Source organism: Meriones unguiculatus, chromosome 14 (assembly GCF_030254825.1).
Source record: "Meriones unguiculatus strain TT.TT164.6M chromosome 14, Bangor_MerUng_6.1, whole genome shotgun sequence".
In the NCBI taxonomy this organism is placed as follows: Eukaryota; Metazoa; Chordata; class Mammalia; order Rodentia; family Muridae; genus Meriones; species Meriones unguiculatus.
In genome coordinates this window covers 78,404,757-78,526,652 of record NC_083361.1, presented here as the reverse complement: position 1 = coordinate 78,526,652, position 121,896 = coordinate 78,404,757, and the positions used below count along the sequence as shown (strand labels likewise).

General features: G+C 41.7%; 1 protein-coding gene across 3 annotated transcripts; it reads right to left on the bottom strand.

Annotated features, from left to right (window-relative positions):
- Positions 1-503: 503 nt before the first annotated feature.
- On the bottom strand, positions 504-94,878 carry Rab30 (RAB30, member RAS oncogene family). 3 transcript variants are annotated; one of them, XM_060367587.1, is made up of 5 exons: positions 94,700-94,878; positions 22,137-22,237; positions 18,733-18,816; positions 13,401-13,584; positions 504-9,655 (listed from the first exon to the last, which is right to left on the bottom strand). In XM_060367587.1, exons 2-5 carry the CDS (start codon positions 22,227-22,229, stop codon positions 9,405-9,407), a joined length of 612 nt encoding a protein of 203 aa, XP_060223570.1. In that variant the 5' UTR covers positions 22,230-22,237; positions 94,700-94,878; the 3' UTR covers positions 504-9,404. The 3 variants fall into 3 exon arrangements, with proteins under 3 accessions (XP_060223570.1, XP_060223571.1, XP_021513744.1); XM_060367588.1 differs by lacking the exon at positions 94,700-94,878 and adding an exon at positions 57,836-58,133; XM_021658069.2 differs by lacking the exon at positions 94,700-94,878 and having other exon boundaries at positions 22,137-22,457.
- Positions 94,879-121,896: the final 27,018 nt, after the last annotated feature.

Below are 121,896 nucleotides of genomic sequence, written 5' to 3'. Positions count from 1 at the left end.
TATCCAAGATGTATTCTTTGTGTTCTGTAACCTTTTATCTGTAGTCTTTGGATCACATTTTTATAGCACATTCTCTTTAATTACCTGTTAGACTTTTCATCCATTTTCATTGAAATCCATCCTTTGAAATTTGTTCCTAGAGAATTACGACTTTTAGAAAAATTTTAAGTACTATTTAGGTTTCTACATTTAGATTTATACATCTAATGGTTCTTTCAACTGCGTTTACAGAATAGCCCTAATAAGTGGCATTCTCCTAAAGATGTGTGGGTGTCAGTTTTACAAGCTTTATTTCCAGATGGGCAGGTACCAAAATATAGTCTTCCTGTAATTTCTTTTTAGATTTAATATTTGTTTTTACTTTATGTATGTGTTTTGCCTACATTCACATATGAGCACCCTGTGAATGCCTGCTGTCTGAGTAGGCCAGGTTATACTGAGGGACATGAGTGTACTTAAGCTGATTCAGTTTTGACATATTGACATGGCATATAACCCTCCAATTGGGGACAACAGTAAATATTTTATTTATGTACAAGTACATGGGAAATCAATTTCCATTCAACTTTTTAAAAAATTGTTACAAATAAAAAAATTTGTTAAATACATTCATTCTTTGCACACAAAATACATTCTTTACACTTTTACTCTCATTATGAATTACTTTTTAATAATAAAAACTTAAACTACAACAGTCAGCAGGTTTGGCAATTTGATGATCTATTTTCCAAGAAGGAAGATGCAAATGTTGAGATTGTTAATACATAGGAAACATGCCTTTAAAATGCTCCTTCATTGATTGAAAGATCCTACAAGGTTTAATGAATGCCCTCTCCAGAGTGATTGGTAACTGTCATAAAGGAATGTAAAACACTTTGAAATTCTCAGTGATGACAATGTAATTTCTACGAAGACTGAAGGAGTCCTCATGAAACTGATAACCATATCAAAATGACATCTTCACAGAAAGATTCTTATGGATATACCTGACAGCTAGGCATTATTCTGGAGTCCAATTGACCAATTTAACCAAGATCATAAGTTTCATTCTCCGAGGAGGACTTTAAAAGGTTCTAATTAAATTAATACAAATTACTTGATTTGTTTTGAGATGTGAAAAAAACCATATGACCACATACAAAAATTACATAAATGTTCTAGCAGCATTACTTATACTAGCCAGAAAGTAGAAACAATCTAAATGTCCAAAAGTTGATTAATTCACAAATAAATTCACACACACACACTCATACACACACGATGGAATATTACTTAGCCATAAAAAGAACTTACTGACTCATGCTACAATACAGATGAGCCTTGAAAATCTTAACAGAAGCCAGGCACAAAAGGCCACACATTGTATGATTATATTTATATGGAAGAGAGATCCATAGATAGAAAGCAGACGGACTGTTGCCAGATGCTGACAAGGGAGGAGGTTTGGCTACTAATAGATACAGAGCCTTTTGGAATTACATATTCTCAAGTTAGATAGTAGTGACAATGTAGAATATAGTGAGTACACTAAAAACACTGAGTTTTCAAAATAGTGAGTTACTGTGTGTGAATTATCTGAATTTTTAAAAGATATAATTTTACTTTAAAAAAAATTTTTTTTGAGTTCCTAGTTCCTCTTTGACCCCTTTTGAAATTGGACTGGATTTTTTATAAATCACTTTTCTATACAATGTTTTTAACTAATTGTATTCAGGTTACCAATGGCTTATATTTATTTCTAATGACCTTTCTGTTAAGCAAACTTAATACAAAATATATATTGTACTGTTAATATCTGCATATCGACATTTAAACCAAGAACTATGCTTACAGTAAAGTAGATTATTAGGGTTTATATAGTGATATATATGTATATATATGTGTGGAGTTTACAGAGAGCCTATGCATAAAACCAGTAGCCATATATTGAGAATTAAGTTCATTAAAAATCCACTGGTCAACCTGTTTGTTGAAACTGTATATTTAAAATATTCCTGGTTTAATAGAGAGATGAGAAAATGATGAAAATCAAGGATTTTCTAAGTTTTCACAAAGCAACTTCTGTAACTATTTTAACTAGCTGCTGAGATCTCCAGAATTAAATATTTTATTTCACGTCTATGCTAAAAGTCATGCATTTAATGTGTGTGCAATAATATACAGGGCATACTTTTTTCAAATTTTAATTCTTTATTAATTGAAATTTTAGCAGAATTTTTTTTCTTTTCTGAAAACAGCAGTTTTACGCATGCATTAGTTAAGACAGATTTGTGCATCTTGTTTACACACCATCAAAGGAGCTCTAACCATCTGGTATGTCTAGGCGGACACTCCCAATGAGTAGAAGTTAGAAGCCAGCATTCTAATCATTTGAAATGTTTTATACCAGGGGCCTGAAGGTCCCAATTAGCCCTAAAAGGATAAAATTACTGTAAAAGTATTCATTTAGTAAATCAACTGACATTCATTGTCAAATAGACTACAGTAAAGTTCCTCTAACATTCTGTAATTGTATAGAAGATGAGAATATTTATTCCTAATGATTACATTCCAGAAGCAGTATGCTTAGCAGCTGTTTTTCAGAGGGCGTTACCAAGTTTATTATTATTATTTAATCCAGGCATAACTGTATAATCTTAAACAAAAGCTATGTGCCATTCATCAACTAGTGAGTTATTCTAACCAAACAGATTCTTTTCATATGAACTTTTGCTCTATTAGGACAATAGAGCAAAACTCTATTGCTCTGTTAGTGCCCCAATTTTTATTTCAAAATGTAGCACACACATAAAAAGGAGAATCAAAATATTTTAGAGTATTCGTAATACATTCATCAAATAATGTAGTATATGGAATTAAATTCTAAAAGAAGATCACATAACTGGGATTTATGCTATCATCTTTACCTACAGATGGAAAGAAGAGCCACACAGCTAGAATTAGTCTTACTTGGATATCCATTATACATTATTAGTAAAGGGAGAAATGCATGGGTAATTGAAGAGCTAATCAACAGTGTGATTATCTAAATCTGATCGCAGAAAGAAACTAAGAGTTAACCTACAACTATCCTGATGTTCACCAAGAAGATAAACATAACCACCTTAACATGCTTTTATGACTTAATTTTCAGAGAGTAGACAAAGGGCAATAATAGACAGCAAATGTGACCCCTTACAGGGAACAACCAAGCCATTTTCTTCCCAAGGAGAATGAGATCAACAAGAGGTTTGCATTGCATGTGAGGTATTTCAGTTCTAAGAGAAAGTTTCCTGATAATAAGGAGTTTACAACCCTGGAATCATCTATTGAAACAGAATGTCTCTCAAGATGCATGGAAAGAAATGGGTGACTTGACATCTGAAAGCAAAGCCAATCAGACACTCCCTTTTAAGGAACCCTTGTAGAAATGAAATTCTTTTCTTTGAAACAGACTGACCCAAATCATTTCTTAAAATTTGGATATGGAGTGTCCCTATAGTTGCCCTAGCTCCCACCTCAGCTTCCCAGATACATGGGACTAAAGTCATCTATGTTACTGCTCCTACTTCCAAAGTCTATTTGTGTGTGTGTGTGTGTGGTATTTTTCAAGACAGGGTTTCTCTGTGTGTGGTCATGTCCTGGAAATTGTTCTGTGTACCAGGTTGGCCTCAAACTCATATTGATCTGCCTGCCTCTGTCTCCCAAGTGCTGGGATTAAAGGTGCATGCCACTACTGCCTGGACCCCAAAGTCCATTCTTAACTAGGGAGAGTTAAAAAAAAAAAAAAACAACCCTAATATTTGAGTGCTTTCTATTTGCTGAGCAATATATATTTCAGTTTATATCACCTAATTTTCAGCAAACTCCTAACAGGTTCATCTCAAAGATAAGAAAACTGCTCAAACTCTGCCTAAAGCCCCAACTAACATTTATATTGTAGGACTGCACATGGGTAACCTCATGCTCCACTTTTAAACTTCTTATGTTGTTCTCTGAAGTATCAGTCACAATGACCAAGAATTTCATCAGAATATGGTTCAGCATCTGCCATTCTGCTTTTAATCATTGGGGGAAAAAACTCATACACCTGATGAGGTCAATGAAGAACTGGCAACTAGTCTTTGTATTCCAATTTCTTATTCCAAGGGAACCAGAGAAACTCCCACCCAAATTCAAGTATGTTTTTTTCCGTACTGATTCAAGAGCAATGATTTCCTTTTCTAAAAACTAAACAAGAGCCACCTGTCAGACTGGAAAGGGTGCAAACAATTTTACAAATGGAACTATTTGTAAATAATTAGAAAAAAATGCTTTTAGTTCTTTTGTTTTCAAGTTAAAGACCTGTTTTGTACTTTGAGCATGTACTTTACATTATACAGGAAACAGATTGACCTTACCCCTTTTAAACTCACTTTCTCCAGAATCAAGGAAATCCACCAAGTGTCATTTGAGACTTCCTAAGCAGATTTTAAGGATGGCTTTCTGCCACTGGCCCTCTCATGGAACACTATGGGGTGATCTTTAATAGACGATTCTCCTATGCTAAACCACTTCTAACATACTGAGGAGAACACATTGCTTATTAGGTCAAATGAGATAAATAATTGGCATGATTTCATATTGCCTCTGCTAAAATGATACCTCTTCTGTTTTTAACTCAGAAGCCAGTTGGATTTTAATAGGAACTGACAAGACATTTATTTCTAGTTTAAGTCTTAATAGCAGGTCAGTCTCTTGGTCTAAGAACATGTAGCCAGCATTTTCCCTAGAGTAGTGCATTTGTGACAGAACAAATAGCCTTTTTTCAAAAAAAGTCATTAACTATTGGTCAACATATATTTAATTGCATGTAAGAAAAGACACTGCAATTTAGGATTTTGAATTAATAAAGTATCTGGGCCAATCCTCAACATTGTAGGTCATCTCCACATTTTCTTTGCACAGTTTGTATCTACCCTTTGCTTGACAAAAAGGCAGCTATTACAAGAGGACTCCAATGTTTTGCAAAAATTCTCCCCTGACACAGCATAATCAGTGTCTCTGTGGCTTCAGTGTGGTGGGTTTCATTCTATCTCTCTGAAGTATCTTTTAATTATATTTCTCTCTCTGCCACGCCCCACAAAAATTCAAATAATCTTCAACTATCTTGTGTTATATTCACTTACACCACTAGTTATCCCTTTGTTTTTAGTTTCAAAGAGGGGATCACCAAGATAGCCATAGGCTCATATCTATAGTCCCAGTGAGACTGAGGCAGAAGAATTAACATGGGTTCAAAGGCAGCCTGAACTACATTGTGATTTCTATGTTAGCCTGACTGAGATCTGGTCTTACAAAAAAAAAAAAAAAGGCCTACCAGAAATAATTATAACATGAAAATCCTTTGATTTAGGAAGGAGATGAAGTACCATCTATATTACTCAATATTAAAAGCTGACCTGAAAGGATAATATTGTAAGCCAATATTGCCTGTGTTGTAAGGGAAAGGCAACTTTCCTTTCAAACATAGATAAACTTGTGCCACAGGAACTTGTGCCCAGAAGAAAATACATTTTCATTTATTGTTTAAAAATAATTGCTTATGTGGAATACATTTTGTCAGAAGGCTGAGATGTGAAACACGCCTGTCAAGACTGTGGTTGAAGGAAAAAAGTAAACCCTTGCAGTTAAAAATTCTTTAAAAAAAAAAAAAGCATGCAAACCCACAGCTTCTTTTAAAAGCTAACAGGAAAGTGATCCCTAATAAGTATATATATGGCCATGAGATGCATAGCATTCTGTAGGACTGAGACTTAGAAACTTTCCCTATCTTTAAGGCCACTGGTATTGATACATGGGAGAAAAACAAGTTCAAAATGATTTGCAACTGTTACTTTTTTTTTTTTCCCAGAATTAGTCTAACTTAAGTTGATAATGTGAGATAGCTTAAAGAGGAGACTGGCAAATCTTTGATCTAACCCTGGGAGTCACTAGGCTCCTTCCAAGGTGCACTTTTATGAACAGAAGATAAAGACTCTGCTTCCTCCCTCTCCATCGAGCCTCACTGCTTTGAGTCAAACATCTTGTTTTGGTCAGTGGTTTCTTAACAATTTCAAAATCAGAACTTGACATACTGTCTCGGGCTAATAAATTTCAGTTTCATTTTTAGTTACTGTCTTTCCCCTTAGGGAAAGATGCTGACATAAAATGACTAAAATATGGAGGGGAGGATGAAAGCCAGAAAAAGCCGATGATGTAACCTTACAGGTCGATGCAAAAGATAATTGGCTCTATATAATTAAATAATAATGTAATGCAACAGATCTAATAAAAGAAAACAAAGAAACACAGCTTTGTGTAGGAAAAGGAGAAACCCGCTAAGTTTCTTTGAGGACACAGTCTATACAAACCCATACCAGAATATTACATGATTCCATAGACCTTTTCCAAGCATGACTCTATAACCTGAACATGTGTTTTCAATGGAAACTACAAAATATTGCCACATATTTGATAATTTTATTAAACAAAAAAAACCCCAATCATTGGAAATGGAAGAAGAGATGGTCTTGTCAGGATGAGACAAACTACATTACATAAACCAAATCTTGGGTTTTTCACCATTAAATAGTTTTATGTAAAAGGGACTTATCTGAGCAAAAATTGCCCCAACAATGAGAATTATTAGGCAAAATAAAATTTATGTTCTGTCCTAGATTAAAATTATTCTTTCTGAAGGACCAGTTTAATGATTTCCATTTTGAAATAACAAACAAGCCAGACACAGTGGTGCACACCTTTAGTCCCAGCACTCAGGAAGGCAGAGGCAGGTGGATCACTGTGAGTTGGTGGCCAGCCTGGTCTACAAAGTCAGGAAAGCCAAGGCTACACAGAGAAACCCTGTCTCAAAAAACCAAACAAACAAATATCTTGGCACTGAATCATTTATTCGACTGGTATTTATTGCACCTACAATATTGTAAAGGATTGTTCTCAAACTTGAGATACATCACTGAATATCCAAAATGCCTGATCTTAAATTCATGGAACTGTGGAACATAAGGGCCCAGCTTCTGATGGGGCCACACTAAATGGTCAAGCGTTGGTGACTGATTCACTAAAAGATATGGAGGCCCAGGGGGACAGAGACCTGAAGTAGGGCTCTTGAAGCTCCTTCTGAACCTGAAGGGGCAGATGGGATGCCATAATCCCTAAGCAATGCAAATAACATAACAATAATGTGACCCCAAAAGCTGTTATTCTGGAGCTAAATTAGTCCAATCTAACAAAGCCCTTGAAGTTCACAACACATAATTTTTAAAATACTGCTGTGAGACAAGGCTGAGTCATCATATGCTGAGATCAGAATTTTGCAGTAAAGAAAATTAATAAATCTAAATTTAGGAAAATTCACAGTAAAAAGATAAATTCTTCTGTAACCTTGATTAGTTTATCTTCTGATGCCTTTAGTTGCTGACTTAATAAAGAAGTAAAGGTAACTAATTATGCATGATTTTTATTTTCATTAAAGTGATTTCTTCCTGTATAAAGGAAAAGCAGCCCAAACTTTTAGGAAGCCTTTCTCTTTCCTATAGAATTAAGAAAAGCATAGTGACCCAGTCACAATACCAATGACTGGAAATAATACATGTGAAAGAGATTGGACATTACAGAATCTACTAGAAATGTGTTATCAATATCCTGCTGTGTTGACTCACTGCTTTACAATTCAGTAGCTTTCCAAGAGTGACATGTCAGGTCCAAGATTATCGCCATCAATACCAACAGTGGAATTACACGTCATATCCTCATTCAATGATTCATCACTCAGTTATGCTATACAGCAAGCTACAGAATCACCTAACAACATCAACAGCATACAGATTTAATTTACTGTCGCAATTTGCTCTGATGACAGTGAACAAATTGGAAGGTATCAAAGCATGGTACTGAAGAAACAGGAACTCATTAAGCAGCATGTCTTCCAATTTGAGTCCTGTTTTATAATTGGCTAAGTAAAGGCATATATACCTCCATTTGAATTGGAGATTTCCAGTAACACATGCATACCAGCATGGGAAGGAAAGAGAAAAAGGAGTAGGAAAAAGAAAGCTATACAGAGATACCAGGGAAAAAAAGGTAAAGGGAAAAGAATGTATGGTCATGAATCTGAGGTCAACATTAATATAATACATGACAACTCAGCCTGCTTCCTGAGCAGGACTTTCCTAAGTTCACTGAAGATACAAAAATGGTTTGTGAGACTTTTCATCTGTTGCTGTTCTCACTTTATTATACTAAAAATGTCTACAAAATTCTAAACCTTGGTCTACCCAAGAATAGTTCCAGAAAAGAAAAGGTGTGACCTGTTACAGAGGACTGTGCTGTCTGGAACCTGGCTCTTGCAGTCAGTCCATATTCCACAGTATTTTGGTCATGTCTGCTCTGATTTCTCATGCTACTCAAAATGTCTTACAACTAATGTTCTTCATTAGAATGTCATCATCCACTTGGATTTTTCCCTATTTTTTTTTTTTTTAGACTTTGATTTACTTAAAGGGCAGGAAAACTATGAAAGAATAAAAGAAAGTTAAGAAATTTCAAGGAGAATATGAAAGAAAAAGGATTCTCATGTCCAAACCAATCCTAGAAAAGGTGGTAATGAGACTCTGAAAAAGTGCTCGCTTCAGCAGCACATATACTAAAATTGGAACGAGACTCTGAAAAAGACTGTTGATTCATGGATTTCCCCCATTTTATTTCTAGGTAATATATCTAAGGGTATCAATGTACTAAAATGTTTGGTCTGTGAAATAGCATACTCATTAGCACCAAAGAGTCATGGAGCTTGTATATATTATTAAACAATAATTTTTACTGTTGGTCATGAGAAGAGTTTCCATTTTTACATCCCAAAGGTTTTGAAAGTGCTTGTGGACAAAAGAAATAACACTTTTCAAAATCTCCATGGAGTCATCAGTAAGTACTACAGAGACAGTACTTGGCCTTTCCAGTTTTGGTTTACCTGGTAGACAAGAAAACCATGGCACCAGATTACCACTGAAGCCTAAAAAACAACCCCACGTGCACCCGCTGACACGCAGGAGAGATTCCTACAGCATATGATCCCCTGCACTGTGTTCAGGAATGCATTTTTACTTGCTTTTTTAAAAACAAAAGCAACATGCTCTGCAGATCATGGAGCGCTTAGTGCAATTTTCTCCTTGCTCCAATGCCAGATTGCAAAAGGGTAAAACCATTATGTGTTCTGCTAATGCTGGCCTGCAGGCAAGGCCCTTGGCCTGCATGCTTTGTAAGCTCTGGAGCCTACAGGAGTCAGAAGGTCCAAGAGCGGGAGCCATAGTCATTGCCAGATTCCCTAGCAACATACGGCCCACCAAGGCAACTACTGATTCCCTTTGATTCTCTTTGCCTCTCAGCCTTTAGTTGAAATTACAACAAGTCAAATAGCTGATGCTCTTCCCCTCTCCGGGTAAGGGTGAAGATACATTGTTCACCAGTGTGTTCTGTCTTGCTTCACTGATGAGTCGGCATGCTAAGTCAAGGAAGAGTTTCTCCACATTATCAGATTCCTTGGCTGAAGTCTCCAGGTAATACATGTCCTGAGCCTCAGAAAATTCTTCTGCTCTCTGCTGGGAGACCTCTCTCCTTTCAGCCAGGTCAATCTTGTTGCCTGTAATGATGGCAAATCAAAAAAAGTATTATCACTTGACTTTGTTTCATCTGGGAAGCATCACGATTTGATTCCAGACCTGAAGTGGATGGACAGATTAAACAGATGAGCAAGTAAAGCAAAGCAAATATGACCGTGATTGCAGGAATGTTTACTTTAAAATACCAGTGCCATCTGCAACGGCAAAGACTGGAAACAACCCAAATTCCTTGCATAAAGTACAATACATGCACACTAGTATTCAACCCAGTAAAGAAAAAAACAGTGAGGAATATTCTATACAGTGCCATGAATTGAGAAGTATAATCTACAACTGCCTAAACGGAAAACATAAAAATTCCACTTTTGGCTTATTCTTTAAGAAAATAATAAACCAAGGCTGTAATTTTAAAGACAATAGTCACCCAGAAAGAGAAAAGTAGAGAACATACGGGCAGAAGCCAGACGTCTCTGGGCATATTCTGCTTTACTGTTTTGACTTTAGAAGTTCATGTTTTATATAACAACACAATTATGTAATTAAAACAAAATTTAAATTTAAAAAGTAACTATAAATATTAGTTTGTCATAGTGGCATAAGTATGACAACTATTTCAAGTGAATTTAAATCATCATGATTTAAATTCTGCATCCTTAGGTGTGTACACTAAGGACAAAAGGCCCTTTAAGGACAAAGTCTTGAACTCATTCACTGGTCAATGGTAGAGCTGGTATTGGGATTCTGAGGCTGCTATGTGTGTATTGAAGGATAAAGTAATTGTGTTGATGTCCCTTGGAACTGAGATATGAGAAAGTGAAATATGAGTATGAGATTAGGTAAATTTTTGACAGCTTTAAAATATTAATCTAAGTATCTGTCCAATTAACTCGGGGTGTATTTTACCTTTTAAAAGTTTTCTCCTTTTTCCAGGTAGGCTGACATCCATTACTGGTGGGAGTACAAACTTGTTACACGCTATAGTATTCAGTGTGGTGGTTCTTCGATGGGAATTGATCTACTTCAAGGCTAGCTCTATAGACTCTTGTGCAAGACACTTTATCCTACCACAGAGATACTTGCTCAACCATGTTCATTGCTGTTCTAGTCAAAATAACCAGAAACTGAAAACAACCCAAATGGCCTCAACCAAAGAATAGATAAAGAAAATATGGTATATTTACACAATGGAGTATTATTTAGCCATTAAAACAAAATGAAATTTTAAAAATTGCAGGTAAATGCCTGGCACTTCAAAAAAAAAAAAAATCATTCCAAGCGAGGTATCCCAGATCCAAGAATACAAATAATGGTATGTGTTCACTTACATGTGGATATTGGCTATTAAGTCAATGATAACCAAGCTAGAATTTATAGAGTCACAAAGATAAGATATAGAGTAAGGGTTTGGAAGGAACAGAAATATCGTTAGGAAAGAGAAATAGAATAGATAATTATGGGTGAATGGAGTGGGAATGGAAGGACCAAGTGGGGGAGGTAGGGGGTGATGATGGAAGGAATACAGGGAAAGACAGCTAAAGGGCCAGTTGAAGAGTAGTATAGAAAACAAATACATTCATGCTTCCTAAAATATATACATAACTAAAGGCAATCTCAATGAAGTCACATTGAGATTAATGGGGGAGAAAAGGTCCCAACGGACCATCTTTTGTTACCAAAGGAAGCTTCCAGTACTGGAATTGCACTACATCTAATTGAGTTGTTGGCCAACAGGGATCCCAGTGGATCCTCAACAGCCCAGGCTGTTGCCAAGACTATATATAGGTTGTTCTCCACAAACTGACAGCGAGGCCCCGTTGCTGCAGACAACACCTGTATAACTCATTTAGCATAGAGAAGTCAAGCTGGTGCCTACATTGAACATTCACCCCTATATTGTAGCATCTTTGGCCCAGCGAGGTACAATGCACACTACCAAAAGAGAAATGTAAACACCAAACCAGCCACAAACCCTTTGGTCTACAATGCTGGACTGCCTACAAGATAAACTAGGGCAGTGGTAGTACAAAGTTTGTGGGAGTGACCAACCAATGTCTGATTTGACTTAAGGCCCACTCCACAAAACGGAACCCATACCCAACACTGCGTGGGTGGCCAGGAACCAAAGACTGGATAGCCTAGAGTCCTAGGGTATTTCCTTTAAAGAACAGATCAGTGCTTCTCTCAGCCATCACAGAGAAGCCTCCTCCTGCAGCAGAAGAGAACAAATACAGAGACCACCCCACCAGACACGCAGAGAGGGAAAGACCTTGGAACACTCAGCCCTAAACAGGATGTCTCCATCAAATCCCTCCCCTCAGGGGTCAGGGAACCCTGTGAAAAGAAGGTGGGAAGAGTTTAAGAGCCAGAGGACACCAAGAAAACAAGACCCTCTAAATTAGTATGAACTCAAAAAGACTGCGGCAACATGCACAGGTCTTCTGAATATATGTTTGGCTTCTAGTTTAGTGTGTTCATGGGATTTCTGAGTGTGCAAAAGAATGGATCTCTGATTCTTCTGCCTCCTCTTGGAATCTTTTCCTTCTGCTTATCTTGTCCAAGTCTACTGTGTTAGTTTTTCTTTTATCTCATTTTTATTTTATTATCCCGTAGTAGCCTCTTTGTTTTCTAATGAGAGACAGAAAGATGAGAATGGCGGATGGGGAGGAACTGGGAGGAGTAGAGGGAGGGAAAACTGTAATCAAGATATGTGAAAAAAAATCAATTTTCAGTAAAAGAACAAATAAAATGTTTGCTCACCTTACTGTTAGCCATAATTAGTAACTTAATGATGTGTTCTGTAGTTTTACATATTTCTAAAATTCAAGTCATGAGACTATTCACCAAAATTCCCTCCTAGGCAGAAAATATTTTAGCAAGTAGGTAGTTAATGCTACTTTCCTATCACAACTAGAGTTTATAATGATGTTCATTTTACAAGACCCTTGTGAGTGCACGTAGGGTGTGTGTGTGTGTGTGTGTGTGTGTACATACACAAACATGCATCCGAAGATCAAAGGTCCAGATCCTTCCTCAGATGTACCCCACCTTGGCTGTGTTTTTATTTTTGTTTTCTGTGATACAGTCTCTCAGTGAGGACTCCATGATTAGACTTGGCTGGCCACCAATGCTCAGAGGTCCAGCCATCTCGGCCTTCTCTGGGATTACAAGCAAGGGCCAGAAGTCCCAGGCTTTACTTGAATAGTAAGGCTCTAACTCAGGTACTCATGCTTGTGCACCAAGTACTCTACCAGCTCACTTATCTCCCAGGCCCCTGTGATGCCATTTTTAAGGAGTGCATTTGCCACCATAGAAAATCAAGGGCTATTTTCTGGTTTTCTGTCACATTAAATAGACTCCCTCTTCCTACTAGATGAAACCAACTGCAGCACTTCCCTTAGTGGATTTCTGAAACACAGGAGGGATGTTGTAAGTCAGCATACAATAATAAGAAAAAAAAATTTACCAAAGTCTACGTTTAAAAAAAATATAACTGCCTCAATATGAATTCCTCATCAACTTGAAAGATTTCCTTTCCTTTTACACCAGCAGTATCCACCATCTTACAGCTCTTTCACCTATATTGATAGGAAAATCAGCAATATTTTTGTTTGTTTTTCTAAATTATCAGTTGTATAACAATGTTGACTATATAACTCAGGTAACAATATACTATATTCTTGGAAGGTGGTAACATACAAGCATTACTTGATCATAAATTTTCTGCTACACTCAAATCAATTTCCTTCTTTATTAGCACTTACTTACCCACTAACACAGTGATGACCTTATTGCTGGCATACTGTTCTATCTCCCGCAGCCACTCAGGAAGGCAACGGAAGGATTCCTCACAGGTGATATCATAGGTAAGGATCAAGGCATTGGCGCTTCGGTAATAACTTTGGGTGATGGAGCGAAATCTCTCTTGACCTGCAGTGTCCCAAATCTGTAGCTGAAGACACAGAAGACAGGAATCAGCTTGGAAAAGCACAAACAAAGAACATTGCCTTGCTATAGCTCAACAATGGGAATATCAGCCAAAGAATTTATGGTTCTTCTCTGCCCTGAAAAGCATATTCTACTGTCAAGTGTTTCTAGTTTGGGAAAAGGGCTTACTCTCTTTCCCATTTTTGATTGTCTGTTTTTAATTTAAGACTTCTTTATTTATTTAAAGACATAAAGAAATGAATAAAACAAAAAAAAACCTACTATACCTGATTTTGTTCCAAGTCTGTTCTATTCATTTTATATGTAATAACTCAGTCTTTGCAATAACCCTATGAGGTAGAGTTATTATATTATATACGCTATTAAAATACACTTCCCTCATCAGCAAACTAAAGTACAGTTAGCTCTGTTAACTTGCTCAATGTCTCTGACAATTTGGCACTCAAAGTAGACTCTGTGATACACACATTGCAATAAAGAGCGAACGTTGTTCTGTGCTCATTGGCATTTTAGTCAACCAAAAGAATGAAAGAAAATACAGCCTCCCCAACATCCAACTTTTCCAGTTTAAAATGCTAATGAACATATCAAGACATTATCACTGTTAATGAAAAAAAAAATGGCAGGGTTGGAGAGACTGCTCAGTGGGTAAGAGCACTGGCTGCTCTTCCGGAGGTCCTGAGTTCAATTCCCAGCAACCACATGGTGGCTCACAACCAATTATAATGGGATCTGATGCCCTCTTCTGTCATGTAGGCTTATGTGCAAATAGAGCAGTCATATATATGAATAAATAAATCTTTAAAAAAAAAGAAAATAGAAATAGTGCCATTACAGTCATGTCTCTCCACTACACACTAAGATCTATGACCTTAGGTCACGTAATCCTTTTGTATTCCATTTGTTTAGATAGAAGATAGATAGATAGATAGGTAGATAGATAGATAGATAGATAGATAGATAGATAGATAGATAGGAGAGAGGGCAGGAGGGAGATAGATAAATGGGCAGATGAACACAAATATTTAATAGGGTTTGATAAGTCTACTATTTGTAAATACTATTTGTAAACCTAGCAAACATGGTTTAGTAAGAAAGAAGGAAAAATACTTCCCAAATCTCCTCTTCAACCTTCTGTACAGATGACACAACAAATGAGAGGCCTGTTCTCTAGACACAACTCTAAATATTCAGCAGAGCTCTATATTACACCAACAAAGCTGGAAATCAGACTCCGTGTCTTCTGTTCCCAGTTCAGAACTCAGTCTGGCACACCCTGTTGCTTTTGCCATTGCAAGCTTATTCTGGTGGACAGCTACATCCAGCAGTCACTTGGCGTCACCCTGGCCCCATAGCAACTTAGCCAAAGACACAGAGGAGTAACTGGTAGGCTCTTGCCTTGAGCCAGTGCACACATTCTCCTTTGATTTGAAGTTGCAGCAGCTCTTTGATGATATAAACTAAAGTCTGTGTGTGCTAAATACAAACATACACATGACTGTTTGTGCTGGAACAAAAGCTATTTCTCTTCTCTGCCTCAAAGTAGGGCCATGGTACCCTTCTGCCAAGATGTGCCTTAGAATAGCAGACTATTGTTTCAAAGCCCCCATTCGGCCTCTGAAACACTTTTGACTGGATTTAGATACTGTCAGTCATTAGAACACACTATTCATGACTGGAACATCTTGGGAACTGCTTTACGCATCAAAATCTTTTCTAAAATAGTGATTGTATGGCCTTGCCAAAATCTATGCCACCTTCTCACTGCCTGTGTCTAGCCTGAGAATTGATTATTAAGGATGCTTATATTCCATCATCTATCACTCAAATTAGTTTTATCACCCTTCTCTATAATCAATTTTTTTTTCATCCTTTGTAGGGCACCAGACATAAGATGAATAAAACACAGCCCCTGATCTAAGTGGTGATGGTCTACAAAGAACCCAAATCTACAACTAATTAGCAATGCCCTCTCAAAGAGGCACCAGAAGAACAGAGTATCTCCAAATGTTAGCCTACCACCTGTCAATGTGTCCTCAAAACTGCAGCCCTGGGTTTCCTTGCCACTCTCACCTACAGCACAGGGCTACTACACTGCTCACCAGCTCACTAACTGCAGCACTATTGCTTCACTATCACAGCAATACCTTGTCATCAGTTTGCTAGGCTGTCCTCTTTCATGAACTGAGTTCTCTGAGGACCAAGACTGTCTCTGACTTCAGACCTTTGTTTTCTTCCTAACATAGTATATAGTGGGCACAGTTGAATGATGGTTAATGAGATGAACATAGGATTGTGAACAAAGGAGGAAATGATTAGCTATTCTTGGATTAGAGTTTAAAAGATCTCAGACAAAATGTTGTCAGACCTGGTATCAGTAAGTATCAAAGGCAGTGATGCTTCATCTACCACAATGCTCTGCTCTAAGCATCAACTGCAACACAGGACAGACAGACAGGCAAATGCAGCATCAAAAGAATAAACATTTGAGTCAGGTGGTGGTGCACACCTTTAATCCCAGCACTCAGGAGGCAGAGGCAGGTAGATCTCTGAGAGGTAGAGGCCAACCTGGGCTACAGAGTGAGCTTCAAGACAACCAAGGGTTACACAAAGAAACCCTGTCTCAAAAAACAACCAAACAACAACAACAAAAAAAAAAACCTCTTTTATTATAACCAGACTAAGGCTAAAAGATAGGCTAACCCCACATCTTTAGTTACTACTCATTATTTTGTGATAGACTAACAAACTCAATGGGTAAGGTTGAAGATCATCTTCATCTTTTTTCCTTATGCACAGTTTTCTTTTTTCTTTTAATATCTCATTCAACATGTTGGGTTAGAAATGAATCACAGGCAGCTTTAACTGTATGGACTAGCCAACTCCCATTTCTTATGAAATGCTGGGAGTCTAAAGAGGTGTTAATGGAAACAGTTGAGCTGTGAATATAAAAATGAGTACAATGAAAGCCTGTTCTTGGAGAGCCTGTGGTCTTGTGGTAGAGTCCAACCCCCCAAAAAAAGGAATTTTAGTCATGTAATAAGCACTTAAAAATGAGGTCAAGGCTAGCAAAAATGTCCCAGTGAGAAGGACCATGTTTGATGCCCAGACTCAACGTAGTAGAAGAACTCCTACAGGTTGTTCTTTGACCCATGCTGTGCTTGTGTCTAAACACACATATATACACAGAGACACAAATAAGTAAAAATAAATACTTAAAAATAAAGCCATTGTTTGCAAAACTAGAATAAAAGAAATGCCTATGCTTGAAATTCACGAATGGAAAAGAACCTGTTCTGTAACCATGGTACCATTCCTTATTTCCTCTTGTTCTTGCTCCAAGCCAAGTACATGGTAGGCACCAACAGTTCACTTCAAAGAAATGAACTCACAAGTGCATATGCAAATGGGAGCTCATACTTAGGACGGAAACTCATGAAAACACGATTGTTGCTGTCTAATTCCTTAGGTTGGCAACGACCTCTGAAATAAAAGAAAACTATAAAAGGTTCTTCCTGTTGGTATCTCATCAGCCTGCTCCTGTGTCTTCCTGTCCCCACACCCTAGTTCCTTCTCTTCATTTCTTATAGTTTTTCTGACCTTCTGGTTGGCATTAAAGTAGATTTTACAGCCTGCTTTTATTTTTCCAGTATCCCAGCTTTCTGTTCACCATTATACTTTGTATAGATGTCTCTATTATAAAGACAAGGGAGCTAGAGAGACGGCTCAGAGGTTAAGAGCACTGGCTGTTCTTCCAAAGGTCCTGAGTTCAATTCCCAGCAACTACATGTGGCTCATAACCATCTATATTGAGATCTGATGCCCTCTCTGGCCTGCAGGGATACATGGAGACAGAGCACTTATATACATAAAATAAATAAACAAATCTTTAAAATTTTCCTGTTTATTTATTTATGTGAGTGAGTGTGTGTGTGTGTGTGTGTGTGTGTGTGTGTGTGTGTATGTGAAGCTGAGTGTAGGTGCCTGTGAGTGTAAGCCAGAACTAAGTGTCAGACAGTTGTGAACATCCCTACATGGGTGCCAGAAACCAAACTCGGGTCATATACAAGGGTAGCATGCACTCAACCTCTAAGCCTTCTCTCCAGCCCTTTACTTCATATTTCTCCTAACCATCACCTTCCTCCTTTTCTTGCTGCAAGGTGATGAGGCTATTGTGCCTTCATTATCCTCTTATCCCACAGGAACCCCATGGAGTTAGAAGAGTATAGTAAAGTTTGCATCCTACTCATCTCCCTTCTGGACTACAACCATGATTAAATAAGTCAACAAAGTAGCTTCTGACACTTGTATAATAAGGACAATGCCATCCACTTCTCAGAGATCATACTAAGAATGAAAGTAACAATGGCAACATATGTGAAAGCATCTATCAGAGGCACTGACTTATAATACATACTCAACGAACACACCACCTCCTGTTTCAATACTATACTTCTAAGTACCAAGCCATTGAGAAAAAGTGGAAGACAAACTAGAAGTCAAAGGTCCTCTCTTGGACATATAGAGGTCCAAGATAAAGGTATAGTGGGAGACAGGATAATTTTAATAAGCAGTTCATGTAACTGAATTACCTACACAACCTAAGTGAAGCCCTCTAAGGCTTAGGAAAGTGTGGGGATCAGGAGGCTTTCTCAAATAGGCCTTTTATTTAGAAGAGAACTATTATTGGTCCAACTTTCAATCTAAAGAGAAATTCCTACTTCATTTTCACATCACTTATATGTGATATAAAAGGAAAATGTGTTTTCCTCACTGTTTTCATATCTAAACATACCATCCTTAAATTCATTCTGCATTTTTTTTTCTTTTGTGATAGGTTCTCATGTAACCTAGGCCGGCCTCCAACTTGCTCCGTTAAGGATGACCTTGAATTTCCTATGGATCCACCTGACTCCTAGTCCAGATTACAGGGAAGCACTACCACACCTAGTTTTATGTGGTGTTGATGGTTTAATCCAGAGCTTCTTGCATACTAGACAAGTATTCTGCCAGCTCAGCTCCACCCCAATGTACTGTTTTCAATGTGGGCTTAAATAAGACAATCTAATAGATGTTATAAAAACATGATTGTACTTCCTTCCCTAAACTTGTAGAGAACACAACAAAGCTTTACTGTTATTTAGCTTCTTACCTTTACTTTTTCACCATTAATCTCCACTGTCTTGATCATAAAATCAACTCCAATTGTGGCTCCTTGACCTGGGGGGAAAAGACCCTAAGGAAGAAATAATGGCATGTAACATTTAAGCACATCTTCCAATTAAGTGGATTCTTCTCACTCCCCACCCCATTCTTTGATTGAAGTAGAAAAGAATAATCTGCTTGGTATCATGTTTGGAGGGGAAGAGAGAGGGGGAGGGAAATGGAGAGAGAAATGCTGACAGAAGCAAACACAGAAAAGAATGACAAAGCAAGAGGCCGTAAAGGAGAGAATCTGGAAGATGCAATGTGTGGTGCTGGTTTCAAAACAGAAAACTCAGACACCAGGATAAGACTGGGGAGGAAAGAAATCACCAGAATGACATCAGAATAGTCAGGATGAGGAAAGAAAAGGTAAGACTGTTTAAAAACAAACACAAAAGTAAGGTGTAGAGGACCTCTACACAGAATGATAATAGAAAAGGACAGGAAGCTTCCGAGTTTCCCTGGGCCCTCAGGACTGTCACCAGCCTGAGGTATACTGCGGCATACACACAAGTACACACACTCCAAATGAACACACACACACAGTTACACATAGTCCAGACACACACACAATGTAATTACAGTCCAGTTAGACACACACACAATTACATACAGTCCAGACACACACACACACATACACAGTTAATCACAGTCCAGACAGACATGCACAATTACACACAGTCTAGACAGACAGACACACATACACATACAGACAATTAGACAGTCCAGATGGACACATACAGAATTATACAATCCAGAAAGACACACATATACATGCACACACAATTAGACACAGCCCAGATGAATGAAATGAAGTCATCATTTAAGAAATGATCAGCTGAGAAATGAAGTCATCAGAAACACAGCAGAGTAGGAGAAGCAGCATCAAAACAGGAGGCAGCAGGTGACCCCAGACAAACCACTACCCCTGTCTAGGCCTCAAAATCCTTGAGTTTGAAGTTACTGTAAGCATGAAACAGGAGAAAATTGCTTTACCTTAAACTGGAAACATAATAGCTTCATGAGAATAGGGACATTAGCAAAATCAGAGGTATAATTCAGTTTACTTTTTCATATTTCCTGTAAGCTTAGGGAGAGGGTTGGGGTAGCAAGGACTTCTACCAAGAAAAAAAGGCTTTACCTAGTCTCTTCCCTCTTCAGATTGCAGAATTCCAGGAATAAATCAAAATAGATTTTATTAGCTCTTGCAGCTAAGACTGGGACATCTTTAATTAAATCCAATCCCTAACAAGAGAGTTCCTTAATTAAAGTTGAACTCAGAACACTGAGCTTAAAACCAAAAGCAAATGCTTCATTGCATGTCTGCAAATGATGTAAATATAAACATTCATAACTTTATTTACAAATATTGAATCAATTTTCCTTTTTGGCAGGGCTCAGACAGAAGGCTGCCAGGCTTCAGGTTTGTAGCTCCAGCTGTTTGCAGACTAGCAAATGAGGAAAAAAGAATCCTTCCCAATGGCCCCCCTCCCCGCTTTGTTCCCCAAACCTTAATGCCTCAAAACCAGCTGCATTCAATTCATTTTAACTGCTTACTTGATAACAAAAACATACATAATTCTGTCTATGAAAGATGAACTTTAGGGAGAATTGAAGGGATAGAGAGATATGAAGTAGACACAAAAGAAAAATATGAAAAACACTTGTGGGTAAACTACTAATCAAAAGTAAAAGCACATTATCTTTCATGGCAGGGTTTATCTTATGAATTTAAGAAAAGGGGCTCAGAGGATAGACAACTGTGGAGAGATTATTGAGCCAATGAGCAGGAGACCAGGGAACCAGCCTTGCCAGCTACACACCTCAAGATCAGAATAAGCATGTCAGTGGGTCCCTCTGGATCTGCGTGAGGACTGGATCGAATAATCTCTAAGAGACTTTTCAGTAAAAACAAAACAAACAACAACACACACACACACACACACAAACAGTCAAGCAAGCTCTAATAAAGCACTAGAAAAACAAAACCTTTCTGTATAGAAAACATGTAGTCAAGTCCTCCTTAGAGACGCAGGAAAGGCTGCTGAGGTTAGGGGATGTAAAACCAGCTGGAGTTTCCAGTAAGTCTCCGTGATAGTTGACTGAACTCCAGATGCTGGTTGACTTTTTACTCGTGATTTCATCAGACCAAACTTTGGTGAAAACCTGGGCTCTTGTCTGAGGTCACTCAGCATGGGAAAATCCTTGACATTTCCAGTAACTGTGGGCCCTAAAGTTGTTTGCATCGCCCAATCTGTCACTCCAGTTTTCCACAGACTGAAGTGAAAGGGAGCTTGAGTTTACTGGCCAGTCACACACAGAGGGAGGCCTGGCAAGGGCCGGTGGACAGCAGGGGCCAGGACTAGCACATGGGCTTAAGACCTTGAGCCCTGCTCTTTCTATGGCACCAGGTCATCTTAAGGTTTAAAGAGCTCATCTCAATGTTCCCAGGCTCCTGTTACAAAAGCACGCTCTGTGCATGATGAGCATAATGAGATTTTTCAGTGGGAAACAACACCAACTCCAGAATGATTTTTCACTAATTTCTGTATAAAAACAACTACGTAATCTTGGCCAGTGATTCTCAAGAGTCCAGCCTAGGAGGGACTTGTACTTTCAATTCCATTCAGGCTCCTCACTGCCCTCAGCTTATTCCTACTGACCAGACTTAGACAAGCAGAATGTCTGGTTATAAACCAAAAGAGCGTACTTTGTTTTTTTGGATGAGAACAGACATAGGCAGGAAAGCTGAGGTTTAATCTGCACTGGGGCTGTTTAATGAATATCTGGACTCAGTTTAATGCCCAGCTTAATGTGTTTCCACTTTTAGATGATTATGAACTAATGATCTATTTTTCACCCAAATCTATTTTTGATACTGCACACTGGAAACAAAACCACCTGCCCCTTTTGTAAGAGGAAGCAAGAGAAGGTGTGGGAGAAGACCTCATCGCCATTCTCCCTCGGGCAATTTAGAAACGACCTTCGGCTATGAACTCGAGGGAGCTTTCCAGGGGTGCTTTATGAACCTGCAGCCTAAGCTGGGCTCAGTGGCACAGGCCTGTGATCCCAGAACTCAGGGAGGCAGAGGCAGGTGAATGTCTGTGAGCTGGAGGCCAGGCCAGCCTGGTCTACAAAGTGAGTCCAGGACAGCCAGCCAAGGCTACACAGAGAAACCATGTCTCAACCCCCCCCCACACACACACACATACAACAACAACAACAAAAAAAACAACAACAAAGAATCTTCAGCCTAGAGGTTGGCCCAAGACCCAATCACCCATCCAGCAGATGGTCACTAGAAGACAGGTGAGACAAACAAACCCAACCCTGGATTCCAGATCCCCTTACCTGAGTGAATCGCCGGACTAGGCACGTCTTTCCCACTCCAGCGTTGCCAATTAAAACAATTTTGAACAGGAAATCATAATCTTCCATACTCATTTACACGGCTGTAAGCAAACACAGACAACAGTGAGAGCCTGAGCTTCCCCCGGAGGCTCAGACTGCACCAGCCCCTTCTCCACAGAAACAAGAGGTCTGACTCATTTGCAGAGCCACTTAAGACTCCTCTCTGGTGACGTGGCCAGAGAAAGAGGAACATAGGTATTTGGTCACAGATGGACTACATTCTCCCTAGCTACCTCGAGCTACACAAAGTAAATGATACACATGTCCTTTCACCTGGTGACCTTTGCTCCTCCCAGCAGTCAGGTCATAGGTCTTCAAGTGATAACTGTTTTGTGTGTGTGTGTAAAGTCAACAGCCAGTCCAACCAGAAGCACAGACAAGTAGGGAGAGAGAGAGAGACCAGAGCCATTCAGTTTGTAGGCTGTGTATGCCTCTTGGGGAAGAAAATGAAAGCCCCTGGGAGATCAGAAGGAGGGGAGGAAATTATGAAAGGCCCTTCGGTCTCACACAAGTCCTAGGTTCTTGGGGATCATTACCAGTGGGCTATCATCTTGCCCTTCTCCCACTGCCCCATGTCTATCTACCCGCTACCAGCCACACTGCTGCCAAGCAGCCTCCAGGGGCACCTGCTTTCTAATTGCAATGAGCAGTGCTCTACCCTCTTCTTTGCTTGGGACATCCTCCTTCCGAATTTTTCTTCAAGACCCAAGCCCTCCAAAGTCCAATGCAGGCCTCTCATTCTCTCTGCTTCTTTCACTAGTCTTCCTCAAATAGGTGATAAAAATCAAGTGATGGCTTTCCACCATTCCTCCATCCCAGAACTCCACTTGCTATATTATTTGTTCAAATGTCAGCCTGAACCTTAAGGAAAGGGGCAATGTCTTTTAGCTCTATTTCCTAGCCCTAGAGCGTTTCCTATACATCTTCCCCTAAGGCCAACATGAGAAAGCTTAAATAATAACTATAAAGTAGAATAACATCTCAGCACTCTGGAGGCTGAGGCTAGAGGAACCTTGATTTTGAAGCCAAACAGCTATTTAAGGAGACTGGATCTCAAACAGCAGACGAACAGACAAACAGCAGAACTAAATCTCAGTGACAACAGGCTTGCAGGTGGAGAACGCAGAGTGCAGAACCCCACCCGGGAGATAATTTGAGTGTGGGTTTCCACGGTCCTTGAAAGATGACTGATAACCAAGTAAACATGCAGGCAGCTGCTCATAGGGTTGTCTCATGTGACCGGAACTGTGAAGGATGAGCAGATCTCTGTGCAAGACTCTGAGCCCATTGACGGTGGCTCGGTGGCTGTATGTCTTGCAGGATAGTTGACCCTTTAGTTATATTTCCTCATTTTTCATAGTCTACGGGCCTAACACTGACTAGTTTAATTTTCAGCAAACTGAGAAAAACCAAGGTTGGCTCCAAATCATAACAGAGCCAGACTTCAAAGGAATTCTAACTATGAAAACAAACTATGAGACCAAGGTTGAAATCCGGGCAGTTGTATTTTCTCAGTCTGTGCACTGTCTTCCCCACTAACAAAATGGGGCACATAGCACTGTCATGGAATTGTGGAAGCTGATAGAATCAGAGGTCTCAAGGACCATTCTTGCTCTTGATAAAGCAAACTCCTTAAGGTCATTCTTGTTTCCTATCATGTGATTTCCATCTCTACTGCTGGAGTCCCACGTTGCTCCCCGTCACAACCCTCACTAGGTGCACTGTTTTCCCTAGCTTCCAAATGCTTTTCTCTGCCGACCTCTCTGCCAAGAACAAGAGCCCAGAGCCGCCTGTCACCTCCCCCACCCAGCTAACTTTCACTTCTACCTTGGATCTCAGCTGAAGCATCACATCATTTAGTATGCTTCTTTGGCCTGAGAGGGGCCTTGACGCCTGATTTCTACTTCGATAATGCCTTCTTCCTCTTACACGGTATTACGCACCATAACTTATCTACGTTAGCAATGTACATCTGTCTACTCAGCCACCATCTCTTGGCATCTGAATGCTGCTTAAACACAAAACCCACAATGTGTGTATGCTGTGTGTGTGTCTTATAATCAACACCGTCATCACCACCTCTCCATTATTTCCATCATCTCATAATATGAAGTGCTTAACCTCACAACAGTCTTTGAGGCAGACACTGCTGACAATTTTAACTTGACAGATAAAGATGAGGAAGCATAAGAAAAGTTAAATTAAAAAAAATATATCGTGAATTACCCCTAGATTTAGCTTTAAAATATTGTTCCGTTATCTCCATCATCTAGTGTTCCTGGTGAGACATGTACTAATATGAATTTTTAAGACAACTGTATTATTTCTTTGTGAATAATTTTTTCTCTAAAAACATTAAAGACAGTCATTTTTCTTTGATGGTCCATAGTATAGCCGATGTAATGTATCCTTAGCTTAAATTTTTTTAATAAGGGGCTAAAGAGATGGCTCAGTGGTTAAGAGCACCGGCTGCTCTTCCAAAGGACCTGGGTTCAATTCCCAGCACCTACATGGCAGCTCACAACTGTTCCAGGGGCTCTAACACTCTCACACATATATACAAGTAGGCAGAACATCAAATAAAACATAAAATAAGCAATTTAAAATTTTTATTAATTAATGAAATAGGTCTCCAAATCATAAGAATGAAAACACCAATCTCCTACAGTTTGTAGCTAGAAGAGCTGAGAGTCTAATTCAACCTTGGCTCAATTGTCCATGGTGACTCTCCCCGGGCCTACTGCATAGGCAGAGCTCAAGAAAGATGAGATGAATTGAACAATGAAGGATGGACACCTCACATGTGAGTTTCTGCTTTTCTATTCCCCCTCTAGTTTCTAATTCAAACCCTTTCTTATTATATCATACTACCTGAAGCAGAGTCCTTGCTAAGCTCCCGATAAATCTTAGGGAAATGGTATGTCACTTAAAAACTTGCTGCTAAAACCCACAAGAAGGCAGTGCACAGTAATCCCAGAACATGGAAGTCAAAGGCAGGAGGATGTTACAAGTTCAAGGCCAACCAGGGCAACATATAGAGATAGCAGGGGAACCTGGAGCTGTGCGGACCAGGCATCATCACATTCATAAGTCACAAACAGGAAACATGGGAGTGCGCTATATTAATTAGGGTGCATAGATACTTTGACAAACTTATTTCTGATTTTTGCCAGTTGTCAAAGAAACAAAGCAAGAAATTATATGTGTATATATGTATGTATGTATGTGTGTGTGTGTGTGTGTGTATGTACAGAGACTTGAAAAACTGGGCTCCTAAGGGAAAGTTATCAATGCCCAAATTATACCCATATGTTATGAAGGAAAGAGAGGCCCAATCACAATCAACTTTGGCCCACATGATTGCACCAAACTACAAAACAAAGGTTAAGATATTCTTTGTATAAGAAATTAAGTTTAACGCTTTGTTGAATGTTTTTATTTTGTGTATTTATATTTGAATCCAGAGTCTCAAACATGCTAATTACATGTTAGCTCTACCACTGAGCTACACTCCAACCCTGAACATTTTGTTAAATGACCTCTGAGGAAAACAAGTTCGGTCTCCGCAAGTTTTGTGTGGTTAAGACAGGGCTGCACACTCCAGGTTACATGCTGACGTGACTGTTTCTGTTTCTAAGAGAAAATGCAGACCCTCCCTGGGGAAGTCCCTTTTGTTTGGTCCATAATGTAAACAGCCTAGGCAATCACTGTGATGAGACAGCAAGGGGAAACCTCAGAAGCAGATTAGCCCAGCTCTAGAGTGACAATAACAATCATTCCTTGTCTACAGAGCAAGCGTGTTACAGATATGCTACTGACCAAGCACGGTACAGGAATTTTCCACTCTGCTAACAACAGTAGTAATGGCTGACACTTGCAGCTGACTTGGGCTCACTGTTGCCCTCTCATGTATGTTCACTGTTGCCCACCCATGTATTTCCCCTTTGCCCTTTGGGGTTCAGTAAAACAGATAAGATCAAAAGCTATATTCTGAAGCCCAGTTCTGTCCACAGAAATATTGAGAAGAATTGTCTTTGCCCAAAAACTGTGTTTCTAACACTACAATGATAGATCACACCTGTGAGCTCACACTGAGGTAGGAGGCACACCAAGAGTTCAAGGCCAACCGAAGGTAGATAGTGAGACTCTATCTCAAAACAACTAGAAGGTGGGAGGAAGGATGGAAGGAGAGAAGAAAGGAGAGATGGAGGAAGATAGAGAGAAGAGGAAGAGGGAAAGAGAGAGAGGGAGGAAGGGTAAAGTAAGAATGTGAATCGCATCTATAACTCAGCACTAGGAGGGCTAAGGAAAGAAAGTTGTCAAGAGCCATCCTGGGCTACATATTTTAGGGCTAGCCTGAGCTACAGAGTGAGCTTCTGTCTCAAGAAGGAGGAAGAGAAGGAAAGGGAAAGATAGAAGGAGGATAAAAGAAAAAGGAGGTAGAAAGGAAAAGTATATGTTTTATTGTCAAATTGTAGATTTTTTTTTTTTAAAGCAACAGTAAGCTGGGCATAGTGGTGCACACCTTTAATCCCAGCACTCAGGAGGCAGAACGGGTGGTTTTCTGTGAGTTCGAGGCCTGTCTGGTCTACAGAGCTAGTTCCAGGACATCCAGGGTGACACAAAGAAACCCTGTCTTGGGGGTTCGGGGGAAGCAATAGTATCACAACATTATAAAAAGGTCTTTGTTGCTGTGTTATTTTCTATCTGAACTCTTTGTCTGCAGATGGAAATGGGCACCTAACACTCACCCAGTACCATGAATGCTCAAGGCAAGAAACAGTATATGGAAGGGGCCTCCCTGGGACACCACTGGGAAATAGTCAGGGCTGTAACTCTAACTCAACCCATAAGCTTCAAATATTCTAAACACTGACATAATTTAAAAACAAAAATAAAAAAACAGTAAACAATCAACATTGTTTAAGCCTAGATTTACCAAAAATGACATAGCTAGGTATTCTTTCTTCACATAAGCCTTTTTTTTTCTTTAAGGTTTATTTATTGACTGTGTATACAGTGTTCTGCCTGCATGTATGCCTACACGCCAGAAGAGGGCCCCAGATCTCATTATTGACAGTTGTGAGCCACCCTGTAGTTGCTGGAAATTAAACTCAGGACTCTGGAGGAGCAGCCAGTGCTCTTAACCTCTAAGCCATCCTGGAGCCCCCCTCCCCCATACTAACCAGGCCTGACCCTGCTTAGCTTAAGGATCAAACGAGATCAGGCTCATTCAGGGTGGTATGCCCACAAACTCACTTAAGCCTTTTAATATCCCCCGCCACTGGGGTACCATGGAACATTAGGGTGGTCAACACTATTTGATAGCATTTAATATCAAAACTGCCCAGGTAGAGTTGCCAGATGTGAAAATGCAGAGAGCCAGGACAGCACTTAAATTTCAGTTTCAGATATTAATAAATGTTTTGCTGTTTTCACACAGAGAATTTAATGTGTGCCTCCCAACAAATACTGTATGAGACACGCATAAGCTTCTGTATGTAGTGATGGGAATGGACCCTGCACATCCCAAGCTACTTATGCATATGAATAATATCTTAAATATGTGTGGCCCAAATGTTATAAGGGACATTAAACTTAATAACATTGCTTATCTAAAACTCAAAAGTGACCGAATATCCTTTCTTTTTCTACCCAGGGGAGTACAAACGGTCAGGGTATCCTAGAAACAGGCCTATACATACAACACTCCCACCCAGAAGCCGTGGAGGAGATGGACAGCGCACAATAAGCAAGAGATTGCTGACAGATCCAAAAGTTACTGAACAACAGAACAACAAGGGCAATGAGTAGAATCTCAAGTCAGTAGTACTGGGCTGTAGTTCTTGAGAATCAGGATATGAGTCTGGCAGAAATCAAACTGGCAACTCAGGGCTGCAGGTGAGGCCCTCTCTCTTTGCTAGGCCCTGAGCCCTGAGGACGCTGGAGAACCAGTCTGTCAGAGGGTCTGCTGAAGGGCCAGGCTCCACAGGTCCATCACCCTACTGCCATTAAGGACAAGGACTACGCTTCAACAGCTCCCTCTTCTTCGCCAAACCTGCTACCGTGTTTGAAGCGTATACATTAAACTGAAGGCTTTTGATCCATCTTTCATGCTAACAAGGTTCTGTCCCCGGGAGCTCATTATTGCTTAATTACAAGGATGCAATTACTAACCATTACTATAATCAGAGCTGCAATCTCACTTGCTTTACATCGGATGCTAATTTCGTGTTACTGCAAGTTAATTATTCTCCTCAGCCATGGATGTCAGACACCCACCTGTGCTGGGCTACTCACTCCTCTACCACCAGGACATAAATTCCAACATTTTGTTACGTGACCCTTTACAGGTTACAAATATTTTAGTGTGTGATCTAATAGGGACTTCTGACAGCTTCGTGATCTAGACTGCATCATCCATCAGGTGAGGAAACCAGGGGTTAGATAATGGAGTGACTCACCCTAAGTCACATTGGTGAGTATCAAGATAACTACCTCATCCCTGAAGACCTTCATTTTGCCAAAATCACTATGTTTTTCTCTGGTTTCTGGGCAGTTAGATCATGGTCTTAAAGCACTGGGCTGGGAGTGGGGCTAGATTTTTCCTTATAGAATCCCATTTAATCTTTTCAACAGCCTATTGTTGGTATTTTGCCCAACATACATATAAGGAAATTAAAACTCCAAGAGGATAATTTGATAAAAATCATAGGGCTGAGAGATGGCTCTGTGGTTAAGATTACTTCCCTCTCTTCCAGAGGAACCCAGGTTCATACTCAGAATCAACGTGCTGGGGTAGTAGGGCCATGGGATGGCTGGACACAGAAGACACGATCTCCTTTCACTCTAGCTCCAGGTGATCCAGTGCCCATTTCTGGCCTCTGCAGGCACCCACACACACCTGGCTTATCTATACACACACACACACACAAACACACACACACATAAACACACACACACACTTTTTTTAAATCTTAAAATCATACAACTAATGAGTAAAAGGGTATCTACGTTCAACCCAGGTCTTGTCCGTGTGTGGTGGCACACTCTGGTCCCAGCAGTCTGGAGACCAAGGTGGCCTACATAGGGAGTTCTAGGCCAACCAGGACTACACAGCCATACCACATATCAAACAAAGAAACCCTAGATATTTCTGGAAAGAAATGAAATTCAGATTCTTTTTCATTCTCCAAATATGTTCTAGAAGGACTCAAGGTTTCAATCTTAAAAAGCTGAAAACCATTTTATATCTGTATCAGAACTTATACTGGGGAAGACTCAGTCACTCAAAACCAAAACTGTGAAAACAAAACTTTACAAAAGTGAGCATATTTTGGGGGGCTCCAGAAATGGATCAATGGTTAACAGTGGTCGATGTTCTCCAGAGGAGCCAAGTTTGGTTCCCAACATCTTTGTCAGGTGGCTATCAGCCAGCTGTAACTCCACATCCAGGGAATCCTCTTTTGGTGTCCTTGGGTACATGCACCCTCAAGTACATGCTCAAAACAGACAGGACTCATCACATAGGCAGACACATGCACAAATAAAAATAAAATAAATCTAATATTTTTAAGTGAAGTACTTTTTCTTTAATGCCTGTATGACAAAACAATAAATGAAAAAACAAAAAAGACCGAAGCACCCTGAACCACATGGTTATTTCATTAAATATACCTTTAGAGATCTATCACACCTGTGCACTTATAGCCATAAACAAAGGCACATGTAGAAAGATATTCCTTACAAAAATACTGCATTTGTGATGGTAGTTATCTGAAGAAACTAAAAGCCCATCTTCACAGAAATGGTTAAAGCATGACAACCAGATATTAATGGACCACACAGTCTGCTACACACATCTATCTATAAAATGTATAAATAAAGCAAGGTGAAGAATGGAGAATTAGCCAGGCAGGGATGATACATGCCTTTAATCCCAGCACTTAGGAGGCAGAGGCAGACAGATCTCTGTGAGTTTGAGGCCAGCCTGGTCTTCAGAGAGAGAGTTCCAGGATAGCCAGGGCTCAGAACAAACAAATAAACAAACAAAAAAAAATAGACAATAGTATATAAAAGGGGGATGGTAGATATAGTTCTATATCTGTCTATCTATCTATCTATCTATCTATCTATCTATCTATCTGTATATGTTGTAAAATATTTTTGGAATGTAATAAAATAAACTGGCAACAGTGGTTGGCCCTCCACAGGCTGTGAAAATTAGCTTTCTCCAGATAAGACTATAACCTCCAACTCTCAAATCATATCCTCTTCTGTTCTACGCAGGCTTCAGAAACATAAGGAAAGTAAGACAGTTTTCCTAATACATTGAGAGATGAGCCTTTAAAATATCTGCTTGGAGGCTGAGATTATAGGTCAGTTGGTAGAATGCTTGCCTGGCATTCAGAAAGGCCTAGGCTCAAACCCTGTCATTGCTAGTCTTGGTTATCAACTTGACTGTGTACAGAATCAACTAAAATACAATGTGTTGGGCACTCCTGTGAGGGATTTTCTTGAACAGATTATTGGAAGCAGGGAGAGCCGCCCTAAATGTGGACAGTGCCTGCTAGTGGCAGCCAAGTTAAAAGGACATGAAAGGCTCTTTGGTTTTTGTCCGCTTGCCCTCACTCTCGTTGGCAAGTTCATCCATCCTGCTGCCACAGCACTCTTTCATCGATATCAACATACTTCTTCAGACTCCAACATCACCGCAGGTCAACAGCTCTCCAGGAACCTCCTCTGGACTCTCAGTGCCACACTGGCAATGCTGAGACACCAGCTGGTGGATTAAGCAACTGCCAGACTTTGCCTACCATTTCAGAGAGTGTTGAATTACCTGGACCACATCCTGTAAGCCAGTCTAATAAATCCCCTTTGTGTCTGTCTGTGTTTGGGTGTGTGTGTGTGTGTGTGAATGTGTAAAGAAAAACAGATGAGATAGAGAGATAGATTGATAAATAGACAGACAGACAGATAGACAGATAAGAATAGCAAGATGTCTCAGTGATTAAAAGTACTGGATGCTCTTCCAGAGGACACTAGTTCAAATCCCAGCACCCACAAAATGTCTCACTACCATCCATAACTCCAGTTCCAGGAGACCCAACACCCTATTTTAGCTTGCAAGGGCCCTGGACACACCTACAGTACTGCTCCTTTCCAGAACCATGACTAATGTAGTCCCCAACACCACATAAAACTTGTAATCACAACACTTAAGAGGTGGAAGCAGGAATATCAGAAGTTCAAGACCACCCTCAGCTAGGAAGCCAGTCAGCTGAATACATAATATACTTTCAACAAAAGTGGGGCAGAACTAAGAAGATGGCTTGGCTTTTCACCATGCCTGATGATCTCCAGTACCCATAGCAGAAGGAGAAAACAAACTCTACACCTTGTCCTCTAGTCTCCACATGCATGCCATGCCATGCATACATACACATATACAAACATATAACTCAAAAGAAGCTGAGAAAGGGTGGCTCTTCGTGTACAAGCTTGAGGGCCTGTGTTCAGATACCAGCACAAGTAAAAAGCCAGACCTGCCACAGGTGCCTGAAACCCCAGCTCTGTGTGAGGAAACACAGGAGGATTTCTGGAGCTCCTGGCCACCAGCCTAGCTTCTAGAACAGCAAGAGACTCGGTCTCAAAGGAATACTCTGGTTGGTCATGCCCATATCCCTCTCTACCTCCACACATGCAAACACAGGCATGAGAATATACACACATTCATGCCACGTGCATTCACACCACAAACACATGCGCCTCCCTCCTCCTTTATCTGTCCTGCTTTATCCTTTCATGTGACTGGGCTGTAAGGAGGAAATAAATACCCCACCTGGCCTCTGGAGCTGCTCTTTCCAGCTCATGGGGTACATGACCTACTGCCTCTGTTAAACCAAGCTGAAGCATAGCAGTCTCTAAAAGAAAGATTTTGGGTTTTTCTGGACCAACGTCTCTCAAAAGTGAGCATCTACGACACGAAAGCCAAAGCCAGGATCAAGCAAATTTTTTGACACTAATAAAAGCAAAGCTCTCACACATTTGTGAGCTTAGGAATTAATCTTGGAATACTGTACCATGGCATCTTCACAAGGAAGCAGAAGGAGCCAGTCACTTCCCTCCACTTCCTAGAGATAGTTGTGGAAACCAGGGAGTGACTCTCGTCGGGCCAGGGTGTACCTAAACGATCTTACAATGGTCCCTGACTCTAAATCAGAGCTGCTGCCAAACAGAAATATAAATAATACAAACCTAAAACCCTACCGAGGCCAGGGGCAACTACAATGGCTGTCCGGATCCATGCCATGGATTTGAAATGGGACAAGAAGACTTCTAAAGATCTCAGATTATGGGACTGGGGCTGCAGCTCATAGACAAAGCACTTTACCTAGCAACACACCAAAGAAAACCTGGATTTGATACCCAATGCCATGTAAAACCTGGCAGGGTAGTGGGCGCACCTGTAACTCCAAAAACTTGAAGAGGTGAAGACAGGAGAATCAAAACTTCAAAAGCAATTTCTCATACTTAATAGAAAGTTTTAGGCCAGCCCCGATTATATGGAGATCCTGTCTTTAAAAATTATATATATATAATAGCTAGCAGTGGTGAAACATGCCTTTGACCCAGCACTCAGAAAGCAGAGGCAAGCAGATGGATTTCTCTGAGGTTGAGGCTTTAGTTCCAGGATAGCCAGGACTCACAGAGAAACCCTGTCTTGAAAAAATATATACATATATATAATAAAATACATATAAATATTTTATACATAGAATATAAAATGATATATAATATATAGGACACATATAATATATATTATATATAGGTTATATATATTCTAATAATAAAAATGAAACTAAAGCAGGTGTAAGATCTCTACAACATATTTGTTTAAATCAACACAAAAATGTTCTTCACATACTGTATTTTATACTCTTATTTCCTAGAAATAGGAAGCAGATTTGAAATGAAATATATAAGAAAGATTTTTTTTTAATCCACAAAATTTCACTCACTCATCATTAAAACAAGCAAACCTCTGACTTGTCTCTCAGTGCTCCTTCACCTGCACTGTGACAAGCCGGAGGGCACCACACAGGGATTTCATTTTCCACACACAGGCAGGAAGCCGGCAGGGACGGCAGCTTAGAGCACCCATGGGCCCTCACGTGGCTAACTCAGGCAGAGCTCATGCCATCTGGGGGCCAGTGCTTGACAGAGCATGATGCAGATCCTGGCATCATGTTTCCTGGAGAAGAGAAAACAGCCCTCCTTGCTCATTAATCCCCTCAAAGGCAGGAGCTTCTGTTGGCAAAACAGGTTTGCTAAACAGACCTAAAAAAGGTCCTTCAGGACCCAACTTGCCATTTCTGGCATTCGTACAAGCAGGTTCCCTCTGTAGTCTTCCATCCACAAAAGCACAACCGCCACCAAATCTGGGGTTTGCCCCACAGTCCTCGGGTTTGAGTTCTCTAAATCAAGGCCAGTGTCTAATCTTTTCTCTGCAGAAGACTTCCTCCCGGGAAGGGACTTCGTATCTACGTCTTCACTCTCCTACCTCACCACCAATCTTCATCCCATCCCCCACCACCACACCCTGCCCCACCATCGCCACCCCCATATAGTTAATCACACAATGCAGCCTGGTCACAGAGCCATTGGTCAGAGCCCAAGCATTCCAAGGGGTGTTCCTCCATCCCAGAGACCAGGGACCTATCTGCTCCCTACTGGAAGAGCACCAAGCCAAGCAGACCCTTCTCTGCTTCACTATTCAGATTCCCTTTTTACTGGATGCAGGAGCAGCATTAAAAAAGAAGTGACCCCATGCTCTGGGAGACAAACGGATGAGGATAAAACACAGGAATTCTATCTCCCAATAACAACTATTTGCCTAACACCTGGATGCTTTTCACACTGGCTCATTTCATTCGTAGAACAGTACTTACTCTAGGGAAGGGTTTCTTAAACACTATCACTATGGATAAAATTCTGTAGCTAAAATGGATAGAGAAAATACAATGCATCTACAATGCATGAGCCTTAGTCAGCCATAGAAAAGAATAAAATGTATGACATTTGCAGGAAAATGAAGGGAACTGGAGATGAGCAAATTAAGCAAAACAGGTGAGACTCAGGTAAACAGTGAAAGGTTTCTCTCATGCACAGAATCTGCATTACACTCGTATACACATATATACACATATGTGACATGAAAGGATGAGGAGGGCTGTTTGGAATGAAGAAGGGAACTAATGGGAGGGGACAGGAGAAGATAAAAGAGGTAAATGTGGTGAAATAAATGAAGTATTTCAATAAAGTATCATTATGATTCCCATCACTTAACACATCATCCTCATGCTAACATTTTCCGATCATGGTGTGCGAGAGAGAGACACAGAAAGCGAGGAGAGATGTGAGCACAGGCGTGCATGGGCTATATAGCATGCATGCAGGTGAGAGGACAGCTTTTGCGAGTGGGTTCTTGCCTTCCATTGTTTTGAGAGAGGGCTTCCCTTCTGTCTCTGCTGTGTGCTGTCCAGCTGTCAGGCTGTCCAGCATGAGAGCTTGAGGGAATTCCCAATCTCCTCCTCCCAGCTTGCCACAGGCAAACTGGAAGTACAGATGCAAACCACATCTGGCTTTTCACATAGATTGCCGGGGGAAAAAAAAGTCAGGTTGTAAGGCTTGCGCCACTACTGCTTTTACCCACTGAGCCATCTCCCTGGCGTGATAGGAAAAAAATTAAATTTTTACATGTGTAGAGCACTTTCTAGATGGCTAAGTACTTTCTTGTGTATCCTGGACAATTCCTATGGAACAGATAGGGTACAAATTCTCCCAACACACACACACACATGGCTTGCCCGAAGCCATATGGCACCTGCAGATTTTCTGTCCAAAATGTATCTTGAACGTGCCTTCTGCTCCACCCTTGTCCCCCTACACTGTGTGGCTCAAGCCTTCAACAGCTCTCACGCAGCAGTCTACAAGAGACTTCTAGCCCGATTCCCTATTACCTGTCCACCAAGTATTTTCTCTCCAAGAGCCTCCTTGGGTTGAAATTCCTTAAGTGACTATACTAAGACTCTTAAAGTCTGTCCCACATACATCTCTCCAGTCCCCCCAGAACTCAGGATGCCGTCATACAGATTTCCGTCATACAGATTTCCGTCATATAGATTTATCTCTTTTCTCCACACCGCCACTGCCCTTTGGGCATGCATCCTTGCATGTGTCCTCTCCTTCTTGACACAGCCTTCCTCCTGCTGAAGAATTCCTTATCTTCCCCGATGAAACTCCAAAGTGTGCACGTGCAATGTCTCCCCTCTCCAGATTCCCCCAGTCCTCTGTATGGGTGAAGCACTGTCATCCAACACACTGTAAGTATTACCCGTATGTAATCATCAATTTTCCTTGAACTCTGAATTTCTCAGACTAGAATTCAATGAACGTCACTAAAGAAAAAAGCTAAAGCTGGCAGTATCTCTTCAGGAGTTCTAGGCTTCAAGGTGGCCAGCTAATCAAGAAGCTCAGGAAAGATGCTGCAGGACACAGCGAAAGGTCTGTGTGAAAGATACAGATGCTTAAAAAAACCACCAAGAGATGGAATCTGAAGAAAATCCTGAATCTGAATATAAATAAATGAATAAGTTCTTGGAATTTTACCCCAGGAAAGAAATGTCTAGGGAGCAAAGGCAGAAGTCCAAACCTCTTTTAAGATAAATAGATAAATAATTGGCCATTGGCAATTAACCTAGAGAATACAAGGATGACATGCAAACATCAAATGAGGTACAAAGAGCACAGCTCTCCTGCATACCACATTTTCTATAATCATCAAATGCATTACAAGGTCCATCCCCTGACCCTGCACTTCTGCTTCTAGGAATGTTCCAAGGAATGATTCCAAGATATGCACAAGGATGTACTGATGAGAAAGTTCATTCCAGTATCACTAAGACTAGGCCCTCAAGATGGGGAGGAGAGTGAACTATCTAGCCTACATTATACAAGCAAATAGATACACTTCCAGAGAGCCAAATGATATAACACACACATGATGCTTAATACCGACAGGACCTAGAAAAAAGCCTCTGCGCATGTCTGTCAGGGAGCATCTAGATTACTGAAAGCTGAGCACTGGCATTCGTGGCTGTGCCTCACGGCTGCAAATGCTACCTGTGACTTTCTCAAGCTCCTGCTGCCATAACTTCCCCCATATGACAGACTGTACCCTTGAACCATGAGCCAAAATAAACCTTTCCTCATCTTTAAGTCATTTCTGTCAGGTGTTATGTCACAGCAACAAGACAAGTCACTAACTAACTAACATATTATGAAATATATACTTGGGAAAAAACACATTTTTTTAAATCTTTGCCTCAAGGAGGTGGTGTTGGGTAACTAAGTAGACTTAGTTATCAGGCTTGGAGACCATTGAAGATAGAATTCTCCTTCATTGTAGGCTTTGGCCCTATTTCCTACTTCCCTGATAACTCTATAAAGGGAAATATCACAACTCACCCCACCCTTAAGATTTAAATTATGATATGAAAATGTAAAGGTTTCAAGGCTTTAGTGAGATCCATTAAGGGAAGGCTGCTTAGTCCTTGTCAAAAGAACAGAATGTAAGTTCTACCTCTGGCCCTTGGTGGAAACATGGCATTCTAATCTGCTCCAGAGATGAAAACATTACATACTATCATCTCCAACCTTATTCACCAGGTAGGCTTGTCAATAACCTGCCCAGGACAGCACTCCTTAGGAAAGCTGATTCACCTAAGGACAAGCTAAGGTAATGGGAGGAATAATTATCTTCTTGATAAGATCATGCACTTGGCCTTCCCAGAACACCCTCTCTCTGAGCTGGCTCCCATGCAGTCCTGCCTGCGCCTGCCTGCTTTCTGAGTTCTAACTCAGGAGTGTAACTTCCCCTTTTTGTTCTTCCTACTTCTTGTTCTTTTGTATGGTGGCCAAAGCCATTTTGTGCTTTCCCCGAAACTCTTTTTCTTCCACTGGTCTTTTTCTGAAGTCCCCTTCTCCATTTGTCATGTAGGTGCTTACCAGCCTCCATTGCTAAACAACTGGCATTTTCACACCTAGACTCAAATTTCTCTCTTCCTCTTCTCCATCTTCCTCCTCCTGGCAGCTGCCAAGATTTACAGCTTGCCTACCTTGTTGGGGTTTTCTCCTCTCAAACTCTAATAAAACTGTTCTTGAAAAAAGACTCCAGAAGGAAACCCTAATTCCCTTGATAACAGTAAGATTAGGAATAACTCATTTTCTTGGTTATACATATGTGTGTACACACACTTATATATTTATACATCTGTTTTCTTCAAAAGATGACTCATTGACTAAACAGGGCTAATTTAGAAAAGATGGGCATCATTAAACTCTCATGGGGCTCAGTGGTAAAAGAAACACAGTGGGTACAGAGGTCCAATGCTGGCGGCCATTCACATCCAAATGGCTCTCTAGAACATGATCCAACCAAAGCCACAGCAAGCTCACCTTTCACGCAGGGAGTTCCCTGCTGGGAATTCACTCTAGGGGGAAAAAACTGAAAAAGAAAAAAAATGGAGAACGATAACTGAACAACAAAAGAAAAATGTTCACTACCTCGTAGCGAGTACAGAACTAGAACACAAATGTCCAAGGAGGGCTAGTTCCTTTAGAACACACACCACGTAATGCAGGGTAGCTATCAGAAATGCCAATTATGTGGCAGGCTCTTTGACCTCCCCCCCACACACACACACCCCGGGGGAGGAGCAGCCCTGCTAGGCCACACAGGAGGACTTTGCAGCCAGTCCTGAAGAGACCTGATAAACCAGGGACAGATGGAAGGGGAGGAGATCCTCCCCTAGCAGTGGACTTGGAAAGGGGCAGGGAGGAGATGAGGGTGAGAGGGTGGGATTGGGAGGGAATGAGGGAGCGAGATACAGCTGGGATACAGAGTTAATAAACTGTAACTAATATTAAAAAAATAAAAAAAATTTTAAAAAGATGCCAATTATTGAAAACTATGTAGAAATATGAAGTAATGTGCATAACAGAAAGTAAATACACAGGGCCACACTGTTAGCATTACAGTTATGCACCGAGCAAGGGCATTCTGAAAGTTAAACTTCTATATTAGAATTATGGGATTCCAGGCATGTTATGTTTTAAAGCTCATCTTTCTTTTAACACCAAATACATGTGTTTCTAATGTTAAGAAACAGGAAAATAAATTGACAATAGGAGCACAATCAGTGTCAGCAAATGACATGTGCCTCCATCTCTTTTTCCTCTTTGGTGGCACATACCTTTAATCCCAGTACTTGGGAGGCAGAGGCAGGTTGACCTCTATGAGTTTGAGGCCAGCCTGGTGTACAGAACTAATTCCAGGACAGCCAAGGCTGCACAAAGAAAGCCTGTCTCAAAAGACCAAAATCAAAACAAAACAAAAAATCAGCTCATACTGTTATTTGTAGAGGACCTGACTGGGACTTGCCTTGGTTCCCAGCACCCACATCAGGTGCCTGACAGCTGCCTGCTACTCAAGCTCCGAAAGACCTGAAACCCTCCCCTCGCCTGCAAGGGCGCTGGCACACATACAGCATACACTCACAGATATACACACAGAAGCAGTAAATTAAAATAAAATAAATCTTTAAAACTATAAAAACAAAACAAAATGATGTCAAACATTTTTAAAGTTGTTATACAAAATTATCTCTTTTCTTTTTTTTTTTTTTTTAAATAGGAAATGTAACACAAGTCCTAAATGAAAACACCCTGGTGATTTTAAGGTCTACAGAGAGACATCATATAATGTTTGCTTTTAAGCAAAGAACAATAAGCACGCCATCGTGACAAAACAGATTGATCAATGTTTCTAACACTGCAGATGATACTAATATCCACAAGCCGGGATCAAGGAAGCTCTATTACGAAGCTGAAGCAGCTGGAGAGCAGAAGGAATTCTACAAGACTCTGAAAGCAGAAACATTGCCATGGTAAATGTTCAGGTCTGAAAAGGCTCAAAGGGAACAGATCCAATTAGTTGTTTGTCCAGAATATTTAACCTCCTGTACATGGCTCATGTCCTTTTTCTGCTATTCCCCTGCTCTGACCTTCACTGAGGCCAAACTCCTCCGCAGGCAGCAGCTGCAGGCTTCTCCCTCTGCCTCCCCCACCCTGCCTCTGCACGCTGTCCATGCTGTGCTCTGCAGCCCTCGGCCTGCACCAGATGACACATAGCCCTAACCTGCACCTTGCATCCTTGCCACTCAGAACTCTTCTACAGAGAAAAGCAAGAGGACACACCCATGCCTGCTCAGTCACACACACACACACACACACACACACACACACACACACACGATGCGTAGCTTCCAATGCAAAGGGTCTGCCGACGAGAAATGAATGTGGCCTGACCACTGACAGGACTCTGAGTGCCGTTTGCCACAGAGGGGATCTATTTCTGCAGAAGCGTGAACCTTTTGTGCTTCCGAACAATGGAAGCCCACGACAGAATGGACTGTTCATCTACAGTGTGCCTTCTGCCTGGGACACTGCCCTCTGTTCCTATGGAGGAAGGTTGTTTTGCTGGACTGACCGAGATATAGCATGTCACCAACAATGTCCCTTACGGTCAAGGAGAAGCAGACTTGGCATTTGTTGCTGTGATGTTGCATTTAGAAGTCAGGCCCCTGTACAAGATGCAAGGTGACTCCACGGCAACCTGCTAATGAACTAATCTGATCCTGTCATTGCGACTTGCAAATCTCCCTCAGGGCTCCAGGATGCCTTCACAAAGTCATCTGTTGGAGGAAATGTAGTGCCCTGATTGAGAGGAGTGAGAGGGGAGATTAAATTCAAACCGCTTGAGTCAGGAGCCCATCTCTGTCATGAGCTGGGTGGCCTTGGGCAAATTTCCTGTCCTCCTGGTGTCCATTCCCCCCACCCTCTCTCTTTCTCGTGGGTGTGGGTGCATGTGTGTGCGCACATGGGCACTTTTGGGTTTATGCATGTGTGAATATGCATTCACCTATGTGTGCATGTGTTGAGGTCAGGTGAGTTCAGATATCCTCCTCCACCATTTCCCATCTTATTTTTTTTACTTATTTTTATTTCATGTGCATAGTATAGGTGTTTTCCTACATGTCTACCTATGTGAGGGCGTCAGGTGCCCTGGAAATGGAGTTACAGACAGTTGTGAGCTGCCATGTGGATGCTGGGAATTGAACCCGGGCCCACTGACCCATCTCTCCAGCCCCTTCCTACCTTATTTTTGAGATAAAGACTCTCACTAAAACTGAAGCTTGTTGTTTCTCTAGGCTAGCTGGCCACCATGTCCCCAAGATGTGCCTGTCTGCCCCCAGCTCTATGCCAAGGCTAGAATTACAGAAACCTATCACCATGCTCAGCTTTTTCAGCTGGAGATCCAAACTCGGGTCCTTCTGCACAAGAACTTTATTCACCAAGCCATCTCCCCACCCTGGTCGCTGTGTTCCTTTATTTGCAAGTTAGAATTGTAATGATACTTGTAACTGTGCCTACCAAAGAGCCTGGAATTCAAGAAATGCTCAGGAAATGTGCGGAGCAGTGCTATTATTATTACTGCCAGGTGTCCTGGCATATGCCAGTTTCCTAACAGGGTACACAGGGCCCAGCCCCTGCACAGCTCTCTGGTTCTGTTTCTTCGAGTGTTGATGCCACAGCTGTGACCGGGATCACAAACTACAGTAAGCTGTTAGAGGGTAGGCCAAGGCGGGCTCTCTGTGCCACACACTTAATGGCAGGGGCATCTTCTGCTTGTTGGCTGCTAAGAAGGATCTCTGAAGCCCCCTCCTCCAGTGAGTTGGCCACTCCATCCTTTGAGCCTCCTCGATGTTCTAGAGCGGTGGGTCTCAACCTGTGGGTTGTGTGACCCCTTTAGGGGTTGAAGACCCCCGTCACAGGAGTTGCACACCATATATCCTGCTTATCAGATATTTACATTACAATTCATAACAGTAACAAGATAGCAGTTATGAAGTAGTAACGAAAATAATTTTATGGTTGGGGTCACCACAACGTGAGGAACTGTATTAAAGTGTCTCAGCATTAGGAAGGTTGAGAACCACTGCTCTAGAGGAGCAGTTTGTTATGATTCTCAGTTTACCACCTGCTTAGGACAGGCCATAGGATAGAGGCCCTTGTATCTTCATAACCCGGCACTCCAAGGGACTCTATGAAAATATTTATTCAGTAAGTAGAAAAGAAAAACTGATCAGTATTCACAAAGCCAGGATGCTGTTCAGAGCAGGCAAACAGCAGGATAAGAATTCCAAACCTCCAAACACCTTGATCCAAAGAGAGTTAACTGGCAGAAGTTAATAATCAAAGAGAAGAACACATGAGTTTGCCAGGAGAAAGCCATTCCTTGTTATGATACAGTCTCTGTACTAGGGGAGAGGGAACAGAAGTGACATGAAACTGGTTCTAAACCAGCTGCTGCTGACCACTTAGGAAACAACCTTTGTTCGGAAAAATAAAACAAAAAAATGGCAACAACACACACTTTCTTTAACAACAACAACACACATATTCTTTTCTTCAAGATAAAAAAGAATAATCATAACTGGAAAAAAAGTCTCACCTTGCCCAAAGTACAAGTTACTTAAAATATTCCAGAGGACCTAGCCTGGAAGATAGAGAATTAAACATTGTGGAAAGTCAACAAGCCAATTACTCGGATATTTTTTTTTTTTTTAATTTACCCACTTTACATCCCAGTTGTAGCCACCTCCACCGTCTCATCCAGGTCCCATTCTCCCTCCATCTTCTTCACCCCTCTCCCTCCCCTACTCCTCAGAATGGCGGAGACCTCCCCCCCTACTATCTGACTCTTGTCTATCAAGTCTCATCAGGACTGCCTGAATCCTCTTCCTCCGTGGCCTTGCAACGCCACTCCATGGGGTGGGAGTTGGGGGGAGCGATCAAAGAACAGGCAACAGAGTGCATGTCGGAAACGGCCCTTACTTCCCTTACTAGAGGACCCACATGGAGACTGAGCTGCCTATCAGCTACATCTGAGCAGGGAGCCCGGGTCTTCTCCATTCATGGTCCTTGGTTGGTGTCATCAGTCTCTGCAGGGACCCCTGGGCCCAGATTTGTTGGCTCTTCTTCTGGAGCTCCTGTTTCTTCCGCGTCCTTCTATCCCCCTACTCTTCCACAAGACTTCCTGTGCTCTGCCCAAAGTTTAGCTGTGAGTCTCACCATCTGTTTTTATCCCCTGCTGGGTGAAGTCATTCAGAGGACATTATGGTAGGCTCCCATCCTTTTCCTGCTCTTCCACCGCTTCTGATGTCTATTCTAGTTGCCCTTCTGAATCACAATTGAGCATCCTCCCTAGGGTGCCCCTTATGACTTAGCTCCTTTAGGTCTGTGGATTGTAGTATGGTTATCCTTTTTTATTATATGTGTTTTTTCTGTGTACCATGTGTGTGCTTGGTCCCCACAGAAGCCAGAAGAGGTGTTGGATCTCCTAGAAGATTACCAACAGTTGTAAGCCACGATGTAGGTGGGAATCGAACCTGAGTCCTCTAGGAAAGCAGACAGTTCTTGTAGCTGATAAGCCATCTCTCCATCCCTTCTATTTGTTGTTTTAAATATGTAAGACGGATATTTAATTAATTAATTAATTAAACATGTAAGTCCAGATATTTAATTCATGTGTACTATCAAACTGAACAAAGTAAGCCATCTACAACTCTATGACTGAAGTATTGGTCTCTCCATTTTGCAAATGATAAGAACAGTCATTCCATACATTTGCACTGAACACCTAAAACATTCATTTCAGTCACAGACTCAAAAGCAGGGGGTGGTGTAGCAATGAACAAGCATGCACCATGCTCCCAAGAAGCACAAGAATGCAACAAGAACCACATGGGGAAATAATTATGAGCATAAATGAACAAGGAAATAACAGAGAGTGGCAGGTCCTCATATAAAAATTATATCAAAATAGGATAAAGGAACTCATATGAGTTGATAGAGGTCTCTCTGAAATGGCTACCTTAAGATGAGATTTTTAATAAGAAGAGAAAAACACACCAAGATTGGAAAATTAGCTACTGCAAAGGCTCTAAAGTGAGAGTCAGTTTGGCATGTTGAAAAAAAAGAGACAAGACACTAGGGCTGAGGAAAAGAAGCTGAGAGACTCTTGTTACACAAATCATGTTACGTGTATTTTAGAAGGACAAGGTAAGGACTTGGGTTTCACCCTGAGTGCAATGGGAAGCCATCTAGCAATGGTTAAGAAAGATGACACATGCCAGGCAGTGGTGGCATACACCTTTAACCCTAGGGCTTGGCAGGCAGAGCAAGGAAGATTTGTGAATTCAAAACAAAACAAGTCCAAGGGCAACCAGTGCTACAGAGAGAAAGCTTATCTTGCAGAAGAAAATTTTAAAAAGGAAGAAAGGAAGGAGGGAAGGAAGGGAGGGAGGGAGGGAGGGAGGAAGAAAGGAAGAAAAGAAAGAAGGAAGGGAAAAAATGACATAGGGGGCCTGGAGAAATAAATGGTTCAGCAATTAAGAACACTTGCTGCTCTTGCAGAGGACCCAGGTTCAATTCACAGCACCTATGTGACAGCTCACAAATGTTTGTAACTCCAGTTCCAGGAGATCCAATGCCCTCATCTGGCCTCTACAGGCATCAGACACACTCATGGTCCACAATCATACAGGCCAGCACTCGTAAACATTTTTTTAAAAACAGAAGTGACATAAACTGATTAACATTTAAATTTTTTATTTGTATGTATATGTGCCTAAGCATATGCAGGCACATGTATTTGCCACTGCCTGCAGAGGACAGAAGAGGGCACCCAATTCCCTGGAGCTGGAGTTACAGGTAGTTGTGAGCCACTCAGTGTGGGTGCTGGGATCTGAATTCCAGGCCTCTGCCAGAGCAGCCAGTGCTCTTACCTGCTGAGCCATCTCTCCAGCCCTAGATTAACATTTTAAAAAGATTTCCCAAGTCCCTACAAGGGAAGGTGCTGTGCTATGTGTACAAATACAAAACAATAAGAAAGCCTACCTGAAAGATTATATGGCGTGGATGAGACAAGGGGATAAAGCAGGGATTCTGAAGACAAGAGTTGCTGGAAGACTGGATGAAGACGGGGAAGAAAGAAAAGGTTTGAAAAGTAAGGTCCAGATAGTCTGCCTTGAGGGTGTGGAGTGAAGCGAGTACAGCTGATTACAGCAAGTCTGAACTGGAGGCAAGCGTAAGAGTCTCTGTTAGGAGACAGTTTCATGGGCCTAGTCCTCTCAGCAACAAGTTCCATCTTGCTGGCAGGGTCAAAGACAAATTTACATTCCCAGGCCCAGGAACCCAACTGCTATCCTGCTTCTTCAGGTATTTCATGTTTGTTTCTTAACCACTAAAGGATGTAAAGGGGAAAATTACCATTATCCATTATCTAAACTAAGGCACACAGTTGTAAATGTGTTACCTGTCTTGACTTAAAGCTTGTCCACTCTTTTGTTCACTTATCATTCTAAAACATGGGGCCAAAGTCCAAGAGATGACTTGACTGCAAAGAGCTGAGTCTAAGGGACCTGAAACCAGGTGACCTTGAAAGGCCCTGTCACCCATGATTACTTCCTTATTCCACCTCTTGGTCAAAATACGATTGGTCAATATAACTCAATACAACTCACTCTAAGTGAGTTTTCTCTGTTTCCACCAGGAACCTAAAAGTCTCAAGTTCCAGATAGACTTTGAGGCAGAAGGCCATTAGCAAAGAGTTGTTATTTGTCATATAAAATGAATTAGAAGAGGATAACTGTGAAAATGAGGATGTATAAAGGGGAAGGGATTGGTTCAGAAGGGAGTGGAGGTAAGGAGCTCAGGATGCACACTCGGAGATCCTCAGAGGAGCAGAATGAGGCCCAGAAAAGTAGAGTGGCAAAAACCACTGTGACTGAGTTCTGTCAAAAGCTGTTGAGAGTGCTGGGGAGGCAGCTCAGTCAGTGACATGCCCACCAGGAAACACCAAGGCCTGAGTCTGATTCTCAGAACGTGCATAAATAAGACAGGCATGGCAATGCATGCTTACAATCCCAGTGCTGGAGAAGCAGAACGAGGCAGAGACTGAACCAGCAGACTTGGTGAGCTCTAGGCCAGTAAGAGGCTCTCTTACACACTAAGGTAGAGGGTCTGAAGAGATGGCTCAGCAATTAGGAGCATGTCTGCTCTTGCAGAGGACCTGCTTTGATTCCTAATGCCCACATGGTGGCTCACAATTGACTATGCCACATGTGGTGCACATAACAGCATACAGGTAAACACATATACATATAAATCACTAAAAATAAAAAGACGTGATTGAGGAAGCTGATGCTGACTTCAGACCTCTACATATCTATACACACATATGCACCCATAAACAGGGCACAAAATATATTAAGCCATAAACACGTACATGCATATATACAGACATACCCAAAAGAAGTGGCCTTCAATTTGGCATGAAGACTATTGAGTCACAGAAACAAGAACAGTTCTAGTGCAAGTGTGGGAGATTATCAGAGTGAGGACATCGTGAAGCTAGACTTAAGGGCAACTTTGAAGTTTATAACAGAAGTGAGACATAAAAAAAAAAGGAGCTGGTGGTGGCCTGGGCTATCATATCAACAGGTTTGTAATTAAGAAAGGAATTTACTTTGTAAAGTTTAAGAGATAAAATTAGAAAAGTTCTTAGGAACTCCCAGGAGTTGACTTATTCCTGGTTGAGACATATTGGAGCACACTTATTTGGTTCTAAGAATTTTCTGCATCAGAGGAGATTTAATGAGAGAGGAAAGAGGGAACATAGCCACAAATTACAAAACTTATGGTAAAACTTAAAAGTCAGTAATGTCCCCAAGTTTTAAAAAAACTAAACTAAACTGGTATACAGAAGAGCTAGGTCTGTCTGTTCTGACCCCCGCCCCCCAGCACATCCTCTTGCAACCCCAGCATCTATCCTAATACACACAGCAGGTTCTTGGGAAAGATCCCAAGCCCAGGCTCTTGAAGATAACCACAACAAAGCCGCAGGAATCTTCAGTAATGCTGAGTGAGCCAACAAAAACACACATCCCCTTCCTGCATCTCCATGTGCAAGCTGTGTTCTTCATTACAGACTTCTATGAGTGAATCTGCTTTCAACTGCCATTGATGTTTGCACTATGTCAGCAGTTCAGCTAACGGGGAGACCCTCAGTAGTTGTTGCCTTCTTTATGTTCACAGCATGGCCCAGAGATGACAGACACAGGAAACACACACACACACACACACACACACACACTTTAATGTCAGAAGAAAAACTAGGGAATTAATTCTCCTGTGCTTAAGAAAGATGTTTTGATGCCAGTTTACATTCAACAAGACTAAGATGGAAATGAAAGCACACGATAGTTTGGATTTTTTTTCTTTGCTACCTTAGGTTGCAAGTGGCCACAGGTTGTAGGAAAGGAGCTCTTTTCATACTGACCTGCTTGTCACATGGCAGCACAAGGCCACTCTGCCTAGTCACGTCAGTCATTCTCTAGCTTACCCCTGCCTGTTCTGGAATAGTCCTGATTTCAGGGCAATGGAGAGTCATCTCCCCCAAAGAGTCCTCGTGGCCTCTCCTCCTCTTCGACTTTTTAAGACTGGGTTATATTAACAGCACACCTTTAGCTCTTGATCAAATCAATTTTTTTCGTATAATTTGTTTGTTTTTATCTTATGTGCCTGCATGTATGTCTATGTGAAGGTGTCAGGTCTTGGACTTAGAGACAGTTGTGAGCTGCCACGTGGGCGCTGAGAATTGAACCCTAGTCCTCTGGAAGGGCAGCCAGCGCTCTTAACTACAGAGCATCTCTCCAGCCCCACACCAAATCTTAAAACTATTATCTTGTTCAAGCATCAGAGTGGGAAGAAGAGCACTTTAGGTTATCCGAGACTCGTATGGGCCACGGTTATCAGGAGAGGGGGCCTAGGAGTAGACTCGGATGAACTAGGGCTTGAGTTGTGGCTCTGTCCCTCTTACTAGTTGAAGGATCTTGAGCAAGTCAGTCCTTCTCCAAGGCTTAGCTCCTCCATAAATATCAATCCCTCTGACTTTATAAATAACAGCTTCTCCAACAAGAAGCTTGGGAAAATAGATCACATTCTATGTATTATATCAGACTATCCACAGTCCCGAGCACATAGCTCAACACATCTGTAGGCCCTTAACTAAGCAGTTCTTAGTTTGATCTCAAATAAGAATGATGGTTGCAGATCTGCCTTATCTCAAACCAAAAAATGCTAGCACCCTGTAAGTATAAAGCTAACCTGCTCTATTCCTTTCCAAGAACACTGACTAAAAGTCTGCTTCACTAACTTCCAGTAAGAAGACAGGGCTTTAACCTGGAGTGGGAAACATTCCTTTAATCCCAGCACTTTCAAATAAGAGAACCTGGCTACGTAAGCCTGACCAACTCTAGGAGAGGCTTCACTTCCTAACTAGACAGAACAGGCCTAAGAGTTACAGGAAAAACCACAGAAAAAGAGCAACCAATCAGAAATAGCCAAGATGGCTGGCCTAGGGAAGATAAAGTTGTTTAACCACCAGCTTGAAAAGCACCTAAGTGCTGACAGAGTCACAAAGCCTCCACGGGCACCGGCCAATACCAATCAAGGTCACGTAGCTACAGTACAAATTCCCCTTTCTGGCTTTAAAAGGGGTCTTTGATCTCCCCTCAGTTCACGACTATGTTGTAAAGTGACCCCAGCATGCTGGACTCCGGCAGATATAAACACTCTTTGCTTTTACATACTACTTGAGCCTAGGTCTTTGCTTCAGCAAATTCCAGACCCTAATACAAAGATGAGGAAGGCAGATCTCCATAAGTTCAAGGCTAGCCTGGTTTACATTATAAAACTCTAACCCCTTCCCAACACTCCAAAAGACAGGGCTTTCAATTTGTTGTTGTTTTCTTTTTTAAAACAGGGTTTCTCTATAGCCTTGGCTCTCCTGGACTCCCTTTGTAGAGATCTTCCTGCCTTTGCCTCCCAGAGTATTGGATTTACAGGCATGAGCCACCATGTTTTTTGTTTCTGTTTTTGTTTTTGTTTTACTCTGTATTTTTACATTTTTATAAGTATTTTTTTTAATAATTTTAAAATGTGACAGGAAAACTTACCAAAATTAGAAGTAGAATTCAGACTATTACAAAGATTTCTTCTACTAGCTACATGGAATTTTTTTTTAATTAACTATGTAAACACATCCCCCAACTGGGTATAATTGCATATCTATAATCAAAACACTGGAGAAGTGGAAGCAAGAGGATTTCTGGAATTTGACCCCAGTCTGGTATACATAACCAGAGTTAGGCTGTTTGGGGCTATACAAGGAGACCTTGTCTCAAATTTAAATTTTGAAATTTTCTTCCTTTCTCCCTCCTTCCCTACCCTTTACACCCCCTCCTCCCCCCCCCATTCAATTAAACCCAGAGCTTTACACATGCTAAACAAGAACTCTGTCACTGGCTTCTACCTCTGAATTTCTTTATAATTAAAATTTTGAGGGGCTTGCCTCACAGATGCATGGTCCTCGGTTCAATCTCCAGCATAGAAAAAATACAAATAAATAAATGAGGAAAATACTCCCAGGTGAGTCCGATAGCAACCTGTTCAGGAGCCATTGATCCTCCCGACAGAGTACTCCTGCAGTCAGGTAAACACAAGTTTTGAAACAAACAACATGTAAGTGCTATGATGCCAACCGTCTTTAAAGAAATCACATGTCACCATCTCCATACAACACTATCTCCCAATAGACCTACATTTCATATGGGGTTTGTTGAAGGCAAAGGCTCAGAGAAATGTTAGTTAATTTTAAAAGGGGAGGGGAGTAATACAAGGCCAAAGCCTGAAAATTGAATTTTGACTCTGTTCACTAATTCCTAATACTAGCTGAATATTTACCAAACTGGTCCACTCTTTCACTCCCTTGTGGCCACAGCCCATGCCAGGCTCCATCACACCTCACTGTGGGGAGCTGCAGCTGGTTGTTGTTCAGTCTCTGTTCTTACCCAGCTCAAACTCATTTTTCACAGGTTGGTATCTGTGAAATGGACCTGCCAGACAGTCCATTCTTCCACTAAAAGAACCCTATGCTGGCTTTCCATACCAAAGTCAAGTCTAGAACTTTTCAACCTCTCAACCTCTCCAGCCTTGCTTCTAACTCACACTTCACGACCCAATAACCCCAAGGAATCATGGTAATTCTCACTCATGCTTTCTCTTCAGTCCTTTCAGTCCCTGTATTGTTGTTCCAACTAAGTCACCAATCTCTCCCTCCCAGAAGAAACTGCCACCTTTCATCCCATATGCATAACTTAGCATCTCCTAGCTGGTTCTCCCATAATACCTAGTGCATACTTCTAATTATAACAGTTACCCAACCATTCATAATTGTTCATTGATAGGACTTTCTACTTCATAAAAATTGGGCCTCTTTTGGGGCAAGTTTTAGAAGATAGATAGATAGATAGATAGATAGATAGATAGATAGATAGATAGATAGATGAAAACCTAATATTTTTACTGTGTCTGATACTCTAACATTCTATGACACGGTAAAAATACAAGCTACTTGAAGATTGGGATTAAGGTGACACATTCAGTGCTTACAGGGGTCTGAAGCATGTTCAGTTTATATTCTCAGCATCTCCTGTTCAGCATCAGCCTCCTACATTGATCCTGCATCTCCATTAGGAGTCTGCCTAGCTATATACCTGTGCAATAAGGATCTTGAGCTCCCGACCTCCCTTGGGCTCTACTCCCAGCAGATCTGCAACCAGTGTCCTCTGGATTTAAGGACGGCTCTCAAAAGTACCCAGCACATTGGGAAGGTGATCCCACATGACTGAGGAACACACCATTTCCCAACGGTAGGGAAGAAGTGGTGAGAAGACTAGGCAACAAAGGCAGTGCAATGCGAACAGCAAGAGGCTGGGCATCTTGGTGGCCAACAGGAAAGCCTCGGAAGGAGTGGCATTAAAAATGATTGACTGAGATCGGACACAGTGGTGCACGACTGTAATCCCAGCACTTGGGGAGGTAGAGGAAGGTGGATCTCTGTGAGTTCGAGGCTAGCCTGGTCTACAAAGTGAGTCCAGGACAGCCAAGGCTACACAGTGAAACCCTGTCTTAAGGAAGAGAAGAAGAAGAAGAAGAAGAAGAAGAAGAAGAAGAAGAAGAAGAAGAAGAAGAAGAAGAGCAAGAACAAGAACAAGAAGAGCAAGAACAAGAACAAGAAGAACAAGAACAAGAAGAACAAGAAGAACAAGAAATAGAAGAAGAAGAAGAGGAAGAAGAAGAGGAAGAAGAAGAAGAAGAAGAAGAAGAAGAAGAAGAAGAAGAAGAAGAAGAAGAAGAAGAAGAAGAAGAAGAAGAAGAGAAGAAGACGACGACGACGACTGACTGGAGTAGTGGAGCTGTTCCCCCAGTGTGGTCCTCCTGAGATGCAAAGTAAAGCCAGTTGCCTACTGCTGACCCCTCCAATAAGTCTGAAGTAAGAAACACTGTGACTGTTTAGCCCAGCACTCCCAGTTTGCTCTACCAGTAGCTCTGTGTACCTTTCCTTCCCGAGGGATATTTCCAACATTTGTGGGAACATACTTTAAGAGACAACATGCTGTTATCCTCCTTTCATGGCTACGTTTTCATTTTGAACATGACCTCAACACAGATCACAACCCTAACATTACATTTTTCAAGAATGCATTCAGCAATTTCCAAAACTCTCCTGATGTTTTGTCCAAAGAGAAAAAGCAGATACATGTGTATCTGTCAATGCAGAACAAACTATGCCCTTCAGGAATGCAGACCCTAACCTTTCTCTCAGGGGAGGAAGAATACTGCCCGTCTGACCAGATCAGCATGTCCCTGTTAGGATGTTTACACACACGAAGCTGCCCTCTTCCCCTCCCTCTTCTCTAACCTGCTGACTAGATTAAAAAATCAGACTTGAACACAGAGAGAATAACGTCTCATTACAAGCCCACAAAGCACACCTTGCTGTTTAATATTTACCACATGGGGAAGAGTGCCTTTAAAAGATAAGAAGGAAAAGGCCTGTTGTACATTTGCCTGTCCTACCCTGAAAGCGCAATGCTAAATTATCCAATCCGCAAGTTAAGAAATGTATTCAGAAGACCTGGAGTGGACAGCAGCTCCACAAGGAGAGCAACAGTACCAAAATATCTTGGCACAGGGGTCTTTTCTGAGACTGATACTCCAACCAAGGACCATTCATAGATATAACCTAGAACCCCTGCTCAAAGGTAGCCCATGGCAGCTCAGTATCCAAGTGTCCCTAGTAAAGGGAACAGGGACATGAACTCAGTGGCTGGCTCTTTGACCACCTCCCCCTGAGTGGGGAGCAGCCTTGTCAGGCCACAGAGGAGAACAATGCAGCCAGTCCTGATGAGACCTGATAGGCTAGGGTCAGATGGAAGGGGAGGAGGACCTCCCTCTCAGTGGTCTTGGAGAGGAGTTTGGGAGGAGATGAGGGAGGAAGGGTGGGATTAGGAAGGAATGAGGGAGGGGGCCACAGCTGGGATACAAAGTGAATAAACTGTAATTAATATAAAAAAAGAAAAAGATGTATTCGGGGCATTGTAATTGTATTTACAATGCAGAGAATACTATGAAGACCTGCTCCACAGGTCAATAGGGTAGATGGACAGGGAAAAAAGCCACAGTACAGTAAGCCAAGTGCAGGCAGAAAAGGCCAAGAAGGCAAAAAAAAAAAAATTCCCTATGGTACTTCAGAAGATTTCCCAGTGTCCACAGGCTGGAGAGATGGCTCAGAAGTTGAGAGTGCTGGCTGCTCTTCCAGAGGTCCTTAGTTTAGTTCCCAGAAACCACATGGTAGCTCACAACCATCTATGATGGGATCTGGTGCCCACTTCTGACATGCAGGTGCCCATGCAGACAGAACATTGTACACATAAAAAATAAATAAATCTTTAAAAAAGTAAGCCTCCCAAGCAAATAAATACATATGTAAAAAATTAAAAAGGGTCTGAGAGAGCTGAATAGTACAAGTTGAGGCAAAGCGAGAAAAGGAAAAGCGAGAAGCCAACTTCTGGAGAAGCTCACAGAACTGTGTCTTATTTTGCATTTTCCCAAAACTATATAAAAATTCAGTAAAACGTTCTCTTTCTCCCCTCTACTAACAAAATCTGAGTACAGACACAGATGAGAGAAGAGAATGGTGTCAAACCCAGGGAGGTTGGGAGGAGATGAACACGGAGTGATGACTGGAGAATTCTGAATCCTCTGCAGTGAGAGTCAAGACTCAGCTGCTTAAATGCCAGAACCCTCTGCAAGGCCAGGACGCAGACCCTTCTCCTACTAAGCAGCAGCTAGGATGCCAAGATTAACAACACAGGGGAAAGCTGCTTAAGGTCGTACATCTCCACCCTCCTCCTCACTGACCAAACTCTGGGGAGCATCGTTAGGAACGTCTACATTTGCTCCAAACGACTCTGGGGAAAAGGAGTCAAGGCTAGAGAGACAATAAAAACATCCATAACTGGTCAGGGAAGTGCCTGAGCAAAGAGAACAGGGTACTTCTTCTGCACATTTGACATCATTGGGATTACCCATAGTAGGAAGGCAGCATGTCTCAATCTGGGAGTGCCCAGAGAGATAGGGTAGGAAACACATCACTATGGCTAACAAGGTACAATGGATTGGCCCTCCTGTTCCTCCACTGTCAGGCAGAATCTCACTCTACAAAAAGAGTGGAGGCAGCCAAGAAAAAACCTGGAGACACTGGCATCATTGGGTCTCACAAAGAACCCACAGCATCTCCCTACAGTTAGACCAGAGCTAGTCATCTGTATCCTACATTTGGACTTTCTGGACCACATCTTTAAATAGCTTTCCTGAAATAGAATTCACATATCACACAATTGATCTTCTAAAGCATACGATCCAGCATTTTAAAACTATATTACAATCAATTTTAGAACACTTTCCACTCCCACAAAGAAACTCTATCCCCATTTGCAACCACTTTGCATCATTCCCCATCATCCAATTCTGGGCGGTTACCAATCTATTTTCAGTTTCCACCAGTCTACTCTGGTCACTTCATAGAAATGAAGTCATGTTCTATGTGGCCTTTACTGAGCGGCTCCTTTTCACTCACTATAATATTAAGATCTTGACAGCCTCCCTGCCCCCCCCACACTCTTATTCCTGAGAAACATAGCCAAGGAATCACATTCAGAGTGACTTAGGAAAAGCACCTTGAAAAAAAAGTTGATGCCACATGGAGAACAAGGAAGGCCACCACTAATATTCTCATTAAAATAATTAAATAAGCCAGGTAGTGGTGCAAGCTTTTAATCCCAGCACTTGGGAGGCAGAGGCAGGTGGATCTCTGTGAGTTCAAGTCCAGCCTGGTCTACAGAGTGAGTTCTAGGAGAGATGGAAAACACAGAAAAACAGAATAATAACAACAACAACAATATAAATAAATGAGATGGCTTAGGGATGGCTGGAGAGATGACTTAGGAGCTAAGAGTGCTTGCCGCTCTGGCAGAGGACCTGGGTTTGGTTCCCAGGATGCAGACAGTGGCTCACAACCACCTCTAACTTTAGTTCTGAAGGATCCAATACCCTCTTCTGGCCTCTGGGGTCACCAGCCACACAAGTACACATATAAACATGAAGGCAAAACACTAACACACATAAAAAAAAATTTAAATCGTGCATATTTACAAAATAAACCAGACAGTTTAAGAAAAAAAAATACTATGAGAACAAAAAGAGTTCTTAGAAATTGACAACACAAAAAGAAAAAATTTAACTCAATAAAAAGATTAAAATATAAATGTTAGGAAATGCATAAAGCAAAATCAAAAGATAAAGACATGGAAGACAGAAGAGGAAAGTTATGAACATTCTGCTAGACCAGTATAATGGGCCTATAGTTGAATAAAATAAACTCCCAAGAAAGGGAAAAGAGAAAAAAATGAAAGAAATGTCATAACAATGTTATTCAATAAAACGTCAAAGAACTAAAGGATTCGGATTGCCGTGTTGAAATGATGCAGCTCACCAAGCACTGTAAAGATTTTATGAAATCTCAGAATACGGCAGACAAAGAAAAGATTTCTTCCATAAGCTGTCATTCAGGGGAAAAAGCAAAGAGGCTCTAAACAGAGCATGAGACATCTGAACCCTTCTGACTTCTTTCTCCACAGCAGCAAGATGACGATGGAGCAATATCTTTAAAAGGCAAAGAAAAACGACTCCCAACACAGACTGCAATAGCTACGTGATGGTTCATCTTCTACTGTCAACGTGACTGGGTTTAGAATCACCATGGAAACACACCTCTGGGATGTCTATAAGGGTATTTCCAGAAAGGTTTAACTGAACATGAAGACCCACCCTGGATGTGGGCAACACCATCTAGTGAGCTCTGAATCGGCCGAATAAGAAGAAAGCCTGTTGAACACCAGCAGGCTCCGCTGGAGTTCCCTCTGCTTCTGGAGCGCTGACACGGAGCTGGAGCTAGCTGGCACTCAGCTAGCTGCGTGAGGCTCCTTTCTCCATGACTTCCCTGTCATGAAAAAGTGTACCTCAGATGGGAAGCCATAAGAAATCCTTCTGTTACCTCTGCTGGGTATTTTATCATGGCAACTAGAGAAGTAACTAATGCACTAGGCAGAGCATAACTCAAGTCTGAGAACAGAACGAAAGCACTTCCAAGCACTCAGGATTAGAGGAATTCATATTCCATTTGTTTCTTTAAAAATGCTCTCAGAGGATGCCCTTCATCAAGTGATACACAAGAAACAGGGTTCCAGGGCAGGAGGCCCCCAACATGACTACCACACACAGAGGCCAAGCATTCATGCAGGTTGAAGACAGTCATTACCAACTACTCCATTGCCAGTAAATCCTTTTGGTGTCATGGTTCTGTTTTATATGTATGAGTATGAAATTTCAAACACAAAGAGACCCTTCCTATACCCAATATCCAGATTCAAGTGTCAAGAATTTGGCATGCTCACTTATCTACCACATTTATTTTTGTTTAAACATTCAATTCCACCTCATAGAACTTCATCTTTCTCAATCTCAAAGTTCACTGTTATATCGCCTCTCCTTTAAAATACTATTATCACTTCTAAAAATATCATTAACTCATATTTATCACCGAACAATCCTTGACAAAATTTCCCCAAGATTTTTTCAATGCCTTCTTAAAAATAGATGTAGAGGTTCTGAGCTGGTGTGTTCCACCATCCCCCCAAAAAAAATTATATTGAGAGTGCTAACCAACTCCCAAACCCTCAGAATATAGCTATAATTGGGGTCAAAGCTTTTAAAGAAGTAATAAAGTGGCCCCAATCTGATTGGTATCTTTACAGAAGAGGTGCCTAGGACACAGATACAGGGGCATTCCAGAAGGAGATGGCAAAGGAAAAGTCTTCAGGGGAAGCTAACACACAAGTGCCTTTACACTGGTCTCCCTACTTTCAGAACTGAGAGAAAAGTTTTTGTTTAAGCCCTCCAAGCCTGTGGTATTTTGCTATGGCAGTCCCAGCAAATGAATACATGGTCTATCCTAAAACAAAACAAGATTCGCACACTTCTGTCAGTCTGTTTTGTTTTGTTTTGTTAAGATGGGGCCTCAGTGCTACCACTGAATTCCTCAGCTCAAGCAATCCTTCTGCCTCAGCCTCCCAAGTACCTGGGTAAGGATATATACTACTGGGGCCAGCTCTGGCTATAATTCTCGAGTCATTACTTCTTTTTATGTCATTAGCTTGTTTCAGAAGCCAAGCCAGTTGTCAAGAGAATGCCCTACATTCTGAATTTATGGGTTTGCTTGCTCGGAGTACCATTCACCCTGCCATCTCCCCCCTTGTTTCCAGGAAATCCAAGCCCTGGTGCTTGACTGGTGTCCAGGGTCAACTGTTAGGTCCGGACAGTCCCTGGGCACTCCTGCATGCTTTCCTTCACCTGACAAAGAACACATGGGAAATGTGGACCAGTTGCTGTCTGCTCTCCACCTCCTCCTTGGTGCCTCCTTGGGTATAGGGATGGTGTTCACTCCGGCTCTCAGGAGTCTGACTCTGAAATACATCCTAAGAGCTGGAGGAAGGCCAGGGAGACTAGAAAAGACCATACAGTCCACTCTGGGACCACATTATAAGCCTCAGATACCCCAGCAGCAGACACACATATATCCCAAGGCTACCCCAGCAGTGAACACCCTTACATCCCTCACACAGGTACTCAATGTTACCCCTAAATGCCCCCTTGGAACCTCATAATCCCCAAGAAGATAAAAGCCAGACTGACCCGGGGCTGCAGCCATTAGGCTTGTGCTTGCTTCTTTAAACACACACACACATAAACACACACACATACACACCACAGCATATATTTAAGTAAATACCAACACAGCTGGTTAAACCACAAAGAAAAGTGAGGGAATGATGAACACAAAAGTCAGGATAAGCACTGTTTCTGGGGTGGAGGGGACAGAAGCCGTTCCTAGGGAGTCAACAACTTTCATTTAATTAACTGAATGATGGCTTCATCATTTTCATTTTAATCTTAGAGCTTAAAGCATTCCTGGGTTCGTGTTATGTTTCAGATTAATTTGGTTTTTCGGGGAACAGTCCACTGCAGCTAGGACATGGGGTTTACAGATAAAGTTACAAGAAGAAAGACTAGAAATGGAGTTTACGAGAAGGCAGATGAGCACCTCAGGGACGCTCTTTTGGGGGCATCATCAGGGGATATTTATTCCCAAGATCAATTAAGACAGTTTTCTCGAAACCTATCCATCAGGAATGATTAAAGAAAAACCCTTTCCTTCTGCTAAATTACCTAGCGATGAAATATCTGACATCTTAAACTTCTCCTTGAGAAACCCAATAATACGGCTTGATATATTTTTCCAGTAAGAAGACTTCCAGCTTGCCCCAGGGAATTCCTCTCCTCACAGTCATAAATGGCATAAAGCTGGGAGGAGGCAGAACAAATGCTTCAGAAGACAGAACTGGGATACAGCTTGGTGAGCTGGAGTGACAGGTCAAATCTAGCCCAATTTATAATAACATCCACCGTTTGTTAAGAATATAGGATTTGCCAAGAGCTTTACATAATTTGTCTTATTTAATCCTCAGAAGCACACCGCAAAGTCCAGGCTGGGACAGGAAGCAATACAAGGTCACAGAGCAAGTTAAGGGCAGAATCACAGGTCACCCAGCTTCCCAGGTTCGGGGTTCACTCTCAAGTGAGATTCCCTCAGCAACCAGAAACTAACATTAAAAAAAGCTCACCACCCTTAGAGAACTGACCCCAACCCTCACCCAGACCCTTTTGGGCACAAAAGGGCATCAAGCACCACCAAAGAATGATCAGGTCAAGCTGATTCCCTTCATGGGGAAGCCACCCATCCCCAGCTTGGCCATGTCTGCTGTCTCGTGTGTATTTGGGATTCAGCAAACTCAAGCTTTACAGTTTAGGGGGGGTCCCCCTCCACACAGACCCCCTAAGCAAAACCCCTCAGCCAGGCTGTTTCCCACCTTCGATTCTCTCCTCCTGGGGCCACTGGTATTTGATGGGTGTGAGGCTGAGAGGACAGCACACGCAGCTACAGCACAGTCATATCCGATGGAGCAATCTCAAAAGACAGCCCAAGAATTTTAATGAAAACCAGAAAACCCCTGGCTGCAAGGCAGGACTGCAGTCCAAGCCCGAATGCCCCTCCCTCTGCAGCTAAGAACCCCTGAGCCAGCTTCCTCCCCGAGTGCAGAGGAAAAAAAAATCCATTCTGCATTCAGTACTGCCTTTCACAGCAGCAGCTTCTGGGATTTTTTAGGTTAGAGCAAGGCACATGCTGACTGCAACAGGACTCAGGACCCCGAGAATCACAGGGTGTGGCTGCAGCAAATCTGTGCCAACAGATTATGAAAGAGTCTTTTTTTTTTAAGGCTTCTCTTTGCTTCTGCCAAAGCTGCCTGCCTGCCCACAGCTGCATACAAAGCTAGTGGAGAATCTTAACAAGCTGAAAGGGAAGGGATCAGATTTCACAAACTTGAGAGCTAGAGGGGAAAGATGCACGCATCTCTCTGGAGCATTTAGAGTAGTCAGTGGTGCTGACCTCAAGCTTGCGCTCTCTATGAGGTGAGAATTGTGAACTGCTGTGAGGTGGAAAGGTTGGGTAACTTCTTCAAGGCACCAAGTGAGGACCCAGACGGAAGCACGAGCAGAGCACATCACATGGACAGACTCCAGGGCTTGAGATGGCAGCTTGCTTACAGACTGTTTGCCTAGCAAGCGTGAAACCCTGGTTGGTTGGGTCCTTAACACCACATAAACCAGGCATGGCGGCACATGCCTGTAATCCTGGCACTTAGAGGCAAGAGAGGAGCAGTTCAAGGTGAATTTGAGGTCAGCCTATATAACATGAGTCCCAGGGGAGAAAGAGAATGATGACAAGCTAAAGCCTGGCTCACACCTGTACTCCCAACACTTGTAAGCAGAGGTAGGAGGGGTGCTGTGAGCCTGAAGCCAGCCTGGACTTCATACTGAATTCCACACCAGACAGAGCTACAGAGTGAGCCCCTATTCTCAGAACAAAACCAAATGGTAGTGCCTGTAAGGCCATGGGTCTGAGCCTCACCACTGGGGCTCCCCTAATGAAAAGAAGGGGGGTGGGGGAAGAACTCACTAGCCAACCGCTGGCTACGTGCCTGGCAGTAAGCTAAGCTTTTCGATGGCATTCTATCATATAATCCTCAGAACAATAAGATAAGATAGAAATCACTTTTATCCCCATTTTACCCTGAACAAACTACAGCTCTGATGTTAACTGGCACCAGGATTTTAACCCTAGGCTATCTAATGCCCACATTAAATGCTCCAGCAGCCTACAGAAGGAAACAGCTTAGGCCATCATGCCAAGCAAGCAAGCCTCACAGAGATTGCTCCTTCTTACTTCAGTCCCCCTTCACCTCCCCCACCCATACCCTGCAGCAGAATGATAGAAATGATAGAACCAGAATGATAGATCAGCCCTGGGAAGGCTGATGGCTAAACCTCTTCCTTCTGAAGCACAAGGGCTATGCTGACTCTGTGTGTGTGGAAAAGGAGGCTGCCACCATCATCCAGGGAACCCATGTGCGTGAGACAGACAACTCCTTCCTGCTCGCTGCTCCAGTGGCCCACACAACCTTACAGCAACCTCCACCCAACCCCACACAGGTTCATTTTGTACTCTTCATAGGAGACCGTGTGCCTCTACCTGGTCTCCTGTGATTTCCCAAGAGAAAGGACTGTCTAGACGGCGCATCCCAATCCATGTAGACAACACAGGGAGCCGACAACGTGTTGCCAGGTTTCCTCACACAGGTCTCATAGACGGTGTTCAGTCCCCCGGTGAGAGCTCTGTGCTTGCTATTCCTGGGTGGTCACACTGAGCACCACCCAGTCCAACAGTTCATACACTGAGTTAGAGCCACCTTCCGAGCCGGGCAAGTACCTCCTGAGGAGGGCATTTCACACCAATATGACACTCTCACTTGTAGGCCACGCACACCCGTGGCGCAGCACACACAGTTCCATGGGGCAGGCTGCACCTTGAAAAAATTCTTCCCTGCAGACATCGAGGCTTCATGGTGGCTTTGAGGTGGATTAAGCGGGCATATGCCAGGCAGCTGGTGTCTTACTTAACCTTGAGAATATCCTGTCAGGCAGACAGCATTGCTATTGGGCAGAGGCAACAACTGAAGGCTGGAGAGGTAGTATGTAATCTGCCTACAGTCACACAAAAAGAATAATGGCTCACGTTCAAATCTGATTTTGTTTGTTTGTTTGTTTGTTTGTTTGTTTTGTTTTTCGAGACAGGGTTTCTCTGTGCAGCCTTGGCTTTGCAGACCAGGCTGGCCTCAGAGATCCAACGGCCTCTGTCTCCCTGAGTGCTGGGATTACAGGCATGCAACATCACTCCCAGCCAAATCTGATTTTTTTTTTCAGTCTGTTTATTTGATTGTTTTTTGTTAGTTGGGTTTCAGTTTTTGGTATTTGTCTTAGTGGAAGCTGTTTTGTTTTCAAAAGGGCATTGTGAAGCCTATCCTAGTCTAGAACTTGTTATAAAACTGAGACTGGCCTTGAACTCATGATTCTTCTGTCTATACCTCCCAAGAGCTGCGATTATAGGAATGCCCCACAGCACTCAGCCTTTGTTATAAAATTCAAGCTGGCCTTGAACTCAGGGCCTTCTTGCCTCAGTTTCCTGCATGCTGGGATTACAGACAAACCCTACCACGCCTAGTTTCAGATTCATGGGGAAGGGGTTGTTGTTTTGTTTTGGGGGTTTTGTTTTTGTTTTTGAGACAGGGTTTCCCTGTATAGCCTTGGTAGTCCTGAATTTGCTTTGTAGAGCAGGCTGGCCTCAAACTCACAGAGAGGCGCCTGCCTCTGCCTCCCTGAGTGCTGGGATTACGGGCGTGCACCGCAGTACCAGCTCCGATGTGTTTTTAATATGATTTTAACACCCTTTCACTCTGGCTAATAGATGAGAAGCAAGGCAAGCCTCTTTTGGTTCCAGCTGAGACACAAAAGATGAGGAGTCAGCCACTTAGGAAATTGTAGTGTAGGCAGAAGGAACAGGAAGAGCAAGGATTAACTGCAGGAAGGGGCTGGGGACTGCCTGGGAACATGAAGAGACTCAGCATGAGGGAAGAAGGTTCAGAGGAGGCAGGGCCTTGTTAACCATGACAAACAGTCTGATTGTGTTCTGAGGGCAATGGGAAATAAAAGGCAAGTTTAATGGGGAAAAAGACATGATGTGACTCATGTTTTAAAGAGATAATACTGAGCTGAGGAGCTCAGTCAGTAAAGCATTTGCTGACCTGAAGTTGATCCCTAGAATCTGGCAGGGATGGGAGGAGGGAAACAAGCCCTGATGATCACACCATTATAAAATCATCATTGTGTATGCAGGCCTTCAAAATAAATTAAAGGAATGTTAGGGCTGGCGAGATGGCCCAGCAGGTTAAGGCACTTGCCACTAAGCCTGACACTAAAGGGATACACACTAAGTTCTATTCCCAGAGAGCACTGACTTGACCTCCATACTCATTCCACAATGGGGGAAAGACTACATCAAAGAGGCAAGAGTTGGAATGAGGAGAGAAATGGCCACAGTGGGGGTAGCAGAGACAGATTTTATGTTTGCAGATATGTGGGACTGAAAACACTTGCTGGCGGGTTGTATGAAAACGGTGATGGATACAAACTCATAGTCTCTAGATTGAACAACTGAGTGGTGGTAACTGCTCTATGTCTATGAGGTCGAGGACAGCCTGGTCTACACAGAGAGTTCCAGGCCAGCACTGTCTTCATAAACAAACAAACCAACCAGAGGTACCGCGATGGCTCGGTGAGTGACTTATTTGCCACACAAGTATAAAAACCCTAGTTCAGATTCCCAGAACCCAAGTCAAGCTAGACACACTCTCATACGTCTGTAATCCCAGTGTTCCTACGGTAGGATGGAAGATGGAGACAGGAGAATGCCCAGAAGCTCACAGGCCAGCTCAGCTAGCTTGACATACACAGCAACACACAAGAAACCCTGTCTCAAACAAGATGGAAGGATCAACATCTAAGGTTGTCCTCTCTCTGCCACACACACACACAGAAACACACAGAAAGATTTAAAAATATAACCAAATAGATGACCACTTACCTACATAATTAGTGAGAAAGAGTTAAGAATTGAGTTCAACACAAAAATCCTAACCTCTTGGTTTCTGAAGTTTTAAGATAGGATTAGTCTAGCCTTCGTTCATGGAGTTTCTCCAACAGGGCAGAAGTTCCTTGGTGTGTCTTGCTTCACAGAAGACGTGTGAGGCTATTAGATAGTTTCAGCCATAACAAAAGGAACCCTGGTTCACTTGTATAATATTCAAGACCCTGAAATTTCCTCTGCTGTAGGTAGAGGCACAGTTAGGGAACTGGATAGCCACAGCTGCAATGTTTTAATTAGTTCTATATCCTCTGGCTAGTTGCTAAAAATCACTTTTTTATTTTATTTTTATTTTATTTTATTTTATGTGCGTTGGTTTTTTTTTTTGCCTATATGTATGTTTGTGTGAGGACATCAGATCTTTGAGTTACAAACAGTTGTGAGCTGCCATGTAGGTGCTGGGTACCCTAAAAATCATTTGTGTCTCCATTTTTCTCTTTTCTGAAGCCATATGTAGATAATTTGGGGGAGGAGAGAAGGAAGCAATCAACTATTAAATTCAATATTTCAATATTGAATTTTTACTTTTTAAAATATTTATTTATTTACTTACTTATTACAATTTATTCACTTTGTATCCTGGCTGTAGTCCCCTCCCTCATTTCCTCCCAGTCCCATCTTCCCTCTCTCTTCCTTCCCTGTGCCCCTCTCCTAGTCCACTGATGGGAGAGGACCTTCTTCCCTTCTATCTGACCCTAGCCTATCAGATCTCATCAGGACTGCCTGAATTGTCTTCCTCTGTGGCCTGGCAAGGCTTAAAAACTTTTTTTTTAATTTTAAAAACAGTACATTTTTAGAATAGTTTCTGACTAAAAATTTACTTAATATTTCTTGAATAGTTACACGAAAGATTTCAAACAAAGAAATTGAATTTCTGGCAGGCAGAGCACTAAGAAACTAGCACTGAAGAGAATTCATGGCCCAGTGAGATGGCTTAAGGAGTGAGCCCAGCTGTGGCACAAACCTGCTGACATCGCTTTCGACCTCCAGTGTTATCTAAACTGGATGAGGTGCTGCACACAGTAATCCTACACTGGGCAGGTAGAGTCAGGAGGCTCTAAAGCTCCACATTATCCTCAGCCACACTACAGGTTGGAGGTTAACTTGTATACACAAGACCCTCTCTTAAATAACTCAAGCAAAACTACATATTCCTTCAGTCAGGCAACATTCTTTTATGTCATCATTGAACTAAATTAGACACACTAGATACAAAAGTATATAACAAATCTATGTTCATGTAATTGGAAGAACATTAACCCTAAACATCCAAACAAATCTGCCTTAGGATTACTACTCCTGTGATGAAACACGACGACCAAAAGCAACTTGGAGAGAAAAGGGTTTATTTCGCTCACGTTTCCATATAACCCTTTATCTTCAAAAGCAGCAGGGGCAGGAACTCAAGCTGGGCAGGAACCTGAAGGCAGGCCTTAATGCAAGAATGCTGACAATGGGGGAATGTTGCTTACTGGCTTGCTCCTATTGGCTTGCTCAACCTGCTTTCTTTTGGAACCCAGGACCACAATGGGCAGGGCCCTCCCACAGCAATCACTAAGAAATGCCCTATAGGCTTGTCTACAGCTGATCTCAATGGAGACAGTTTCTCAAATGGGGTTCACTCCTCTCAGATTACTCTACACTGTGTCAGAATAAAATTAACCAACACGATATCTATCTGCAGGACATGATACCCCGTGACTGTGAAACCTGTAGACTTCTACCTCAGCCAAATGATACTTTCACATGCTTTGTCTTCTGATACAATGAGTGGCAAGTTCTACTATTCAGAACACTTGTCCAAAGTGTTTTGTTTGCCTACAATCATAAAGAAATGATTAGATATATTCAGATTGTGAGAAAATAGACTAAAAAACGTAAAATGCCACATACCAAAACAAACCTCCTTTTAGATACTTGTAAGTTTAAAAACATTAAAGATACATAGCAACTAATAAAAATAATATTGTAGATATGTAGAAGGAAAAAAGGAAATAAAATGATGCTCCCCCTGCCCCCAGTATAAATGTGCATTTATAAAGAGACAGTGCGAAGGTAAGGTGGAATGGTAGTCAATGCCTGTAATCCTGGTACCTGGGACCAGGAGTTCAGAGTCATCCTCCACGTTATACTCAGCTCAAGGGCAGTCTGCACTTCATGAGATCTGTCTCAAAAAACCAAGGGAGGGTGATAATGACATAGAGATAAAGAGATGACAAAGCAAGTGTAGAAAAATGTTAAAAATTACTAATATCTAAGTGAAGAGGTTTTGAACTTCATTATACTAATACAGTTTTATTTTGAATTTTTTTTAATAAGAAGCTAAGCAGAGGGCTGGGCAGATAGCCCAGTGAGTAAGTACACTTGTTGCTCAAGCATAAAGACCTGAATTCGAGTGTCCAGCACCATGTAAAAAGCCACAAGTGCCTATAATCCCAATACGGTGGGGGCCAGAAACAGGAGGCTCAATAGAGCTTGGTGGCTGCTTGATTAGGTTCAGTCTCAAGGAAATAAGGCAGAGAGTGATAAGCAGGGTACCCAATGTTCTCCCTCACCTACACACACACACACACACACAGGCAGGAACACACACACACACAGGCATGAACACACACACACACACACACAGGCAGGAACACACACACACACACACACACACACACAGGCAGGAACACACACACACACACACACACAGGCAGGAACACACACACACACACACACACACAGGCAGGAACACACACACACACACACACACACACACAGGCAGGAACACACACACACACAGGCAGGAACACACACATACACACACACACACACACACACAGGCATGAACACACACACACACACACAGGCAGGAACACACACACACACACACAGGCATGAACACACACACACACACACAGGCAGGAACACACACACACACACACAGGCAGGAACACACACACACACACAGGCAGGAACACACACACACATACACACAGGCATGAACACACACACACACACACAGGCATGAACACACACACACACACAGGCATGAACACACACACACACACACAGGCAGGAACACACACACACACACACAGGCAGGAACACACACACACACACACACAGGCAGGAACACACACACACACACACACACACACACACACGCGCACAAATGTACAATCGCTCACTTGTATGCATTCACACCAATGTCTACCACACACACACACACACACAAAGTCAAACAGAAAAAAAAGTACACAGCTGTCTCCATGGCGACACTGACGCTTTACTTCCAAAAGCAGGAAACTCCAGGCAGGAACAGACCATTCTCCTTTCTAACCAGCCGTAGCCCTTTCTTTATTACTGGAAAGAACTATTGCTGCTGAAGAGCAAGTACAATTATACAAAGACGATGCATAGATGATAGTTTTTATTATTTTATGTATATGAGTGTTTTGCCTGCATGTATTTACGTGCACCTCGTGCATGCCTGGTGCCCAAGGAGGTCAGGAGAAGACGTCAGATCAGATTCTCTGGCCTGGAGTTACAGACAGTTAGGAACTGCTATGTGGTACCAAGACTTAAACCTGGGTGCTCTGCAAAAGCAAGAAGTGCTCTTAAGTGCTAACCAACTCTCCAGACCCAACTGACACAGTTAGACAATAGATTAAAGAGACATGAAAAGAAAACAAAGCTCTGGAAAGAAAAAAAAAAAAGGGCAGGTCACCAAGCTATTTTGTATTTAAAAAGAATTGCCCACACATTTCTCTGTTTTGAGGGATTTCTCAAATGCCTACGAATGAGAAGAGTATCTCACATTCCATCTCTGTCCTTGAAGTCCCTGAAGAGTCTTGCCAACAGAGTATAAATCTGTCATTCCCCCGCCAGCCTAATAAAGCCTCCTTTATTTAACTCGGATTATCCCTTAAATGATATGAAATAATTATTAATACCATATATTGGCTTATATGAACCCAGGGGCCTAAGTTCAAAGGATACAGAGCTGTGAACTCAAATTCAAGGACCTTGGCCAGATATAGAACCTCTGCTTACAATTAACAACAAACAAAATCTATGTTACTCTTTATATTAAAAAAAAAAAAAACCATAATCCGGATAGATGATTATATTTAGAACAATATCTGTAAATGTATTTTTTAAAGTCTTTGAGTTAGATGGAGATTAATACATAAAGCATAAATAAATCTGCAAAAATCTCTGTCCTCAATAAAATATATACTGTTCCCACTCCTCCCAAGGCTCAGGGGTCATTTTGGAAGAGGGAGCAGAAAGACTGTAAAAGCCAGGAGGTGTGTTTTGGCTGGTTTTGTGTCAACTTGCCACTAGCTAGAGTCATCAGAGACAAGGAGCCTCAGTTGAGGAAATGCCGCCATGAGATCCAGCTGTAAGGCATTTTCTCAATTAGTGATCAAAGGGGGAGGGCCCAGCCCATTGTGGGTGGTGCCATCCCAGGGCTGGTGGTCCTGGGTTCTATAAGAAAACTTCCATGGGAAGTAAGCCAGTAATCAGCACCCCTCCATGGGCTCTGCATCAGGTCCTGCTTCCAGCATTCTGCCCTGCTTGAGTTCCTGTCCTGACTTCCTTCATGATGAACAGTGATGTGGAAGTGTAAGCCAAACAAACCCTTTCCTCCTCATCTTGCTTTTTGGTCAATGGTGGAGGACTACAAGCAATCAGTGTTTCCTGGACCCTACAGGGCAACTGCACATACGAACTCACAGTGGCTGCAATACCATGCATAAAACCTGTGCAAGCCCTAGCCAGACCAAATCCTAGCATGGAGAGGGGAGCTGGGTACGGTGTCGCTTCTTCAGCCAAGGAGCTCCTGGCAGCTGTTAGCTGCTGGCAGAGGGAAAGTGTGGTGGTTTGAATAGGAACAGCCCCTTTAGGCTCATACATTTGAGTGCCTCACCGTTAGGGAGTAATACTACTTGACAGAGATTAGGAGTGACCTTGTTGGAGGAAGTGTGTCACTGGGTGTGGGCTTTGGGATTTCCAAAACTCAAGCCAGGCTGAAGATCTCGCTCTTCCTGCTGTTTGCAGGTCCACAGGTGGGACTCTCAGCTGCTTCTCCAGCACTTTATCTGCCTGTGGCCCACCGTGCTTCCTGCCATGATGATAATGGACTAAACCTTTGAATGTAAGCAAACCCCAATGAAATGCTTTCTTTTATAAGAGTTGCTTGGTCGTGGTGTCTCTTCACAGGATAGATCAAGAAAGAGCTAGGGGATGAATAAGAACAAAAACACATTGTATTTTTTTGTTGTATAATTCTCAAAAAAACTAATAAAATATTTATACATTCCCATTTATGTATTTTAATACATGAAAAACAGCTATTACCATTGTCAGGTGAGTAAAGCATTCAGATTACATAAGAAACGGGAGAAAAAAATAAAGGCATTGCAACATCCTATGCATTTAATAAGCTGCTTGCACCTATCTGTCAGACTAAATAAATTATGCTGCGAGTGTATTTGTTTTAGGCATTATTTGGCATAGGGTAAAATCCACGTCTGATTTTTCTTGCAGCATTCCTTAGTCCTCCGGCCCACAAACCCCAGGATACCTCAGAATACAGTTTGAAATGACAGCTTTAAAATGGCTAGGCAATAGGTAACACCTCCCCCGCTCACAGAGAGAACCTCCTAGCTGCCCACACTAACTTCTTCAGGTTCAGAGGCACCAGCCAGGCTGTCACACCTTCAAGAAACCTATGATGCTCAATAGAGTTCTACTGTGCACATTAGCTTTTGTAAATGTTCAGAGAGCACTGGGGTACAGCAGTGCAGACCTAGCATCCTAATACCTGAAAGTTTGAGGCTAGCCAAGTATATAGAGTGAGATCTTATCAAAATAAAATACTTGAATAAGTATCAGGAAAATGTAAAGTCAATGGCAGAGTCATCAGCTTTCCCAGCCCATGTCTACACACTAGCCTTTCTGCCTCATGAAGAGACTAGACACCAGAAGACTTGAACATGGGTCTGGCTCAGCCAGTGAGTTCCTGTTTCCTTGTCACCAGAAGTATCAGTCATTGATATATAGAAATCATTGATATAAAGAAATATAGACTTTCTGGCCTTCTATAGGTATTAGGTAATCTGTACATGTGAAGGCTAGAATGAGAAAACACTGATGGGGGAGGCATGGTCCCTGCCCATGAGGTCCCACAAACTAACAGAGAAGCAGAGGCAGAGCTCAAGTGCACACTTAGCCAAGGTGGAGTAAATGGCACTTGGGCCTGAGCCTGAATTCTGACTCTTCCACTAAACGGGTGGAGTATTTGGCAACTTTTATTTGATCTCTCCAGATCTGACTTCCTCTGCTACAGTACAGGATTGGAAATCATGCCAATCACACTGAGCTACTGTTGGAAGTTAAATAGATAATGTGTATTACTCTGCAAGCTACAGTGAACTGTAGCTAAATCTTGGATACAGGTATTAATTATGTATGACTCTGACCCTGGAGTCCTACAAAATGAGGTACACAGCATCCTTCAGCTTCATGCTCTCTGTCTGTCACATGACAGGAGACGGCTTGGTGATCCTAAAATTCCATCAGTGTCTACAAGACTAGAAAACTTCCAAGATCTCGCTTGCATGGTTTTATATGTTTCAGTGTCACTGCTCAGATAAACTGGTTCTAAACTGCAACTGTCAAATAATTCATTTTTCTCCAGTGGCTATCTCAACTTTTTGTTTTGTTTGTTTGTTTGTTTGTTTGTTTTTTGAGACAGGGTTTCTCTGTGCAGGCCTGCTTTGCTCGAGACCAGGCTGGCCTCGAACTCACAGAGATACACTTGCCTCTGCCTCCCAAGTTCTAGGATCACAGTCATGCCTAGCTCATTTTAGTTCCTTTAACCTCATTATTACACATGCATACATGAGATGTGTCCTCAAAGAAAGAAACCAGCAGCTGCGTGGGAAGCCAAGCATCTGCCCCACTCCGAGTTGAGGAGTGGCTTCTCAAACCTAAGCGTGGGAGGAAGGTAATGAGTAGATGCAGGCAGGAATGCCCTCAGGTGCTCTTACACTCGCTGTTTACCTCTTCGCGCCCCTTTTCCTTTGTCTTCATACTCACACACAACACCAACTGCCCCGATCCACAGCTGAGACTTTATTGCACTTGATCCTGCATCCTCAACCCTAAACAGCGTCCCTGCATAAGGGATAGACACACAATACTTCACCACCTGGGAGTCACACCGTCCCTGGATATATCTGCAAAGTACCTCAGCACGGTCCCTTATGATAAGTCACCAATCCTACTCTGTTAGGAACCAACTCTGACACTGGGGAAGGACGAGGACAGGAGATTCTTCTCACTCATTGGTGAAATGAGAGGAATCTATTAGCTCTGGGCCCAAACTACAGCTTGTGGGCCAGGAGCCTAAGCCTCTACACCTAGCTTGGAATGATATTTTACATTTTCAAGAGATTATAAACATACACCGGACACTCTATGCGATCCCCAATGCCCAATATGTTTATATGTAGTATATGCTTTTTCTGGCCGCTAAAAGAGAAAGCCTGCTAAGCCCTGGATTAAACCCTGACGTATTAGCACTCTAATTCTACCAGGTTTCCTTACATCCCAAGCTGATTCTGACCTCCCACACCAAGCACTACCGAATCAGAATCAGAATTAACGAATCTTCTGTTGTGGAGACACAACAGAAGTCAAGCTGCTATTTGTTTAATTGGCTAAATGGCCTCTGAGGCAACTATCCCAAGAATTAAATCCCCCTCCAATACAGTAAGTTAGGTCACTGTGTACCAAAAGATAAATGAACGCCTCCAGGGAGGCCAAAATGAGAGGAATAAACCCAAAGAGCTTGACTTCAGACAGCAGTAAGGACCCAGAGCTCAGACAACCAGGATCAAGACCCACCTTGCCCCATTAAATAAAAAATATATGCAGGCATCCCAGGAACAACTCACTTTGGACAAATTACAAAGCTCTCAGGGACACAGATCATCTAAACAGATCATCTTCACACTCATGGACCACATTGAATAAATTCTATCTACAACAAAGCACATAAAATAACTAAGCTCATGACATTCTGTTTCTGTTTCCCCCTATTGTTGTTAAGAATATATAATACCAAAATAAGGAATTCAACCATTTATGTCAGGGCAGAGAGCCAAGGAAAGCCTAGGATATATGACCCTATTAACACTAATGGAAATGTGAACAAGGTAAAAGAGGAAATAAAGCTCCCTGCCCCATCTCCAACTACATGCTGTTTCCCAGAATAAACAGCTAGCAATTATTCGTTTGATGTGACTCCTCTGCACAATGATAAATCACCAAACAGCATAAAGTGTTTGCTGATTTCAAAAACTAGCTTACTCTTTTTCTCTTGCTCCTCCTCTATTTATAAACTTACAAGTTCTGAAGAGGGTTAGGGATGTCCCCCCTTCCCCGAGTCAAGCTTCTTTTTCTATGTGTACATTAAGCTATCACTGCTGTCAACTTGCTATTAAGTAATCACAAAGTTGGTCTAGAAACACCTCCCCACTCCATTTCTACTCTTCTCTCCAGAAGCTTCTTGTGTGACTGGAGAGGCTGCTCAGTGGCTCAAAGTGCTGGCTGCTTATTTCCAGAGGACCAACAGTTTGATTCTCAATACCCACATGATAGCTCACAACCATCTGTAACTCCAGTTTGAGGGGATCCAAGGTCTTCTGGCTTCTGCAAGCACCAGGCACTCATGTAGTGCATATACATACATACATAAAATTTAAAATGTTTAAAAAAAAAAAAAAAAACTCCTCAAGGAATTCCTCTCCCAGAGGACCAGAGATGGCTCTTCCCCCTCAGGGGGCCCTGCACCAAAAGGCAAGGTAGATTCACATTCCTTAACCCTTCCATCTCTCCCCTAACAGTCACCCCTGCCAAGTACCCTGCTCCAGACAAGCTGATGTAAAAAGACTGAAAACAAAATCCTGGCTATCTCAGTGTTCCTGTCCAGCCTCTACATAAGCCAAAAGAGAGAATAACTGAAACTTAGTTTTTGTTTCTGACTCATTAGGTAAGCATGAACTAGCCAGAAGAGAGACATCCAACATTGGCCCTCCCTGTGAATCTCTCTCTCTCTCTCTGACCCTCCATAAAACATCTTTATCTCCCAGAGTGTTTTTATTTTCTTTGTGGTTTTTCTAAAATGGGTCCAGCCTTCTCAACATCCTTGCTTGAGGGATAAAGATCCCACACTGTTTTAACCCTGGAGCTCTGGCTTTGTGAAGAGCAATCCTTGATCCCTGATCTCATCCCAAATAGCCTCACCCATATGTTCTCCAAAGTGCATTCTCTGTGGCTGAGACACAGCACACATGAGCTCTGCACGTGGCCCTTTTTGGCTGTTCCTCCCTTCTGCCTGCTGGGGCATGTGATCTGCAGAATTCATTGGAGCCAGGGGGAAAAAGTCATACAGTTAAAAGGAATCTTGCATGTGTGTGTTTATGTTCAGGCATGTATGCTTGTATGTGTTTGTATACATGTGCGCCAGGCATATTGGGTGTCTTAATTGTTTCTTCATCTTATTTTTGAGACAGAGTCTGTGCTGGGTAGTTCTGTGTCAACTTGACACAAGCTAAAGTCATCTGAGAGAAGGGAACCTCAATTATGAAAATGCCTCCATAAGACAAGCCTGTACAGCATTTTCTTAATTAGTGATTGATATGGGAGGGCCCAGCCCATTGTTGGTGATGCTGTCCCTGAACTGGAGGAGGTCTTGGGTTCTATAAGAAAGCAGGCTAAGAAACACAGAGGAAGCAAGCCAGTAAGAAGCACCCCTCCATGGCCCCTGCACCAGCTCCTGCCTCCAGGTTCCTTCCCTGTTTGAGTTCCTGCCCCGACTTCCTTCAATGATGGACTATGATGTGGAAGCATAAGCCAACCCTTTCCTCCCCAACTTACATTTGGTCATGGTATTCCATCATAGCAATAGAAACCCTAACGAGGACAGGGTCTTTCACTGAATTTGGACCACATCAATTAAGCTAGAGTGGCAGGCCAGAAAGCCCCAGGGATCCTCCTGCCTCTGCCTCCCCAGGGCTCAGATTTCCTGCACAGAGCCAAGCCTTGCTTCTCACATGGGAACTGGGGATACGAACTTGGGGCCTCATGCCTCTTTGACAGACACTTAACCAACTGAGCCATCATGCCAGACCCACAAAAGGATTACTGTTAAAGGAATTAATATTTCTTTCTTCAAATGCAAACTGCCTCCAAAGTAAGATAAATCTGATTATTTCCTCACTTTATCTCTGTAAAAGATTCATTAATGTTTCTATGAAGAAGGAGGCACATGTGCCTCCTGAACATGGAGCTCAGTAGGAAGTTTGAGGGGAGCCACACAGGCCTTGGAGAACCCTGCAGCCTGCTTAGTCATTGCTATCAGGTAGCTGTGGAAAGAATTCCATATTGACACTCAGAAGAGACTCCTGAATCTTGCCTCTGTAAGGCACAATCACTTTAACAGTAAACATAGCATAACCATCCTCACTCTTCCCTCAAAACTGGTCCTTTCTCTGCTTGGGACACCCAGGCACTCTGTATTGGAACAGTAGGAACTGTGACTTTCACCAGTTTAATTGTTTACACAGTGGTCTCCGCACACATGCAACTTTTCTATCCCATGACTGTCCCTGGGGAATAAGGATCCCATCTTATTCCTTCTTGAGCCCTTAGTGTCTAACACAATGCCTGAAATATAGCTGGTGCTTCATAATAGTAGGGTGGAAATAGGAAAGGAGTTAAGGGAATGCTGTGGTTTAGATGCTATCATCCTAAAGGTCTACATATTATATGCTTAGTCCCAGGCTAAGGTGGACCACAGCCAGATGGGGTGGTGTAGGCCTTTAATCCCAGCACCTGGAATGCAGAGGCAGACAGATCTCTGTGAGTTCGAGACCAGTCTGGTCTGCATAGCAAGTCCCAGGACAGCTACAGCTACACGGTGAGACACTGTCATTGGAAAAAAAAAAAAAAGAGGCAGAGCCACATGCAAGGGCTTTAGGCCACTGAAACTGCAACCTCAGAAGACATATGGGCCTCCTGGGGTGAATTCTCATGAGAACAAGTTGTATTAAAGCTTGAGCCTAATCCCAGAGTCTCTCTGACTTCTGCTCACCACGTGCTCCCTTCCTGCCAGTGCTCACTATTGTCATCCTTGGGACCCTGACAAGAGCCTGTGCCATGCTTTAGACTTTTACTCTCCAAAACTGCAACCTCCATGAAGCTTTTTCTTCAGAATTGACTTGGCTTACCAAGTTTTTGTTACAGTAATTAAAATAAAAAAGAAAGAAAGAAAAAAAAAAAAAAAAAAACCCTAACACTGTCAGGCTGAAAAAAGGAGAAACACGGGGGCTGGAGAGATGGTTCAGCGGTTAAGAGCACTGGCTGCTCCTCCAGAGGACCCACACATGATTCTCAGGAGTCGAATGGTGGCTCACAGCCATCTGTAACTCCAGTTACAGGGTAGTTAATACCCTCCTCTGGCCTCCACAGGTGCCTATGTGATGCATACACAAACATTCAGGAGCAAACACCCATACACGTAATTTAAAGAAAAAGAAAAGTTTTAAAACAGGAAAAGCAGTAAGAGCAGGGGAGGCAGCTTAACCTTAACACACTATTATCTGATACGCACATGTTGTGTAAATAGATAGATGAATGGGGGGGGGGAAATGAAATGAGCAGTGGTACCAAGGATAAAAGTATAGAGCTTTGGGGCTGGAGAGATGGTTCAGTGGTTAAGAGCACTGTCTGCTCTTCCAAAGGTCCTGAGTTCAATTCCCAGCAACCACATGGTGGCTCACAACCATCTATAAAGATATCTGGTACCTTTTTCTGACATGCAGGTGTACATGCAGGCAGAACACTAAATACATAATAAATAAATCTTTAAAAAAAAAGTATAGAGCTTTGTTGTAGGATAAATGCCATCTTTCACCAGGTTTAAAAATATTTTTTCTTACATTTTAGCAGCTCGGGAATTGGGACACATTCCACACAGATGACATCTTCACTTAGTGCCACCCTGCCTTCAAACCTGATTTTGTCTTTCTCAGGGATACATAAAATAGGAGTGCTTGTTAGAGATCATGCTATCCATAGACTCAATGAAGTGAACTTATCTGGTGCGGCTTTGGTAAGGGACGTTGGAAGGGTGATGGAACACTGTACTGACTTTTTCACCAAAGTAGAAATAATGGGAGGAGCTGGCCCTTGTTGCTGGCCGGCTTACCTGACGTCCTAATGATTCTCTCTTCTCTAAAAGCAAAGTGAGGCTCCCACTGGGTAAGTTGATGCTGAATCACTTTGACTTTCTGGTGGCCAATGGTTGGCCAAGTGATGGCCGCACGATCCAAACCAGGCCAATCATTACTCTTTGAGATATTCTACCAGGACACAGCCAGACTACAGGTCAGTCCTTTCTCATAATAACAGTGAGAGCTAAAAGAACTGGAAACATAACGCGTTGCACTCAATTTTTCTGCAAGTCTAGAAATAAGGAGGGGAAACCAGTGGCCTTGACTCTTGCCACTAGAGAAACAAAGGAAAGGGACAGGATCTTGACAGTGTGGAGAGCCCGGCGTACTTTATGTGCCCGAGCAACCCATTTTCCCCCTTATTAGACAAGCAAGACACATTTCTTAGCGCTCTTTACTGTTTAGTGAGACCACACACGGGTTAGAGTTGGTGGAATGAGTACACAAGAAAGAGAGCACTCCCACATGTTGCTCATTAAAACCTTCCATGGGGGGCCTTCCCAGCACACCATTCAGAGGGAAAAACTCTGAATCTGGAGAAGGCACGGGAAAAAACAGGAGTCTGGCCTCCCGGACCTTTGAAGGCAGCCTAATCGGAACAACGAGGTTTCCTTGGTTAACACAAATCCCTAAATTTGGGAGCTGTTCTACAACTAACTGCTCTAATACATCCTGGTTTCAGTGTCCTTCCTCGAGGGAAAAAACAAAACAAAACAAAAGGTTCCTTTTTGCTCAAGTGAGAGTTAGGTTTCTTTCACTTACAGCTTCAGGAGTTCTAACAGCCAGGAAGAATAAATAGCAATCATTTGAAATGCCAAGGAGATATAAATATACGACAATCCCCAAATGTCTAGGAAACACCTAAGCATTTCCTCAGAACAAGGTGATAATTCCAACAAACTGAAGACAACACACAAAGACCCTTTCCTATTTCCAGGGAAATAGCTTTAAGCTCTCCATTGTAAGCTTCCCTTTTCCGCATCCTCTTCCCTTTAGAAACATGCATCAAGTTGTAACAGCCCTGCATTTCCCAACTTTGGTGCCCTCGGGAGCTACCATCCAGAATGCGAGCAAGCACGGTAAGGCTCACTAATCATAAGTAGCCACGGCTGCTGATTTAGAACCTACTAGGAAAGGGATCGAAACGAAACTCCAAGAATTTGACTCATGAGGCTGGGGTAAACAGTTCTGGGTATGAGTATGGGAGCCCACGCAGTGTTTGCAAAGATGAGTATTCAAGAGTCGCCAAAGCTTGGCAGCATTCATAAGACAATAAGTGGGAAGATTACAAATAAACAGGATAGTGATGCCAAAAAGCCACGCTGGTCAGTGATAAAGCCATCAGGGCTTGGGCCAGCAGTGATAAAGTAAGTGTGCTACGCAGGTTCCAGAATGGTCTCTCAGGGAGCCAAATTTGGTCTGTAACAGCAAGCATGGTAGCACAGTATAATACAGTCCACATGCTTGTTATTATTAAGCCCTTTGACAGGAGACGGTGAGTTTTCTGACTTTCAGAACAACTGAATAAAGCTAGGGTTGTCATCAGCCCTCATTTACAGCTAGGAAAACAGGCGCAGACAGGTTGATGCCTACAGCCCTAGAATTTGTGACTTGAGCCAAGTCTTGGCTCCAACCTCCTGAACTCTGATCCTCTCTCTATTTCACTGCAGGCCACACTACAGAAAAGAGGCAGGAAAACCTGAAGGCGAGTCTGCCCGACACTCAATTCATCAACATGCTGGCAGTTGGTCTTCAGTGTTTCATAAAGCCACAGGGCAGGACTTTCTAGAAGGTTTAAAAGACCTCTGATAGATGTGTGGCCTGCCTCTAAAGCCAGCTGGGAAGACATTCCCCGACTAGATAGCAGGCATACCAAGGATCTTGAAAAGGAAAAAGAATTGAAGGACAGAAAGTGCTGAGACCTCCAACCCGTCCAGCCAGAATCTTGTTCAAGGTCTCTGAAGACAAGGAGACAAGGCCTCTTAGGTACTAAAAGATAAAATCTGGAGAATACATGGAAATTAGCCTTAGTTAGAGAAAGGGTCGGGATCATTACAACCTACCTGGCCTCAGTGAGCATTCTCTCAAATTATTTTTATAAGCCAATTCTAAGGCACTAATTGGCAAATACTAACTGCGAAAGACAAAAAGAAAAAAAAGATATTAATGATTTAGTAAGAGCAATTTACCCATGGGAGAAAACTGGAGGAACAAACCCTTCCCTTCAGTGAGTATTACATGATTATCATTGCTCTCTGGGGCTCCATGGATGAAAGGGGGTGCATGTTTTGGCTCACTTCCTTGAGAAACACAAAGTTGAGGTCACTGAAGAAGCACAGAGTAGAAGAACAAAGACTTTGACAAACTTGGCCTTGAACTATTGCTCAGATTTCTGTTAGCTGTGGCCTTAATCAGGCCATAACCTCTGTGAACCTCAGTTTCTGTGCCTCTAAAGGGAGAGGAACACTGCTACCTTACAGGACTGGAGGTTATAAAATGAAATTGTGGATATAAAGAAAGAGTCTAGCATGGGGGCTAGAGAGATGATTCAGCGGTTAAGAGCACTTGATGCTCTTGCAAAGGACCCAGGTTCAGTTCCCAGCACCCACATCAGGCAGCTCACAACTATTTGTAACTCCAGTCCCAACACTTTCTTCTAGCCTCTACTGGCTCCAGTACAAACTTATGTATATGAACTTATACAAACACACACAAAATAAGCAAGGCTGAAAAGATGGCACAGAGATTAAGAGCACTTGCTGATCAATCAGAGGTTCATTCCCAGCATCCACATGGGAGCTTACAACCATCTGAAACTCCGGTCCTAAGGGACCTAGCATCCTCTTTTGGCCTCCCTGGGCACCAGACACACGTGTGGTGTACTTGCATACATTCAGGCAAAGCACTCATACACATGAAATAAAAATAAAGTAAATATTTTTAAAAAAATAAGTAAGTAAATCTTTTTTTTTTTTTTTAAATACTATAACACAGTTCCTGGCTTAGTAGCTGCTTAATAAATGTTAGATACTGGCTATCCCTCCGGCCTCCATTTTACTCCTTTGGTATCAGAATTCCAATATTCAGTCATTCTTAGTACTTCAGTATGAGATGATCGTGCATTTTATCTAGTATCTTGGCCATCTCATTAACATGTATGAAACACAACCATCTGTGACTGCACCTTTGAACATCTCAAACAACTCCAGGCTCTTGGGCCTCTTACCAATCTGCTCCAATTTCATAATCCTTCTTCAATACAAGAGAAACACTTTGTAGATACCTACACTGGTGTGTGTGCATGTATGTGAGTGTGTGTCTGTGTGTGTGTCTGTGTCTGTGTGGCATGTGGTATATGTGCACTTGTGTGTTCAGGTCTGTCCTCCATACACGTGCATGTACAGAAAAAGATGACAGCTATCTTCTATCACGTCCCTCCTTACTTTCTGAGACAGGGTCTCTCACTGAGCCTAAAGCTGCTGGGGTCTGCCTGTCTCCACCATGAGTCCTCTTACCAACTGTGCCATCTCTGCACCCCTAATACTTACATTTAACTGTCAAATTCAACTAGACTGAACATGAGATAAAAGAAAGTTCAGAGCTTATCAAAGCTTATTAAATAAGTATTACTCTTCTGACCATGAGAATGACAAGAAGGGTGAGGTTCTGTAGACTCCCATGTCACCTTCCTGGTCTCTGGGGGTCATTTCTTCAAAACATTATATCCAAAAAAGGATCTGGTAGCTCTCCTCTGTATTTCCAGGTCCTGCATATACACCAGGCACTATGGCCAAATTGTCTGATCCGTCTCTTTTGCCAGCCTCAAACTGGCAAGGTCCTGCCAAGTCTCAAATGCTAGTGTCTATAATAGCTGGCAGTATAGCAGACTTTAGTGTTTAGCTAATGAATCAGTGGTGATGGGACACAAACATTCAAACCATAGTACCCGCTACCATATGGTGGAAAGCGATCAGTAAGACCAAGAGAAACTAGAAACAATACGTTCTAGTGCAGATCATCTGTTCATTGATGTGGAAACTGAGTCTCAAAGATGCCAGATAACTCATCCAAGGCACCCTCAAAATTAGCAAGAAGATGACAAGTGGTGGCCATCACCTGTCCTTGGGCCTGAGTTCACAGACAGCCATCAACTCACACTTCATCCAGAGAGAGACAGTGTGATTTACCGGATGCCTGGGCACCAGGTATCATCTTGTTTCTGCCACCTGCCAGTCATGTGACTTCTACCTCATCTGAGTCATAATTTCTGTATCTGTTAACTGGGCTATTAATAACTCCAGAGTTGTTGGGGTTATTAAGTCTGCCAACATACATAAAGTGTCTAGCAAAGCACCAGCACTGTGTGTTAAACAAACGTTTACTGAATGAGTCATGAGTCCATCCCTATCCAGCGTGACACAGCTTCACAAACCTGGTTTGGACTTTGCTTTTAAGTCTCTGCCAACCTGGAAGGTAGCAAGGTGACCAATAATCATACAGTCCTATAATTGGAGATGCTTCCTTGATAGAGTTAGGTTCTAAAGCTGCTCTTCAACTTCACCTCTGACGATCCTACTCGCTGTTCCCCTCAGTTGAATTGCCCTCCCAACTGTCCTCATGCAACACAAAAACTACCCATCCTCTATCCGGGTTTACCCTGTCGTAGGGTACGGTGGTTTGAATGAGGCTCAAATATTTGGACACCTGGTCCCCAGTTGGAGGTACTGTTGGGAGAGGCTTAGGGGGAGGAGCCCAAGGCCCCACGCCACTTGCAGTTTACTCTCTGCTTCATGCTTACAGGAAAGAATGTGTGCTCTCAGCTTCTTGTTCCCGCTGCCATACCTGCCACCTGCCATCCCTGCCTCTGGGGCTCTAACCTCCTGGTAGCCTAAACCAAAGCAAACTCTTCCTTCTATAGTTGCCTTAGTTGTGATGTTATAGCACAGAAACAGGTAAGTGAGTAATGCATAGGAGAGGGAAGGCATCTCTCATCCGTGTGACCTCATCAGTCCTTCCTCGACCCAGCGGTCACTTTTTCACTATACAAGGAAGAGTCCAACATTCATTTTTTTCCCCCTCAGCTTCACTCAGACCCAAAGTGTTGAGTCCAACATTCTAAACATCAGTGTCCCCTTCAAAATTCACATTGAAACTGAAGTTTAAGGACAGAGCATTGAGTATTAATGACTGGTTCAGCCAGGAGGCCTATGCTCTCATAAATGCACTAGTGACCTAGAAACATACTTAAAGGGGCTGGAGAGATGGCTCAGTAATTAAGGGCACTTAATTGCTTTTGCATAGGACCTGAGTTCAGGCTCCAGCACCCATGCAGGCAGCTCACAATCATATGTAACTCCAGCTCTCGGGGATCAGACACTGTCTTCTGGCATCTTTGGGCAACCAAACTCACATACACATACCCAACAGGCACACACACACACACACACACACACACACACACACACACACAAATAATTTTTAAAAATAATAATGAATAAATATTTTTAAAGCACTTGAAGGGCAAGTTCACCCTCTTGGCATACAACAGAAATATGTATCATCCCAGGGGCAGGAAGAAGCCACCAGCAGATGTCTGCCAGCTCCTTCCTTACCTTGCCCTCCCAGCATGTAGTGCCCTTAGAAATAAGCTTGTATTGTCAGGTGTTGTGACACACATTTGTAATTCCAGCACTTGGAGGCCGAGACAGAAGAAACCACAGGTTCATGACCAACTTGGGCTAGCCTGAGCTATACAGCAAGACCCTGTCTCAAAAATCAAATAAAAAAAATAGTATAACAATAATATTTTTTAAAAGAGTTTCTCTGTGTAGCCCTGGCTGTCCTAGGATTTGACCTGTAGACCATGCTGGCTTTAAGCTCAGAGATCTGCCTGACTCCGCTTCTCAAGTGTTGGGATTAAAGACATGCACCACCACTGCACAACAATAACATTTTTTTTTAAAGGAACTCATTAAAGAAAGAGATTTTTATTATTTGTAAATTTTCCGTTCTTGATCAGTGTGTTATATCAGGTCAAATGTACTAAGACAAGGTGTATTATCTGACTTTTTTTTTTAATCATAGGAAGGTACACCCAATCTAAAATGTATCATCTTAACAATTTGTATACTCAATCATTTGACTAGTAAGAACCAGATCTTGTACCAGAAATCAAGACTGTCAAATGATTTCAGGCATTTGACCGAAGCTCTCAGACATAGAGCTTCCTCTTAAGATTTTTGTCATAATTAAATGACATGATTTACGCAGTCAGTGAAGTGCTTGGAATATCATAAATTTTTTAAATGTATGCAACATTATAGTTATAATAAACATGGCTTATTGCACACAAAATCATTTCTTAGCCATAACTATGAAAGTAAAAAGTAGACAAAGTTTTTGTAGGTAACATTCAAAACAGAATTAAGTCCTACAGAAATAGCACTGCATCCAGACTGACGTCACTGAATTTGTAATCCTGAGTTATACAATTATAGCTCCATCTGCACACTGTGGAGGCAGAGGCAGGTGCCTCTCTATGAATTCAAGGCTAGCCTGGTCTATATACAAAGTTCCAGATAAGCCAAGGAAGGCCATATCATACATCATGAGATCCTGTCTCAAAAAACAAAAAACGAAAACAAACAAAAAAAAAAAAAAACCCAACCTATAGCTACTGGAGGTGAGACTTTGCCACCTCAAAAAGAAGCACTTAAGTACTACACTAAAGTTTGTCTTAGCATCTAGTCTGTCCAAAACCTCATGTTTTCATATTTTAACTCTTATTTTACATGTATGGGTGTTCTGCCTGCACATGTGTGGGGCCTACAGAGACCACAAATGGGCATGAGATACCCTAAACTGGCATGACAGATGTCTGTGAGTTACCATGTGTATGCTGAGGACCAAACCCAGATCCTCTGGAAGAGTAGCCAGTGCTCTTAACCACTGAGCCCTCTCTCCATCCTTCTCCTAAGTACTTTTAATAAGGATTATTTGAGGGTCTGAGTTTCTTTTTTGGTGCATGAGTCCATTTCATGTATTTATTTGTTTGTGGTGTGTGTGTGTGTGTGTGTGTGTGTGTGAAGATAGACATGTGCCATGGTGCACATTTAGAGATTAGAAGACAATCTGTGTGAGTGGTCTCACTCCTTCTACCACACAGGTCCCAGGGATGGATGGCAGGCTGGCAGTACAATTTCCTTAAAAGCCAGAAATATTCCCTCATATTTCCACAATATAATTATCAAAATCAGAAAATTAATATTGACCTTAAATCTAATCCAGTTTCAACCCTCAATTGATTTTTACCTACTGTACAAATAGCATTCATTATGCCAATAGGAATTATATCAATGGACAAAGAAGAAAATTTCTTTGACCCAAGAACTAATAGGAGGACCAAGTATTGCATTTTAGTTACTATTTGTCCTCTGTCTCCTTTAACTTAGACGCATCCCAGTCTTTCACGCTCCACCTTATTTTGTGAGACAGGTCTTTCACAGGATCTGAAGCCCCTGTTTCAGCCCCGGCCAAAACAGCCAAAACATCTACCTGTCTCTGCTTGCGATAATAGGTACCCATGACCATACCCAAATTTTAAGTGGGTGCTGAAAGTCCAAATTCAGGTCCCCAGGACTGTCCAGCAAGGCCTCTTTCCCACTGAGCCATCTCCCTAGGCCTCTGTGCTTACATTCAAGTTGTATATTTGGGCAAAGGACTCCACAAACGGGTAGTATGTTTTTCTCAGAAATCTATTTGCCGCAGGCTGGAGAGATGGCTCAGGGTTTAAGAGCACTGACTGCTATTTCTAGAGGACCCAGGTTAAATTCCCATCACCCACTCCCGGCTCACGACTGCCTGTAACTCTACAATCTGATACCTTCATACACACATACCTTCAGGCAAAACACCAATGCACATAAAATAAAAATGAGTAATTAAAAGCAAAAAGAAATCTATTTGCTGATATTAACTTAACTTTGGTCACTTAGTAAAAGTGGTATCTGCCATGTTTCTCTACAGTAAAGTGTATTTCCCCCTTTACTACTAATGAGTACCTATCTGTGAAGAAATGGTGCCATAGATAGTGAGAACTTTGGAGAAAATGGGACTTGCCCAATGTTGTAAAGCCTCAAGATACGAAAACATAAATCAAAGTCATACGAAAGCTCCATATTGAGGTTTCTCCTAAAGGCCCCCTCTGTTTCCCACACCAGCCACCACGGCTAATGCTGCTTCGTCTAACCCTCTCCCTGCGCAGAGGAGGCTCACAAAAGGACCTCATGACCCACAGAACCCTAGTCATAAGATCTACCGGGATCACAGTCACTGTCTCTAAGGCTATGAAAGTGTAAGGCATGTGAGAGCAGCCTTTCAGACAGGAAGGAAGTGCCTACACTCTGGGCAATGAACGTGGTGTGTGCTGGAGAGAGAAAAGCCAAAGAACACTAAAAAGCCTAACAGGAAACTGTGTGTGCATTTTCCCACCCAGCTGGAAGAAGAAACCTGGGGACCATCTCTGCCTTAAAAGTATCTCTCACACCCTGACCCTTCAACTAGCTGGCTAAAGCTTTTCTTTCTGAGCTCCTATTTCTTCTAACTTCTTTTAAAGATTTCCTTTTTAAAAATGTTTTTAATGAGTACGGGTGTCCTGCCTACATGAAAGTGTGTGCACTGCACACATGCCTAGTACCCACAGAAGAGGGCTTCGGATCCTGTATGCAACTAAGTCACTATGTAAATACTGGGAATTGAACCCAGGTCCTCTGGAAGAGCAGCCAGTGCCCTTAATTACTGAACTATCTTTCTAATATCTCTTCCTAGCTTTTTAATTTTAGTTTTGAAATAAATATTACATTATTAATACACTGACACAGTTCAAAGTTCAAAAATCAATGTGCTACATACTCACTAGAATAGATACAATGATTTTTTTTTAATAGATATTGGCAAGGAGGTGGAAAAACAGAACTCGTTTTATGAATAATTTATTATTTTATTTTATGTGTATTAGTGTTTTGTGTATATTTACATATGTGTGCCACATGCTTGACTTGTGACCAAAGAGTTCAGAAAATGGAGTCAAATTTTCTAGAATGGGAATTACAGACGGTTGTGAGTTGCCCCCTGTGGGCGCTGGGAATCAAACTCAGGGCCCACTGGAAGAACAGCCACTGTTCTTAACCACCAAGCCATCTCTCTGTCTCCCATACTTGAACTCTAACACACTAACACACTGCTGGTGAGAATGCAAATGGCTACCACTGTCTGAAAAACAACCTGGCATTGTCTCAAAAGGTCAAACATAGTATTACCAACTGAACATTCAATAATTATCAAAACAAGCTGGTCAAGGTGGCTCATGCCTGTAATCCAGCACTCAGGGAGGCAGAGGCAGGCATATCTCTGCAAGTTCAAGGCCAGCCTGGTCTACAAAATGAGTCCAGGACAGCCAAGGCTACACAGAGAAACTCTTGTCTCAAAAACCAAAATAATAATAATACATATATTCACTCAAATAAATGTGAACAGGAGCATTATTCAAAATGGTCAAAAAGTAGAAGCAACTCAAATATCCATAATATGATAAATGGATCCATAAAATGTAGGATGGCCATACAGTGGAATATTATTTTATAATAAGTTGATACAAAGCACATGATGAATGAACTTTGAAACTATTATGTTAATGAAAGAAGCTATCACACATGGTATAATTCTATGCATATTAAATGACTGAAATAGACAAATTTTTAGAGATCAAAAGTATAATATGGGTTACCTTGATCTGGACAGGAAGGGGTGTAAAAAAAGGCAAATAACTACTAAGGGGCATGAGGTTTTTGGGGGCTGTGGGGGTGGGGTGGGGGTATACAATTTAAAAGTGCTAAATTTGACTGTGGTAAAGTTTTTGTGGTGATGAAAAAATCTTAAAGTTGATTATATAAGTTGATCAACATAACATTAAAATAAATTATATATTTTAAATAAGCAATTTACGTGATATATGTTAACTACACCTCAACAGAGCTACTTTTAAAATCAATACTATACACTTGTTATGGTAGCCCCAGCCTGTAGAATCCCAGGATTCAGAATACTAGACAGAAGAATTTCTTTAAGTCTGAGGCCACTTGGGCTACAGAATGAGACCCTGCCACAAATAAACATGATATACGTATATTAGAAAACCTCAGTACACATGTATACCTATAGATTAACCACAACTCAAACATTGTCCATTACCTCCTTTCTACCAGTAACCATAGCTTTCCAAGGTTTCTTTGTGAAGATTCAAAATGTCCTTATCCCTCACAAAATACGTTTCACATTCTCTTCTGTCACTTAATATATGTCCTTGAAGAACACCTTAACTCTTGTTTGTAGCTTTAAAGCTTTTCCCTAGTGTAAACATGTCCAGTCCCCTGCTGTTGCACACTTCCAATCATTTTCCATCAGCAAGATGGTGCAATGATTGCACTCTGTCCTTTAACTTGGTTTCGACAGATGACACTGTGCCCCTAGACAGCCGGGACAATGGGTGGAGTGGCAGGATCCATTTTTGAGTTCAACTAGTATTTGCAGCTAGTCTCTCCCATTAACTATGCGATTCAGATCACGATGTGAGTTCCTTGTGGCTTCTAAGACTTAGTGTCCTTCCTTTCATAAGCATCCTGCCTATGGACTCACAGCTTTGAAGAACAAATAAGGTAGGCTCTTGTACGCTATAGCTGAGATAAACTGAGTACCAGAAAGCATAAGGCTGGGAAAATGAGGACAAGTGTGATAATGGATTATAATATAATACACTGGAAGACAAGCAACAGGAGTATAAGTAGTGGGTTTCTGAAGTGACAAGGAAGGGCCGGAAGCTAACTGATCAGATAAACAGAAGACGAAGGAATTACAAAACATGAGATGAAAGTTGTTGAGAAACAGCATAGCCACATAACCTCAAGATATGCCCCCATACAGGTCACTTAAATATGATGGGAAGACCTGACTCTCCACCCTAACCACAGGCTCAGGCCCCAAATCACCAGTGATCTGACAAACTGACCCTACAAATCCCTAACATGCAAAGAGAGGGTGGAGGGGAGAGGGTGCAGTATCACCAATGGAAAATTCTGACCACAAATCCTTAACCCAAGCTTAATAATGAGAACATGATCAGAAAATTCCAATTCCAGCCTACAGAACAACAAACTAAAGACAGATAGTTATGCTGCGCTAAAAGCAAACAACTAAAGGACACAATTATCTTATAAGAATTATACCTGACTAGCTTTTGGATGAAACTTTTTTTTTAAGGCGATTAGGGAAAATGGCTCAGTGGGTAATGTGCTTGCTATGAAAGCATGAGGGCATGAGTTTGAATCCTCAGCTTGTTTGTTTTTTATTACTTAATTATGATTGCCCTATCTGCATGATTGCCCTATCTGCATGTACACTTGTGTGCCAGAAGAGGGCAACAGATCCTAGTATAGATGGCTGCGAGCCACCATGTAGTTGCTGGGAATTGAACTCAGGACCTCTGGAAGTACAGACAGTGCTCTTAGCCACTGAGCCATCTCTCCAGGCCCAGCATGCATTTTTTTAAAAGCTGAACTTACCCAGGCATGGTGGTTCATGCCTTTAGTTCTAGCACTTGGTAGGTAGAGGCAGGCTAGCCTGTTCTACAGAGGAAATTCCAAGACAGCCAGGGCTACATAAAGAAACCCTGTCTCAACAACACTAAGTAAACAAACAAGCGGATGAATAAATAAAATGAAACTGAGTTCAGAGACACATGAAGGAATCTTAGCACTAATGAGGAAGAACAAGATCCTTGGAAGTCAAAGGCCAGACGGCTTAGATAAGCTTCAAGTTTATTAAAACAGAGTCTCAAAAAACTAAGGGAGGGGGGGGAATTAAGAAAGATAACAGACATTAACCTCTGCTCTCCAAATACATATATACACACGTGCAAACACATATATACCTCACACACACACACACACACACACACACACATAAAAAGTTAGTAAGAGTCACTAGAATGGCTGAGGGATTTGGGAAAGCATTGCTACAGCTACATCATAAAGCAATAAGGAAGAAATTTCTTTAGACCAACTTGGCCTCTCAGAGATCCACCTGCCTCTGCCTCCCTGAGTGCTAGGATTAAAGGCATGTGCTGCTGCTGCCTCCACCTCTACCCAGCTGGTTATGGTTTTTGGGTGGTGGTATTGTTATTTGGGTGTTCTTGAGACAAGGTCTCTCAATGTTGCTCTAGATATCCTGAACCCACAGATAGACCTATCTTTCCCTCCCAAATGCTGAGATTAAAGGTGTGTACCACCATGTCCAGCCTTAAGGTATGGGTGTACTCCTGAGGTAGTGGCAGGCATATCTGTGAGTTCGAGGCCAGCCTGGTCTACAGAGGGAGACCTTGTCTCAAAAAAAACAAAAAGGCAAAAACAAAACAAACAAAAAAAAAGATGTGAGTGTATACATTGAATAAGCAAATGAATTCTGATAAAAGGAATATAAAAGGTTGTAAATTTTTCAAAATAGCTTGGGAATGATCAAAATAAAACCTGAAAACCTTCTGGCACCCAGCTAATACTATCAGAGTGTGCTTCAGCTAACTCCCTTCCTTTCTTTTCTTGGTTTTTTTGAGGCAGGGTTTCTCTGTGTAGCCTGGGCTATCTTGGACTTGATTTGTAGAACAGGCTGGCCTCAAACTCGTAGTAATCCACCTGCCTCTGCCTCCCTGGTGGTGGGATCAGAGGCATTCGCCGTCACACCTGGCCAGCTAACCCTTCTGTGACTGACAGTAACGTGACCACAGTCACCAGCCTTACAGCCCTGCCTTCACGAAGCTTGAAAGCAAGACAGATAGGGAACATCTAATGTACTTTTGCTCTGGGGGAAGAAAAATTACTTAACCTCACAGAGATTTGTTCCCTTATTTACATATAAAAAACAGAGCTAAAATCTGCGGCAGATGGACCAGTGAGATGGCTCAGCAGGAGAGAGTACTTGCTACTGAGTGAATCTGATCCCCAGGACCCACATGGTAGAAGAGAATTTGACTTGCAGAAGTTGTCCTCTGATGTACACATCACACTATCAATCAATTAATGTTACATAATCTGCAAAGGGCTGAGCGAAAGAGATGGCACATAGAATACACCTTCATAGTGTATCTCCTTTTGAAGACCCTACTAAAAGATCTGAGTCTTGAAGAATAAAGCAGGGTGGAAGGAAAGCGCCATCTTTGCTTCACCATCAGAACACCCAGTCCAGGACCTTCCTTGTATGCACACAATGCACATAATGTCTGATAGACCAAACAGAGAAGACTTTATGAGAACGAGAAAATCCAGCCTGAAAACACTATTGGAATCACAGAAAAGATCGACATGGTAAGCTTAGTCAGAGGGGCCAGCACCTTACAGGGAGCATATATTTATGTGTTTACGTGCATGCGAATTTGTCAGAGCTATTTTACACAGACGTCCCAGTTAGGTTCCTGTTGCTGTGATAAAAACACTGACCAAAACAAGTTTAGGAGAGCAAAGCCAAAGCAGGGGAGTGAGGCAGAAACCATGGAGGAATGCAGCTTGCTAGCCAGCTTCCAGGCTCAGGTTCAGCTATCTTTCTTATATCTCCCAGGACCACTTGCCTAGGGGTGAAGCCACCCACAGTGGGCTGGGCCCTCTAGCATTAATTAGAAAAATGCCCCGCAAACATGCCTTCTGGTTTTGCTGTGAGGCTCTTGAAAACAACAGCACCTAAGGACACACTAATATCAACACACTGGACTAAACAATAGATGCATGACATCCAATATGATTTTTGTTTGCTTGTCTGTTTTGTTTTGTTTTGTTTTGTTTTACCACACAGGGTTTCTCTGTTTAGCCCTGGTTGTCTAGAACTCTCATAGACCAGGCTGGCCTTCAACTACGAGATCTGCCTGCCTCTGCCTTCTGAGTGCTGCACCAACATGACAGGCTTCCCTAAGGATCTTAATGGCTAATTAATATGCAGCTCCTATTCCAGTTTCCCCAGGTGTCCTTATAACATTTGCTTTCTTTGGTTTTTAGGGCTTCAATCAAAGGTTAAAAGCTGCTTTAAGTTGTCCTATCTCTTTAACCTCCTTTAACATTTACCTTTTATTCTGTTCCATGATTCATTCACAATGTTTTGAAGATCAAGCCAACTACTGTGTATAGTGCATTCCACAACTATATTTGTTTAATTATTTCCTCGCGATTAGATAGATGCAAGTTAAACGTTTCTGGCAAACATCGATTTCTACTCCAGCAACTCAGTGCTGATGATGTGAACTTCAGCTGGTCTCATTACACCATTTCTCATCTGCCACTATGAGTACTAAATAGGCATCACCCAATAAATAAAACACTGAAAATTATCAATAAATGTTTAAGATAGCTGCCACGGGCCTGGACAGATGGCTCAGTAGTTAAGAACACTTGCCACTGGAGGGAACCTGGGTTCAGTTCCCAAGACCCACACGGTAACGCATAACCCTCTGTAACTCCAGTTTTAGGGGAGCTGATATCCTTTTCTGACCTCTCTACGCACCAGGCATACATGTGGTATACACATTTGTGTACCTACATGTGGTACGCCCATGCTGTCAAAACACTCACACGTAGAAAATGAAATAAATCTTAAAGAAAAAAAAATGTTAAAGCCACCATGAACACCAGTTGTATCAGGCTTCAGACCAGATACTTAAAATACATTCTCAGGCCTAGAGAGGTGGCTGGGTAGCTACAAGTATTGCTACTCTCACAAGACCGAGGTTCAGTTCCCTGCACAACTGATGAGTCATCACCATCTGTAATGTTTTTCAGGGGATTTGACATCCTCTGCTCGCCTCTGAAAGCACTAAACACACACACACTCATACACACACACACACACACACAAATAAATCTGAAAATATATTCTCATTTAATCTTCTCAACAATCATCCTATGGCACAGGTTCAACGAGGTTAAGGTATTTGTCCAGGAGCACACATAATGAACGGTAAGAGAAAATGCGGAAACACACAAATGAACTCTAGCACATTAACGTACACAAATTAACATGTGGCCTCGTGGCTCCTGTATTCCTGATGACTTTTTTTTAAAGATTTATTTATTTATTACTTATGCAATGTGTGTTAGCATGTACAGTTAACCTGCACGCCAGAAGAGGGAACCAGACTTCATGTTTAGATGTTGTGAGCCACCATGTGGTTGCTGGGAATTGAACTCAGGACCTTTGGGAAGAGCAATCAGTGCTCTTATCCTCTGAGCCATCTCTCCAGCACCCTCCTGATGACTTTCAAAGGACCCTTATGTTATAGGTTTGGTCCCCAACACTGAAAGTAAAAAAAAAAAAAAATCCCAGGAACCTTTATGATAAACTAATCTTGAGGCTTCAAATTTTCAGAGGTTAGATTCCAGTGGGAAGGAGCCTGAAAATAAGTTATCCATGAATCACATAAAATTCCTCTTCACATGGAAATACTCATTTGGAGATTGGCCACATTTCCACTACAGCCAAGAAAATATAGCAACGATTTCCTAAGTAATTATAACATTGTGGTGTTTTGTCTTTTTCCCCCTCCTGTGCAATAAAATAAAAGGGGAAAGATATATTAAAGAATTTCTATGCAGTTAAATAGATCCTTACTACAGAAAAATATTGTCAATAGTTCACTAAATTGTATTTATTTTGTGTGCATGTGACTTTGCTTATGTGTAAAATTCAAGAAGCCCATTGATTTATGGGATATTATGGGCATTAGGATGATTTTTGAGATACTAACTTGAATTTAAGAAGTAAAGTCCTAAAAGAAACCAAAATACTTCTGAATTCCTTAAAATACCTTAAGGACTATATAGGTCTCAGAAAACAATCTGTTAGTAGCATTTACATTTGACATTTCATTATTACTTATTGAATCTTTTGATACGTTGAAATTTGTCTTTATTTAGAAAACATCCTTAGAGACCTAGGTTAGTCCATCCAGTTAACAAACATGCAGAGTCCCTAATTTGTGCAAGGCCTGGGGACCTAATCCCTAGAGCTGTCCCTTGCCTTCATTTCTAGAGTCAAAGGCTGCGGGCCACGCCATTATCCTCCAAGACTGCAGGCCTCCTGTGTGGCTGTGCTGTCCTAAAATTGCTATTCACCCCTCCATCTGTTCACATGTTTTTCTTTCTTTGCAGAAAAAAAAAATTAAGATTTATTTATTTGCTATGTATACAGTATTCTGCCTGCATGTGTGTCAGCAGGTCAGAAGAGGTCCCAGATCTCCTTTAGATGATCACGAATCACCATGTGGTTGCTGGGAACTGAACTCAGGAACTCTGGAAGAACAGTCATTGCTCTTAACTTCTGAGCCCTCTCTCCAGACCCTGGAGAAGTTTCTTGAAAGCAAACACTGTCTCACTGGAAGTTGCCTTCCTAGCGTGGTACACATATATCTGGGCATTAGCATACAGTATGCTGTAATACCCATTCTATAGATAAGAAAACTAAACCTTGAAAATATTTTTGCCACTCTCAATACTATACATTAATAATAAGTAGAACCCATCCTAGCCTCCTTCGAGCTCTCTTCCTTAGACTACCATGTCACACCCTACACAACTATTGGAAGAATAAAACGAAGGTCTTAGATGGGTTCCAGGAACCTCAAATTCAGCATAACCCAGAGTCCCCCCTCCGCTCTTCTTGAACAAAGAAACTCAGTGCCCAATCAGCTTTCTCTTTCCCTGTAAAAGACATCTGGATTGCTTAAAAGGGAAAAACACAAGCCATATTCTACCGTTGCTTCCCATTCTCACATCTAATCAATCAATATATTTAGGCAATTATAATTTTCAAACTTAGTGTCTCTCCAGTCTCCTCCACAAGTGAAGCATCATCACCTATCACCTAGTCTACACCATCTCCACAGACTCAATCTGGCCAAGCCATTTATTATAGGAGAGAGAGAGGGAGGGAGGGAGAGAGAGAGAGAGAGAGAGAGAGAGAGAGAGAGAGAGTGTGTGTGTCCTACACATCAGCACACATACAGGCCAGGGGACAACTTTCAGTCGGTCTTCTCTTTCCAGGGACTTAACTCAGGTCCTCAGGCTTATACCCATGGAGCCATCTTGATAAAGCTAGGGTGTTTTTAAATATAATTCCATATATGACATTCATCTAGCTAATTAAAGCACTTCCTAAATTCCCATTACCCAGAAGAAGAAGACCAAAATAACCTTGTCATTCAAAACTGCCCAGGCTCCAGCCTCTCCCACATCTTTCAGCTTCTTTATTATACTCTCCTATTCAACACTCTTCTCTTTGTATGCTGAATATGCAGTTCCTTTCTCCTAAAACCCTATTTACTCTACTCTAAGCAACTCCCATTTCCACCCCAAATTATTCCCTGATCACTCAAGTCCCTTCAAGTGCCACTTCCTACAGGAAACCTTCCCTGATTGCCCCAGAAAAGGGAGCAGAGTCATGTTGGGTACCACATCCTATCTTTCAATAGCCTGGAAAAAAAGCATATATTACACTTGGAATAATTCAATGCAAGGGGAAACATTTCTCTTCATTAATTTACCAAGGTGCTTATCACAATACTTTGTCAATTGACATTTGCTGTCAGAATAAGTTTCAGGCTTTATCATGGAGGATTATAACAAAAAGCCAAACAAACCAGGAAGCAAGGAGTGGTGCCCCTTTGCACATATACAAACTTAGGCAGAAATTTACAGTTCTTGAAAGTCATAAGGACAGCAGTGACAGAGCCAAATCTAATCACTCATCTCATTTCTCCTCCCTGTGTCATTAAAAACCCCAGTGTGTGAGGGAGCATTGCAGAAGAAAAGAATTAGTAATGCAAAGTGGTTCAAATAAAGTCTCACCCCCTGGTCGCATAGGCTGCCTTCAAAGGACAATGGAACTTAAATGCCTGGTTAAGTAAAGAGGAGATACAGCTGCTACCACACCCAGCTCCCAGAGAGAGCAGCAAACTTCTTCCCTCCACAAAAACAAAATGGCAGGAACTCCCAACTACCTGAAGAAACACAAGAGCAGTTTGCCTGCCTGAACTGTTGCTTAGCTTCTTGCTAAGGGATACACTGTTTTCCCAGCACTCACGGGAATAGGGATAGGATAAGAAACAAAGATACTAAATGAAGCAGAAGCTACTTAAGACTACTTCTTTAGGAATTATGACAGCATTTTGTGTAAAGCATTTTAAAAACTTGCTAAACCATGGGGACTTCTTAGCAGGTGCCAAGGAAAAAAAAGTACAAGAGCTCCAAAGCTGCATTCATTGTCCATATACTCACGAGCCCAGGTTATGTTTGCCATGAAAACCACAATCCCAGCCCTGGATCAGTCTCACTAGTGTAATCCTGCCAAGCACAGACTCCAAGAAAAAGAAATGCTAGAACCTCTTCAAAGAGGACTCTGAATAAAGACTCACACAGAGCCTACAGGGTTCCTTCAGGGAGGGGAGGATGAAGGTGTGGAGGGATGTACAGAGCTTACAAAGCGACTTAGAAAAAGAGATGTGATACTCTTCTAACACTGGGGAGATCCTACAAAAAGAGAGAAAAACCAGTACTTACTACAATGAGACAAGGAAAAAATGGAATGTGAAGAGATGTGAATGGGATAGGGAGAGAATGAAAGGCATAGAAGGGAAGGGTGGAGTGTCACCACAATTGTATAGGAAGAAGCAAATACACACTGTTGATTTTTTTCCCAAATCTAAATAATACTCATTACACTCCAATAAACCCCTCCACTTACAAAGCCCACACAATGGACTGCCCTTTGCACTCAGTAACGCGAAGCATTTAACAGTGTCACCCCAGCAGCAATATTGGAGACCGGAACATCTAAATTAAAAATGGATAAAATTGGTTCATAGAAGCTAAGCACAGAGAGTAATGACTTTTCCCCAAAGCTTGACCCAGCTATGAAAAGCTTTAGCATTTTGGAGTTAAGCAAATATTCTGGCTTTTCTCCTTCTTTTGACATTCCTAGAGGGGGTGTGGTTGATCTAAGTCCATTCATTTCCAAGGTTGTACATCTCCCAGCTAAAACTAGCCCCAACTGTTCTGGAGCCAGCCAGCTGTTTATCTCAAAGGAACATATTTATTGCAGTGTTTATCCCTGTAACTCTTAAAAGAGGAGAGCCAGCATCATACAAGCCAGTATGTTGCCTGCCTTGTTAAATGTGTCAAATCGCTGAAAAACAAAATTCAAGCAAAAAAAAAAAAAATACCACAAAACACACTACCACGCTCCGTGGTTTCCCTGGTCAGGCTCAGTGTTCTTGGATACCTTTCAGTGATGGCCAGTAAATGGTGGTAGCGCGTCTAACTTTTCCTTTCCTTAAAAAAGAAAAAAAGAAGACAAAAAGAAAAAAAATAGTATGCAGGTTCCCTAATCGATTCCGTCTACAAACCGTTATTTGTGAGTGGAGACTAAGCCTCAGGAAACCGCAGCTAGTTACAGTACCATTGTCAGTGACAAGAGCCGATTACGATGTAATTTAAAACACTCAGACAAGCACATATCTATCAGTTCCACTTCCAAACAATCCTGAATCCCGCAGTCGGGAGAACGCAAAAATAATAAAAACGCTTAACAAAAATGCTGCTTCTAGCAGCCTAAGAGAACCTTCCCTAAACACGTGAAATATTTCTGACTGGCACGGAGTACACCATTGAAGGACACTGTCGCCTCAAATCATCAGAGGAAAAAAAAAAAGCGAGACAAACGACACAGGCATAAAACATGGAATACAGCCCTACGAAACAAACTTAAGCGACTCAAGAGAAACATGCTCATCTTAAAAATAGCGTGTGCTGGTCCAAGCGACACAAATGGTCTAAAGAAGTACGGCCACGTTAAATCACTGTCTCCATTTCTCCCCACACATCACCCTTTCCCACTCAAATCTCAGCCCTGGGGCCGTGGAATGACAGGACTGCAGTCCGCCTCCTTTGCCCTCCTTATGTTTTCCAAGTGCACTTCCCAACATCCTTCCCAGCCCAGCCCCCTCTCTCAGCCTCAAAAAGGTTAAAGGGAGTTGAGGCGAGGAAATCGGCAGGCACCAGTCCCCTGGCGGGGGCAGGTTGCAGGAGTTGTTCTTTGCAGTGACCCACATTGCACAGAGAGATTTAGCCCTTAGCAGCGCCAGTGAGAACCTCCCAAACCCATACCCCCATTCCCGGCCCCATCTTCTCAAAAGAAAGCCTTGAGAACTAAACGGGAGGAATAACTTGGGAGAACGATTTGAACAAATCACTTCAACTCACCTGGTTTGGGATTTTTCTCCCCACCCCAGGCATAAACAGAAATGATATACGAATGAGTCACGCACGCAAGGGAAGGTGCTGCGGTGTCTTAAGTCCAAGGACTGGAGTCAGTCCCTGCCCTGGTCCTGCAGCTACTCAGGGCTCAACTGGAGCGAGCGGCAATAGCGAGCCCAGCAGCAGCAGCAATGGGGGGGCATGGGGGGGCGGGCAGACTGTAGCACAATGAATGCAGTGGGGTTTTGCAATGACATCATCCCTCTGTCCGAGCAGCCCCAATAGCCATGCTCCAGAGCTGTGCATTCTGGGATCTGTAGTCCTCTGAAGTCCGGGAGGGACGCAGAGGCTACAGCCCGAACTACAATGCCCAGGATGCTCCGGTCGGAGCGCCCAGAGAGGGACTGGACCGGCCGCCATGTTGGAGCTCTGGAGCTGCGGCGAGCTGAGGTGTCGGTGGCTTCTTGGAGCTTAAAGGCGGCTTGGTGAGGATGGTGAAGCGAGGACATAGGGATTGCTCTCCTCGCGCACAGGCTAGGCCTGGATGGAGGGTACACTAGGCACGGGCAGGGCGGTCGGGCCAGAAATGGCTTCGCGAGTCGGAGTGAGCCTCAGCCCTGCTTGCACAGGGCCTCACCACCCGGGGACACAGGGAGTCGCTGCTTTACTTCTGAGCGTGGAGGACCCTTTAGACTTCCTGGCAGGACTGTCTGGGCAGGTGTCTTTGTGTGGTGCGGGGACTCGGGACGGCGGGCCTCACGCTTGCAGGACGAAAAGCCCGCTTGCACCCCATGAGTGAGCTAAGCCTAGGTCTGGCCGTTTGTCTTGCCGCTCTCCTCCGTCCCTCATGCTCCCTTCCTCAGGTGCCGGACACTCGCCCCACCTCCGAATTTTCATACAGTCTCAATTCGCAAAGGGCCTCAAAGAAATCATTGGTAGATAACAAAAAAGCCCTGAAAATAAGAAAGAAGGAGCTACTAAGAGAAGTTAGCACCTAATCTTTCTTACCCTTCCGCGAAACCGAAAGACATTGAAAAGGTACTAGAAGTGAGCAGTCTTCACTGGGACCAACGCCGAATGACCTAAAATACTGCGGATGCTCGAGGTTGATAATCATGGATCACTAACTTAACATTTCTTCTTTTGTTACAGTATACTTATTGTGCAAAATAATGTGTTTCGTTGTGATATCCTCACGCAGATAACGTTAGCGCATTAAGCATCCCCTTCCCTTTACCCATTTGGTACCCTCACCAGTTAAAATGCGTTCATTGTCCTTTTTTTAAAAATAGTTTTTTAATATTAATCACAGGTTATTTACTTTGTATCCCAGCTGTGGCCCCCTCCGTCATTCCCTCCCAAACCCACCCTCCCTCCCTCATCTCCCTGCCCCCAATGTCTTCTTTGGAGTACTTCAAATGTACGATTACTTAAAGAACTTTTGAGCCTTTTTTTTTTTTTTTTTTTTTTTTTGGCAACTCAAATTAACCATTTCTCCCAGGAACTAAAACAGTTCTGTGTGTTTGTTTTTCAGATTCTGAAGTTCATTATGGAAAGATAGGAAAGTTTACTTCCTACTGAGGGTCTCTGAAAAGCTAAAATGCTGATATGCATAATTTGTGTATTTTATTCTTCCCCTCTGGAGTTTTGTGCAGTAGACTTGGCTCAATGATAAGGATTCACCTAGTGTACTCAAGACCCTGGATTGGATGGTTTGTTTGCATCAGTGAAAGTACATACTATGCCTGTGTTAGAAGTTAATAAAATTCAGCTGTTAAGTAGATCTTCCTATCAAAAAGCTAGGCAGACTGGTTTCTAAATTGCCAATAGGAACAGTCAAAGATGTGTGAAGAAGATGGCAATTAAAAAGCGTTTTTCAAAGACTCAGCTTATGTTGTGAGAAGAAGCTATGGAAGTGGCAAGAGCCTTCTTCCATTTATTCAACAACATAAAAGCCTCAGAAATAACACTGTTTTTCTGCCTGTAATGGTAAGTACTAGAAAGGAAACAAAGTGTTTACCCTTTTCTTTCTTTCCTCTGATTTAACTGTAGAAATGGTTCAGGTTAATGAATCTCTGTTTTATTAGACATTTATATGAGCAGTAACCTTAGTTTGAGTTATGTGGGAGACTGATTTATTGAAAGAAAAATAACAGATTGGGTAGAAATAGTGTGAAAAATGGGACCAGTATCATGTAATGGGTTCTATAATTTGTTGTGTGACGTATTCTAGCTTTATATATAATGGATATTCAACCATAACTGAATGGAAAAAATATCAGTGTCTTTTAGAAAGACTGTACAAATTAAGTCTTAACTTTCATAGGAAAAAAATTCCATTAGAAACCTAAGGGAAAACATAACCAGGAAAAAAAAATGCATCTTTCAGACCTCTTCTTCGGTTAAGGTAAACACCATAGTCTACATTTCCTTAAGCTGACACAGGTGGACATACCATTGGATTTAGGAACTATTTTTGGGGGGTTTTTTGTTTGTTTTGTTTTGTTGTTTTAGGTTTTTTTTTTTTTTTTTCTTGCTACAATCTTTAATTCGTTCTGGATAATAAATTAATTTTTTTTATTTTTTGAGTTGATAATATTTAGGAAATAAAGTCTCTGATTAGTGTCCTTGCTGTTCTGTTTATAATAATTTTACGTAGATTTTGCTACTGGATTTCCTGCGCAACTTAAGGTAAATAAAACAAACATCTCCATCAAAATTAGAAATCTAAACAACTCCAAATTAATTTTAATTAATGACTACCTAGAAGAGCAAGCTTTCTTTATCTTATTTTTCAGATTTTAACAGGCTTGGATAATTAAAGGGACACTAGAAAACATGTCTTTGTAAGAATATATGCTGATAAACTATGTGTTCATGAATATAACAATTTCAGGAAATTCAGGTATGCAGAGACACTCGACTGTAATCAATTGTAAGTAGGTATATATACATAGGTCTTTAAGAACCTTTAATGATGCTGTATGACCTTGCTATGAAGAATAATCCTCTTGAGTTGTATCTTTTTTTATAAACAGCTTTACTGAAATGAAATTCACATATACACTTGACCTATTTAAAGGGTGAGGTCCAGTGGGTTTTAGTTTGCTCAAAGTTCCAGCCATCAACACAATTATACAAGGAAACACTAAAGCCATGCTTGTAAGTATAAGGAAATAATTGTGGAAGGATTTGGCTCTTTCTCTAAAGTGGTAATATACAAAGCTTACTATTGTGGGTAATGTTGACATAGAGTCTTCAATACAGTTGCAACATTGCAATTACAGAGCATGCTCCTCATATGTATTAAGTGGCCTTTACTGGAAACAGACTATTGTGGAATAGATCAGTGACGATTACATAATACAACACAAAAGTAGAGAAGTCTTTAAGGGTAACACACTGTTTATTTACAATGTAGAAGCAACAGTCTAGTCATTTTTAAAGATTTGTGTGTGTATGTGTATGGGTGTTTTGCCATCATGGATTTTGGCTACATGTGGGTGTTGAGAACTGAACCTGATCCTCTGCAAAAGCAACAAGTGTTCTTAACCACTGAACCTTCTCTCTGTCTTCTCAACTTACTTAACTCCCTCTTAGAAACTAAAGCCCCATCCAAACTCAATGCACAGTGATCACTTCCTAAAGAAATCTAGGGACACATAAACTTCCTCTCTTCTGGGAAACCCAGCCAAGAAGGCAAAGAAGAAGATCTCTGAAATACTTTGCAGTTATTTTCCTGCATAAAACCTAGTGGTTTAGGTGTGGAGCCTGATGGCACCAGCTGCTAAACCCAGCACTGTGGAGGTAGAAACAGGGAAGCGGTCTTAGAGCCTGGCCTGGACTGCAGGAGGAATTCTAAGCCGGGTTTAGTTACATGGTGAATCCCTGTCAAACCACAGAAAAGATATTTATTGAATTATTTGTCTTTTCATAATTGCCATTTCCAGGTCTTGGCTGCCTGTATAACCAAACTTGTGTTTTGTGCATTTTTATAAAACTAAAAAAAAAAAAACATAAACAGTGACCAGGAACTTTACCTAGTGAGTAATTTCATCCTAAAGGGTGGTATTAGCTCTTCATTAATGCACACCAAACCCAACTGGGATCCTTAAAACCACTATTGGAGAAAGCATTAAATGTTCAGTGACAGGACTGGTCCATGTCCAGCTACATTTATCAACGTTTGTTACTGACAGGAGAAATCCTGATGATTGAAATTATTAGATTACTTTCTTTGGAAAATGTGATTGTGCGGATACAAAAGATGCAAAACAAGAAAAGCAACCTGACAAGGAGTGTAGCCCTCTGAGAATGTCATAAATCTAATTCTAACAGTTATGAATTAAATTTTGCATTGCCTGAAGTTACTCTCATCCTATTGGGTAACTGTTTTCTCTAGAAATATAATTGGAAAAATAAATGAAGAAGAAACTAAGACAGTAAGAGTATATAATGAAAAACTTAAAAGCATCAAAGGAAGTTACTCATTAGATAGTCCTGACACGTAATCCATCCAGTATGTTCAAATGCAGGACCATTTAGTCTCATAAGATCTGTGCCTTCTGGCATAGATATAACCCATCTTTTTTTATTATTCATGTGCATTGGTGTTTTGCCTGCATATGTATCTGTGTGAGAATGTTGGATCCCCTAGAACTGGAATTACAGTTGTTAGCTGTCATGTGGGTTCTGGGGATTGAACCTTTGTCTTGTGGAAGAGAAGCATTTGCTCTTAACCACTGAGCCATCTCTAGCCACAGCTGAGATATTTCTAATGAAAGACTATATGGCTGCAGGTTGAATTGCTGTGCTGTATATTAGCATATTTTGAACTACAAAAAAGACTGTAAGGCACAGCAAGGATGACTGATGACAATTTTTATTCAGGCTACTGTCTGTTTCTGGCAATTGTAAGACTGAATCAAGCAATCTACTACAGCTATTGGGAGTGAGAGAAACACATTAATAAATGTAATTTGCCATGAATCTTGACACCTAGATGCAAAGGCATTTGGCACACATAGACACACACCTCCCCCCCCCCTTCAGAAACAGAATCTGTATAGCTCTGGCTGTCACGGAACTATCTACAAATATCAGGCTGGCCTCAAACTCACAAGAGATCCACTTTATTTATTCCTAAGCTAATCAGGAAACTAATACCTGTGCAGTAATCCAGAGTGAATGTCAAAGAACTTAAGTAGAAATAAGTTCTATTCTTTTGAGACAGGGTATCTGTACATCGACCTAGCTGTCCTAGAACTTCCTAGGTAGACCAGGGAGGGTGACCTCAAACTCACAGAGACCCTCCTGCCTCTTGCCTCTCTAGTGCTGTGATTACATGTGTGAGTCACCATGCCTGGCATAAAAATGAGTTCATGATAGCCTGCATAGTTGAAGTAAGTAAATTTTAAGAGTATACTTTATGTACTATGACAGAATTGCCTTAAAAATCATTTGATATAGGAAGTAATGCTCTGGTAACGTTGGATATATTAAAATAAGTATGCTGATTAGAGTCAAACTGAAGTATTTGTCAAACCATTTCTACTGCTGTAGTCATGGTGGGTGAGTCTGCCTATGACCACCATTGATCTGCAGAGAGCTGGTTTTGTTACTCAGTGTAGACTTTAGCAGTAGAAAGATGCATTTGAGTCTCAGTTCCATATGATGTTGACATTCATTCTGGGCTTTGACTTACAAAAACCATATACCTACTTCAGTGTGTTTTTCAAATTAAAGTGTGTGGAAAAGTGCTTGATGTTCTGAAAGACAGTATTGTGTAGTAATTCAGGACACAGACTGAACTAAAAACAACTTTTTGCAGTAGGATCCACTAAATACTAAAATTTACCATTTTTCCCCTCCCTTCCTCTTAAATTTACCAATTTTTAAGGATTAAATTTATTTTCTGTTTGAATCAGTGTTCCTTTTAACTGTCATCAATACTTTATTTAGTGATGCCTCATATAATATATAAAATCTCTGCATAATTTAATTTACAGTTAATAGAAAGACTGCCCATTAAAGATTGAAACAAGGAAAACACCTGAGAATATAAGTGTACCCATTTTTGGGATAAGATATGCACATACCTAAAGTTGTGCAGGTGAGGTAGCCTGCTTAAAGAATGGCAGGTATATGGGAGCTCCAAAGTCTTTAGTGGAAAGAATTGTTTAGTGTCTGGACTGTTCTTTCCTGCACTGAATGTGATGTCAGTATAGAATAATCAGTCTGAATATAGTCTAAATCAGTCCTTTAAAATGTTCTGGCACATAGTACTAAGTCCAGCAATAGAGAGACAGAGGCAAACATCTCTTGAGTTCAAGGCCAGTATGGGCTACATAATAAAATCCTATCTCACAAAACAACGGAAAACACTAACATGAATAATTTGCCACCCAAGTTAGACTTTGCAGTATAGGTGGTTCTAATTCACTTGAGTCCCCTACCCCTACCAGACACCTGTATTGACCCTATGGCTTTGTGTTTGCAAGCTGCTCTACCACTGAGCTTTATGTACAACCCTCTTTCTACTTTTTCAGTGAGTCTTATTAAATTGCCCAGGTTAGATCCCAGTATGTCTCATTCTTGTTACAATTCCAAGCAGATGCCAGGGTATTTGGTATTCAGTGACGAATATAGTCCAGCCACATAAACAAGTGTTGTTTTGATTCAGCGAGTTGGTATATCAGGGTTAATTCATGTGTCATTAAAACAAAGGTGCTGGGTGTAGTGGGACACTTTTAATCCCAGTGGGAGTGACAGTCTTCAGATCTGAGTTCAAAGCCAGCCTGGTCTATAAATTGAGTCCAGGAGAGCCAGGACTACACTGAGAAACCCTGTGGGGGGAGGGTAGAATCAGTATTTTATGAACAAAGTTTGGACCAATAGTAAATTTTTTATTCAGTGAACTGAATACTGAACTCAAGGACTGGAGGTAAAAGGATGCCTGTGCCTAAGTCATGAGATTTTAAATGTATTATTAAATACATGAGATGCAGTGCGTTGAATTCAGAAGAAAGTAATCAAAAATCTTAAGACTAATTGTTACAGAGAATACTTCAACCAGTGTCCAGCAGACATATTACCTGTAGCAGTATTATAAGAAAATGTCACTTCAGTTGAGACAATCATGGTTACTGCTAATGCAATTTTACATTAAGATATTTTTTCTTTATTATAAAAAGTACAAATAAAAGCACACTAAATATGCTGGACAGTGGTCACCTTTAATCCCAGCACTTGGGAGGCAAAGGCAGGCAGATCTCTGAGTTTGAGAGGCCAGCCATGGCCACACAGAGAAACCCTGTCTCAAAAAAACACACACACACTGAAATTTACCAAACTCCATACATAAGAAATCTATATTTTTATTATTTCCTCCCCCAGATTACATTCAGATTTTTAATAGAAGTCACAAAAAGTAAAAGTAACAAGTTTTGGGCTATCTATAAGCCCCTGATTTAAAACCTTTTTTCAATATTTTTAATAGAATAGAACCTTATGTTAATTGGTAATCTCATGTATGTAAATAATGTAACTTAAAACTTAATTCTAAGATGTACAGTGATGGCAAACATGCCTTTAATCCCAGCATTTTGGGATGGTTATAGAAGCAGCCCAATCTCTTGAGTTCCAGGACAGCCTGGTTTACAGAGTTAAGTTCTAGAACGGTCAAGGCCACACAGAGAAACCCTGTATCAAAAGGGTGGGGACTTAATTCTAGTAACTTATACTCAAGCAAATGTCATGGTACCTAGCACACAGGAGGCTGAGGCAGTAGGACAGACAACAGCCTATGCTTATATAGGTCTTATCTTTAAAAAAGAAAAGAAAATAGAGATCTCAGCACTGAAAACTTGTGCCTTATCCCATGTAATTCAAAATGCTTTTAAAATGAACCTACTGGGCTGCAGAGGTGGCTCACTATGGCCTATAAATCCTGTTGCAAGGGATCTGATCCTATAGCCTTTGGGTACCCGGTGCACATAGAAAATTGAGTTAGACAGTGGTGGTGCAAGCCTTTAATCAGTTTTTTTTGTTTGTTTGTTTTGTTTTTTTTTTAATCAGAACTCTTAAGAGGTATGGGAATCTCTGAGATTGAGGCTAGCCTGCTCTACAGAGTGAGTTCCAAGATGGCTGAAGATACACAGCAAAATCCTGTTTCAGAAAAAAGGCAGGAAAAAAAAATCCAAAAAAAATGCATGAATTTAAGTTTTTTTTTTTTTTGTTTTTTGTTTTTTATGGTGAAACCTTGATGTTAAAATCATCCATTTGTTTTCTTTCAGCTCCAATAAAGATGTCTGGAAATTTGGGCTTGACTGCATCTAGTGCACGTGGTACATACATAGTCAGAGCTTAGTAACAAGTGAATAAAGTAGCAATATTAGATAATAATAAATCCAAGAGCATCATGGAAACAATACATGGGATTACTATGTTCAGTAAATAAGCATCAGAAGGATGTTTCTCATGTAAGTATTTTAGCATTGAAAGGTTACGTTAACAACATAGAATGAATAACTGACATATGTTTAGCTATCATTTTCATTGCTTCAGCAATTGCCATAGTTTTGAAACACATAAATATCATATGCTGACACAATAAAAAACCTGAAAAGGAACAAGTCTGCCTGACAGTCTGTTAACAGGAAGAGGAGCTGAGAATATAACAGGTTTGTTCAACTTTAAGTCCACTGCACAGGAATTGCTCCTCGGATCAAGAGAAAGCCAAAAAAAAAAGTTCTTGAGTATTTCAGTTCTCTGCACATATCTCAAAGAGGTGCAGCAACCATTCTCATACAGACCTGGTGACAAAAGTTCTGCTTAAAGCATACCATCTGTGTGTGGTTTCATAAACATGCCAGGACTTGGGAAGTTTGAGTTCAGAGCTGGCTTGTATGTTCCAAGATCATTTCTCAGAAAACAAATCCAGGTTGCTGGGATTAAAACTGTACCACCATTCCTAGTTTAAAACAGCATGTTTTCCCCCTTGCTTTCTTGAGACAGTTTCTCTGTATAGTCCCAGCTCTGGTTACTCACTTTGTAGACCAGGCTGGCCTCAAACTCAGGAGATCCACCTGCATCTGCCTTCCAAGTACTGGGATTTAAAGTGTGTGCTGCCACGGTACAGCCCTGCATCCATTTTTAAGACTTGAAATGTATACAAATACTTGTGCTGCAGTAATTTTCTCTGTTTTGTCTTCACAGTGCAATCATCGTTGAACTCGCTGTCCAAGAAAAATAGCTCTGAAAATTTCAGAGTTTCTGTATAGCTCATAACTCAAAAGTTCTTAATCCTACCACACACACACATCTTTTCACATGTTTGTCCAAAAGGAAAAACAATTTAGGCAGAAACCTTTGGAATGATGAATGCTTCCCAAGCCTCTCTGATCCACATAGGAAGCCTTAGATCATTGTCTAATTAGTGCTGAAGAAAAAGAACTTCATTTAACAGTTAAAAATTATCTGACCATATCAATACTGATACTAGTTAACTGGGTGTTCCTTAATAGCAGAGGTGCTGATCATTATGATGGCTGGTGCCAACGTGTGGCAGTCGGTGGGGTGGACATGCTGCACACATGGACCACTGCTGTTCTAAGCTCCAAGAACTGAATGCTATGTTGCCATTCCTAAGCATGTAGCATAAGGGACTTTTGACCTATATTTCCCTTCCAAAACAGCAGCCTTGGGTTATTTGCTATTATAAATACAGTGGATATATCAGAGTTTCAGGGTCTTAATAAAGAACTACATTTTTATGGGGGATATATGAGTGTTATGGGGGATATATGAGATTTTATGAGTGTTGATGCTGAAGGAGGCCAGAGGTTCCAGACCTCCCTGGAACTGGAGTTAAAGGTACTGTGAGGTACCCGAATCAACTTGATTGCTAGGACCCAACCAAACTCCAGCTTCTTTGAGTGCTAATTTGAATCTCCGAAGTCTACATGGTTCTACCTTTCCTGCACCACTCCACCGCCATTCATTCTCTCATCTTTCCTCTTACCCCTGTTTTTGTTTTGGTTTTTTGAAGACAAGTTTTCTCAGTAACAGCCCTGGCTGTCCTGGACTCCCTTTGTAAACCAGGCTGGCCTCAACAGAGATCTACTTGCCTTTGCCTCCCAAGTGCTGGGATTAAAGGCTTGTGCCACCACGGCAGGCTGTCTATTATTCAATCTTTAGAGATAGGTCTCAGGTTGCCAGACTTCCCTATAATTTAGAATCCTCTTGTTTCAGTCTTCTAAAAGCTGGTATGATAGGCTGTGGTATCCAGCTGATAAAATTCTTATGTTTTAAAAACTTGGAACCAGGTGTGGTGGTACAGGCCTTTAATCATTAGAGGCAGAGGAGGGAGGATCTTGAATTCAAGGTCAGCTTAGTCTGCATTGAGAGTTCCCAGGGCAGCTTGGGCTAAATAGAATTAACCAGTTTGTTTTTGTTATATTCAAGACAGGGTTTCTGTGTAACCCTGTCCTGGAACTCTGTTTACCAGGCTGGTCTCAGAGATCTATCTGCCTCTGACCTGCCGCCTTGAGTGCTGGTATTACTGGTGTGGGATACCAATACACAGCCTTTTTTTTTTTTTTTTTTTTAATAAAGTAGGGATATAATTTTATCACTTAACTAGGGAAAAGAACAATCACCTTCAAGATATGTAATACCAGCCAGGGGTGGTGGCACACCACCTTCAATTCCAGCACACATGGAATTGCAGAGGCAGGCAGGCCTTGGAGTTGAGCCAACCTGACCTACAAAGCGAGTCCAGGACAGCCAGGGTTACACAGAGAAACCGTGTCTCGAAAAACAAAAAAAGATGTATAATATCAGTAATTACAGTAGCAAAACAATCTACTTGTTCACATACCAGCAAGCTGCACTTAAGTGTTACATAAATATACCCTTTTCCTCAGCTTGGCATTTACACAGTACTTATGGTGTAATTATTAAATAGATATATTGTTAAATTATAAAACTGACAGGTTGCTTAGTCCTTTAATATTTGACAGCATCTTATTCCCAGTGTAACAAGTAGTTTGCAACAGGGACAAGTACAGTTGCCCATGTATTTAGGGGTAATGTATGTTAGGGACTAGAGAGATGGCAGACCAGTTAAGAGGACTTGCTCTTGCAGAAATCCCAGTGCTTATATCGATGTCTCACAGCTGCCTCTACAGTTCCCGGAGATCTGACGTCCTCTTGCCTCCATGAGCATCTCCATGCATGTAGTGCACATATGCTCAGGCAGAAATAAGATTCAGAATGTATGTTAAGGTTTGTGTCATCCATTGACACGACCCTAAAAATGTTAGAGCAACAAGTATAACTTCTAAAGATACTTACAAAATATCTCCAGAATGAACAGATGAAAGGGGAATTCTGCCCTCAACTGAGTTTAACTTGTTTTAGACTTTGTAAACTCTGAGTGCCTTGCATGTGTATAAGTGTGCCTGGTGCCAACAAATGCCACAAGAGGTTGCTAGAATCCCTGGAACTGGAGTTACAGATTATTACAAGCCCCCAGGTGAGTGCTGGGAACTAAACTCCAGACTCCAGTCCTCTTCAAGAGCAACATGTGCTTCTAGTCCATTATTTTTTTTTTAATGAGGGTTGGGAGGATAGTGTAATGATGTCATGCTTGTATGTACAAGACGTGTTTGATCTTCGGATGACTGCATCTATTGGCTAGCCTTGAACTTACAAAGATCTGCCTGCTTCTGTTTCCTGAGTGCTGGCATTAAAGCATGTGCCACCATGCCCAGTCCTAGTTTATGTTCCTAATATCTAAAGGTTTTTACATCATAGCCCCAGCAATATAAAAGGATATTGAAGGATCTGCTTTCACACACTAGCATTAAAACACAACATACAGGTAGTAGGTTCTATGACCAAATTCTACATAATTGAAAATCCTCTTCTCTCCTTTATTTGTCCACTTACATTTGTTAAGTAAACTGTATTGGGTTGGGGCTGTAACTCAATTGGTAATGTTTGTCAAGTATGCCTGGAGCCCTGTATGTGACCGCACACTGCAATAGACAAGACATGCCTGTAATTCCAATACTCAGGAATATGAGAAGTTCAAGGTATTCCTCACCTGCACAGTGAGCTTAGAAGCCAGCCTGAGCTATATGAAATTGTTTTTGTAAAAAAAAAAAAAAAAAAAAAAAAAAAAAAAACTTTATCACTAGGTGTAAAATTCTTTTAAAAACAAAACCATTTCACATTCCTCTCTGTACTGAAATGATTTTGTTTTTTTTCAGGAAATATTCATTGGATATCCTCTAGGTGTCAGATAACTTAAAAGATACATATTCTGGAAACAGCAGAGAAACAGGTGTCTACACAGTCTTTATTTTGGGTTTTTTGAGAGTTTCTCTGTGTAGCCTTGGCTGTCCTAGACTTCCTTTGTAGACCAGGCTGGCTTCCAACTCACAGAGATCTGCCTGCCTCTGCCTCCTTGAGTGTTGTGAGTAAAACCTGTGCCCCGCCCTAGCTGAGAACCTAAGTCTTACAGAGATATAAAAATAAATCTGCAAGCCAAAGCAAAGTTGTATACTGTCAATCTAATGTTAGAAGTATTAATTTTAGCAGAGTATGGTGGCACACACCTGTAATCCCAGCACTCTGGGAGGCAGAGGCAGGCAGATCTCTTAAGTTTGAGGCCAACCTGGTCTACACTTTTTTTTTTTAAGATTCTTTTATGTATCTGAGTGCTCTATCTGCATATACACGTGTATTCCAGTAGAGGGCACCAGATCACATTATAGATGGTTGTGAGCCAACATGTGGTTTCTGGGAATTCAAGATCAGACAATACTCTTAAGCACTGAGCCATCTCTCCAGCCCCAGCCTGGTTTACAAAGCAAGTCCAGGACAGCCAAGGCTACACAGAGAAACTCTGTCTTGAAAAACAATGAATGAAAAAGTATTAATTTTATACTCTGTGATCATTCAATATCAAGCCAAATGCATGCTGGCCTAAGTTATGTAAAACATCATAGTGAAGACTATAGAAGTCAAACGAGTGCTAGGATTACAGGTGTGTGCCACCATGCCCAACATTATTCTTTATTTTGAAAGTATGTCTTTTGGAGTTAAGACAATGACTGTCATTGCCTACAGTTAAGGAAAGATAACACTATGTTAGTGCTATTCATCGGCAACTGTCTAATTTAAGCTTTGAGGAAAAGTAAGATTCATGACAGGTAAAAGATAAATGTATTGGGTTAGAATCTAACCATTAGCTACAGAATGGAATCAAGGGATTTGGGAAAATAATAGGGCCTGACCATGGAATAGTGTGCATGGAAATAAATATATGTGTACATACTGTGTTTTGAGTAATACCAGATTCTCAGAAGAATGAGAGATGGGTACTGAAGAGTAGCCTCTAAATCTGTTCAAACCCATATTCTAGTGATGACTGCAAGCAACTTCTTTTTCGTGTTGTTTATTTTGTTTTGAGACCATAATCCTATCTCAGTTTTAAAATGTCTTGAAAAGGTTCAGTTTGGTTTGCTTTTGATACAAGGTCTCACCCATTTTGGCTTCAAAGTCATGATCCTTCTGCCTTTGTTCCCAAATGTGCTGTTATAGGCATGTGCCACCAAGCCTGGCTTGTCTTCTAAATTTAACTAGAGAGACATCTGTAGATAAGATCAATTCTAACATGATTGTCTCTTCAAATCACAAGTAGTTAGATCTTAACTGATCTAAATTGAAGGTTGTAGGTGTAGCACTCTCAGAATCTATGAATTCTATAGCTTCCCAGTGTTCTCCTAGACTATGAGTTCTGTGTAAGCTGAAGGTGCTGTTTTTCTGTTGATGATGTTGTTTGAGACAGTTTCTTTGTGTAATCTTGGATTCCCTGGAACTCTCATTGAATTTACAGAGATCTGCCTGACTCTGCCCCTCAAGTGTGCTGGGATTAAAGGTGTATGCCACCACTACCTGGCAAATTTAGTACCTTTTATGTACCAGAATGTTGGGCTTTTAACCTATGTTATTTAAGGATTTGTATAGTTTGCCAGAGTTTATGGTTGTATAAACATGGAGAAATCATCATGCCTCCTCTTTTATCCTGGATAACATTCTGACAGCAAAAGCTCAATGACTATCACAAGAAGCCCCTAAAGAAGAGGAAAGGTGGAAGGATGCATGTAACATTAAATTGATGAATGAAAATAAGTAACATTTGAAGTCTACCATGTGCCAAGTACTTTATACATTGAATACTTGTGTGTTGTTATTGTTTGAGACAGGCTCTAACCCTGGCTGGCCTTGAATTTGAGGGATCAACCTTTCTTCGTCTCAGTGAATGCTGAGATTAAGTGGCATTTTGCCCAAGAATACATGGTACATGCTTTCAGTCATTGAGATAAACAGATTCACAGAAGCCTGCTAGATTGAAAACAACAAAACTTTAAAAACAAACATAAATCACTTGAATTTCTTTTCCAGTACTAGAGATTGAATCTAAACGAGATAGATGGGCTGCCTTTTTACTTTTTACCTTTAAACAAAACTTCACTCAGTTGGCCACAGGTCATGGGTCTCCCCCAGAGAGACCTTGAACTTGTAGCCCTACTGCTTCAGACTCGTGAAAGGCTAAGATTACTGGCTTTTGCCACCAGGCCCAGCTAAGTCACTAGAACTATCCAAAGTATTCAGTGTGGTGCTGCTGCATAGTGTTGGAAGAGCCAGGATTTTTCTAGGGTTCTAAGATAGTAGTTTTTTAAAGTTTAGCACACAAAGTAATGGGTTTCACTATGACATTTTCGTGTGTGTGTGTGTGTGTGTTTATTCTTTGTTTTCTTTCATCCCTCTGCCTTACTGTTCTCCCCTATTTTCCCTGTCATGTCCCCCCTCAGGCTGGTACCCTTCCTCCTAAAATAGTTTTGACTTCTGCTTTCATATCATATGCATTTTAGATCATATCGCAATATTCTATTATCCCCCCACACACACTTAAGATATGTTCCCATGTTCTCTTAAGAATGTCATTTTGTTTTAAGACAAGATTTCATGTAACCCAGACTGTCCTCAAGCTCACAAGGTAGCTGAGGCAGTTCTTGAACTCCTAACCCTCTGCCCCTGCCTCCCAAGTGCTGAGATTACAAGTGCCACCATGCCACATGCCAAGATGTTTCTTTTTTTCCTTCCTCTCCCCTCAAATTTTAAAATGTTATGTATATGAGTGTTTTGCCTCCATGTATGTGTAGCACATGCATGCATGGTGTACATGGAGGTCAGAAGAGGACATCAGATCCTCTGGAACTGAGTTACAGATGGTTATGAACCTCTATGTTGGTGCTATGAAACAGAACCAGGGTCCTCTGAAAGAGCAACAAGTGCTTTTAACTGCTGGACCATCCTCTAACTCCTCAGGCTGTAGTTCTTAATGATTTGGGTGCATGAAACTCTTAAAGATTTTATTAAAGATTTGTATCCATCCAAAATGTTACCTCCCCCACCCACTGATACGTACATATAGAGAGAAATGGCTAAGTCCCTGACCTTCCCCTAATGACACTACACCTTTGTACAGATGCTCGTAACTCTTCCGGATGCAGTCACGTGACTCAGGTTAAAACTCGTCCCTAGAAGCACAAGGCTTTATAGTCCCAACACTCAGAAGTAGATGCAGGCAGATCTCTGTAAACCAGAGCAAATTCCAAGACTGCCAAGGCTACACAGAGAAACTCTGTCTGGGGGTCTGGGGACCAAAACAAAACAAAACAAAACAAAAATCAGCCCTGGAAATATGTGAGTATCCACATAGCCTGGAAGATGTTCCATTCATCTGCATGATACTATTAAACGCTACCAAATCTTAGTGGTCCTCTGAGGACTTGAGAAAAATTACATCAGGCATCCTGATGTTTTTTTTTCTTCTGTAGATACGAATTGTGTACATTTTAGGTTTAGACTCATGAATGTATGCTATAACCACCTAGTTAGTGTTTTTTTTTTTTTTTTTTTACCTTTGAAGTACACAGTATGCAAATATACAGATAAAGAAATGAAGATTGTCCCACAGCATATTTGGGGCTTTGTAATAAGTGATTACTCTTCTTTTCTACCACTCTTCCCTCTAAAAATCCCCTTGGGGTGCTTGGTTTTTGGTTTGGTTTGGTTTGGTTTTTCAAGACAGGGTTTCTCTGTGTAGCCTTGGCCGGCCTCTTTGTAGACCAGGCAGGCCTCCAACTCACAGTGATCCACCTGACTCTGCCTCCCTGAGTACTGGGATCACAGGTGTGTCTACCTTGCCCAGCTGAAATCCACTTGGAATCCTTTAGGTCAGCCCCACTGAAATTTCATTTGGATTAACATTTGTGACAAAAAAGAAAAAAAAATTGTTTTGCCTCATTGTGGATAAAAATGACAGGTACAACAAGTACTCTACTTTGAATATGGGTCATGCCCATATTCAATCTGGTTAATCTGGTTAAAGGGAAACAGTGGTGCACACAGTGCGTGTTTTCTTGTGACCTGTTTGGCCCTCCCCTGGTCAAGGTAGCTTCAAGAAATACCTACCTGTAATTTAACCAGAGCAGCTATCTCTCTGTTTACTGAAGCTCCAGAAGCATTTACCCCTTTCAACATGAGAGCAAGGCAGCTCAAGTAGATTTATGACAGAAAAGTGTAAGTTGTTTACTATTTACAAAATATCGAACAGGGAGTCTGATGCTCAAATGGAATCATGCTCTGACAATTTGATATGTGCCAGGGCCTTTTGGTTTTCACATTGCCTTCTTGGGAAGAATGTTAGGCTCTCTCATTCAGACTTTCTAGACTACACTGTTCGGCTAATGTCTGAATGCTGACTGTGGGTAAAGTCACTGTCCCACCGGCTTTTCATGCATTTCCCATTTGTTTTTTTTCATCTGATCTTTGTAAGAGTCCTAATATTGTCACCCCCAGCTTGTTAATAAGAAAATTAAAATGTAAAGCTATTAGACAATTTGCACAACATTTCAAAGCTGGGACTTTGACCCCTGCCTGATTTGACTCCAGGGTCTATAATCCACTTCAATATCCTCCTTAAAACATTTAGCACTGCCATCAGTCATAATTTGTGAGGTAAGTGTGGCTGTCAATTCGGTAGTCAGTTAGGTATGCATTCTGGAAGATCAGTGTGCCCTGAGAGACAGGGCTTCTTCCTGCTCTGGAGGATACTGTGGTAAGGTCAGGTTGGAAGGATATGGCAGGCTAAGGAAGGCAGAGGTGGTAGTCAGACCTGTTTAGGAACTGATTACATAGGAGCCTCTGGCCCTGCCAGCTGACTCAGAGCAGGCAGATGGGCCAGGGCCTAAGCAGGTTGATTTCATGGCTGTACACTTCAAAGGATCTGATTCCTGGCACTGCTGTGCACTTTGCTTTCCAGAGGGCACAGCCTTGTGGGGGAGGTAATGGTAGAGTCTCCAGGAGGTATTTGCAAAGGCCCTAGGCAGTGTTTGCTCTGAATTCAAATGTATACAGCTTACATGGGTTTGGTCAGTACAAACCACAAGGTCAGTTAGTTCTAAGCAGGGCTGAAAATTGGCTATTTAAAACTTTAATGTTGTGCAGGCAACAAGTTTGTGAGTCCAGAGTCAGAAAGCCCTGGGTTCCAGCCAGGTGTGGTGGCGAATGCCTTGGATCCCAGCACTCAGGTAGGCACAGCTAGGCTGATCTACAAAGTGAGTCCAGGACAGCCAAGGCTACACAGAGAAAACCTGTCTTGGGTGGGGGGGAAGACCTGCGTTCTTCAGCATTCAATTGTAAATACTAGGATTCAGTTCCTATGTCTGACATTAAAATTTTTATTTCCTTTTTTTTTTTTGGGGGGGGGAGGCAAGATCTTGCTAGATAGCTGGCAGCCATAAATGTGCCATGTAGAACAAACTGGCCTTAAACTTGGAATGCTCCTCCTGTGTCTGTGCTAAAATTATAGGTATGCAACACTATGCCTGGCTAAAATTGAATTTTTATCAGTCCTTCATATAGTTGTGATAAGTATTAAAGGAAAATGAATGGAAAGTACTTACTACTGTACCTGACATAGGAAACAGTCTTTATTCAATGAAAAGTCATATTTGGCAAGAGAATCTCAGAACTTTGAAAAGTCTTTTTTTTTTCTTTCTTTCTTTCTTTCTTCTGAACACCCAAAGAGGAATTTAGTGTTTTAGGTGAGAGAATGAGCCTCTACTGAGCACCTAAAGTGAACTACATTTTTTTTCTCAAGGCGTGTTGTCTCTTTTAGTGTTCAAAACAGCCCTAAGGAGTGTTCATCCACTTTGCAGATGACATGGTAGCCTAGGAGAGGTTTAGGAACAGCTAAGGTGAGAGTCTGCACTACAGAGCCTATGAATTAAGTAGGCTTCATCTCCACCAGAGGATGGTACTTAGCAGGCAGACGCAGCCAAGTAGCTGCCTTCAGAATCAGCTGAGGTTTTATCCTGCGCTCTTAGGAGCAAAGAACAGAAAATGTAACCCTACAAGTACAATACTGGGATCTCCGCACAGAAGTCAGTGCTCACAGTAGGGTTTAGGTGGGAAGCCCCACTATGCGGGTTTTTTAAAAATTTTTTAACTATATTTGTTTTTAATTTTTGTTGTTGTTTTGGGTTTTGTGGGAGGAGTGTTCCATTGCACACATGTGGAGGTTAGAAGACAACTTACAGGAATCAGTTCTGTTCTTCCACTGTGTAGTTTGGCCCAGTAGCCAAACTCAAGTTGTCAGGCTTGGGGAGAAGCACCATTATGTGCAGAACCATCTCGCTGGTCTGCCCATCCAGGGTTTTGTTGGGAGAGGAAGTCAGGTATTTCTTCCTGGTTTTATATGTCACAGTAAAATGAAAAGGGCAGAGGGAGACCTTTCTAGGATTCCTCACAACAACAGCCTTCTAGATCCAGAATTATTATAATTGCACCAAATTCTACAATTCCAGGCCAAGTGACTGTTCAAAAGATAAATTATGTTATTTGAGGTAAGACAGTGAAAGTCATATATATGTCATGAGCCCACATCAGAATCACCTGTACTTCCTTGGGTTTATGAGCTAAACCTGATACTGATGTAGAGACTGACTTTGTGAGAAGGGGAGTGTGCTTTGAGACTGAAATTAGCCAAACCTGTCCCCTTGATCAGCTTCATACCATAGCCCTGCCTCCTTGTTCAGCTGCATACAACAGCCCTTCTCTCTACTCAACTCTATACAATTAAAGTGCTTCCATTTCTCTGAGAGCACAGTCCACCTGATGCCAGCTTTCTGTCCATCTTTGTGTCTCTTCATTTCCTCACTCTCCCTCCTGCAAGCCCCTGCCCATCAGGTCCACTTCCTGGGAGCTGTGCATAGACATGGCACATAGCAGTGGAGATACAGATAGCCAGCCAGCCTTGTTTGATGATCTCCAGACCACTGAAAGATGGCCCCCCAAAAGGTGAATGGCACCCATACCTGCACCCAAACCCACCCCACTATGTAACAAGCTCTCTCACAAAGGACGAATAGGGATGGAGAGATGCCTCAGTGGTTGACAGTGCTTGTTTTTCTTTTAAAGGACCCACATTTGGTTGCTACACCCATGTTGGGCAGGTCACAACTAACTACAGCTCCAGGAAATCTGACACTTTCTTCTGATCTCTGTGGGCTCCCATAAACACAGATGCATGCACATTAAAAAAAAAAAAATCCCAGTTCTGCTATGTTCTGTTCTACATTCAAACTTCAATTTACACAGTTTTTGAGGGAAGCAATCATTTAAAAAGTTATTTTATGAGATTTAATTTGGTAAAAGTTAGTTTTAAAAAAAAACCTGTTTTTAAAAAGTTTTAAAAAAGCCTTACTAGATTGAGATATATTACTTAATGCTAAAGATGAAAAACATCCATTTATGATTTTTTCATTTCTCTTTCTTTGGGTGTGTGTGTAGGTCTGAGAACAACTTTCCTGAGTTGGTACTTTCCACCACGTGGGTTGCTAGACTCACACTCAGATCTCTGGGCTTCTAAATAAGCACCATTATCAGATGGGCCATGTCATTGGCCCCAAACATCCATTTATATGGAGCACCAAATACAAGGATTGAGTGAGGACTCCTATGAGATGGTCAAGGAGGTCTGTAATTTCAGCTTTTGGGGAAGATGACTTGGGAGGCTAGAAAGGTCCAGGTCAGTCTGGCAATTTAGCATGACTATCTCAAAATAAAGGTTTAAAACACACACACACAAACACACACACACACACACACGCAATGTAGCTCAGTGGCAGAGTGCTTGCCTAGCATGTATAAGGTTCTAGGTTCAACCACCCAGTGCTGCAAAAGATCAGAAAAGCAAAGCAGCTACAGAGGACACCAACCTCAATCCAAATGAACAGAAGCTTGTTGGTTCTTACATAAATAACAAACATAAGTAGAAGGTACAATTCTTACCAAACGTCACTGGCTTATCTTGTACACTCCACTTGGAGATCAGTGGTCCAAGCCACAGGACTTGTAGTTATATAGTAGGAATGACACTCTTAACAAAGAGTGGCAAATGATAAGAATATAGTAAGATTTATCAAGAAATCAGAAAAAAATGTGACTGTCCTTATAAAAGCAATACCTGTATTTTCCAGGTACCTCAAAGAAATAAATCCTTAGATTTTAATGTCCATTCTGCTGTTTACTAACCATGCAGCTTTAGGAAAGTGACAATTTCTTGGAATATGTTTGTGTGTAAGGGTGTCTAAAATGAAAATAATTGGTCCTATATAACTAGCTCACCGAGGAGTGTGACATGATAAAATCGAAGCCTTGTTCCAAGTGCAAAGATGCTGAGCTAAACTCTTTAAAGCAACCATTTAATCTTCAGTATAGTGCAGGTGCACGTCACCCCCCACTGACCCAGTTCTCAGGTGTTGCTCTACCTCCTGCCTACTCCATCTCTTAAGGCTTAGCTGCTCACTGAAATCCATCTTTTATAGATTAATTGTACACTAAAGTTAGCTAGGAATACAGAAACCCTCCTTTTCTTTGCATGCCCTAGTCTCAAGTTACAGGAGAAGGTCACACCTGGAAGGGTCCTTGCTAGAAACCCTGACCACAACAAAAGCCAGATACAAGTCACTCTAATGAGCACAGAAACTTTGATCATTTATGCCTCGTTAGATCCCGTAGACAGCACCTCTCTCCGCCTTCTGTGAATTAGATACGGCAGCCCACAGCCCAGAAGCAGCTCCTTTTTAAAACACTGGAGGGCTAAGGCGCCCACCTGTCTGGAACACTCGTATCTTCGCTTGGAAAGTCTTAAAAGATTTTCCCTGAAGGCAAGGATGGCTGCTGGAAGGAGGGAGCCCGCCTTCTCCACCGTGCTGCCTTGTTGCTAAGCTCTTTCTCTTCCCTCTCCCGGTGGCCGCTGATGAGCCTGGGTGGCAGCCAAGCAAACCTGCATGGTTATAATACTAGTGGGCAGAGGCTGAGCAGTCAGTCAAAACAGTTTCCTTTTCGTCCTAACCACGCAGGGCTGCATTACCTGGCTTCTCTTGCAGGTGGCCCAGCCGTATTACTGGTTGTAATGCGGAAGCAGACGTGATCAAACGCACCTCCAGGCCTGGCCCCATCCATGAACCAGTCTCTCTTCTCCTTGCTCGCTCTTCCCGCTGTCATGGGACTCCTCACAGCCTGTGAGTGTACCCCTCCTCTGCCAATTTCCAGCATGCTCTGGACTGTAGCGTGACTTTTTAGTGTTTTTCCAGTTTCTCACTGTGTAAACCCACCAGGACTCAAATGCTCCTGTCCCCAACTTCCCAGTGTTGGGATCACAGGGGCACAATAAGCCACAGATATTATTCACACACTTCTTGTGTGAAGTCAGTGATGAGGGGGAGTTGTCTGTTATTTCAGGTATTTAAGAGTGTTCCAAACTAAAAAACAAAAACAAAACAAAACAAAAAAACATTTCTTTCTATCCAGACTTCTACTTGATTCTTAGGAGAGCCTCACTGGGAAAAAAATGGTATCACCACCATTAAATACTTGAGGAAGCTAAGGTTCTTTAAGGCTAATGCCAAGCAAATACCTAGTCAGCCATGGAGCAGCACCCAAAGGTAGGGTTTGTTTTTTTTATCCTTTTCAGAAGTCAGGCCATTCTCACCATAAGAACAAGTTTTAAAGCTGAGCGGTGGTGGCACATGCCTTTAATCCCAGCACTCTGGAGGCAGAGGTAGGGAGATGTCTGGGAGTTCGGAGGCCACTCTGCTGCTCTACAGAGAGAGTTGCAAGACAGGGCTACACCAAGGAAGAAACCCTGTCAAAAAAAAAAGGGGGGGGGACAAGAATGTGGTTAAACAGCTGGAGAGATAAATAACTCAGCAGCCAAGAGTCCTTACTGCTTTGCAAAGGACCTGAGTTCAGGTCCCAGCACTCCTATCAGACAGCTCACAACCGCCTGAAACTGCAGCTGCAGGGGATCCAACACCTCTGTCTCCAGAGGCACTGGCACTGACAGTCATAGGCACAAGCTCACACAGACACGCCATTTTTTTAAATTATATTTTCAGATGTGTGGTCTATAAAAACAGCCCTGTCTACTGTAGCCATCCGGCCAAGTGTGCTGTCTTGTGAACATGTGAGCACTGGAGAACTGTGCAAACCTTTTTGTATTCCCAAATAATTGAGTTTCTTTGGGGATTGTATTTTCACACCTTAAGTAAAGAAGGAAAGTAAAAAACAAAGACAGAAAACGGATTTTACAGTATTCGTCTCACAAATTGGCAGTTTTTTCAGATAAACACAGCCCCTCCTCTGTTGCCTCTGCAGCTGAAATAATTCACTTCTCTCTCAGATCTTGAAAGATAAATGAATAAACACAGAAAGGCTTCCGTACAGTGCCTGGTATGTGCTCAATACATGCTAGGCATTGCTACTGATAGATGACATCACAAAAGATAATCCTGCAGACAACACAAGCCAAACCCCCAGGTGTAGGCAGGATGGCATAACACCACAGTTACCCAGAGCCCCCTTTTCTGGGGCTTTCAATGACATCCTATCTCTGCAAAACTTTTGAGAGCAGAAAGACCCCTCCCTCCCAGGGATGAGGCATTTTGGTTCATAGCATGTGACTCACAAGAAGAGCCATATTGTAGATGGTATCTCCTTTGTTTATACTATTTCTTAATGTTTTTATTATTTTATTTCACATTTTGCCTGCATGTATGCATGAGTACCATGTGTGTGTGAGAAAGATATCTGAGGAGGTCAGAAGAAGGTGCTAGATCCCTTAGACTGGAGATACAGAAAGTGTTTAAGCTGCCATGTAGGTGCTTCGAGTCAAAACCAGGTCAGAAGAGCAGCCAGTATTGATCATGTCATATTTCCTATAGTTCTCATGTACAGCTATTCTGAGGTTCTTGAGGGTCCTTTAGGTGAAGTGTCTGGCCTTCAGTGGTCTTCCTCCCAGGAGGAAGTGAGACCATGGCCTTCCAAGTCTGTAACTTCACTCCAAGTTGCACATCTTTCTCTTCATGGCTTCTCTCCCCTACCCCCTCAAGTTTGATGTTACTCTAATGTCAAATTTGCTTCATATGAAGAGTAATGGTAATAACAATAATAGACAAGCTGGAGAAAAACAGTGTACCGAAGCCACCTTCCCACACCTCTTCCCATACAGCAATCATCATTTCACGCACTACTGACTTGGTTTCAAGGGCCAGTCACCGTTAACAGTTCAAACCACACATTCCAAGCCACCTCCCACTAGCCCATCAAAGGGAGCCCATTTGGTGCAGGTAGACTATGGCGATTATAGTCTTCTAACTGCAAAAGGTCCAGATTTAGAGCTGGGCTCAGTGGCACAATCCTGTGATCCCAGCACTTAGGGAGGGAGCAGAGGCAGGCAGATCTCTGTAAGTTTAAGGCTAGACTGCTTTACAAAATGAGTCCAGGGCAGCCAAGGCTACACAGAGAAACCGTGTCTCAAAAAACAAAAACAAAGCTAAGATCCGGATTTAGTGTGGACCTTCCCACTTCAAATGATTCACTCAGGGAAAGTCTTCAGAGGTATATCCAGCTGCTTGGTGTTTAGTTAATGCCAGATGTAGTCAAGTCGACAACCAAGATTAGCCATCACGGTGTTGAAGACAAACAAAGAAAACTAAGAAGCGTGATGTAATGTAAGGGTGGCCAGGGCCTGAAGGACTGGCTCAGCAGTTAAGAACATACTGTTCTTACAGAGGACCTGAGTTGAGTTCCCAGCATCCATGTCTCATGGCTCACAAATGCGTATAACTCCGGCTCTAGGAGATCTGATGTTTCTGGCCTCCGGGAACCATACAAAAATGAACATACCACACACACATACACATAATTTAAAATAATAAAAATTTTTTTATTAAAAAAAAAGGGTGAGCCAGGTGTGGTGGTGCATACCTTTAATCCCAGCACTCAGGGAGGCAGAGGCAGGTGACTTGCTGTGAAATCGAGGCCAGCGTGGTCTACACAGCAAGTCCAAGACAACTGAGGTTACACAGAGAAACCCTATCTCGAAAAATTTAAATACATAAATAAATAATGGTGGCCAGATAAAGCTTTACTGAAAAAAATATATTTCAGCATAATTTTGAGTTGCTAATATACAGGGCTTGGAGGCAGAACCTTGAGCCACCACTCCAACATGGAGGGGTCAAGAACAGGGCCAGACAGAAGCATCTGGATGGTAAGATGACAGTCAAGCACATTAACAATATTAATAACAATTAATATTCTTGTTAATTAATAACAATAAATGTTCAGACATACAGAAAGGTTGACGAATGCTACAGTGCCAACATGCCCTGCATTTGCTTCAGTGTTGACATTGTACCTCGTTTGTCTTTTTTATAAGAGGATACTTTTTTTGTCACCTGTAGTAAGAATTTTGGAATTTTGGTTTCTTTAAAAAAACAGAACTAGCTGGTCATGGTGGTACTCGCCTGTAATTCCAGCACTCAGGGAAGCAGAGGCAGGTGGATCTCTGTGAGTTCAAGGCTAGCCTGGTCTACAAAGAGAGTCCAGGACAGCCAAGGCTACACAGAGAAGCCTTGTCTGGAAAAATCAAGAAAACAAAAACAAAAACAAAACACAGAACCATTGTAAGAATCTATTTTTGTTTCAATCAAAGATGTGGGTTATAGGAATACTTCAGATTGTCCACAGCAGCTCACTATGATTTGCCGCCTGCTCTGGCAGAGGCATGATTTTGCTAGTTGCAGATACTTTCTGTTTGGAACTCTGGAGACTTTTCAGAGGGTATATAAATGCTAAGGTCCTGAGAGGTGGGGTGGGTTGTTGTTGTTATTGTTGGTTGTTGTCATGCAGTCATATGCAAAGAAGAAACGACAACAAGAAGAAAGTAGATATCCTGGTTGTGGAGATCAAACTTGCCTCTAGGAACTCAATGCCCCCTAATCAGCAGGAAGTAGTCTAATGATAACATCACTCCCTTTCCAACCCCTGTTTTTATTCAGGGATCTCTTTCCTTCTTTTCTATTTTTTTTTTTTAATTTACTGTTCAAGGGTTGAATGGATGGAAGAAATGGGGTGGAAAAGGGTGGGAGAAAGGAGAACCCACAAAGTAGCAAAGACCAGCTACAATCATCTTTCTTCTCCTTCCTTCTTTTCTATCTCCCTTTCTTCTTTTCTTTTTCTTTTCTTCTCTTTCTCTTCCTTTCTTTTTATTATTTCTTTCATGATAGGGTCTTCTATAGGCCAGGCTAGCCATTAACTATGTAACTGTGAATTGTCTCAAACTTATTATTATCCCACCTCAGTCATATTTGTGCCTTTTGATACCCTACTTTAACCTTTCAAAGCCCAGAAATACATTGTTCAATGAGTGACCACAAAGAACTCCACATTGTCCCTAAGCACTGACTCCTTCACTTATCAAAATAAAGGAGTGTCTTATGCGCAGCTTGTAGGACTCCCAGACTTCTAGCCCAGCACCACAAGAAAAGCAATGACGGTGGGCTCCAGAGATGGTTGAGAGTATAAGGGAATGTACTATTCTTCCAGAGGGCCCAGCACCCACATCAGGCAGTTCACATCTCAGTAATTACAGCTCCATGGGATCTGATTCTCTCTTCTAGCCTCCAAGAGCTCTTTAACTCCCAAGTGCACATTTCCACACAGACAAACACACAGACACATACATTTTAAAATAAAATAAATCTTATAAAATGGTAGTGACCATATTGAATTTCATAACAACTTCTATGTGAGCTAGTCTAACCTCCAGCTTTCTGTACAGAAACAACAGGTTTTTTTCTCTCCTCGCTTATTTTTATATGGATTGGAGACTCAGATTATCTAATTCCAAATTAAAATTCTGCTACAATTATTAGTAGAACTTTAAGTTATCGATTCTATTTCTATATCTAAGGTCTCTATGCTGAGACTTCTTACCCAGGAACAGAGCCCATCTGACTGTTTCACTTTTTTTTTTAATCTTTGATATATTCATATAGTTCTTGCTTATTTCTCACCAGTGTATTCCTATACAGTTATATTTTCCTTGCTTCTGTTATTTTTTAATTTCATTTCTATATTCATCATCATCATTTTCTTGCTAGAGGGTTGTGCAGTAACTTTTCTGTGAGTTGATTTTAGATAGCAACTACCAAATCAACTCTCTCCTTGCATGTAATAGATATTCTGTCGATTCTCTTATTGTTCCCCAGAAAAGCAATGGCAACCTCCGTAAACAAACTATAACTTGCATCTTCTTTCCTCTGTGGGTGTGTGTGTAAGTGTGTAACTGTGTGCAGGTGTGGGTGCATGTGAATGCTGCAGGTTATCAATGGTTTTGTTTGTTTGTTTGGTTGGTTGGTTGGTTGGTTTTTGGAGACAGGGTTTCTCTGTATAGCCCAGGCTGGCCTGGAACACACTCTGTGGACCAGTCTGGCCTTGAACTCAGAGATCCTCCTGCCTCTGCCTACCAAGTGCTAGGATTAAAGGCATGTACCACCACCACCAGACTTTTTTTTTTTAATTTTTTTGTATCAATGGGGTTCTTGATAGTTCTTTACCTTATATTTTTGAGGTTGATTCTCTCTTGAACCTGGAGTTCACCAATTTGATTATTCTAGCCATTAAACTTGCTCCAGGGGTCCCATATATGTGTTGGCATGCTGGAATTACAGGGGTGCCACCCCTGTCTGAGATTTGTGTGGATGCTGGGG

What these genes read in the sequence shown, in the direction of transcription:
- Rab30 (XM_060367587.1), bottom strand. Translation starts at nt 22,229, where the DNA reads ATGAGTATGGAAGATTATGATTTCCTGTTCAAAATTGTTTTAATTGGC. An exon ending in TTAATGGTGAAAAAGTAAAG is followed by an intron (nt 13,585 to 18,732) that starts GTAAGAAGCTAA and finishes CTGTGTCTTCAG; the next exon opens with CTACAGATTTGGGACACTGC. An exon ending in GGTCATCACTGTGTTAGTGG is followed by an intron (nt 9,656 to 13,400) that starts GTAAGTAAGTGC and finishes CCATCATTACAG; the next exon opens with GCAACAAGATTGACCTGGCT.